A 121,896-nucleotide genomic window follows, 5' to 3' on the forward strand; every position below is an offset into this window, starting at 1 on the left:
TATATTAAGTGAAACAAGTCAGGCACAGAAAGAGAAATAACACATGTTCTCACTTATTGGAGGGAGCTAAAAATTAATATATAAATTCACACACACACATACACACACACACACAAACCGGGGGTGGGGGGGGAAGAAGATATAACAACCACAATTATTTGAAGTTGATACAACAAGCAAACAGAAAGGACATTGTCGGGGGGGGGGAGGGAGAAGGGAGGGAGGTTTTGGTGATGGGAAGCAATAATCAGCTACAATGTATATCGACAAAATAAACTTAAAAAAATAAATAAATAAATAAATAAATAAATAAATAAATAAAAAAAAGAAAGGACATTGTTGGGTAGAGGGGGGGAGGGAGAAGGGAGGGAGGTTTTGGTGATGGGGAGCAATAATCAGCCACAATGTATATCGACAAAATAAAATTTAAAAGAAAAAAAAAGAAAAAGAAAGCAAGGAACAAAACACACCTAAGACAACCAAATAACCAATAAAATGCTAGGAATAAATCAACACCTTTCAATAACAACTCTTAATGTAAAAGGCTTAAATTCCACAATCAAAAGACACAGACTCGGTGACTGGATCAAAAAGGAGGACCCAACTGTATGCTGCCTACAAGAGACCCACCTCGCCCATAAAGATTCACATAGACTAAGAGTGAAAGGATGGAAAAAGATTTACCGTGCAAACAGAAAATAGAAACGAGCTGGAGTAGCTATTCTTATATCTGACAAAATAGACTTTAAACTAAAAACCATAAAAAGAGACAATGAGGGACACTACTTAATGATAAAAGGACTGATCCATCAAGAAGACATAACAATCATAAATATGTACTCACCCAATGTTGGAGCAGCCAGATTTATAAAACAAACTCTATTAGACCTAAAGAAGGAAATAGACGCTAATACCATAATAGCAGGGGACCTGAACACCCCACTCTCAATATTAGACAGATCATCTAGGCAAAGAAACAGCAGAGAAACACAAGATCTAAACAAGACTCTAGACCAATTGGAATTGGCAGATATCTACAGAACATTCCATCCAACAACCTCAGAATATTCCTTCTTCTCATCAGCACATGGATCATTCTCCAGGATAGATCACATATTAGGTCACAAATCAAGTCTCAATAAATTCAAAAAAATTGGAATTATCCCATGTATCTTCTCAGACCACAATGGATTACAACTAGAAATTAATAACAAACGAAACTCTGGAAACTATACAGACACATGGAAGTTAAACAGCATTCTACTTAATGACATATGGGTCCAAGAAGAAATCAAGCAGGAAATCAAAAAATTTATTGAAACTAATGAAAACAATGATACATCATACCAAAACCTGTGGGATACTGCAAAAGCAGTATTAAGGGGGAAATTTATTGCATTAAATGCTCACCTCAGAAGAATAGAAAGATGGCAAGTGAACAACCTAAGACTTCACCTTAAAGAACTAGAAAAACAAGAACAATCCAAACCTAAAGTTAGCAGACGGAAAGAAATCATTAAGATCAGAGCAGAACGGAATGAAATTGAAAACCAAAAAACAATTCAAAAGATCAACGAAGCAAAACGTTGGTTTTTTGAAAAGATAAATAAAATTGACAAACCATTAGCATGGCTAACAAAAAAAAAAGAAGAGAGAAGACTCAAATAACAAAAATTAGAAATGAAAAAGGCGATATTACAACTGACTCATCTGAGATACAAGGAATCATTCGAGACTACTATAAACAACTATACGCCAACAAATTTGAAAATCTGGAGGAAATGGATAAATTTCTGGACACACACAAGCTCCCAAAACTGAACCATGAAGACGTAGAAAATTTGAACAGACCAATAACAATAAAGGAGATTGAAGCTGTTATCAGAAGGCTCCCAACAAAGAAAAGCCCAGGACCAGAAGGATTCACAGCAGAATTTTACCAAACATTCAAAGAGGAATTGACACCGATTCTTTACAAACTATTCCAAAAGATTGAAACAGATGCAAATCTCCCAAACTCATTCTATGAAGCAAACATCATCCTGACACCAAAACCAGGTAAAGATATAACCAAAAAAGAAAACTACAGGCTGATATCCTTGATGAGTATAGATGCAAAAATCCTCACTAAAATACTAGCAAACAGAATACAGCAACACATACGTAAAATTATTCACCACGATCAAGTGGGATTCATCCCAGGGAATGCAAGGTTGGTTCAACATACGCAAATCAATAAATGTGATACACCATATCAATAAACTCAAACACAAGGACCATATGATCATCTCTATAGATGCTGAAAAAGCATTTGATAAAGTTCAGCACTCATTCATGACAAAGACCCTCTATAAGTTAGGTATAGAGGGAAAGTATCTTAACATAATTAAAGCCATATATGCCAAACCCACTGCCAATATCATCCTGAATGGGGAAAAGCTGAAAGCTTTTCCTTTAAGAACAGGAACTAGACAAGGATGCCCACTCTCACCAATCCTATTCAACATAGTGTTGGAAGTACTAGCCAGAGCAATCAGAGAAGAGAAGGAAATAAAGGGCATCCAGATTGGAAAAGATGAAGTCAAACTGTCCCTGTTTGCAGATGACATGATCCTATATATCGAACAGCCTAAAACCTCTACAAAAAAACTGTTGGAATTGATAAATGATTTCAGCACAGTAGCAGGATACAAAATCAACACACAAAAATCAGTAGCATTTCTTTTCTCCAATAGTGAACATGCAGAAGGAGAAATCAAGAAAGCCTGCCCATTTACAATAGCCACCTAAAAAATAAAATACTTAGGAATTGAGTTAACCAAGGAGGTGAAAAATCTCTATAATGAGAACTACAAACCACTGCTGAGAGAAATTAGAGAGGATACAAGAAGATGGAAAGATATTCCATGCTCTTGGATTGGAAGAATCAACATAGTGAAAATGTCCATACTACCCAAAGTGATATACAAATTCAATGCAATCCCCATCAAAATTCCAAAGACATTTTTCTCAGAAATGGAAAAAACTATTCAGACATTTATATGGAACAATAAAAGACCACGCATAGCCAAAGCAATGCTCAGCAAAAAAAATAAAGCTGGAGGCATAACACTACCTGACTTTAAGCTATACTACAAAGCTATAATAACCAAAACAGTATGGTACTGGCATAAAAACAGACACACTGACCAATGGAATAGAATAGAGAATCCAGAAATCAACCCACACACTTACTGCCATCTGATCTTTGACAAAGGCACCAAGCCTATTCACTGGGGAAGGGACTGCCTCTTCAGCAAGTGGTGGTGGGATAACTGGATATCGATATGCAGGAGAATGAAACTAGATCCATACCTCTCACCGTATACTAAAATCAACTCAAAATGGATTAAGGATTTAAATATACACCCTGAGATAATAAAACTTCTTAAAGAAAACATAGGGGAAACACTTCAGGAAATAGGACTGGGCACAGACTTCATGAATACGACCCCAAAAGCACGGGCAACCAAAGGAAAAATAAACAAATGGGATTATATCAAACTAAAAAGCTTCTGCACAGCAAAAGAAACAATTAAAAGAGTTAAAAGACAACCAACAGAGTGGGAGAAAATATTTGCAAAATATACATCTGACAAAGGATTAATATCCAGAATATATAAGGAACTCAAACAACTTTACAAGAAGAAAACAAGCAACCCAATTAAAAAATGGGCAAAAGAGCTAAGTAGGCATTTCTCTAAGGAAGATATCCAAATGGCCAACAGACATATGAAAAAATGCTCAACATCACTCAGCATCCGGGAAATGCAAATCAAAACCACATTGAGATACCATCTAACCCCAGTTAGGATGGCTAAAATCCAAAAGACTATGAACGATAAATGCTGGCGAGGCTGCAGAGAAAAAGGAACTCTCATACATTGTTGGTGGGACTGCAAAATGGTGCAGCCTCTATGGAAAATGGTATGGAGGTTCCTTAAACAATTGCAAATAGATCTACCATACGACCCAGCCATCCCACTGTTGGGAATATACCCAGAGGAATGGAAATCATCAAGTCGAAGGTATACCTGTTCCCCAATGTTCATTGCAGCACTCTTTACAATAGCCAAGAGTTGGAACCAGTCCAAATGCCCATCATCAGATGAGTGGATACGGAAAATGTGGTACATCTACACAATGCAATACTACTCAGCTATAAAAACGAATGAAATACTGCCATTTGCAACAACATGGATGGACCTTGAGAGAATTATATTAAGTGAAACAAGTCAGGCACAGAAAGAGAAATACCACATGTTCTCACTTATTGGAGGGAGCTAAACATTAATATATAAATTCACACACACACATACACACACACACACACAAATCGGGGGGGGGAGGGAAGAAGATATAACAACCACAATTACTTGAAGTTGATACAACAAGCAAACAGAAAGGACATTGTTGGGGGGGAGGGGGGGGAGGGAGAAGGGAGGGAGGTTTTGGTGATGGGGAGCATTAATCAGCTACAATGTATATCGACAAAATAAAATTTAAAAAAAAAAAAAAAAAAAAAAAAAAGGAAAAGATGAAGTCAAACTGTCCCTGTTTGCAGATGACATGATCCTATATATCGAACAGCCTAAAACCTCTACAAAAAAACTGTTGGAATTGATAAATGATTTCAGCACAGTAGCAGGATACAAAATCAACACACAAAAATCAGTAGCATTTCTTTTCTCCAATAGTGAACATGCAGAAGGAGAAATCAAGAAAGCCTGCCCATTTACAATAGCCACCAAAAAAATAAAATACTTAGGAATTGAGTTAACCAAGGAGGTGAAAAATCTCTATAATGAGAACTACAAACCACTGCTGAGAGAAATTAGAGAGGATACAAGAAGATGGAAAGATATTCCATGCTCTTGGATTGGAAGAATCAACATAGTGAAAATGTCCATACTACCCAAAGTGATATACAAATTCAATGCAATCCCCATCAAAATTCCAAAGACATTTTTCTCAGAAATGGAAAAAACTATTCAGACATTTATATGGAACAATAAAAGACCACGAATAGCCAAAGCAATGCTCAGCAAAAAAAATAAAGCTGGAGGTATAACACTACCTGACTTTAAGCTATACTACAAAACTATAATAACCAAAACAGTATGGTACTGGCATAAAAACAGACACACTGACCAATGGAATAGAATAGAGAATCCAGAAATCAACCCACACACTTACTGCCATCTGATCTTTGACAAAGGCACCAAGCCTATTCACTGGGGAAGGGACTGCCTCTTCAGCAAGTGGTGGTGGGATAACTGGATATCGATATGCAGGAGAATGAAACTAGATCCATACCTCTCACCGTATACTAAAATCAACTCAAAATGGATTAAGGATTTAAATTTGCACCCTTAAACAATAAATCTTCTTAAAGAAAACATAGGAGAAACACTTCAGGAAATAGGACTGGGCACAGACTTCATGAATACGACCCCAAAAGCACGGGCAACCAAAGGAAAAATAAACAAATGGGATTATATCAAACTAAAAAGCTTCTGCACAGCAAAAGAAACAATTAAAAGAGTTAAAAGACAACCAACAGAGTGGGAGAAAATATTTGCAAAATATACATCTGACAAAGGATTAATATCCAGAATATATAAGGAACTCAAACAACTTTACAAGAAGAAAACAAGCAACCCAATTAAAAAATGGGAAAAGAGCTAAGTAGGCATTTCTCTAAGGAAGATATCCAAATGGCCAACAGACATATGAAAAAATGCTCAACATCACTCAGCATCCGGGAAATGCAAATCAAAACCACATTGAGATACCATCTCACCCCAGTTAGGATGGCTAAAATCCAAAAGACTCTGAACGATAAATGCTGGCGAGGCTGCAGAGAAAAAGGAACTCTCATACATTGTTGGTGGGACTGCAAAATGGTGCAGCCTCTATGGAAAATGGTATGGAGGTTCCTTAAACAATTGCAAATAGATCTACCATACGACCCAGCCATCCCACTGTTGGGAATATACCCAGAGGAATGGAAATCATCAAGTCGAAGGTATACCTGTTCCCCAATGTTCATCGCAGCACTCTTTACAATAGCCAAGAGTTGGAACCAGCCCAAATGCCCATCATCAGATGAGTGGATACGGAAAATGTGGTACATCTACACAATGGAATACTACTCAGCTATAAAAACGAATGAAATACTGCCATTTGCAACAACATGGATGGACCTTGAGAGAATTATATTAAGTGAAACAAGTCAGGCACAGAAAGAGAAATACCACATGTTCTCACTTATTGGAGGGAGCTAAAAATTAATATATAAATTCACACACACACATACACACACACACACACACAAACCGGGGGGGGGGAAGAAGATATAACAACCACAATTATTTGAAGTTGATACAACAAGCAAACAGAAAGGACATTGTTGGGGGGGGAGGGAGAAGGGAGGGAGGTTTTGGTGATGGGGAGCATTAATCAGCTACAATGTATATCGACAAAATAAAATTAAAAAAATAAAAATAAAAACGAATGAAATACTGCCATTTGCAACAATATGGATGGACCTTGAGAGAATTATATTAAGTGAAACAAGTCAGGACAGAAAGAGAAATACCACATGTTCTCATTTATTGGTGGGAGCTAAAAATTAATATATAATTCACACACACACACACACACACACAAAGAAAAAAAAAAAAAAAAACCGGCGGGGTGAAGAAGATATAACAACCACAATTACTTGAAGTTGATATGACAAGCAAACAGAAAGGACATTGTTGGGGGGTAGGGGGGGAGGAAGGAAGGAGGGAGGATTTGGTGATGGGCAACAATAATCAGCCACAATGTATATCGACATAATAAAATTTTTAAAAAAAAAATGCCCTGAAACTGTTTGAGAAGACAAATCAGAGAGGATCCCTGGAAAACACAATTTCTGAACTCCAAAAAGATGCCATGTTTGATCGGCGTGGGATTTGTTTATGTTCAAGAAAATCTTCATCTACATATATACCCACCTCCCTAGCTCCACATGGTTTCTGGGACCTGACCATAGAATATCTTAAAAAATCCAACCTGAAAGGAAACATGCTCACTGCTTTGTGTAGAAAGAGACAGAGCTCTGGGACTCCAGGGACAGGGGAACCCCCTAGAGAGTTCCTACCCCTCACTGTGTAGTGGACATGTGGAAAGCCACCTGTCCTTCAAAAACTCCTTCCTCTTCTCCCAACATAGGGGATGCAAGATAGGAATCTTGGAAGGAAGTTCCTGAAGCCCATCACAATCATAGTCAAGCAGGTCAGAGAATGAGGCAGGGACATGGACAAGGCCTGGGCCCTGCAGCAACCAGTGACCTACAAAGAATAGAACTTACCTTCTTGGGCAAAATCATAGCCCCCAGGTCTGGGAAGACAGTGGAACCATCAGCTTCTACATCACTCATCTGGGAGAACAAAGAACAGTGGTTGGACCTTCTCAGTGAAGCTCTCAGACTCTGCATTGTGCCTGATCCACGGAAGGGCTGTATTTTATGCACCATACTGTCTTTTTCCCACCACACATGGCCAGGCTTCAATGAAGATCAAGTTGGGCAAGATATTTCTAGTCATTGAGGGAAGTGATTCCTGGAAGAACAGGTTGGTTTCGGTCAATATTTCCCTGTGGGCCCTTTTTATCCCAGCCCTACCTCCTCTACCTCTTGAACTCCCTGCCTGGCAGAGGTGCTCATCCTTCACTCCATAAGGATTCATGGGGCATCTGTTATACAATAAAATAGTTCCCAACCCTAGGAACAAAGTGGCACATAAAACAGGCACATAACTTTCCTGCTTCATAGTTGGAGCTCTCAGGTGTGTACTGTGGTTCTCAACCTTGCTTCTGTCCTGAGACACCCCATAAAAGTCAGAAGAGCCAACTAGAGTAGCCGTACACAAAGAAGGGATCATGGGAACTACCATACTATTAAAATTAAGCTTAATGCAAACTAAATTATAAATTAAGATGTTAATTGTTGCTATGGGTCAAATGTGCCCCCCAGAAGTTCAAGTATTGGAAATTTAATCCTTACTGTAACAGTGTTAAGAAGGTGGGAAATCCTATTATGGTATTTGAAAGGTAGGGCTTTTAAGAGGTGATTAGATTGTGAGAACTACATCCTTGTGAATGGACTAATCCACTGGTGGTTTAATAGGCAGTTATGGGTGTGATTATGATGGATTTATAAGGAGAGCCAGTGAGCAGGTGAGTCTAACTTTTGCTCATCCTTCTTGCCATGTGATAACCTGCATTGCTGTGGAGAGTCACCACCAAGAAGAAGGCCCTCACCAGATATGTTCCCTGAACTTTGGACTTCATAGCCTCCAAAACTGCAAGAAATAAATTGTATTTATTTATAAATTACCTAGTTTCAGGTATCTGTAATAAGTAACAGAAATGGATTAATATAATTGCAATCCCTGTGTAAACACAAAGATAATAACTCAAAAATACATAGAAAAAAACAAGAAAATACAAAGATATTCAGTTAATGTAATAAAAGACAGTAATGGAAGAATAAAGGGGGGTAAAAAAGCATGAGACATATAGAAAAATAACAAAATGGTAAATCTAAATCCTACCTCTTCAGTAATTACCTTAAATGTAAATGGATTAAACTCTCCAATTAAAAGGCAGATATTGGCAGATGGACAAGATAAAATGATCCAACTTATATGCTATACAAAAGAGATAAAGTTTAGATTCAACGATACAAACAAGTTAAAGTAAATACACTGAAAAAGATATATCATGAAAACAGTACTCCAAAGAGAGCTGGAATGGCTATCTTGATATAAGACAAAATGGACTTTAAGACAAAAATTGTTACTAGAGACAAAAAAGAACATGCATAATGATAAAAGTGTCAATCTATCACAAAGATATAAGAATTATAATCATATATGCACCTAAACAGAGCCCAAATATACAAAGCAAAACTGACAACATTGAAGGAAAAATACAGAAAATTCAACAATAATAGATGGAGGTATCAATACCTCATATTCAATATTGGGTAAAAGATCAGTAATGAAATAGAAGACTCAAACAACGCTACGGACCAATTAGAGCTGACAGGCATCTATAGATCACTTCACTCAATAACAGCAGAATACATGTTCTCCTCAAGTGCTCATGGCATAGTCTCTAGGTTAGACCTTGTTAGGCTATTTTAAAAACTCAATAAATGTGAAAAGATTTAAGTCAAACAAAGATTGATATCATACGAAGTATATTCTACGACCAAAATGGAATAAAATTAGAAATCAATAACAGAAGAAAATTTGGGAGATTCACAAATATGTGGAAACTAAACAACACACTTCCAAATAACCAATGAGTCAAAGAAGAAACCAAAGGAGAAAAAACAAAATATTTCGAGGTGAACAAAAATGGAAACCCCACATACCAAATTTTATGGCATATAGCTAAAGCAGTGCTTGGAGGAGTTACCATATGATTCATTAATTCCACTCCTTGGTATATACCAAAAAAATTGAACACATTTATGTTCACACAAAAACTTGTACACAAATGTTCACAGCAGAACTATTCGCAATAGTCAAAAAGTGGAAACAACCCAAACGTTCATCAGTTAATGAATGAATAAACAAAATGTAACATACAATGAGATGGCATATTATTCAGCCATAAAAAGTAATGAAGTACTGATATGATACATGCTACAACATGAATGAACCTTGAAAACATATGTTAAGTGAAAGAAGCCAGACACAAAGGGCCGCATGTTGTATAATCCTATTTCTATTAAATGTCCAGAATAAGCAAATCCATAGAGGCAGAAAGCAGATTAGTGCTTTCCAGGGATTGGGACAAGGGAGAGGTGCGGGGTGGGGAGGTGGGTAAGGTTTGGTGACTGCTAATGGGTACAGGGTTTCCTTTTGGGATGATGAAAATATTCTGGAAGTAGACAGTAATGATGGTTGTACAACCTTGTGAATATACTAACAACAACTGAACTGTACATTTTAAAAGGGTGAATTTTATGTTATGTGAATTATATCTCAATAAAAAAATTAATTAAAAACACCCTCTCCCAGTATGGCTAATGCCCACCTCCTGGAAGACCACATATTGACCCACCATTGCTGGAGGGGGTCTCCAGTCATTTTCTGAACAGCATGAATTTCACTGGTTAATTGTTGTAAAGCCTGAGTAACATTATGTTGATAATCAGGGATGTACATACAACATTCTGTTCCAAGGGCACACACCCCTCCCTGGGAGGCTGTTAACATGTCTAGGGTCATTTGGTTTTGTAAAATCACCTTTCTAATTTGATATAGTTCTTGATTAAGAGAGTTAAGGCATGATGAGTTTGATTCAGGGCTCTGGCAATGTGATCAGCTAGTGCAGTTATTTGCCATCCAGACACTAGAGCAGCCCCTGTGGTGAAAACAAAGCCAATGGACAATACCACTAGGGGGTGTGTTTTATTTGGTATCTAGCCTTAACGGTGTCCCAGTTAGAGGGGGACACTATGTTATATACACTGAGGCTGACAGGTAAGACATATCCCAGGTGCACCTGCCTGTCCAGTTTCGTGGGAGATATGGCCATCCATAGCTTCCACATACCCATAATGTTCCCTGTGGTGCTGGTATTACTGCAATCTTTGATCTATTGCTAGTATCATGGATTAGCTCTTTACACTGGGGACTGGGGGTACAGCCCATAACCTCCATACCTGTGGTACGTTCAATGCATCTTACAGTTTGTCCCTGTAACTCCACTCTTTCAGCTACTAACCAGGAAAGCCCATCCCATACACTATATCCTTCCCAAGGCTTACTAGAATTTAAATGGGCTTTTACTTTTTTTTACAATATGTTGTTTAGTAACATTCCACGCAGAGTTGCGGGGAGAATCCTGTGTAAACCAAGTCCAGTTAGCAGCCATCATTAGGATGATTTTCTACCGGAATCCTGTAGCCACACTGGTGGGGAACTCAGTGCATATCCAGCAAGAAGACATATTGGCCACATGAGCATATGTATGTGACTATAAGCAAAAAGACAAAAGGGTTTTGGCACCAATAGAGAGAGTTCTTACCCCTCTGGTAGAATACATGCCAGTTTACCATCCTGAGAAAGAATGGTTGCAAGAATAGATGTCTTACCTGGTTTATGATACCATACATTATCAGCTAACACTGTTGGATCTGTAGGTTCAACATGTAACAATATAGGGGCACTCACGATTGGCCATAATGATAGTACAAAAGTACACTTTAGGATAAAGCATCTATATGTTCCAGGCCGTGTTTCCTTTACTCAGGGAGGCCAGGTACTCATCACCCAAGGTGAGACTTGCAAGTCGTCTTCTAGTCCTCTCTCCCAAGGTCCAATTAGGCCTACCCAGCATACGTGGGGGGCTTCTATTTTCCAAGGCCATTCCCATTGTACTGTCTGTCCCTGTTGTAAACAGGTTGGGGCTGGTAAGAAGATATTTCCATTCTTACTGTATCCTGGTTTCAGGAGATCATCCTTAGTAGTAACCTGTAATTGAGGAGGCCCTATGTAAAAGAGCCTCCACCAGAGAAGGCCCACTCTTGCGGAATCTCTTATTTAGGACCTGGACTGTCAGCCATAACCGCCATGTCCATCCCTTCAGGGATGGGGATCTGGTGGGTAGCCTTAATCCCTTTCTCAGTCAGCCCATTGACTGCTTTGCCCTGTGCCGTTTTCATACCATGTAGTATCTGTTAAGGGCTAGACAGCAACAGCTGTCCATGATCCTGAGTGTCCCACGCTAGAGCCATCTGTATACCAAGCTTGTTCTGTGACAGGTCCCTGTCCCTCATGGAAAGGAGTAGCCTCCACCTCCATGAGTAAGGGTTGTGCCAAAGTTTCCTCCACAGCCTCTACTGGGCCTAGCACTTTTGCAACTCTTTGGACAGAGGACTTATTGACATAGTGCTTCTTTGGTCTATATATGCTCCTCATTTAGACAGAGTGGGAATCTGAGCTATGCCTGTTTTAGGGTTGGTGGCCCACGTGCACAGCCAACTTAGTATGGAGTATGTCATCCTTACTAGGACTTTGGCAGTTCCTGTGATAGCTTCAGTGGCCATCGAGGCAGAATACACAGCCACCAACTGTTTTTCTATTAGAGAACTACACACTTCAGTGCCCTTCCAGAGCTGAGACCAGAATTCCATAGGTGTTCAGAATCAGACTTGTCTCTGCCATAAACCCCATCCTGACCCTTCTTGGGTTATGTGTACATCTAATTCAAAAGGCTTAGTGGGATCAGCCACTTGTAAGGCTTGCACTTGTTGTATTGCCCTCTTTGTAGCATGGTAAGCCCATTCTACCTCCTCAATCTAATACCAAGGGTCTCCTTTCTTTATTAATGCATACAATGAGTGGGCCATTTGGGCCATATGGGGTACAAAAGCTCTCTAATACCTCAAAAGTCCCAAATATGCCTGTAGCTGAGCTACTGTTGCTGGCAAAGGGTATGCCTGTATCTTGTCTATAATAGCTACTGGGATGACCTGTGTCTTACCTGACCAAACAACTCCCAAGAATTTGACAGACAGCCCAGGTCCTTGCACTTTGGTTGTATTCACAGCCCACCCACGTTGTTCCAAATGGCCTAACAGCATTGGGGCTGCCTGAGTTAAATCACAAGAGAATCAGAGGTTAGTAAGACATCATCTATATAATGAAACATTGTAACTGTGCTGGGTCTAGTCCACTTGGCCAGGTCCCCAGCCACCAAACCATGACAAATGGTTGGACTATGCAGGTATGCCTGGGGTAACACCTGAAATGTCCATTGTCTTCACTTCCAGGTGAAGGCAAATTGATCTTGGCTATCAGCCAAGATTGGGATAGAGAAGAAAGCATTTGCAAGGTCCAGTATATAATGTTAAGTTCCCAGTTGGGTTGTCAGCTGATCCATTAAATCGTGAACTGAAGGCACAGCCATGTGCAAAGGAGGCACTACTTTGTTCAGTTCTCCATAGTCCACAGTCATTCTCCAGGTACCATCAAGTTTTTTCACTGGCCATACCAGGGCATTAAATGGGTCATGTGTGGGATGAATGATGCCAACATTTTCTAACTCCAATATTGTGGCACCTCTCTCCGCTTGTCCTCCCAGCAGGCGATACTGTTTCACATTGACTACATGTCTTGGCTTGGGTAATACCGTGTTTAGCATGTCCCTGCCACACAGGCTTTACTGTCCATATCCACAGCTGGAATTCACCAACCGTTGTCTGCAGATATAACCCATAAAGTACATCTATACCCAAGATGTATTCAGCTACTGGGGATACATACACAGTATATACATGACGGGGCAATCATCCGATGCTCAGTGGCAAGATACAGCTTTGAATGTCCTCCAGGGCCATCAACATTCACTGTGGCCCCTGGAAACTTATCTGGGTCGCCATGTATCAGGTTACATTCTGTGCCAGTGTCCACCAATGCCAATACATGCTGCACATTTGTCTCTGACCAATGTATTGCCAGTTCAATATAAGGCCTACCGTCCTCATCTGGCCCCAAAAGGCAAGCACCTCAGCCTGCTCCCTGGCTAAAGAAAAGAGTCCATCTGCCTCTGTGGAAGTAGCCATGAAGTCTTTCAGATTCACTGGGCATACCTTGTCATTTGCCTCTTTTGGAAGTTTGGTACAATGCTGTTTGGGACACAATTGTTGCCACAAGGTGAACAGGACCACATTTGGTTGCCAGTCAATTTTTTCCCTATCAGCGCCTGCCATAAGCAAGTCAAACCACATCTGCATGTGGCCGGTCTTGCTTGGTCCCTTCAGGATAACATCTCAAGCATTTCTTGGGGACTTAGTCTTCACCACCTGTTGGACCCCCTTTGTTTGTATCCTCCCTTCCACTTTACCCAGACTGGCCATCATGGTCATTACTTCATGTATAGGACGACCAACATATGAGGCCAGGATGGCCATCGGTGACTCAAAGGATGTTGACAGAGCATTTTGCAGCACTACCTCCCTCATGCTGCCTCTAAAATGTTCATCATCCGGGCCATGGATGTTCATGTTAAACATGGACTGTCGCATCCCCAGCTCTCGAATTATTTGAACCAGCTCAGCATACATTTGTCATTTACTCATAGTTTTGGGCAGTTCTCCAGTGTTTGTCCACATGGTCCAGATGGCTGTATTCACCCATTTCATCAAAGAGTGGTTACCCTGCCCCTGTGCATATCTGCGGCTATTCTGTAACCACTGCCGCAGGGATGGGTGCATGGTGATAAAGGCTAACTTTTCCATCTCATCACCAGAGCACACACACCATCCACCCCTAGATCCCACAACCACAGGAGCCAAGCAGCTAGGGGTTCTTCCTGTATCTGCCAAAACTGTTTCCCAAAGTCAACCAAATCAGCTTGAGTATAGGGGACATAGGTAGTATATTGGGTCATTTGTGGGTTTCCTACCAAGTTGTCTGCCTGGTCCCATAGGCTGCTCATGCTTCAGTTTCTGATGAACAACAGGGCATGCCAGGAGACATACAGGTTCTCCCAACTCACCCTCAGGCTCATCACCATCTTCAGTTTCAGAAGCAGGGATGACCTGCTGCTGTACTTCAGCCTCCAGAGCATGTACCCATGTCTCCAGTATGTCTGCCTTTTGTCGTAGCTCTCAAAGCCATGCCAGGTCATGGAGTGTCTGGTCCACATTAGCTTGCGGTGCAGTGAGCAGCAGCCAGCCCATCCTGCCAGCTGCTCTCCAGGATTCATCCATCTTTCATGGTAGAGCCCAGTACCTGGAGAGCTTTCTCTATGCTCACCAGGGACCCATCCACTTGGTCCCATGTTTTTGGTGGAGCCCAAGTCCACAGGAATGCAGCCACTGGGTACCACAACCTCAAGGGTGGCCACATATCCTCCCCCTCCCAAGGGGCTTGTGGCTCCCGTACCTGCTCAAAATCCTGACGGCTATGCCAGTTTTCAGCTGGATCACAGACCCCTCTGCCTCATCTTGTGCAGTTCGTGAGCTAGATGGTTGGAAAAAGATTCTGGAGCCATAGGCAAAGTATACATGCTTTATTTGGATGCAAGCTCCTCTGGCCAGTGGATCAGAGCCATTGTGAAGTACACAATAGTGGCAACAAGCCAAGAAGTACAGGGGTGCACATGCGCAGTTATACTACAGTTACATAACATGTTTACGGCAGACATGCTGAGTCATGTCCAGCCAGATACGAGGTGAGGGAGCCTGACTACACTGTCTCTGTTTTCCTCACAATTCTGAACATAAATTTATTGGCTCACAGTCTGGAGACTGGGAAGTGAAAGATTGAGGGGGCTAGGGGCAAACCCACTCCCATGATAATGAATTCACTCCCGCAGTGATGGCATTAGTCCATACATGAGGATGGAGCCTCATGACCTAAACACCTCTTAAAGTCCCACCTATTTTTGGCTTGTATTTTTTTCTTTATTTTTATAGCAGCTTTAGTTTTAGAGAAAATAAGCCAAAAGAACAGATAGTTCCCATACCTTCCCACACATACAGTTTCTCCTATTATTGACCTGTTGTTTAGTTTGCTGGCTTGGCTTGTCCTTCCTAAAGCATAAAATGTCTATCTTCTCTCTCTGCTAAGCTCACCCTCTCCAGATGCTTGTGCTTAGGCTGAAGTATTGAAGCCCAGAGCAACAGAACAGAATCATGTGCCCTGCCTGTCAACAGAGGAGTGAGGTCTGTCTGAAGAGAAAGCGACAGGAACCTAGCACAATTGGGGCCACAGGTGGAAGCAAAGGACCTTGTGTGGTTCTCTCTCTATCACTTTTCATTCCAGGAACTATTCTCAATTCCAGGTGCCTGGTGGAGACAGCAGCACATTAGAAGAAGGAATAAAAACTGTTTTCTCTTCCGGGCCTGATTTTAAAACAGTTCCCAGAGATTTATCTTTGAGAATTTAGAGACCCCTGAGCTAGAAGCCAAATCTCCGACATAAGCACTGACCTTTTCCTGCCACTTGAAACACAGCCCAAATGAATAACATTTTGCCTTTACAAAAAAATAACCAAATAAAGTTCAAAAAATCCTCCAATACCATAATCAGAAAACTGGCAGTAAAAATACAGACAGGGATAGCTAGGTGGGCAGTCTCCAAGCCAGCACAGGAACTCTGCCTTCCCAGGCCTGCTCCTAAATGGAGACACAATGTGCAGCTTATCTAACAACTGCATCTGAATGAAGAAACTAAGCGTCAGAGAGGATATGGCATTTATCCAAGGCCACACAACTAGAAAGTGGCAGAGCTTGGATTAAACCCAGGCTGATTCCTGAACACATGCTCTTAAACCCTCAGTCATTTGTGGACCCAGATAAAGAAAGAAGAGGCAACAAACAATCAGACTGAGAAGGCTCCTGTGCAATGAGGCATAGAAGTGGAACTCATGATATTTCACAGCAGGTATCCCCAGGATGGAGAGTGGAAAGCTTCAGGGTAAGCAGATAGCTATGACTCAACTGCCAGATCAGAAAGGGTGAGAAGAGGAAAGGACAGAGATTCCTTACTCATGTGAGATAGATACCTCTCACCTGGAGAAGTTCTGCGGTTTCAACAAATAGCCCAGTGATAGGCTGAATTCTTTGATTCACTTGGCCAATCACAGGTTCTTCCTCTCCCATCAGAACAACACAGGTGGGGAAAATCAGGCAGGAGAGGAGGACATACAGAAGGGAGAAGAGGGACCAGTGTAAGGAGAAACAGATGAGGTAGAAAATGGGAGGGTTCGAGGGGCTCTGAGATCTTTCCTCTCATCTCTGGACACTGTGACTGTGTCCAACTGCCATTTCTGACTCACAAATACCACCTAAGGAGGTTCAGAATCCACACAACGTCAGCATTCACAGGCCCCTTAGAACTCATCTCTTCCAACCCTCTCATCTGATAATGACAACACTAAGACAATACCAAGGAAGTGAATCACCCAAGTTTATAAACCCAGTTAAGTGGCAGAGCTGGGACTCATATCTTCAAGATTCTAATCCTGTCCCTTTTTTAGTGATATTGTAAACAAACACATATTACACATAGAAGCCCACGCACACAATCACACATTGACCCACATGGACACACACACATAAAGACAGTGTGAGAGACAAATAGTAAACAATGGAGGGACACCGAGTTAACATCCGGGTCAGAACAATCTCATGGCTGCGAGAAGGGTGATTGGGAGAGATGCCAAGCCACCCCCTCCTCAGATTACCTTCGGCCGATCCTGACTCTGGATGGGTGGGTGGAAGCTGAAGTGATATTAGAGTGTCTGGATTGTGTCACCTGGGAAACAGAACCTGAGAATGAATACAGTCTCATTTCACCCCAATACATCTGCATGTGTCCAGAGGCCCTCGACATAGAAACATCATTAATTGACTCATTCATTTGTTCTTTTAAGAACTTTTTCTGAAATATTGCAAGCATATAGAGAAGTTTGGAGAATAATATGAGAAATTCATAGGTATCCATTGCACAGGATTGTCAAGTCTTAACTGTTGGCCATATGAGGTGGAGACTAGCTGGCTATATAATATTTTTTTTCACATGTAAGATAATCCTGGTTTTATTTAAGATACCAGTGTATCCAGAAAAAAAAAAAAAATTATACCTTCCCATCTCACTTGCATACTGCTGTGGCCCTATCTTCTACAAAATTATTTGTAAGCAATTGTTGTGGTGGAGGACTTCCAAGAAAGCTCATTAAAGGGGGACAACTAGTCGGAGCAGGCTCTTTTTCAGCCGCTCCCCCGTTCCATCTGGTTCTGGTCTCAAACCCAGGTGTAGCTCTAGCTGCCATCTTGTGACATTAGGATGAAAGCCATGCACTAAAAAAGGTGAAACAGAAAGGACCCAGGTCCCTGATTACATTGAATTAGAATTAAAAGAATTCACCATTTACATGCTGGTAATTAATTCTTCCTTGTTGCTTTCAGTTATTTTGAGAAAAATAGTATCTCTTCCTTTCCTTTCTTCAGGGTAAAATTCTTAAGAAGTCAATGTGCTGAGTTGCTTTATTTTTTATTTTAACTTTTCTTTGAAATGTTAAGATGTTACATGTCTTTTCTTCTTCTTTTTTAATTTTATTTTTATGAAATGTGTACATGCCTATATTTTAAATTCAAATAGTTCTTAAAAGCTTAAGAAAAATAGTAATCATGTTTCCACTCCTCCCTCTCCATTCCCTAATCTCCAAAACAGGCACTCTCTTCAGCTGTTTCCATTCAAATTTCACCTCTAAATACATGCATCAGAAAATTATCAAGTTATTATTAGACCTAAGTTTGTTTAGAGCCTTAAAAAAAAAAAACCGAGAGGGTACTACAGCAACCACGCCTTCAGAAGGACAATTCATTAACTGATTCTGACCATACAGAAGTTTTCACTGTACACATAGCTGTTTGGTGAATTTCCACTAGTGTGTAAAGCACTAGATAGCTGTCCACCAATCCTGTTTTATCTTTCTGGGAACAGAGAAACTATTTCCCAGCCTCTGTTGAAATTAGATTGGGGCCATGATAGTTCTGGGCAATAGAATGTGGACCGAAGTGATGAATGCCACTTATAGGCCTGGCCTCCAACATGTCTCATGAAATCCCCCATGTGGGTAGGATAAAAGGACTTCAAAACAGCAGAGTCATCCTGGAATGGAAGAAATCTAAACCCACGAGTCAGTGTCTGGAGGACAGCCACCCAACCTGCATAGGACTTTGCGTAAATAAAAACTGAAATTTTATCTCTTTGGTCATGAAGATTTTGGAGTTTATTTATTATCATACACATTCTGGCCTGCCCTAGTACAACTGAGTCACAAGAACTCTATGCCATATTCCATCCATAGCTGTGGAGAAGTCAGTTGGTAACTGGGGCAGTGAAGGGGCAGGCCAACGTAGAGCAAACCACTTGCTACACCTAGTTCACCTAGTTCTAGCTACAAGAGTTTTGTCAAGAGAAAGCAACTGATGAGTAAAGTCCACAGCCCTGTATAGGTCCCAAGATGAAAGCAAACATTACTGAGATAATCTAGGACGTGTGCTCCCCCAAATCCAGCTGCTTCAGAGCCTGCTGCATCCAAAGCACTGAGCCGTGAAAGTCGCTGATGCTGTGGGCTATCTGGCCCAATCTGAAGCAATCACCAACACTCAGGGTGGAGTAATACTTGGTCCCTAGGATCAGTAAGAACAATGATATTCCTAGGACAGAACATGAAAGGTTGTCTCTGGGGTCAGTAAAGAGGTCATTCATCCCCCTCCATTCCCGCTCCTCCAACATAGCGGTCTTTTTGATTGTTTCCTTTTATATTTTATTTCTAAGTACAAGCTTCGGAAAATGTTATCTTTAGAGCTATGCTGGTTAAGCTAAGGAGTTTTGCCCCAGAGAAGACACTGAAATGAGCTCCCATGGACTAGCTTATTATTAGGGTTGTAATTTGTTTAAAAGACTAGAGTGGAGTTGGGAGAATAAATGTGAATCATGAGATCTGGGCAGGTTCTGATCCAAGATAATACAAGAATGAGATACTAATAAAGACTATGTTTGATGAAGCAGAATACTGAAAATTATCTGCCTATTCTACCAAAGCCACGCAGGCATAACAGTTCAATTTCTTTCATTTCCTAAAATCAGATCTCAGCTTCCTGGAACACGAAGCCTTCCTGGTTTTGATCCCCAGATCCCTATGAAAGGCTCAGAGTTCCCAGAACACATCACAGCCATACACTGGTACTCTTAAAAAATCATACTAAGACATAAATAACTTATTTCTCAAGGCCTGTGGGATAAAATAGCAAGTTCTGAAGGCAAGAAGAGCAACTTCAAAGCAACTGTTCACAAAGGGAAACCAATGGATATTGCTCACCTGGCAGGGCTTCCTTGTTAAGAGCCTTCAGATCCTATTTGTATGTGCCCTGTAGAAGCAGCAGGGCCTTAGCAACCTCAGTCTCATCCTGCTCAGTGAAGTGAGCCTGTCAGTAAACTCCTCCACACACCAGAGGCAGAAAGCAAATAAGAGAGGGAAAAAAAGATTATATAAACTTAAAAGGAAACAAATCAGGTAAAGAACAAACTAGAGCATACTTGACCTCAGTGCAATCTACTTTACACAAAACTGAAGTCATCTGGAAATAGTGGGAATGGGAGTGCTGGGGCAATGACTCTCTAAAACTATGCTGTCCAAAACAGTAACTTCTGCACATTCAACTATCAAAATTTAAGTTAATTAAAATTAAATAAAATTAAAAATTCAGTACCTCAGCCATACTAATCACGTCTCAAATGCTCAATAGCCATAAGTGGCTAGTATCTACAATGTTGGATAGCACAGATATGGAATATTTCTATCATCACAGAAAAGTCTATTGTACAGTGCTTTGGGTAGTATGGTCATGTTGACAATAATAATTCTTTCAATTCATGAGCATGGGATATATTTCCATTTTTTTGTGTATCCTCTTTAATTTCTTTTCATCATTGTTTTGCAGTTTTCATTGTAGAGATCTTTCACCTCCTTGGTTAAATTTATTCCTAAGTATTTCTTTCTTTCTTTCTTTCTTTCTTTCTTTCTTTCTTTCTTTCTTTTTTTTTTTTTGTAGCTATTGTAAGTGTGATTGCTTTCTTGATTTCTTTTTCAGCTGGTTCACTGTTGGTATAGAGAAACACTACTGATTTCTGTATGTTGGTTGTGTATCCTGCAACTTTACAGAATTTGTTTAACAGTTCTAAGAGTTTTTTGGTAGAGTTGTTAGGTTTTTCTATATATAAGATCATGTCATATGCAAAGAGGGACAACTTAAGATTTTCCTTTCCAATTTGGATATCCTCTATTTCTTTCTCTTGCCTAATTGCTCTGGCTAAGCTTCCAGTACTATGATGAATAAGAGCAGTGAAAATAGGCATCTTTGTCTTGGTCCCATTGTTAGAGTAAAAGCTTTCAACTTTTCCCCATTCAGAATGATGTTCAAAGTGGGTTTGTCATATATGGCCTTTATTGTGCTTACGTGGGTTACTGTTATGCCCAATTTGTTGAAAGTTTTTATCATAAAGCGATGTCGAATTTTAGCAAATGCCTTTTCTGTATCTATTGAGATAATCATATGATATTTGTCCTTCATTCTGTTGATGCACAGCAAAGGAACCAATCAATAGAGTGAAGAGGCAATCTGCAGAATGGGAGAAAATATCTGCAAACTATGCATCCAACAAGGGATTAATATCAAGAATATACAAAGAACTCAAACAACTCAATAATAAAAAACAAAATAATCCAGTCAAAAAATGGGCAAATGACTTGAATAGATGTTTCTCAAAAGAAGACATACAAATGGCCAATAGGTATATGAAAAAATGCTCAACATCACTAATCATCAGAAAAATGCAAATCAAAACCACAATGAGATATTATCACACTCTATTTAGAATGGCTATTATCAAAAAGGCAAAAAAACAACAAATGCTGGTAAGGATGCAGAGAAAAGGGAACTCTTATGCAATGTTGGTGAGATTGTAAATTAATACAGCCATTATGGAAAACAGTATGGAAGTTCCTCAGAAAACTACAAATAGAACTACCATATGATCCAGCAATCCCACTACTGTGTATTTATCCAAAGGAAAGGAAATCAGTATACCAAATAGATACCTGCACACCTGTGTTTATTGCAGCACTATTTATAATAGCCAAGATATAGAATCAGCCTAAGTGTCCATTGACAGATGAATGGATAAAGAAAATGTGAGATATATATACAATGGAATACTACTCAACCATAAAAAAGAATAAAATCTTGTAACTTGTGGCAACATGGATGAACCTGCAAGACATTATGTTAAATGAAATAAGTCAAGCACAGAAAGATAAATACCAGATGTTTCACTCATATTTGGGAGCTAAAAAAAAGTGAGCTCATAGCAGTAGAGAGTAGAATTGTGGTTACTAGAGACTGGGAAAGGTAAGGTGGAGGGGAGATAAGGAGAGGTTAGTTAATGGACACAGAATTACAGCTAGATAGGAAGAATAAGTTTTAGTATTCTATAGTAGTGCTAGATCTCTATAATTAATAATAATTTGTGGTATATTTTCAAACGGCTAGAAGAGAGGAGTTCAAATGTTCTCTTCACAAAGAAATAATAAGTGTTTTTGGTGATGGATATGCTAATTCGACTGATTTGATCATCACACAGTGTATACACGTATTGAAATATTACTCTGTACTCCATAAATACATACAATTATTATGTGCCAATTTAAAAATAAAAAGCTTTTGCACAGCAAAAGAAACAATTAAGAGATTTAAAAGACAACCAACAGAGTGGGAGAAAATATTTGCAAAATATACATCTGACAACGGATTAATATTCAGAATATACAAGGAACTAAAACAACTTTACAGCAAAAAAACAAGTAACCAATTACATTTTCCTTATTCCATAAACTATTACTATCAGACAAAAGCATCTCTAATTTAAAATGTTTTTGTATATGCTGGATTTGTTTACAAGGTAAATGTATCACTTTTACAACTCTACTTAGAAGTCTATATAATTCATATTCGGCTGCTGAACTTTGCCCCCAAACATCCATCTAAGTTGACAGCAACTCAAGTCCATTCTTCCAACTTTATCTAAGGCTAAAACCGTCAGATTCATATTCATATTCTCTCTCAGTTGTGAAAAATTACACATAGGGTTTACCATCTTGACTATTTTTAAGTGTACAGTTTAGCAGTGCTACATATATTCACAGTGTTGTGCAACCAATCTCCAGAATTTTGTCGTGTTGAAAAACTGAACCCCTATACTCACTGATCAATAACTCCCCATGTATTCCTCCCCTCCAGCCCCTGGCAACCACCATTATACTTTTTCTTTCTATGAATGTGACAAAAAATTTTTTGTCTCAAAGACCTCAGCATGTGCAGCCCAGGAAACCAAACTAAGCTATCACCAGCACAGACATTTGGAGTTTCATTATTCCAGAAGTCAGCATCTGCAAGGCATTTAGTAACATTAATTAGACCACTAGAGTTTTATTTTAAGTGACTGATATGAAGAGAACAATACCTAAATGAATGCACATGTGCAAACATACAACATACATCAAAATAACTGACTTACACCATAAAAGCTTAAAGGAATCTATTTGAATATATGCTCCTCAGGAAACCAAACAGTAGAGGGAACAACCAGCTAGGAAGTCATCAGACATAGGGCAAGAAGTGTTTTAATGCCAGGATGACAAACGTGAGCTGGTTGATGTGAACCATAAGTTAAGCATGCTATGAATAGTTCAGTCTAACAATGAAGTGACCAAAGCTGAGCACACAGTTCATAACAAAGCCAAGTCTAATCAGTTAAGTGAAGCTTATGCTCATCAAAGTCTATAATTATCAAAAATGGCAGAGCTCAACAAGAAAAATAGGCTAGAGCAGAAAGGAATAAATCTAGACTTCACAGATTACTAGCTGTCTCTATCTAAATTTGGTCCCAGGGACAAGGGGACGGGGTATGTCCTGGAAAGTTTCAGATCCCATTGGTAGAGTAAGCAAAAACATAAGTGAGCACATAACAAAAAATCTGTACACTTAGACTCAGGAGACAGAGAACAGTCACTTACCTTTCAAAGGAAAAAATTCTTCATCAATAAAATGATATACTTGGATATCATGATCTTTAAGACCATCTCTAGTTCCAAACAGGTCCATAATATTTGTCAAAACCCTTCTCAAAAAAAAAATGTAATAAAGGTACATATTGAGGTAGCTCTAGAGTAAGACAGTTTTTCTACTTACTAGGTGTGATGTCTTGGACAAGTTAATGTCCCTTTCTAAGTTCTGTTTTTTACTTCATAGTGAGGATTAAATAATAGATATAATGTGACTGGCACATAGCCATCATTCCACTACAGATAACTGAAGCCATTATTGTTTCATGAATGCAGAAAGTATTTGCTTTTTCAAGTTCCTATGTTTCCCCCAATTCTGCCCTTGGTCTACTTCCTCCTCTCTGTGGGAGTGGCTAACATTCATTGAGTGGTAACCACATTACAGGCACTATTCTACATAACATACATGTATAAACTCATTTAATCCTCACTACAATTCTGTGAATGTAGGAACTCTTATTATTATCATTTAATAAATGCGGAAGCTGAGAACAGAGTTTAAATAACTTCTCCAAAGTCACCTAGTTAGTAAAGTATCAAAGCCAAACAATCTGGCTTTAAGGTTCATTCTCTTAACCACTATGCCTCAACTATGCCTAACCTAGCTACCTCAACTAGTACAACTAAGCAGGCAATTCCCAAATCTAGTATTCTAGTGCTTTGGACCAACATTTTAAAACAGGGCTGAAGCCAAGTCAATGAAATTTCTGTCCCTACAGGCTGGATCCCAATGATCAAAGTTGCAATGACAATTTAAAAAGTACTATATTTGTAAAACCAGTGATACAGCTTCTGCTAAACAGCACTCGAAGGAGAATCATACAATACATTAATTGCATAGGTTCAAACACCAATGACACACCTTTCCTATGAAAAAACACTTTTCTAAACCCTCTTAGCCTTATTCTCATCCTCTGAAGGGTAGCTTGCAGGTAGTGTTTGAAATTTACTTTGGGAAAAGATTACTTCACCATAGTAACATAGAGTAGAGTTGAGAATATAGGTCTTAGTTGAAATGCTTTTATTTTTATTTATTCTATTTATTTATTTTATTGGTTATGAATATTCATGAGATACAAAGCTGATTGTCACCATTCGTGCCCAAGATGTGATGGCCAGATCCACACTGGCAGCATGCCCATTACCACAAGTTGCTATTACACCTCGTGTCCCCCACCCAATTATTCCCAACTTCCTTCCCCTCCCCCTTTGCCCCACTCCACTTTATATCACTAGATATGCTCTCTCCCTCTGCAAGTCCAACACACCACTGTGGTCTTTCTTTCCTTCTTTCTCTCTTAGCTCCCACTTATGAGTGAGGACATGTGGTATTTATCCCTCTGTGCTTTGCTTATTTCACTCAACATAAGTTTCTCCAGGCTCACCCGTGTTGTTGCAATTAGGAGAATTCCATTCTTTTTTATGGCAGAGTAGTATTCTATGGGGTATATATACCACATTTTCCTTATCCAGTCATCCATCAGTGGACATTTAGGTTGGTTCCACATCTTTGTTATTGTAAACAGAGCTGCAATGAACATGGGAGTGCAGGTATCCCTTAGACATGATGATTTACATTCCTTTGGGTATATACCCAGAAGTGGGATTGCAGAATCATATGGAAGATCTATCTGTATTTATTTGAGAAACCTCCATACTGTTTTCCATAGTGGTTGTACTAATTTACAGTCCCACCAACAGTGTAGGAGTGTTCCCTTCTCTCCACACTCTTGCCAGCATTTGTTATTCTCTGTCTTTTTGATTATAGCCAGCCTGACTGGGGTGAGATGATATCTCAGTGTGGTTTTAATTTGCATTTCCCTGATGACTGGTGATGTTGAGCATTTTTTCATGTACTTGTTGGCCATTTGCGTGTCTTCCTTTGAAAAATGTCTATTCAGCTCCTTTGCCCATTTTTCAATTGGGTTATTTGGTTTTTTTACTGTGTAATTGCTTGAGTTCTTTGTATATTATGGGTATTAATCCCTTGTCGGAGGCATAGTTAGCAAAAATTTTCTCCCAGTCTTTAGGTTGTCATTTCACTCGGTTTCCTTTGCTGTGCAGAAGCTTTTTAGTTTGATGTAATCCCATTTGTTTATTTTTTCTTTTGTTGCCTGTGCTTTCAGGTTCATGTTCATAGTCTGTGCCCAGACCTAGTTCCTAAAGTGTTTCACCTATATTTTCCCTTCGTAATTTTACAGTTTCAGATCTTATACTTAAGTCTTTAATGGATTTTGAATTGATTTTAATATATGGTGAGAGATTCACATCTACTTTCATTCTTCAGCATATGGACATCCAATTTTTCCAGCACCATTTATTGAAGAGACAGTCTTTTCCCCAATGTAGGTTTTTGTTGCCTTTGTCAAATATCAAATGTCTGTAAGCCTGAAGGATGATTTCTGGGTTCTCTATTCTGCTCCACAGGTCCAAGAGTCTATTTTTATGCCAGTACCATGCTGTTTTGGTTGGTAGTGTTATGCCTCCGGCTTTCTTTTCTTTTCTTTCTTTCTTTTTTTTTCTTTGCTCAGGATTGCTTTGGCTATTCAGGGTCTTTTGTTGTTTCATATGAATGTTAAGATTGTGTTTTCCATTTCTGTGAAGAATGTCATTGGTATTTTGATGGGGATTGCATTGAATCTGTAGATCACTTTGGGTAGTATAGACATTTTCACAATGTTAATTCTTCCAATCCAAGAGCATAGAATGTCTTTCCATCTTTTTGTGTCTTCTTTAATTTCTTTCAGTAGTAGTTTGTAGTTCTCCTTGTAGAGATCTTTCATCTCTTTGGTTGAATTGATTCCTAGGTATGTTATTTTTTGTGTGACAGTTGTAAATAGGCTTACTTTCTTTCTATTATTGGTTATGAATATTCATGAGATATAGAGCTGATTGTCACTCCCCATGCCCAAGATGTGAAGGCCAGATTCATACTGGCAGCATGCTCATTACCACAAATAGCATTTGTACCCCATGTCCCCCACCCAATTAGCTCCAACCTCCCTCCCCGTTTCCCCCCCAACTCCACTTTGTATCCCAAGGTATCTTCTCTCCCTTTATAAGTCCAACACACCACTGTGGTCTTTCTTTCCTTCCTTCTTTCTCTCTTAGCTCCCACTTATGAGTGAGTACATGTGGTATTTATCCCTCTGTGCTTTGCTTATTTCACTCAAGTTTCTGCACCTCATCCATGTTGTTCAAATGTGAGAATTTCATTCTTTTTTATGGCAAAGCAGCATTCCATGGTGTATATATACCACATTTTCCTTATCCAGTCATCCATCAATGGACACTTAGGTTGGTTCCGTGTCTTGGCTATTGTAAAGAACAATAGGCAAGATGCAATGAACATGGGAGTGCAGGTATCCCTTTGACATGATGATTTCCATGGGCTTACTTTCTTGATTTCTCTTTCTCTTTGTTCATCATTGGAGAATATAAATGCAACCGATTTGGGGGCATTTATTTTATATCCTGCAATGTTACTGAAATTATTAACCAGTTCTAGGAGTTTTTTGATAGAGTCTTTAGGTTTCTCTCTATATAGTATCATGTCATCTGCAAAGAGGGACAGATTGACTTCATCTTTTCCAGTCTGGGTGCCCTTTATTTCTATCTCTTGCCTGATTGCTCTGGCTAGTACCTCCCATACTATGTTAAATGGAAGTGGTGAGAGTGAGCATCCTTGTCTTGTTCCTGTTCTTAATGGAAAAGCCTTCAGTTTTTCCCCATTCAGAATGATACTGGTGGTAGGCTTGTCATAGAAGGCTTTTATTGGGGTGAGATACTTTCCTTCTATACCTAATTTGTTGAGAGTCTTTATCATGAAGGGATGTTGAATTTTGTCAAATGCTTTTTCAGCGTCTATTGAGATAATCATACAGTTTTTGTCCTTAAGCTTGTTGTGATGTATCACATTTATTGATTTTTGTATGCTGAACCATCCTTGCATCCCTGGGATGAATCCCACTTGATCATGGTGTATAATTTTTTTAATGTGTTGCTGTACTCTAATTGCTAATATTTTGTTGAGGAATTTTGCATTTATGTTCATCAAGGATATTGGTCTGTAATTTTCTTCTTTTGTTGTGTCTTTATCTGGTTTTGGTATCAGAGTTATGTTGGCCTCATAGAATAAGTTTGGGAGGGTGGCTTCTGTTTCAAATTTTGGGAGTAGTTTGAGGAGAATTAGTATTAATTCCTCTTTAAAGGTTTGATACAATTCAGCTGTAAAGCCATCCGGGCCTGGGCTTTTCTTTGTTGGAAGATTGCTGATTGCAGCTTCAATCTCCTTGCTTGTTATCAGTCTGTTCATGTTTTCTCTCTCTTGGTTCAGTCTGGGTAGTTTGTATGCATCCAGAAACATCCATATCTCCCAGGTTTTCATATTTGTGGTCATACTGTTGTTTATAATAGTCTCTAATGATTCTTCATATGTCTGTGGTACTGGTTGTAATATTTCCCTTTTCATTTCTGATTTTTGTTATTTCGGTCTTCTCTCATCTTTTTTTTGTTAACCTAGCTAATGGTTTGTCTATTTTATTTATCTTCTCAAAAAACCAACTTTTTGTTTCGTTGATCTTTACTATTGTTTTTTGGGTCTCCATTTCATTTAGTTCTGCTCTGATCTTAATTATTTCTTTCCATCTACTACCATTAGTATTGAATTGTTATTGTTTTTCTAGTTTTTTTGAGGTGTAGTATTAGGTCATTTATTTGAAGTCTTTCCATTCTTTTGGTGTCAGCATTTTTTGCAATAAATTTCTTGATTAGTACTGCTTTTTCAGTATCCCACAGGTTTTGGTATGATGTGTCTTTATTTTCAATAGTTTCAAGAAATTTTTTGATTTCTTGTTTAATTTCTTCTTGGGCCCATAGGTCATTCAGGAGCATATTGTTCAGTTTCCGTGTACTTGTATAGTTCCCAGAGTTTTACTTGTTATTAATTTCCAGTTTCAGCCCATTGTGTTCTGAAAAGATACTTGTAATTATTTCAATTTTTAAAAATTTTCTGAGATTAGATTTGTGACCTAATATGTCATCTATCCTGGAGAATGTTCCATGTGCTGATGAGAAGAAAGTATAAGCTTTAGTTGTTTGGTGAAATGTTCTGTATATATCTGCCAGGTCCAGTTGGCCTAAGGTGTAGTTTAAATCCTTTGTTTAAGTCTCTTTGTTGACTTGTTGCCTGGAAGATCTGTCCCATACTGAGACGGGTGTTCAGATCACCCACTATTAATGTATTAGGTCCTATTTCTTTCTTTAGGTCTAAGAGTGTTTGCTTTATATATCTGGGTGCTCCAGTATTGGGTGCATACATGTTTATGATTTTTATGTCTTCTACCTGGATAGTTCCCCTTTTCATTATATAATGGCCTTCTTTGTCTCTTTTTATGTTTTTGGTTTAAAGTTTATTTTGTCTGATATAAGAATAGCTACTCCTGCTCATTTTTGGTTTCCATTTGCATGGTATATCATTTTCCATCCCTTCACTCTTAGTCTGTGTGTGTCTCTACAGGTGAGATGGGTCTCTTTAAGACAGCATATACTTGAGCTTAGCTTTTTAATCCAATCAGTCAGTCTGTGTCTTTTGAATGAAGAGTTTAGTCCATTCACATTTAGGGTAGTTATTGACAGGTATTGTTTAATTCCTGTCATTTAACTGCTTTTTGTTTAGATGATTTAAATATCTTTTGATCATTGCTTCCCCTTTTATGTCTCTTCTTCAATGTGATTGGGAATTTAAGGCAGAATGATTTATCTTCTTTCTCTTTCTTGCTGGCATTTTTGTTTTAATTGTGGGTTTTGCTCTTTCTTGTGTATTCGTGATGGTGCTCACCATTATTCAGATTCCAGATGAATGACTCCCTTGAGAGTTTCTTGCAGGACTGGTTGTGTGGTGGTGAACTCCCACAACTTTTGTTTGTCTAGGAAATAAACTATTTCTCCCTCATTTCTGAAGGAGAGCCTTGGGTAAAGAATTCTTGGCTGGCAATTTTTTTTCTTTTAGTATTTTGAATATATCATTCTACATTCTTCTGGCCTGTAGGGTTTCAGTGGAGAAGTCTGCTGTTAGTCTGATGGGTGTTCCCTTATAGGTGACTTGATGCTTTTCTCTTGCTGCTTTTAGAATTCTCTCTTTGTCTTTGAGCTTTGCAAATGTGACTATAGTGTGTCTTGGGAAGAATCTTTCTGGATTAAATCTGTATGGGGACCTTTGAGCTTCCTGGATCTGAAGGTCTGCATCTCTCCCTACACCAGGAAAGTTTTCTTTTTTTTTTTTTTTTTTTGGTATAAATATTTATTTATTTATTTTATTATTTTTTTTTTTTAAATTTTATTTTGTCGATATACATTGTAGCTGATTATTGCTCCCCATCACGAAAACCTCCCTCCCTTCTCCCTCCCCCCCTCCCCCCCAACAATATCCTTTCTGTTTGCTTGTTGTATCAACTTCAAATAATTGTGGTTGTTTTTTTTTTTTTTTTTTTTTAATTTAATTTAATTTTATTTTATTTATTTTTTTTTTTAAATCTTATTTTGTCGATATACATTGTAGCTGATTATTGCTTCCCATCACCAAAACCTCCCTCCCTTCTCCCTCCCCCCTCCCCCCGACAATGTCCTTTCTGTTTGCTTGTTGTATCAACTTCAAATAATTGTGGTTGTTATATCTTCTTCCCCCCCCCCCCCGGTTTGTGTGTGTGTGTGTATGTGTGTGTGTGAATTTATATATTAATTTTTAGCTCCCTCCAATAAGTGAGAACATGTGGTATTTCTCTTTCTGTGCCTGACTTGTTTCACTTAATATAATTCTCTCAAGTTCCATCCATGTTGTTGCAAATGGCAGTATTTCATTCGTTTTTATAGCTGAGTAGTATTCCATTGTGTAGATGTACCACATTTTCCGTATCCACTCATCTGATGATGGGCATTTGGGCTGGTTCCAACTCTTGGCTATTGTAAAGAGTGCTGCGATGAACATTGGGGAACAGGTATACCTTCGACTTGATGATTTCCATTCCTCTGGGTATATTCCCAACAGTGGGATGGCTGGGTCGTATGGTAGATCTATTTGCAATTGTTTAAGGAACCTCCATACCATTTTCCATAGAGGCTGCACCATTTTGCAGTCCCACCAACAATGTATGAGAGTTCCTTTTTCTCCGCAGCCTCGCCAGCATTTATCGTTCAGAGTCTTTTGGATTTTAGCCATCCTAACTGGGGTTAGATGGTATCTCAATGTGGTTTTGATTTGCATTTCCCGGATGCTGAGTGATGTTGAGCATTTTTTCATATGTCTGTTGGCCATTTGGATATCTTCCTTAGAGAAATGCCTACTTAGCTCTTTTGCCCATTTATTAATTGGGTTGCTTGTTTTCTTCTTGTAAAGTTGTTTGAGTTCCTTATATATTCTGGATATTAATCCTTTGTCAGATGTATATTTTGCAAATATTTTCTCCCACTCTGTTGGTTGTCTTTTAACTCTTTTAATTGTTTCTTTTGCTGTGCAGAAGCTTTTTAGTTTGATATAATCCCATTTGTTTATTTTTCCTTTGGTTGCCCGTGCTTTTGGGGTCGTATTCATGAAGTCTGTGCCCAGTCCTATTTCCTGAAGTGTTTCTCCTATGTTTTCTTTAAGAAGTTTTATTGTTTCAGGGTGTATATTTAAATCCTTAATCCATTTTGAGTTGATTTTAGTATACGGTGAGTGGTATGGATCTAGTTTCATTCTCCTGCATATGGATATCCAGTTATCCCAGCACCACTTGCTGAAGAGGCAGTCCCTTCGCCACTGAATAGGCTTGGTGCCTTTGTCAAAGATCAGATGGCAGTAAGTGTGTGGGTTGATTTCTGGATTCTCTATTCTATTCCATTGGTCAGTGTGTCTGTTTTTATGCCAGTACCATACTGTTTTGGTTATTATAGCTTTGTAGTATAGCTTAAAGTCAGGTAGTGTTATGCCTCCAGCTTTATTTTTTTTGCTGAGCATTGCTTTGGCTATTCGTGGTCTTTTATTGTTCCATATAAATGTCTGAATAGTTTTTTCCATTTCTGAGAAAAATGTCTTTGGAATTTTGATGGGGATTGCATTGAATTTGTATATCACTTTGGGTAGTATGGACATTTTCACTATGTTGATTCTTCCAATCCAAGAGCATGGAATATCTTTCCATCTTCTTGTATCCTCTCTAATTTCTCTCAGCAGTGGTTTGTAGTTCTCATTATAGAGATTTTTCACCTCCTTGGTTAACTCAATTCCTAAGTATTTTATTTTTTTGGTGGCTATTGTAAATGGGCAGGCTTTCTTGATTTCTCCTTCTGCATGTTCACTATTGGAGAAAAGAAATGCTACTGATTTTTGTGTGTTGATTTTGTATCCTGCTACTGTGCTGAAATCATTTATCAATTCCAACAGTTTTTTTGTAGAGGTTTTAGGCTGTCCGATATATAGGATCATGTCATCTGCAAACAGGGACAGTTTGACTTCATCTTTTCCAATCTGGATGCCCTTTATTTCCTTCTCTTCTCTGATTGCTCTGGCTAGTACTTCCAACACTATGTTGAATAGAAGTGGTGAGAGTGGGCATCCTTGTCTAGTGCCTGTTCTTAAAGGAAAAGCTTTCAGCTTTTCCCCATTCAGGATGATATTGGCAGTGGGTTTGTCATATATGGCTTTAATTATGTTGAGATACTTTCCCTCTATACCTAACTTATAGAGGGTCTTTGTCATGAATGAGTGCTGAACTTTATCAAATGCTTTTTCAGCATCTATAGAGATGATCATATGGTCCTTGTGTTTGAGTTTATTAATATGGTGTATCACATTTATTGATTTGCGTATGTTGAACCAACCTTGCATCCCTGGGATGAATCCCACTTGATCGTGATGAATAATTTTTCGTATGTGTTGCTGTATTCTGTTTGCTAGTATTTTAGTGAGGATTTTTGCATCTATATTCATCAAGGATATCGGCCTGTAGTTTTCTTTTTTGGTTATATCTTTACCTGGTTTTGGTATCAGGATGATGTTTGCTTCATAGAATGAGTTTGGGAGATTTGCGTCCGTTTCAATCTTTTGGAATAGTTTGTAAAGAATCGGTGTCAATTCCTTTTTGAATGTTTGGTAAAATTCTGCTGTGAATCCATCTGGTCCTGGGCTTTTCTTTGTTGGGAGCCTTCTGATAACAGCTTCAATCTCCTTTATTGTTATTGGTCTGTTCAAATTTTCTACGTCTTCACGGTTCAGTTTTGGGAGCTTGTGTGTGTCCAGAAATTTATCCATTTCCTCCAGATTTTCAAATTTGTTGGCGTATAGTTGTTTATAGTAGTCTCGAATGATTCCTTGTATTTCAGATGAATCAGTTGTAATATCGCCTTTTTCATTTCTAATTTTTGTTATTTGAGTCTTCTCTCTTCTTTTTTTTGTTAGCCATGCTAATGGTTTGTCAATTTTATTTATCTTTTCAAAAAACCAACTTTTTGATTCGTTGATCTTTTGAATTGTTTTTTGGTTTTCAATTTCATTCAGTTCTGCTCTGATCTTAATGATTTCTTTCCGTCTGCTAACTTTAGGATTGGATTGTTCTTGTTTTTCTAGTTCTTTAAGGTGAAGTGTTAGGTTGTTCACTTGCCATCTTTCCATTCTTCTGAAGTGAGCATTTAATGCAATAAATTTTCCCCTCAATACTGCTTTTGCAGTATCCCACAGGTTTTGGTATGATGTATCATTGTTTTCATTAGTTTCAATAAACTTTTTGATTTCCTGCTTGATTTCTTCTTGGACCCATATGTCATTAAGTAGAATGCTGTTTAATTTCCATGTGTTTGTATAGTTTCCAGAGTTTTGTTTGTTATTAATTTCTAGTTTTAATCCATTGTGGTCTGAGAAGATACATGGGATAATTCCAATTTTTTTGAATTTATTGAGACTTGATTTGTGACCTAATATGTGATCTATCCTGGAGAATGATCCATGTGCTGATGAGAAGAATGAATATTCTGAGGTTGTTGGGTGGAATGTTCTGTAGATATCTGCCAATTCCAATTGGTCTAGAGTCTTGTTTAGATCTTGTGTTTCTCTACTGATTCTTTGCCTAGATGATCTGTCTAATATTGACAGTGGAGTGTTCAGGTCCCCTGCTATTATGGTATTAGTGTCTATTTCCTTCTTTAGGTCTAATAGAGTTTGTTTTATAAATCTGGCTGCTCCAACATTGGGTGCGTACATATTTATAATTGTTATGTCTTCTTGATGCATCAGTCCTTTTATCATTAAGTAGTGTCCCTCATTGTCTCTTTTTATGGTTTTTAGTTTAAAGTCTATTTTGTCAGATATAAGAATAGCCACTCCAGCTCGTTTTTCTTTTCTGTTTGCATGGTAAATCTTTTTCCATCCTTTCACTCTTAGTCTGTGTGAATCTTTATGGGTGAGGTGGGTCTCTTGTAGGCAGCATATAGTTGGGTCCTGCTTTTTGATCCAGTCAGCCAGTCTGTGTCTTTTAATTGGGGAATTTAAGCCTTTAACATTAAGAGTTGTTATTGAAAGGTGTTGATTTATTCCTAGCATTTTATTGGTTGTTTGGTTGTCTTAGGTGTCTTTTGTTCCTTGCTTTCTGATTTACTGTTTGGTTTCTTTGTTTGTTGGTTCCTTAGGTTGTAGATAGTGTTTTTGTTAGCTTGTTTTCTCTTCATGAATGCCATTTTTATTGTACTAGCGGGTTTAGATTTTTCTTAGGTTTTTATGGCAGTGGTAGTTATTTTTCAGGAACCAAACCCAGTACTCCCTTGAGGATTTCTTGTAAGGGTGGTCTTGTGGTAGTGAACTCCCGCAGTTTTTGTTTGTCTGAGAAATATACTATTTGCCCCTCATTTCGGAAGGATAGCCTTGCAGGGTAGAGTATTCTTGGCTGGCAATCTTTGTCTTTTAGTATTTTGAAAATATCATCCCATTCCTTTCTAGCTTTTAGGGTTTGTGATGAAAAGTCTGATGTTAACCTGATTGGGGCTCCCTTATAGGTGATTTGACGCTTCTCTCTTGCAGCTTTTAAGATTCTCTCTTTGTCTCTGAGTTTTGCCAATTTGACTATGACATGTCTTGGAGAAGGCCTTTTTGGGTTGAATACGTTTGGAGATCGTTGAGCTTCCTGGATCTGAAGATCTGTGATTTTTCCTATACCTGGGAAGTTTTCTGCCACTATTTTGTTGAATATGTTTTCAATGGAATCTCCATTTTCCTCCCCTTCTGGAATACCCATGACTCGGATATTTGAGCGCTTGAGGTTGTCTGATATCTCTCTCAGATTTTCTTCCATGTCCTTGATTCTTTTTTCTTTCTTTTTGTCTGCTTGTGTTATTTCAAACAGCCCATCTTCAAGTTCAGAGGTTCTCTCTTCAACTTCGACAAGCCTGCTGGTTAAACTCTCCGTTGTGTTTTTTATTTCGCTGAATAACTTCTTCAGTTCAGCAAGTTCTGCTACATTTTTTTTCAGGACATTGATTTCCTTGTATATTTCCTCTTTCAGATCCTGTATACTTTTCCTCATTTCATCATGATGTCTAGCTGAGTTTTCTTGTATCTCATTCAGTTTCCTTAGAATTATCACTCGAAATTCCTTGTCAGTTATTTCAAGGGCTTCTTGTTCTATAGGATCTAGAGTATGAGATTTATTAACTTTTGGTGGTGTACTTTCTTGATTTTTTGTATTTCTGGTGTCTTTTTTTTGGTGTTTATTCATTGTGGCAGGGGGTTTCACAGTCCACCGGTTTGAGACTAATGACTAACTAGGATGTTGCTGTGGTTGCCAATTTGGTATGGCTCCCGCCGTGACTGCTCAGTTGGCCTCTAGTGTCTTGTGTGTGTGGTTGCCTCGGGTCTTGGGCTTCTCCGGGGATCCACCTTTCTGGTCAGCTTGTACTCTGCTGGGCTGGTGGATCACGTACCACAGGGTGTGTGATCTCTGTTGAGCTTTCACTTTCTGTACAGGACTTCTCCCCGTTCCGTGTGCTCTGGCCCAGGCTGTTAGATCGTGCAGTGGCGACCCCACCGGGTGTGTGGTTTCTGTCGAGTCTCCGCCTCCCTGGCCGCACGTCTCCCCCCTCTGTGCACACTGTGCTGGGCTGGGGCGTGTCTTCTGCACCCCTCGTCTATCAGCTGGGCCTTCAAGACCCTGCTCAGCACCGCCTCGCCCAGGAAGTCTACCAGGTTTCTGCTAGGCACAGACGACCGGTCTCTCTGGGTGCCTTTGTAGCACTGTGTAGATCTTTCTCGGGTCTTGTTCACCTTTGTATCCCCCCGGTATAAACTGAGTCTAGTGCCCGCCTGCAGCCTGCTCTCCGGCAGGTTCAAGCGGACCTGGGAACTCTCCTACCACACTATTCCCAACCAGAAATTCGTTAGGCTTTTTTCCAAACTGGTGGTCGCAGAGATGGTATCTGCCTCCCAGTAACAGGAAGTTTACCTGGGGCCGGAGTCCAGGGTGTGGTGGAGTGACAGTCGGCCCGCCCGTACTTCCTAGCCCTCCCAACACTGGTCGGGACGCCCCACACCCCCAGCCCCGCCAGAGAACCGCGGAGGGAGTGGGAGAGGAGGCCGGCCCACAGGGTCCGGAAAGCCCCGCGCCAGGCCAAGCAAATGGGCTCAGTGATGGCCGAGCAGGGCGCAGCTGCCCGCACCTGGGAAAATGGAGGCAGCACCGGGGCAGTGAGTGGCCTGGTGATGCAGGCGGGAGCCGCGTGGGCATCCACCCCCCGAACAGAGCTGTGCCAGGGATCACTCACAGTGCTGTGCCAGGTCGGGCGCTCGCTCTGTCTCTGGTTTGTTGCCTTCCGTGTTCTCGGCGCTGCCGCCTCGGGCTGTTCAGTCGCGGCGCCGCTCGGGCGCTCCCAGGAATCTTCTTTAATGCCGGCCTGAAACCTCGAATCCTGAATAGGGCAGCTGGCCGCCTTCAGTGCGGCCCCAGCCTCCGGGATCCTGGCTGCATCCACAGCAGCCCTGGCGCCATGTTCCCTGTTTCAAGACTCGCTTTTGCAGCTAAGAATCAGTTCTTTTCCTGCTCCACACTTCAAAGCTGTTGCCTGTAAATGAGGCAGCCTCTCCTGCTGGGGGCAAAGTGGCGTTGAGCCCCCACGACCGGCCAGCAGCAGCAGTCCTCCCTTAAGAGATGGCCAGAGGAAGGTCCACAAGTTTCCCGGCTGCCTGAGGCCCAGTGGCCACCTTTTCCACCTCAGCTACTCCGCGCCAGCCGCCGCAGCCGCCGCCATCTTGAAACTCCCCTCTTTTTTTCTTTTGTTGAGTTTGTGATCACTGTGTTTTGAAAATAGTACCGCAAGAGGGGAGACCACCACCTCTCCCACCAGGAAAGTTTTCTGTTATTATTTCCTTGAATAGGTTTTCAATACCTTTTCTTTTCTCCTCCCCTTCTGCAATACCCACAATTTGTATGTTAGAGCACTTGAGGTTATCTGCTATCTCTCTTAGACTTTCTTCGTTATTTTAAATTCTTTTTTCCTTTTTATTTATTTATTTATTTATTTATTTGTCTGCCTGGGTTAGTTCAAAAAGACCATCTTTGAGATCTGAAATTCTTTCTTCTGCTTGCTCTAGCCTGCTGCTCAAGCTCTCTGTTGTGTTTTTTATTTCACTGAGTGAATCTTTCATTTCTAAGAGTTTTGCTACACTCTCTTTTAAGTTATTAATCTTTTTGTAAATTTCCTCCTTCATAATCTGGATATTTTTTCTTGTTTCATTGTGTTCTCTAATTGAGTCTTCTTTTATCTCTTTGAGTTTTCTTAAGATCATTGCTCAGAATTCCTTTTCAGACATTTCAAGGACTCCCTGTTCTTTGGGGTCTGAAATTTGAGCATTACTGTATTCCTTCAGAAATGTCATATCTTCTTGTTTGTTTGTAGTTCTAGTATTTTTTCATTGATGTTTGGTCATCAGGTAGAGGACTCGCTTCTTCTATTTCTCTGGGATTGGCTATGAGGATAAAGATTTCTTCCTCTATTTGCAGGCTCTACTGGTGGCTCTTCTTATATCAATGTAGTTGAATGAGCAGCAGGTTGCTTGTAGAGTGGCCCTGACTGCTACTGTGGTGGTGAACTGTCCTTGCAATGACAGTAGGTGTAGCAGTGGCTATATTACACCACCTTGGCTTCTGTTCCAGAATCTGTGGCCATAGACTGAGTCCCTGGTGCCATAGGGATCTCAGCTCACTTTGGGGGCTGCTTCGGCTGTGGGTACTTCCCTCCACTCCAGGCCTTAGACTGAGCCCTGGTGCCACTCAGGTCTTGGCTCACCTTGGCAGCTGTTGTGGCCGTGGGTGCTTCCCTCTGGGCCTTAGACTGAGCCCCAGTGCCACACAGGTCTCGGCAAACCTCAGTGGCTGCTGCAACTCAAGTTGAAATGTTTTTAAAGTCTACTACTCACTACACAGTTTGTACCTGGCATCAGAATACATGCTTTATAAATTTTATTTTATTCAACCCCCATCTCAGTAATTGGCACACTATTCAACCTGTCAACCAAAAAGCCATGGAGTCATCTTTGACTTCTCTTTTCCTTTCATAACACACATGCAATTCATTACCATATCCTGTCATCTCTATCTTCAAAATGTATACCAAATCCAACCAATTCTCACTACTTCCACCACAACCACCCTAATCTCACTCCTGGATGAATGCAATAGTCCTTAACAGGGTTCCTTTCTTTTACCCTTTTCCTCTCTGTACTCTATTCTTCACAAAGCAACCAGGAGTGTGATCTTCTATGATCTTACAGTAAAACCCTGAAGTTGTTGCCCCAGCCTACAAGGCCTTACATGCTCTCACATCTGGCTATTTCATTTACTAAACCTCCATATTCTTGCTCGTCCACTGCAACCACACTGGCCTAACCTTTACTGTTGTTCAAAAACACCAAATAATTTGTATTTATTCTCCATCCCCAAATAATTTGTATTTATTATTCCCTCTGCCTGAAATGTTCTTTTCCTTTACTGCATTTAGGACTCTACTCAAAGACAGTATTAAGAAAGGCCTTCCCTGATCTCTCTATTTAAAACAGTAGACTCCATCATGCTCTGTCCCCTTAGGCTGCTTTATTTTTCTTCATAGCAGAAGTTAATCAGAAATAATTGCTCTTCCTATCTTTTGTAAAAATCTAAATAAGAGCATGCTAAGAGTTTTTAGTGAGAACAAGAGAAGAGCACTCATTCTAGTGTAATTTCTGAAAACAGAATAAAAGGCCAGAAGAAGAAAAAAGATGAAAGTAGAGTAAAGAGAAATGAGTACCACACTTTGTAGGCAGCATCCCTAAGAAACAACAAGAAGTGATGGTTCTATGGTACACCCAAAAGAATACCAGAACTTCTAGCCTCCTCGGATTCACAAACCCCAATGTGGCACAGAAGCAGAAAATTCCTTCCTTTAAGGAAACACTGTGGATATGGACAAATACCCATAAACTATCACCAATGACCATGACAAATTCAAAGATAGAAATCTTTCTTCTATTTTCTGGCAATCCCATTAGCTTCCTAGTTTGGTTGAAACTTTGGAGGGGACAGAGCCCCAGTAATAACTGACAGTAAATTTCTCATCAGCTTAGCAGGGAAAAGGCTATAAGTCAAACTTAATTTGATTTTTTTAAAAATTAAAATATGTTATTTCTTGCTTACCAGTGTTTATATTCAGATTTATTACACAGAAATTGGAACAAATTTCTTCTCTTCTTCAAATATTTCAATGATTTCACATCACAGTTTGAATAAAATACAAACTCCAGACCACAAACTTCAGATTCTTCATGGTCTCCTCAATTTTTAGCACCCTACTCTCACCTGCCCCCACATTCCCCTTGCAATGTACCAGCTTTCTCTTTCTGCTCTTAAAAAAAAAAATTTATGTGTGTGTGGCTGACCAGTTTGGGGAACGAAACCCTTCACCTTGGTGTTACAAGGCCACACTCTAACCAACTGAGCCAACCAGCCAGCTCTCTTTCAGTTCTTCAAAAATGTCAAGCTCTCTTGCAACTCAGGGTCTGTTCCCTTTACCTACAATGCTCTTTCCTCCCCGCTTTTCACACTCTGATTCCTTCTAATCTTTAGGTATCCATTTTATGTCACCTCCACAAAGAGGCCATCCCTGAACATCTATCTGAAATCCTTCTGACTCAAGATTCGCCATCACCAAAACAACTTGATTTCTCTTAGCAAAATGCAAAGCTTTTCAGATTGAATAAATAAAATGAGCCAAATACATACCATATACAAAGACATACTTCAGATTGAATTGACTCAAAAAGTTTTTAATAGTAAAAGGAAGATAAAAGATATACTATGCAAACAGCAGCCACAAGAGAACTAGAGTGGCTTTACTAACATCTGACAAAGTAAATTTTAAGACAAGACACAGTACTAGAGACAAAATGGGACATTTTATGATGTAAAAAGGGTCAATTTATCAGAAAGATATAACAATTGCAAATGCATGCTCAACGAGAGCCCCCAAATACACAGGGTCTTCTAAAAGTTCGTGGAAAATGTGTACTACAAAAAAACTATGCATGGTTTGTAATTTCCTTTGCACCAAAATAAACTCATAGTAACTTCTTATAACATGTCTGAATAGGAACTAGTTTGAAGCACTAAGAAGGATAAGACATCAGCTTGAAAAGAGCCCCTATCAAAGCAACATGAATTCTCCTAAAATTGAAGCAAGAACAAATATAAAATTTATGATGAAACTTGGGTACAATAATGGTGAAATAATTGATGCTTTATGAAAAGTTTATGGGGACAACACCCCAAAGAAATCAGAAGTTTACAAATAGATAACTTGTTTTAAGAAGGTATGAGATGATATTGAAGATGACAACCACAATGTCAGACCACCCACATCAATGTGTGAGGAAAAAATTAATCTTGTCCATGCCCTAATTGAAGAGGACTGACAATTAACAACAGAAACAATAGCCAACACCATAAATATCTCAACTGGTTTAGTTACACAATTCTGACAGAAAAATTACAGTTGAGCAAATTTCTCACTTGACAGGTGCCAAAACTGTTACACCCAGATCAGCTGCAGATAAGAGCACAGCTTTCAACAGAAATTTTAAACAAGTGGAATCAAGATCGTGTAGCATTTCTTCAAGGATGTGTAACAGGAGATGAAATATGGCTTTACCAGAACAATCCTGAAAACAAAGCACAATCAAAGCCATGGCTACTAAGAGATGGAAGTGAGTCAATCAAAGCAAAAGTGGACCAGTCAAGAGCAAAGATCATGGCAACAGTGTTTTGGAATGTTCAAGGTATTTTCTTGTTGACTTTCTGGAAGGCCAAAGAATGATAACATCTGCTTATAATGAAAGCATTTTGAGAAAGTTAGCCAAAACTTTAGCAGAAAAATGCCCAGGAAAGCTTCATCAGAGTTTTTCACCACAACAGTTCTCCTGCTCATTCTTCTCATCAAACAAGGGCAATTTTGCAAGAGTTTTGATGGGAAACCATTAGGCACCCACCTTAAAGTCCTGATTTGTCTCCTTCTGATGTCTTTTTGTTTCCTAATCTTAAAAAAAAATTTTTTTTAAGGGCACCTTTATTTTTCAGTAATAATGTAAAAAAAGTTTTGTTTTCCCAAGATAGCCAACTATAGAGGTCTGGTGCTAGACACCCCCACAAAAAGAAACCAAAACAACAGATAAACAAATATGTTTTGACCAGAACAACTGAAGAAATATGCTGCAGAGCACCAGGAGAGTGACGAGATCCTTGTAAAGCACAGAAGATGGGAACAGTACCATAGAGAGCAGAGCAAGGCATCTAGCCTCTGTCCTGCTCTGGAGACTGGCTTGGAATCATGCAGAGAGAAGGTAAGCTGGAAAAGGCCCCAGTGGTTTTCATTGCCACCACAAATGCCAGCAATCCCACCATAAGAGAGTCCCCCAGTCTTTTTGAGACCCAGGCCCAGTTGGAGAATAGCTGGGAGTTAGTGTAGCTGCACAGTCTCATAGTGGGAGCTCAGAGAGAGGAACTCCCCTCCTGCCCTGAGCAGCTGCAATACAGCTTGGAGTTGAACCCATGGCTGGAGTGTGCCCTGCCCTGGGCCAGATAAGACTGACTCCCTTTGTCTGGAGGCCCCACTTGCATTCTACTGCATTCACATGGGAGTCAGCAGGACCATGGTCCCAGCTGCCTGGAGCCTAGGAGAGAAAGAAAGACCAAGACCCCAGCATCTGAGCAAAAGCAGCACCCCTTGCCACCTAGGTGAGTAGGCAGACCAGCTGAGTGGAAAAGCTACCAAGGTGCAGCAGTTCCCCACATTCATGCATGCCCACCCTGCACAACCCACAGACACACTGAACCCACAGGTGCCCATGCCAGCCCACAGCCAGCCTGGCAGTAGCCCTGCCTCCCCTGCAACCTTCCACACATTCTCATGAGCACTAGCAGGACCGCAACCCCATCTGCCTGGATCCTAGACCAGACAGAGGGACTTAGACGCCAGTGTCTGAGCCCATGCAACATTCTCTCCCCTACCTTTTGTGGGGCAGGCAGACCAGCTGGGCAGGGAAGTGGCCAGTAAGCAGCTATTCCCCACATTCTCATGCACTCGCAATGCACAATCCATGAACCTGCTGAACCCATGGGTAGCCCGCTGGTGGCCCTACCTCCCCCACTACCCACTTCAGAGCCATTGGGACCTGCTACTTCCTTGCAGGTTTGCTACAGGCTCATCAGCTGATCTGGTGGCCCTCTACAGAGCTGTCAGGACCTGCTGCACCAGCGTTTACCTACTCCCAGACGAAGAGTGCACTGGGCAGGGGTTTGACTCTATAATGCAAAACTCTACAGAACTGCTGGGTTTGGCTGCACTCTTGCAGGCTTGTACCAGACTCAACAGCTGACCGGGCAGCCACCTGCAGAGCTTCCAGGACATGTGGCACCTGTGTACACCTACTCCTGGATCAACAGCTGATTGGGTAGCAGCTTTCTCTCACCCACAGCATGTCTCTACAGAGCCACTGGATCCTGTGGCATCCATGCAGGCTCAATCCAGCCTCAACAGCTGATCCAGCAGCCCCCTACAGAGCCACCAGGACCTGCTGCACCAGTGTACAACTGCTCATTGACCAACAATGGATTAAGCAAGGGCTTCTATCCTCCAAAGCAGGCCTCTACAGAATTGCTGGGCCCACAGCCACAACAACCCTCCCCAGGGACACTCACCCCAACAAGAAACTGCTGAGGACCCCACAGCCTAGGACACAGAGGCACACACAGACAACTCCAAGATTGAATATGGCTGACAAAGTCAAAAGAAGCCTACACTACCACATTCACCCAGATCTAAACTTAAAATGACCAACCTGACTGTCAGTATCGAACTTCTACAGGAAAGAATCTCTAACCTCAAAAACCACTGCTTAAATTAAAAGAAGCAACTACACTACCAGATACCCAGACATCAATGCAGAGATACAAACATGAAAAAAACAGAGAAACATGAATCCCCCCAAAGAAGACTACAGTTCTCCAATACCAACTCCAAACAACAGGAAACTGGAAAATCACCTGAAGAGTAATCACAAACGGAAATACTAAGGAAACTCAACATGATGGGTGAAAAAATAGATAGAAATAACAATGAAGTAAAAAAAAAAATCCAGGACATGTGTGAGAAATTCAACAAAGAGATAGAAACAATAAAAAAGAACCAAGCAGAAAGCCTGGAAGTGAAGAATTCATTCAATGAAATAAAAATACAACCACAAGACCATAAGCAGCAGGCTAGAACAAGTGGGAGAAAGAACTTCTGAACTAGAAAACAGGCTTTTTGAATTAGCACAGTTGGACTTAAAAAAAAAAAAAGAAAAAAGAATTTAAAAAATGAAAAAATTCTGTGAGACTTTTCTGATAACCTTAAGCATACAAACATCTGATTATGGGTATATCAGAAGAGGATGAGAAAGGAACAGGCATTGAAAGCCTGTCTAATGAAATAACACCCCAAAACTTCCCAAGTACTGGGAGAGTCTTATAGATCCAAGATAGGCAAAGATCTCCAAATAGATTCAACCCCTCAAGACACATTATAGTCAGTTTGTCAAAAATCAAAGACAAAGAAAGAATTCTAAAAACAGCAAGAGAAAAGTATCAAATCACCTATAAGGGAATCCCCATCAGGCTAACAGATTTCTCAACAGAAACCCTACAGGAAAGGAGAGAGTGGGATGACATATTCAAAGTGCTAAATGAAAAAACTGCCAACCAAGAATACTATATCAAGCAAAACTTTCCTTCAGAAATGAAGGAGAAATAGTATCTTTCCCAGATAAACAAAAAACTGTGGGAATTCACCACCACAAGATCAGCCCTTTAACAAATCCTCAAGGGAATCCTATATCTGGAATCAAAAGAGTGACATATATATCACTATAAACACATGAGAAGAATAAAAACTCAAGTAGAACAGACACACAATCAAGAAAGAGAAAAAAAATGCATCTCATCCTACGAAAAAACACTAAACAGCAAAGACAAACAATAAAAGGGAAAGACAGAAACAAAAGAAATAGAAAACAACCACAAAAAAATTAATAAAATGGCAGGTATAATGCAATACCTTTCAATAATAACCCTGAATGTAAATTGATAAAATTCTCCACTTAAAAGACACAGACTGCCTGGATTGATTAAAAAAGAGACCCAACTATATGCTGCCTGTGAGAAACTCACTTCACCAATAAAGAAACATGTAGACTAATAGTGAAGGGATGAAAGACATTCTATGCAAATGGAAACCAAAAAAGAGCAGGAGTTGCCATACTTATATCAGATAAAATAGACTTTAAGCCAAGAACTATAAAAAGAGACAAAGAAAAACAAATTATATAATGAGAAAAGGATCAATGCACCAAGAAGATATAACAACCATGAATATATATGCACCCAACATCAGAGCACACAGATATATAAAGCAACATTATTGGATCTAATGGGACAGACAGACCCAACACAATAGTAGCCGGGAACTTTAACATACCACTCTCAGCACTGGACAGACCATTTAGAAAAACAATATGTAGAGAAATATTACATGTCTGTAATATTTAAATGTCTGTAAATCAAATAGACTTGACAGACATATACAGAATATTTTATCCAACAACTACAGAATATACATTCTTCTCATCAGCACATGGACCATTCTCCAGGAGAGACCACATTTTAGGCCATAAATTAAGTCTCAACAAATTTAAGAACATTGAAATGGTATCAAGTATTTTTCCAGACCACAATGGAATAAAATTAAAAATTACCAACAAACAAAACATTGGGAACTATATAAATACATGGAAATTAAACAACATGCTCCTGAACAATCAATGGGTCAAAGAAGAAATAAAGCAGGAAATCAAAAAATTTATTGAAACTAATGAAAATAATGATAGATAATACCAAAACATGTGAGATGCTGCAAAAGCAATACTAAGAGGGGAGTTTACTGCAATAAATATTTACCTCAAAAGAATGGAATGATTGCAAATAAACAACCTAACGCTACACCTCAAACTAGAAAAACAAGAACAATCCAACCCAAAAGTTAGTAGATGGAAAGAAATAATTAAGATCACAGCAGAACTAAATGAAATAGAAATCCAAAAAAGCTTCACTATTTGATCTTTGGCAAAGCCAATACAAAAGATCAATGAAACAAAAAGTTGGTTTTTTGAGAAGATAAACAAAACAGACAAGCCATTAGCTAGGCTAGCTTTAAAAAAAGAAGAGAAAAGACACAAATAACAAAAATCAGAAATGAAAAAGGCAACATTACAATTGATACCACTGAAATACAAAGAATCATTAGGGACTATTATAAACACTATATGCCAAAAAATTTGAAAACCTGGAGGAAATTGGGAAATTTCTGGACACAAACAAACAATTAAGTCTGAACCAAGAAGACAGAGAAAACCTGAACAGACCAGTAACAATCAATGAGATTGAAGCTGTAATCATCAGTCTCCCAACAAAGAAGAGCCTGGGGCCAGATGGCTTCACTGCCAAATTCTACCAACCTTTAAAGAAGAATTAATAACAATTCTCTTCAAACTATCCAAAAAATTGAAACAGAGGCCATTCTCCCAAACTCATTCTATGATGCAAACATCACCCTGATTACAAAACCAGACAAAAATACAACAACAAAAAGAAAACTACAGGCCAATATCTTTGACAAATATAGACACAAACATCCTCTATAAAATATTAGCAAATATAATACAGCAACACATCCAAAAAATTTATACACCACAATTAAGTGGGATTCATCTCAGGGATGCAAGCGTGATTTAACATACACAAGTCAATAAATGTGATACACTACATCAACAAAATCAAAGACAAAAACCATGTGATTATCTCAACACATGCTGAAAAAGTATTTAACAAAATTCAACATCTCTTCATGATTAAAAACTCTCAACAAATTAGGTATAGAAGGAAAGTATCTCAACATAATTAAAGCCATATACAAAAACCCACTGCCAATATCATCTTGAATGGGGAAAAGTTGAAAGATTTTCCCTTGAGAATGGAAACAAAACAAGGATGCCCACTCTCGCCACCCCCATTTAACATAGTATTGGAAGTACTAGCCAGAGCAATCAGTAAAGAGAATGAAATAAAGGACATCCAAATTGGAAAAGACAAAGTCAAATTGTCCCTGTTTGCAGATGACATGATCCTATATAGGGAGAAGCCTAAAGACTCAACAAAAAAAAACCTCTTAGAGTTGATAAACAATTTCAGCAAGGTTGCAGCATACAAAATCAACATTCAAAAATAAGGAGCATCTTTATACTCCAACAAAGAATGAGCAGAAAAAGAAATCAAGAAAGCTAGCCCATTTACAATAGTCACTAAAAAAAATAAAATACCTAGGAATGAAGTTAACCAAGGATGTGAAAGAGCTCTACAATAAGAACTACAAATCACTATTGAAATAAATTAAAGAGGACACAAAAAGGTGGAAAGACATTCCGTGCTCTTGGATTGGAAGAATTAACATTGTGAAAACATCCATACTCTCCAAAGTGATACACAGATTCAATGCAATCTCCATCAAAATAACAATGACATTCTACACAGAAACAGAAAAAACAATCCTAACATTCAGATGGAACAACAAAACACCCCAAAAAGCCAAAGCAATCCTGAGCAAAAAAAATAAAGCCAAGGCATAACACTACCTGACTTCAAGTTATACTACAAAGCTGTAGTAATCAAAAGAGCATGGTACTGGCATAAAAGCAGACACACAGACCAATGGAACAGAATAGAGAACCCAGAAATCAACCTATATTCCTACAGCCATCTGATCTTTTGCAAAGGCACTAAGAATATACATTGGGAAAAAGATCGCCTCTTCAATGGTGCTGGGAAAATTGGACATCCATATGAAGAAGAATGAAACTAGAACCATACTTCTCGCCAAATACCCAAATTAACTCAAAATGGATTAAGGAATTAAATATACATCCTAAAACTATAAAACTCCTAAAAGAAAACATAGGGGAAACACATCAGGAAGTAGGACTGGTCATAGACTTTGTGAATAAGACCCCAAAAGCACATGCAACAAAAGAAAAAATAAACAAATGGGAATATATCAAACTAAAAAGCTTTTGCACAGCAAAAGAAACAATTAACAGCAAAAAGACATTATATAGAGTGGGAGAAAATATTTGCAAAATATGCATCTGACAAAGTATCAATACTCAGAATACACAAAGAACTCAAATAACTTAACAGTAAAAAAAGCAAGTAACCCAATCAAAAAAATGGGCAAAGGAGCTGAATAGTCATTTCTCAAAGGGAGATATAAGAATGGGCAACAGACACATGGAAAAATGCTCAACCTCACTCAACATCTGGGAAATGCAAATCAAAACCACATTGAGCTATCATCTCATTCCAGTTAGGCTGGCTATTATCAAAAAGACTGAGAATAACAAATGCTGGTGAAGATGCGGAGAAAAGGGTACCCTCCTATACTGTTGGTGGGTCTATAAAATGGTGCAGCCACTATGGAAAATGGTATGGAGTTCCTCAAGAAACTACAGATAGAACTGTCATATGACCCAGCTATCCAACTGTCCAACTGCTGGGTATATACCCAAAGGAATGGAAATCATCATGTCAAAGGGACACCTGTACTCCCATGTTCATTGCAGCTATATTTACAATAGCTAAGAGTTGGAATCAGACTAAATGCCCATCACCAGACAAGTGGATTAGGAAAATGCAGTATATTTACACAACCAAATACTATCCTGCTATAAAAAAGAATAAAATACTGCCATTCACAGCAACATGCATGAACTTAGAGAAAATTATGTTAAGTGAAATAAGCTAGGCACAGAAAGAGAAATACTGTATGTTCTCACTTACATGTGGGAGCTAATAAGCATTTTTTTTTTTAAAGAAAAAAAAAAGATACAACAATCACAATAATTCATTAAACTTTTTAAGAGGAGAGAACAGAACTGAGGTTGCCTGGGGTGGGAAAGGGAGGAATTGGTAAAGGGCCACAAAGATTGATTACATTGTATAATAACAAATAAAAAAATTAAAATTAAAAATGGGCAAAGGACAGGTGGTGTGACTGTAAATTAGTATGACCATTATGGAGAACAGTATGGAGGATCTTTAAACAACTACAGATGGAACTACCATACGATCCAGCAATCCCACTAGAAATTTCCAATACCCAAAGGAATGGAAATCATCATGTAGAAGGGATAGCTGAACTTTCATGTTTATCGCAGCTTTATTTACAATATCCAGGCTATGGAACCAACCTAAATGTTCATTGATGGATGACTGGATTTAAAAAATGTGGTATATATACACAGTGGAATTCTACTTAGCCATAAAAAAGAATGAAATTCTGCCATTTGCAGAAACATGGATGAGTTTGGAGAAAGCTATGTTAAGTCAAATAAGCCAAGCACAGAAAGAGAAATACCACATGTCCTCACTCATAAGTAGGACCTAAAACAAATAAATAAACAAACAAACAAACAATCACAATAATGTGTTGAACTTTGAGAAGGAGAGAATAGAACTGTGGTTTCTAGAGGTGGGAAAGTAGGAGGGGGAGAGGGATGAGCAAGAAATTTGTTAATGGACACAAGGAATGATTACATTTCATAATGATGAACATGCTAATTATTTTGGTTTGATCATCGCACATTGTACACAGGCATTGATATTCAACTCTACCCAACAAATATGTATAATCAATTATTTTTCAATAAAAAATGTAAAAAAAAAAAATGGATGATTACAGAAGCATGTGTCCAAGAAGGAAATAAAAAATGAAGTTGACAAAAATAAAAGTAAAATAAAAAGAATGAAGAAAAGAAGAAATTGACAACCGAAAAATAGAATAATGTAAAAAAGACTGCATTGACACAGTTAAATTCTCAGGACCTTCATTTCTTTAGGGATGGACTAAATGGCCGGTATCATTGCTTATAAAAGTGACTTGAACTTGATGGAGATTATGTTGAGAAATAAAGTTTACGTTTCAATTTTTTTATTTTTATTTATTTATTTATCACAAATATGCATGAGACACAAAGCTGATTGTCCCCCCTCCTGCCCATGATGTAGGGGCCAGATTCATATTGGGGACATACCCATTACCAGAAATTACTTTTGTACCCTTTGTCCCCTCCCAATTATCCCCCAACCTCCCTCCCCCTCCTCCTCTCCCCTCCACTCCAATTTGTAGCCCTAGGAATGTTCCCTCCCTCTGTTGGATCATGGCACCACTGTGGTCTTTCTTTCCTTCCTTCCTCTCTTAGCTCTTACATATGAGTGAGCACATGTGGTATTTATCCCTCTGTGCTTTGCTTGTTTCACTCAACATAAGTTTCTCTAGGTTCATCCATGTTGTTGCAAATGGGAGAATTTCATTCTTTTTTATGGCAGAGTAGTATTCCATAGTGTATATATACCACAGTTTCCTTATCCAATCATCCACTGATGGACATTTGGGTTGGTTCCATATCTTGACTATTGTAAACAGAGCTGCAATAAACATGGGAGTGCAGGTATCTCTTTGACATGACGATTTCCATTCCTCTATATATATACCCAGAAGAGGGATTGCTGGATCATATGGAAGATCTTTCTGTAGTTGTATGAGAAACTTCCAAATTGTTTTCCAAAGTGGTTGTACTAATTTACAGTCCCACCAACAGTGCAATAATGTTCTTTTCTCTCCACACCCTCACCAGCATTTTTTATTCACTGTCTTTTTGATTACAGCCCGTCTAACTGGGGTGAGGTGGTTTCTCAATGTGATTTTAATTTGCATTTCCCTGATGACTAGTCATGTTGAGCATTTTTTCATGTATCTGTTGGCCATTTGTATGTCTTCCTTTGAAAAATGTCTATTCAGCTCCTTTGCCCATTTTTTAATTGGGTCATTTATTTTTTTACTGTATAATTGCTTAAGTTCTATGTATATTCTGGATATTAGTCCTTTGTCAGATGCATAGTTAGCAAAATTTTTCTCCCACTCTGTAGGTTGTCTTTTCACTCTGTTGATTGGTTTTTTTGCTGCACAGAAAATTTTTAGTTTGATATAGTCCCATTTGTTTATTTTTTCTTTTCCTGCTTGTGCTTTCAGGCTCATGTTCATAAAGCCTGTGCCCTGACCTAACTGCTGAAGTGTTTCACCTATATTTTTCCATAGTAATTTTACAGTTTCAGGTATTATACCTAGGTCTTTAATCCATTTTGAGTTGATTTTAATGTATGGTGAGAGATGCATATCTAGTTTCATTCTTCTGCATATGGATATCCAGTTTTCCCAGCAACAGTTGTTGAAGAGGCAATCTTATCCACAATGTAGATTTTTGTTGCCTTTGTCTAATATCAGATGGTTGTAAGCCTGAGGGATGATTTCTGGGTTCTCTATTCTACTCCACCGGTATGAATGTCTATTTTCATACCAGTACCATGCTGTTTTGGTTACAACAGCTTTGTAGTATAATTTGAAGTCAGGCAGAGTTATGCCTCCAGCTTTTTTTTTTTTTTTTTGTTCAGGATTCTTTGGCTATTTGGGTCTTTTGTTTTTTCATTTGAAAGGCAAGAGTGTTTTTTCCATTTCTGTGAAGAATGTCATTGTTATTTTGATGGGGATTGCATTGAATCTGTAGATTGCTTTGGGTAGTATAGACATTTTCACAATGTTAATTCTTCCAATCCAAGACCATGGAATATCTTTCCATCTTTTTGTGTCTTCTTTAATTTCTTTCAGAAGAGGTTTGTAATTCTCATTGTAGAGGTTTTTCACGTCCTTGGTTAAATTGATCCCTAGGTATTGTATTTTTTTGTTGACAATTGTAAATGGGCTTACTTTATTTCTCTTTCTGTTAATTCACTATTTGAGTATATAAATGTTACTGGTTTGGGGGCACTTATTTTGTATCTTGCAACATTACTGAAGTTATTACTGAAGTTGATAGAGTCTTTAGGTTTTTCTGTATATAGTATCATGTCATCTGCAAATAGGGAAACTTTGACTTCATATTTGCCAATCTGGATTCCCTTTATTTCTTTCTCTTGCCTGATTTCTCTAGCTAGTCCCTCCAGTACTATGCTGAATAGAAGAAGTGAGAGTGGACATCCTTGTCTCATTCCTGTCCTTAAAGGAAAGGCCTTCAATTTTTCCCCATTCAGAATAATACTTGCAGTGGGCTTGTCATAAATGGCTTTTATTTTGTTGAGATATTTTCCTTCTTTACCTAATTTGTTGAGAGTCTATATCATGAAGGAATGTTGAATTTTGTCAAATGCTTTTTCAGCATCTATTGAGATAATCATATGGTCTTTGTCCTTGAGCTCATTGATGTGATGTATCACATTTATTGACTTTCATATGTTGAACCATCCTTGCATACCTGGGATGAATCCCACTTGATCATAGTGTATAATTTTTTAATATGTTGCTGTATTCTAATTGCTAACATTTTGTTGAGGATTTTAGCCTCTAGGTTCATCAAGGATATTAGCCTATAATTTTCTTTTTTTTTGTTGTGTCTTTATCTGGTTTTGGTATCAGAGTTATGTTGGCCTCGTAGAATGAGTTTGGGAGAGTAGTGTTTGTTTCAATTGTTTGTAATAGTTTCATGAGAATTGGTAATAACTCCTCTTTAAAAGTTTGATAGAATTCAGCTGTAAAGCCATCCAGACCCAGACTTTATCTTGTTGGAAGATTGCTAATTACTGCTTCAATCTCCTTGCTTGTTATTGGTCTGTTCAGGTTTTCTATCTCTTCTTAGTTCAGTCTTGGTAATTTATATGTGTCTAGAAACTTATCCATATCTTCCAGATTTTCAAATTTGTTGTCATTCAGTTATTTATAATAGTCTCTAATGATTCTTTGTGTTTCTGTGGTATCAGTTGTAATGTCTCCCTTTTCATTTCTCGTTTTTGTTATTTGGATCTTCTCTCTCCTTTTTTTTTTTTTTTTTTTTGTTAATCTAGCTAATTGTGTGTCTATTTTGTTTATCTTCTCAAAAAACCAACTTTTAGTTTTGTTGATCTTTTCTATTGTTTTGGGGGTCTCTATTTCTTTTAGTTCTGCTCTGATCTTAATTATTTCTTTCCATCTACTGCCTTTAGGTTTGGATTGTTGTTGTTTTTCAAGTTCTTTGAGGCATAGTGTTAGGTCTTTCCTTTTTTTTTTTTGATATAAGCATTTACTGCAATAAATTTGCCTCTAAGTACTGCTTTTGCAGTGTTCCACAAGTTTGGGTATGATGTATCTTTACTTTCATTAGTTTCTAGAAATTTTTTGATTTCTTGCTTAATTTCTTCTTGGACCCATAGGTCAACAGGAGCCTATTATTTATTTTCCATGTGTTTATATAGCTTCCAGTATTTTGCTTATTGTTTATCTCCAGTTTTGGCCCATTGTGGTCTGAAAAGATTGTTGGAATGATTTCAATTTTTTAAAATTTGCTGAGACTGGATTTGTGACCTAATATGTGGTCTATCCTGGAGAATGTACTGTGAGCTGATGAGAAGAAAGTGTATTCATTAGCTTTTGGGTGAAATGTTCTGTATATATCTGCCAAGTCCAGTTGGTCTAGGGTATAGATTAAATCCTGTGTCTCTTTGTTGACTTGTTGCCTGGAAGTCCTGTCCCATACTGAGAGAGGGGTGTTCAGATCACCCACTATTAATGTATTAGGTCCTATCTCATTCTTTTGATCTAAGAGTGTTTGCTTGATATATCTGGGTGCTCCGGTATTGGGTACATACATATTTATGATTGTTATGTCTTCTAGCTGGATAGTTCCCTTTTTCATTATATAGTGGCCTTCTTTGTCTTTTTAAATGTTTTTTGGTTTAAAGTCTATTTTGTCCGATATAAGAATAGCTACTCCTGCTCATTTTTGGTTTCCATTTGCATGATGTATCTTTTTCCATCCCTTCACTTTTAGTCTGTGAGTGTCTTTACAGGGAGATGGGTCTCTTGAAGACAGCATAGACTTGGGTCTAGCTTTTTAATCCAGCCACTTAGTCTGTGTCTTTTGAATGGGGGGTTTAGTCGATTCACAAATAGAGTAGTTATTGAGAAGTGTTGTTTAATTCTTGTCATTTAATTGCTATTTGTTTAGGTGGTTTATATATCCTTTGATCATTATTTCCCCTTTTATGTCTCTTCTTCAATGTGAGTTGGGAATTTAAGGCAGAATGATTTAGCTTCTTTCTCTTTCTTGCTGGCATTTTTGTTTTAACTGTGGGTTTTGCTCTTTCTTGTGTATTCGTGATGGTGCTCACCATTATTCAAATTCCAGATGAATGGCTCCCTTGAGAATTTCTTGCAGGGCTGGTCGTGTGGTGGTGAACTCCCACAACAAAAGTACACTATTTCTCCCTCATTTCTGAAGGAGAGCCTTGCTGGGTAAAGAATTCTTGGCCTGCAGTTTTTCTTCTAGTATTTTGAATATATCATTCCACTTTCTTCTAGCCTGTAGGGTTTCAGTGGAGAAGTCTGCTGTTAGTTTGATGGGGGTTCCCCTATAAGTGACCTGATGCTTTTCTCTTGCTGCTTGTAGAATTCTCTCTTTGTCTTTGAGCTTTGCAAGTTTAACTATAATATGTCTTGGGGAGGATCTTTTTGGGTTGAATCTGTTTGTGGACCTTTGAGCTTCCTGGATCTGAAGGTCTGTATCTCACCCTACACCCAGGAAATTTTCTGTTACTATTTCCTTGAGTAGGTTTTCAATACCTTTTCTTTTCTCCTGCCCTTCAGGAATACCCACAATTCAGGTGCTAGAGAGCCTGAGATTGTCTGCTATCTCTCTTAGGTTTTCCTCATTATTTTTAATTCTTTTTTCCTTTTTTTGTCTTCCTGGGTTATTTCAAAAAGACCATCTTCAAGCTCTGAAATTCTTTTTTCTGCTTGCTCTACCCTGCTGCTCAAGCTCTCAGTTGTTTTCTATTTTATTGAGTGAGTCTTTCATTTCTAGAAGTTCTCTTACACTCTTTTTTATGGCATTAATCTCTTTGTAGACTTCCTCCTTCATATTCTGGATGTTTTTTCTTGTTTCACTGCGTTCTCTATTTGAGTCTTCCTTTATTTCTTCAAGTTTTCTTAAGATCATTGCTCAAAATTCTTTTTCAGACATTTCAAGGATTCCCTGTTCCATGGAGTCTGACTTTGGGGCATTATTGTATCCTTTCAGTGGTGTCATTTCTTCTTGATTGTTTGTGCTTCTACTGTTTTTTTTTTTTTTTTTTTGCTGATGCTTGGTCATTTGGTAGGGGGTTTGCTTCTTCTTTTATATTTAGGTTGGCTGTGGAGTGGCCCCAGTTGCTACTGTGGGGGGTAAATTGTCTTTGCCTGACAGTAGGTGTGGTGGTGGTTATGTTAAACCACCTTGGTTCCCTTTCAAGACTCTGTGGTCATAGAATGAGCCCCAAGCACTGTGCAGTTCTGCTGGGCCAAACTCGGTGGGTCAGATCCATAGGCTGATGCTCCCCCCTGGGTCTGAGGCAGGGTGAGGGGCCACATCCAGCCCTGTAGTTCCGCTGGCTGGTGTTGCTGCCAGCCGCTGCCAGCAGACTTACCTGCATGGTGCCAGTTCACGGTGTGGGGGTGGGGCCCAGAGCTCCCCCATTGCCTGGGTCCGAGGCGGCAGGGTGAGGGGGCTGCGTGGCACCACGCGGTTCCGCTGGCTCGTGCTGCTGCCAGCTGCTTCTGGCAGGCTCCCCTCTAAAATTTATATTTTTAATTTTTATCTTTCAATTCCACTTTTCTACTAATTTTTGGAGTCCCCTCATACATGAAGCAACAACTGACAGCACTGAAAGAAGAAATAGATAATTCAGCAATCATAGCTAAATATTTAAATACCTCACTCTTAATAATTGATAAAACCACAAAGAAAATCAGCAGGGATATAGATGTGAACATTTCCAACCAACTTCACCTCACACCTATAGAATTATCCATCAAACAACTGCAGAATACAGATTCCTTTCAAGCACACACAGAGTATTCTCCAGGACAGACCATATGCTAGGTCATAAACCATGTCTCAATAAATTTTAAAAGATTTAATTCATACATAGTGTGCTCTCCAACCATGTGGAATTATTTTATTTATTTATTTATTACTGGTTATGAATATCCATGGGGTACAAAGCTGACTGTCACTACTTGTGCCCAAGATGTGATGGCCAGATCCATACTGGCAGCATGCCCATTACCACAAATTGCGATTATACCCCATGTCCCCCACCCAATTATCCCCAATCTCCTCCCCCATCCCTTTTTCCCTTACTCCACTTCGTATCCCTAGGTATGTTCTCTCCCTCTGCAAGTCCAATGCACCACTATAGTCTTTCTTTCCTTCCTTCCTTCTCTCTTAGTTTCTGCTTATGAGTGAGTACATTTGGTATTTTTCCTTCTGTGCTTTGCTTATTTCACTCAACATAAGTTTCTCCAAGCTTATCCATGTTGTTGCAAATGGAAGAATTTCATTCTTTTTTATAGCACATTAGTATTCCATGGTGTATATATACCACATTTTCCTTATCCAACCATCCATCGATGGATATTTAGCCAACCATATGGAATTAAATTAAAAATCAAAAACAGGACGAAATCTTGGACATCCTCAAATACTTGGAAATTGAGCAACATACTGCTAACTAACCCAGAGGTCAAAGAAGAATTCACAATGGAAACTAGAAAATATTTTGAACTAAATAAAAAGAAAACCATAATATATCAAAATTTATGGAATGCAGCTTAGAGCAGTACTTGGAAGGAAATATATAGCTTTAAGTCCCTGTATTAGAAAAGAAAGGTCTCAGATCAATAACCTAAGCTTCCACTTTAAGAAACTAGAAAAAGAAGGGCAAGTTAAAATAATTAAAGCCAGCAGAAGGAATGAAATAATAAAAATAAGATCAGAAATCAATAAAATAAAAAAACAGAAAAACAATAAAGAAAATCAAGAGAACCAAACACTGATTATTTGAAAAGATCCACAAAATTGACAAACCTTTAGTTAGACTGACCAAGAAAAAAATAGGGAAGATAAAACTTATCAAATAAAGGAATGAAAGAGAGAATGTACTGACCCTACAGAAATTTAAAGGATTATAAGGGAATGTTGAAATATCCTTATGGCAATAGAGTAGACAATTTAGATGAAATGGAAAAATTCCTAGAAAGGTACAAATTACCAAAACTAACTAAGAAAATCTAAACCAACATTTAAAAAGTAAAAAAAAAAAAAAAAAAAAAGAATTAGTAATTTAAAATCTTTCCACAAAGAAAATTCCAGGCCCAGATAGACTCATGGTGAATTCTATCAAATATTTAACTGAAAAATAATACCAATCCTTCATGAACTCTTTCAGAAAATAGAGAACACACATCCCAACTATATGTATAAGACCAGTATTACCCTGATACCAAAGCCAGACAAAGACATCATATGAAAAGAAAACTGCAGAACCCTCATGAACATAGTCATGAAAATCCTTAACTACTAGCAAAATAAATCTAGCAATATATAAAAAGTATTTATACACCATGACCAAGTGGAATTTATCCCAAGAATACAAGGTTGGTTTAACATTCAGTTAATCTAAGAAACTATATAGAACAAAGGACACACGATCATCTCAATAAATGCAGAAAAAGCATTTGACAAAATTCAACACCTATTCATGATTTAAAAAAAAAAAAAAAACTCTCAACACACTAGCAACAGAAGATAATTTCCCTAACCTGATAAAAGGCATATATGAAAATCCCACAGCTAACATCATATTTAATGGTGAAAGATGAACTGCTTTGCTCCTAAGATCATGAACAAGGTAAGGATGTTCACTCTTGCCACTACTGTTCAACACTGTACTGGAAGCTCCAGCCAGTACAATAAGGTACTGGCTTATTTTTCAAAATTAGAAAGGAACACACAAAACTGTCATTTGCAAACTACAGGCAGAAAATCCTATGGGATTGGTAAGACAAATACTAGAACTAATAAAAAAGTTTAGCAAGGTCACAAAATGTAAGATCAATTTACAAAAACTCAGTTTCATTTCTAAATACTAAAAATAAATATTCCAAAAATGAAACTAAGAAAACAATTCCATTGACAACAGCATCAAAAAGAACACAATACATAGAAACAAATTTAACAAAAATGCAAGACTTGTTCATTGGAAACAACAGAACACTGCTGAGAGAAAGTTCAGAAGATCTAAGTAAATGGAAGAACATCCCATGTTAATGGAGTGGAAAACTTAAGTTGCTAATACTATCCAAATTGATAATACAGATTCAATGCAATCCCTATCAAAATCTTAGCTAGGTTTTTTGCAGAAATTGACAAGCCAATCCTAAAATTCATATAAAAATGAAAGGGTCCCAGAATAGCCAAAACAATTTTGAAAAAGAATAAAGTTGAAGGAACTACATTACCTGAAGAACCAGGGAGGTCTTCCCTAGAGGTTATATATACTCATCCCACTAAAATAAATAGGCAGGCCACTGGTTTCCCTATTCGTAAATTGAGTCCAGGCAAAAAGACCCACCCCACCCCACTCCCAACCACTATCACGAAGAGATACTTCAGGAACATAGGCTTTCTCTTTGAGGAGATGCTATAATTTCATCCAGAACTCTATATCCCCAATAACTCTCTCCCTTGAGCTGACCAATTAGGGAAACGAAATCAATCTGCTTAGTCCTTTTGTTTACAAATTCTTTCAATTGTTCAGTCTGAGCAACAGGCTATCTGCTGTTACAACAAAATTATTGAATTGATATATTACTCCATTTATATAGCTAAGGAATTTTTTTATTTATCCAATAGTAATAATATTTATTCTTTAGGCAAAACTCAATTCAAATACATCATTAACTCATATACAATAAGATAGAACTATATATCTTTTTTTCATATTATCTTTTAATTCCATTTTCCTTTTTTTTAATTGAAATATATTGATTGTACATATTTATAGGATACAGAATTGTATTTCAATACATGTATACAATGTGTTATCAGCTCAGGGTAACTGGCATATTCATCTTTGCAAAAGTTAATCATTTATTTGTGATGTGAACATTTGATCTCTCTTCTAGCCATTTGATAGAATGCAGTAAATTATTGTTAATCATATATGTCTAGCTCAACTGTACACCAATAGAACTTATTTTTCCTATCTAACTGTAATTTTGTGTCCATTAATCAAACTCTCACTTCCCACCCTACCACTCCCCTTTCCTGCCTCTAGTAACCACAGTTCCACTCTCTCCTTCTAAAAGCTTAATCTATTATTATTTTTATCTTTTAGCTTCCACATATGAGTGAGAACATGCAGTATTTCTCTTTCTGTGCCCAGCTTAATTTGCTTAATTTTCTCCAAGCTCATCCATGCTGCTGTGAATGGCAGAATTTCATCCGTTTTTATGGCTGAGTAGTATTCCATTGTGTACATATACCACATTTTCTTTGCCCAATCATGCATTGATGGACATTTAGGTTAATTCCAAATGTTGTCCATTGTGAACAGAAGCTGCGATAAACACAGGAATGTAGGTGTCTCTTCAACATGATCTCCATTCCTTGGGTATATACCCAGTAATGAGATTGCTGGATCGTATTGTAGTTCTATCTGTAGCTGTTTAAGGAACCTCCATACTGTTTTCCATAACAGCTGTACTAATTTACAATCCTACTGACAATGTATAAAAGTTCTCCTTTCTCCGCATCCTCATCAACATGTTATTTTCTGTCTTTTTGATAACAGCCAGTCTAACTGGGGTAAAATGATATCAGTGCAGTTTTGATTTGCATTTCTCTAATGATTAGTGATGTTGAGCATTTTTTCATGTCTGTTGGCTATTATATCTCCCTTTGAGAAATGCTTATTCAGCTCCTTTGCCCTTTTTTTAATTGGGTTACTTGTTTTTTTACTGTTAAGTCGTTTGAGTTCCTTGTATATTCTGGATATTAATCCTTTGTTGCATGCATATTTTCTCCCACTCTGTTGGTTGTATTTTTGCTCTGTTGTTTCCTTTCCTGTGCAGAAGCTTTTTAGTTTGATATAACCCCATTTGTTTATTTTTTCTTTTGTTCCTGTGCTTTCGAGGTCTTAGTCATAAAATCTTTGCTCAGTTCTACATCCTGAAGCATTTTCCCTGTGTTTTCTTTTAGAAGTTTTATAGTTTTAGGTAAGGAAATTAATGCAGTGTCATTAAGTTAAATTACTCAGGTCACCCAGTATGCAGTGAAATCCGGTATCTTATTCTGTAACCAGGAAAGGAAGAGCTTTTAAAAAAGTATAATCATCTTCTAAGTTAGTATCTACTAGCACTGATAAAGCATTCAACGAACCCTATAAGGTAGGTAAGACAAGAATTTTCCTATTGTTTGGAAGAAATCAATGCTCTAAATATTTAAGCATGTGTCCAAATCTAGACATTTGTTGGTGATTTATTGTTCACTGCATCCAAAACTATAATACAACTGAGAGAACAGAGGTTTAATTCATTCTTACAAAGACCATGATTCAGAGAAATACTTTAGTTTTTTTTCAGATTATATTGGAATGATTATGAACCTTGGAACTGAGGAGCTACACCCACTTAAACTGACAGTAGCTTCTCAGTGTTGTTTTGCTGTTGTTGAATGATGTTAGGAGGAAGGATTGGTATTTCTCTAAAACAAACAAACAAAAAATCACCATTAAGAGAGGGAAAAGGCAAGCAGACACTAAAGCAGAAGAATATCTTTGCAACATATACAACCAATAAAAGGCTTGTATCCAGAATATATAAATATTCCTATATATGAATAAAAAAAAAAAGTCAGTAGAAAAATGGGCTAGAGTTCCAGACAGGTATGTGATTTTAAATTTTAAAAATTTTTAAAGAAAAAGAAAAATGGATAGTGACTCAAAAAAAATTCATGAAAAGAAGATATACAAAAGACAAATAAATATATGAAAGTGCTCAATATCATTCATAATCAGAGAAACACAAAATAAAAATACAAGATACAACTATGTCCCACCAGAAAGCCTAAAATTTAAGTCTGACGAATACAAAGATACTGCTAATGATGCAGTGCAATGGTAACTCCCACACACTGCTGGTAAGAGTAAAAATACAACTATTTTGAGAAACTGGCATAATCTAGTAAATTTCAATAGCTCAGTAATTCCATTCCTATGTATGAACTGCATAGAAGTATGTGTACAGGAAATAAGTACAGAATATTCATACCAGAATTCTTAATCATATCCACAAAGTGGAAAAACTAAAACACCCATCAACAGTAGAATGGATAAATAAACTAAGGTATAGACATCCAACAGAATACCAGAGAGCACTTAAAAGGAATGAACATAGATACACAAAAATAACATGGAAATATCTTTAAAATATAACATTGAGTGAAATAAACTAGATAAAAAAGAATATGTGAGTCCTTATTTTTTGGCACTGGCTAGTACAAGGACCTTGGTGTTATCAGCACCATGTTCTAACCAACTGAGCTAACTGGCCAGACCCATGTACATATAAAAAAGGCAAAATAAACTATATTGCTAAGTTATAAATTTAATAAAATGGAATTATATCACCAGGCCACTAAATTTAAATATTTAGTTATATGTATACTAAGATGGAAAAATCTTCAAAATATACTAACAAAAGTAAACAAAAATAGAACAATATGCATATGATTCTATTTATGTAAAATAGAAAATCTATTTGCATGACATATACTAAAGCACTGTCCAATAAAACTTATTGCAATGGAAATGTTCTATAATCTATGCTGTTTAATTCAGTAGCCACATGTGACTGTTGAATTCTTAAAATGCAGTTAATATGACTCAGCAATTAAATTTCTTATTTAATTTTAATTAATTTCTATTCAAATTGGTCTCACATGGCTAGTGGCTACAGAATTGGACAGTGCAGTTATGGACAATCATATATAGTGATTACCTCTCGAGCAGGGTTTCTCAATCTAGGCAGTACTGACATTTTGGACATGCTGGGGCTGTCCTGTGCGCTGTGGATGTTTAGCAGCACCTGTGACCTCTACCTTATAGATTCAGTAGTATCCCTCCAATCAATATAATCAAAATTGTTTCCAGACCTTGCCAAATGTGCCTAGGGAGCAAAATCAACCCGAGCTGAGAACTAATGCTCTAGAAGTAGGAGGGAAATGGGAGGGAGGGAACACTGCAAAATTTTGCTCTATTTTTTTTTTTCTTTTTTGCCTAAATTTGTGTAGAGGGAACATGCACATTCATGTTCCTTATGTAACTAATAATTTTAAAAGTAGGCCTGTTTTCTCATGGGTAAAATGGGAACTATATACCTAAACCCTAAGGTTGCTCTAATATTAAAAAGCAAAACAGAAACAAATCATCAATTTCCTGGTACAATGGGGGGGAAAATATAATAGTAAGAAAGTTTACAAGAATAGTTATCAAGAGCAGTAGAGAGAGAAGTGGGAATCTCCTCCTAGCCGAGTTTGTTACTAGGAGAAATGATCAGTTATTTTTGCCATTCACAAAAATAGGAAAAATAGAAATAGGAACCATTAAGGGAAGTATAATGAGCCTGGTTTGGGATATATTAAAATGGCAGAACTTGTGGGAAATCTAAGTAGAGCTGGAGCCACAAGGTGGAAAGTGATTAAAAACTAGAATTAAAGATTCAAGAGTTATCAACAGGTAGTATCTATTAGAAGTTGTGCGCCTTCAGAGAAAGCAAAGTGGCTACAAAGAAACTCTGAGACATAACTGAGGATTGAGAAAGAATGGCAAAAGAAGAATATTGAGAATTCGTAGTCAGAGAGGTAGGAAAAAACCCAGAAGACAGTTGGATCATGGAAGGCAAAGGAAGGATTTAAAGAAAGAGTAGCTAATGTCTCCTTGGACCTCAACTTTATAAAAAATAAATATTAACTAACATATTGGCAGAAGAACAAAAGATTAAATAGATTTAATTCAGGAAAGAATGGGGATCAATCTTGAAGCAGCACTCATTGACCAACAAGGAAATAACTGGAACTGGGAAGTCGGTGGCCCAACAAATCACCAAGGAAGAAAGGTTCTGCTAGGAAAAAAAAAAAAAAAAAAACCAAACCACCTGGGACTTCATACACTTCTATGATTCTGGCCTGCTCACTCAGGGCTCCTACAGGCATCAGTCCTCAAAATCTCAACTGTTTTCTGGTCCTCAGAAGGAAGGGAGCAGGTTACACTCTCACTACCAAGCACTTCTTGAAAGGTCTGGAGCAGCCCTTGGTCTCTGACCAGGCTAAAGCAGATCCCACTTGGATTGTGAAACATGCAACTCAGTCAATCAGAAGCTCTCCTTTTTAGGGCTCCAGACTTTTCATTACACAGTGCTACTTTTAAAGACAAAGTTTCCATAATCAGCCTGATGGATTAAGGCTAACATTCAGTGAAGGCTGGAATATAATGTATTCTCATTGCAAGGTTCTAAATCTGATGTGTATCTATGAAAACACACTATTACACTTTATCACTATCATTTCAGGAAGCTCTAATCCAAGACCTGAGTTCTTGAACTATAAAAGCTCTGAAACTATAGGCAAAAAGTAGTGTGCACTTTTTTTTAGAGAGAAAGTCCCCCAAATTTCATTAGACTCTCAAGTTCTGTCACCCCAAAAGGTTAACAGTCACTGTATTTTTTTCTACATCAGGTCCTATTTATGATCATTCATTGAACAATTTGTGAGACCCGTTCTAAATGTTGGTCCAGGTAGATGTGCACTAGCAAGCTGGATATAGGATCTAGAACAGAGTCCAGGAGAAAGATTTGAGTGGGAAAAGACCATTTAATAAATCAAGAGCATATAAATGGTTGTTAAAGCAGCGTGAGTAAAAATCCTTCTCCCTGCAGAAAACTATTGTGAAAAGGAAACAGGAACTAGACTAGATAGCATATATAGGAGAAGGGTAGCCAGCAGGGGAGGCTGCGAATAAAAGAACTGAGAATGGAGAAGCGCTTCAATGAAGAAAAAAACTACCAGAATTGTTTACTGGGTTTGGCCACTAGGAGGACCCAGAACACTTCACCAAACGATTTCAGGGAATTAGCTGGGTAAACTTGCTATGTCAAAAAATGAAGAATGGGAGGTAAGAGGACAGTAAATATAGCAGATGGTTTTAAGTAGCTTGCTTTAAGCTTCTTGAAATCCAGAAGGCAGACAAGATGACAGCTGTGAGCCCACAGAGAACAAGAGGGGTTTTCATTATTACTTTTGTGATTCTGTTGGTTGCAAATTCGTTAAGAGAAAAAGACTGACTTTTCAGAGGGTAAGATCAGGGAAAACAGACCTGGGGTTTGCTGATTCTCCACATTATAAACGCACTTTCAGAAAGACACTGAAAAGTGCCTTGAAAACATAAAACTTTAGAGCTTGCCAAAGACCCACGACCATTGCCTACCACTTACCTTCTCTTAACCCCAAATGCTTTACAAAAAAATTGTTTTCCTCAAGTTTAGAAGAATAAAGAATCTTCACGAAAGTTAAATAAGCCTCTTGAACGCAGCGTAGGCCTTGGACATGATGTCCAAGACATCACTGGACACCCCCAGGCCCCTCCCTCAGGCACATCCTCTACCCTACCTGCCTCTGACTCAGCCTTGGGGAGAGACTGGCCTCACAGGACAGAGCCCCATAAACCAGAGCAGCCAAAGCTGCAGCCTCAGTCGGTCACAGCCATCTGGTATCCGTGCGGTCCACTGTCCCAGCCATTCCCACCACCTCACCTCTGGGAACATATGCCACAGGTCAAAGGCCTTTCCACAAACCTCTGGCCACGCCTCTTGGGCCTCAAAGCTCCACCCTGTCCTGAGGCCTGCCACAGGTCCCCCATTGGGTACTGAGCTCCCTCTTGAATGCCAGCGTCAGTGACTATTGGGCAAGTGGCTGCATGGTGCTTGCCAAACATCTTTTAGGACACTAGAGATAGGTGAAAAAACAAAATTCCTTCACTCAAAGAGCTTCCATACCAGTTGGGGGCGAATGACCATAAACTAATATGCAAATAAAAATATTTCATGGGTGGTGATAAGTGCTATAAAAAAATTTTAAAAGCAGGGTAAGGAAGAAGGGAATGAGGGAGCAAATCCTTCACAGTAAATAGTCATTAAAGACCTCTCAGATAAGGTGATCTTTAATCAGTGTAGAAGGAAAGGAGGATGGAAACTCTGACTACCTGGGGGAAGAGCATTCCAGGCACAGGGACCAACAAGCACAAAGGTGCTGAGGAGGCCAGTGTGGCTGAAGCAGAGGCAGCTGGGGAGAGGGTGATGTGAGAGCGGAACATGCTCTCTCTTTTGCCCTCCCCTTCTTTCCCTCTGAGGTGGTGAGGCCGCCATGGTCTCCCAGATCTGGCATGGATTGGACACTATACCTACAGGATGGCCAGTGTAACACAGAGCCACGTAACTGCCTACATGTGAGCCCCAGACATCACTGCACAAGAAGCAGCCCAAGGGGCAAAGCGATGTGGGCGCAAGGGTAAAATTGCACCAAGAAACAGGCAGCTTTTTCAAACATGGAGGATAATTATGTTTAGGATTGCCATATAATATACAGGATGCCTAGTTAGATTTGAATTTTGGATAAACAACAAATAAGTTTTTGGTATGAATGTTATCTCATGCAAAACTTTTCATTGTTTATCTGAAATTAAAGTTTAACTGCGTGTCCTGTATTATCTTAAATCTGACAACCCTATTGTTGGAGTTCAGGTGCCAAGTCTGGAAACTTAAGACCAGCACTATGCCAAGCTATATCAGAGCCTGAGGCAAAAGGAAAACCATGTGTCCTTTATATACATGTTTTTGTGTATTTTTTAATGATTAGTTTTCCAAAAACATTAAATTAGTTGAAAATATTAAAAAATTGAAAGTTGGTATATTAAAATTCACAGTAAGTTTAAAATTTTTATTTATATCAATGGCTTTAACAGAAGCAAACTCATCAATAAATTTTCAGAATCTACTCTTGACAAAGTGAACATTTTAAATTTTAATTCACTTCAGTTAACTGAAACTTATTTAGGGTGCCATTGTGACTGGTATTGTTTAAAAACAATTCTCAAGACCAATTCCAAATTTGGATAAGACCACACTAAGAAAAATTCATGAATCAGTTTTAGATGATCCAAACATGATGTGGATTTTATATTACGAATTATTGACAGTGCATGCTACTTAACACTACTTCAGATAAAATTTCCGCAGGATTCAAACCACTGAACTATAAGAGGCAAGTCAGTGGTTGCTTTTTGTAACTTAGATGTATTCATAGAGCATTCATACATGCTCTCCAAGTAAAAATTCAAAATCTGAAAAAACTTCATTTGATTTTTCATATCTCCAAGACATTTTTTTTTGGCAGTTGGCCTGTATGGGATCTGAACCCTTGACCTTGCTGTTGCAACACTGCGCTCTACCCAGTTGAGCTAACCAGCCCGCCTTTTCTTTAAGTTCTATTTAATAAATACTTTTCTCACAATAATTGGTAATGCTCATCCAATGATTTGTACATTTCAATTTCTTTTCATAGTTCATATATTCATATCTCTTGCTAAAGTTTTACATTAATCAAACATACTTTAAGAGTTACTTTCTCTCATTTTTTATAAGCAAATAGGCTTTTTATTAAGCAAGCAGCTTTGCAGTTATGTTTTTTTCATTGTAAACCTTTAACCTTTTCTACTTAGTTCAAAATATCCCACACAAATAAGTTGCATAAAAATTTGGAACCTATTTGCACCAAGATGTTTACTACTTCAGGATATCATTTTGTCAGTTGATGTTATATCTTTTAATAGTTGACAAACATCTTTAATGTGTGTGAAGTGCCTTGATTGTACTTGATTTTCATGCCTCTCAGGATGTGTTTTTAATGTAGTTTTTAAACAAACATAATATTCTATCTGCTCACTGAATTCACAAAAAAATTATATATCCCTTATTCAATACTGAAAAGGTTGTATTTGAATTCATAGAAGCGACATTTTTGCACATTAAAAATCATGAATTTATTTGGCTTGATCATTTTAGGGGTAGAATAATGGCTATTACACCTTTATATACGCATCTGCTATATTTGTTCCATTATCATATCCATGGCCTCAAAGATATTTTGTGTCAATATCATCTTCTTCCAATTTATTAATTTCATAAGATAGACCATTTCCCTTTTTAAAATCTCATTTCAATTAAAAAAAATAAAACTTTCTTCTAGTATAATATTATTCTTATGCAAATACTTAATAATCTGATACATTTGTTCAAGATGGGCAATATCTGACATACAAAGAGTAAGGACAAGGATTTTGCTTCTTTTATTCTTCAGCTCTAATATGATTTCCCAGTAGCATTATGTGTTCCCCCAAAATTCACATGTTAAAGTCCTAACCCAATATGTGACTGTATTTGGAGATGGGGCTTAAAGATATAATTTAAGTAAAATGAGGTCATATGGGTGGGCCTTAATCCAATATGACTGCTGTCCTTATACTAGGTGATTAGGACACAGACAACACATAGACCAAAAGGTGACCATCTGCAGGCCAAGGAGAGAGGCCTCAGAAGAAACCCAACCTGCTAACACCTTGATCTTGGACTTTCAGCCTCCACAACTGTAAGAAAATTAATTTCTATTGTTTAACAGTCTGTGGTATTTTTTTTAATGGCAGTTGTAGCAAACTAGTACACAATATAATAAACTTGTTTCAAATTTTATTAGACAAATAAGACAAAGATTCCTTTTTTATGATCAGCTACATTGACATAATGACTATAAGTTCAACTAAATTAAGAAACATAGCACTGGGGTTTTCAACTTTTAGAAGCAATTTATCATGGATACTAAAACAATGTTCAATCAAGTTGGGAAAAGAAAGGGCATGTGACAGTTAATTTTGTGTATCAACTTGGCTAGACTATGATGATCCATTGTCTGGTCAAATGTTCTTTTCTCTAACCTGGGAGGTGGTAAAACAGGTGCTCCCGCTCACCTTCATATTCTTTAAAGTATACATCTATATATCATGAACCATTCTGTGTATCTCAAAATATTAAAATAAATTTCAAATTATAACAGCATCACAATCATCAACATTCACGCTCTCCATGTTCTCTGTGTTTACCCCACACATTCCAGAAAAGGACACCAAAGCTTGGAGAAGACCCAAGTGTTAAAACCAGGTCTGGAACCCAAGGCCAGGGTCTTGTCACTGAAACACTCACTACCTAGACTCTGCCTGCACAGAAGCGATGCCAAGGAAATGGCAAACTTGGTGAAAGCTCCCCGTTCTTAAAAAATACTCCAAATAAGTCTCCTTAAGGCTTCTGGCAGGGACATTTTATTTTTTGGTTAGAGCCACAATTCATAGAAATGCCATAAAACAAACATGTAAACAAGGCATCAAAACTTTGGTTCATTGAAATATTTCACACCTAAAACATCTGAGGTACAAAGGCATCTTGCTTCACGTCAGACAGCCTGACTGCTGCAGCCACTCTGATCCTACCCTTGGGGCCAGAGAGACTGGGACCCGGGTCACACAGGACCTGCCCCAGTACACTCTCCCTCCGCTCCACACATTCACTCCTCCAAAGACCTGATAGGAGCTGGAACATTCAAAGGAGTCTGTCACACTGAACTGGAAGGTGACACGGGCTGTGGGACCAGGAAGGGGAGGGGCAGAAAAGGACATCAGTCAACTTCCGTTGATCCACAAGGCCTCAAGAATTCCTGTCCTCGTTCATGGAACCACTTATTGGAGACTGTGAACAGAAAGCAGGTTATGTTACAATCATATTGGTCAGTTCAGCAGCCAAAATTAATAACTCCTTTATGATGACCTCTGTATGTGCCCTGGGAATCAGACACAAGTAAGACATGGTTTTAGGTCTCAATTTGATCATGAGCTGCTGAGGAAGACACATGCATAAACAGCTAAAAATTGTACAAAATTCTGCCAGTGTCACAAGATACATATCTGCATGTATATGGGAATGGAGCCAATGGGAATCTAACCACGTGAAGGAAGAGGAGACCCCAAAGACCGAGTATGAAACTGAATAGGAGTTGTACTGGGAAGAAGATGGACATACCAAAACGGTTCCCACACCAAGGGGGTCCCAGGCAGTGGGAAGAGGATAAGAAAGTCATCAAGGCAGAAACTGCCCTGGCGTGTATTAAGAACTTCAAGAAGCCTGACATCATGGGAGGTGGCAGGTGAGAACTGAGTGGTAGGGGATGAGCATGAGGAAGTCTATCAGCACTATGGAGAGCTTCGATGTCAAACTCATGTGCTGTGGGCCAGCAGATCCCATCTGTGTGCGTGGGCACCAGAGCAGCAAAGCATGTCACCTAAGGCCATGTCTCAAACACACAGGAACTGTGATTCTGTTCTCAAACACAGACTCTCTCATAATAAATAAAACATTTATTTTAATCCACTACTGAAGTCATAGAACTTTTCAAATATAATTTAACTTAAAGTAATACATGTAATTAAAATCAAATTGTCTACAAGGCTTATAATGATAAACAGCGATCTCCTAAACCACTCATTCCCAGCCCCAATCCCCACTCCCACAGGACATTCATCTCCTTTAGTTGTTTCTTCTGATATTTAACCTCATTCTTCTAAATAACATGCTTATAATGCTATTTCTTGACTTTCAATTTTGGAATTCTTTTATTCTAACTTTAAAACACATATTTATCCCCTCCTATCTTCCCAATATAGTTAAATTACAAGTTTAAATTAATATTCAGTGTTTACATTATTATATCACGTAAATGTTGCTCACACCTAAGCCACATAGATTATACTTACATTTCCTTTCTTGCACAACTTTTTTCCCTGAAGTCAGCAACTGCCTCATTTTCTTCTTCATTCGCTTAATTTTTTGTGAATTTATAACTATCCCTGAAACTCTCCATAAAAACAACAAACTCATCTCTTCGTGATCACTTCCTGTCACATTCTGGTTCAAGCCTCTCCACGGCTCATCACAACTGCTCCCACAATAAGGCTCATGCTTCAGCCTCTGGGGCTTGGTTCCAGCCTCCAGCCTCCCCTCTTGGCCCCGGTGCCACAGGCCTTCCCTTCTTCAAGTGACAAAGGCAGCCAGCCCTCACACCTATGCTGCTGGTTTTAGCCTGTGCCTTGTTCCATGTGGGGCTTGCTTGCCTAAGATGCCCTTTTCCCTCTCTGCTTCCAGTTCTCCCTTCTGCTCCCTCAGAACCCTTGCCTGAGCCCATCCTCTGGAGAGCCATCCTGAATTTATGGTACTTATGCAGCTGTTCTCCCTCAGCGAATCCTTAGCTCTCTGGGCATCTCTGAGTGTTCCCAATCAGCTGCCTTGGTACATATAACCAGCTGATTGAACAGCTACATGGCTGGATGGTACTACCAATTAGCAGGAAAAAAAATCTCAGAGGCAAGACAGTCTCGGCTTTTTGCAAATTATGACAGTGGCTGTCTCCCGGTCAGAGTCTAAGGCAGACCATCAAAGCCCAGGCTGAGGCCACCAAGGCCAACACCACTCCTTAAGCCACTCACCCCACTTGCAGCCCACAAGCACAGGACAGGCAGCATGTCTCGTCCGGTAGTCACCTTCCCCACTCCGTAGGAGGTTGTACCAGAATACAGCTGTGCCCTGGGAAAGAGATGGCCTGTCTGAACACATCCTTAGAAACTGGGCTCAGGGACCTGCGCAGAAGCACACTTTTATGTGTTTGGGGGAACAGGACTCTGGGATTCCAGTGATAAAGAGGTTTCCCAGAAAGCACCTACCCTTCATGATGTTGTGAAAGTTTGAAAGTTTGGAAACCCATTTGCCCCTGAAGGGACTTCCCTCCTATCCCTTCTCCCCAGGTAGAAGCTGGGGCCACAAAGTCAGAGTCCAGGTTGGAAAAGGCTAAGGCACATCACAGCGACAGTCAAGCAGGCCAGGGAACAAGACTGGGGAACATGGACAAGGTCTGAGCCCTGCTTCAACCTCTGACCCACAAGAATCAGAACTTACCTTCTTAGGCAAAATTGCAGCCCCCAGATCAGGGAAGACAGTGGCACCTCCAGCTTCTACATCGCTCATCTGGGAATATAAGGCATACAGTTGGCCCTTCTACCCAAGGCTCTAAGAGCAAGTAAGCCACAAAGGACACAAGAAGGTGTTTGGATTACCCTCCTCTGAGCATGAGTGGTACTGCTTGGAGGCCAGCCCTTCTGCCAAGACAGGCTCTTCCCATGCCCTGCTTAATATGTGTTATTCATCAGGACAGTGTCCCTGCCATGGGCTCTTCAAGAGCTAATGCCCCCAGAAGACCTGCATCTGGGCTGTCCTCAGATGGGAACAATCTGGGTCTGTACTCAGAATATGCCTGTCCCAATCCCCATCCAGCCTGGGCCTTGCCTAAGCCACTGTGCCCAGTGAGCTTCCCTGACCAGGAACTCCTTGCTGCTTCCAACATCACGTGTGCCCCTACTGTGGGCTGTTCTCTGGCTCTAGTAGCTTGCTCTAGTCAGACCCTCACCTTTTCACAAGAGCTGCCCTCCCTAGGGCCATCTGGGTGGGCAGGTGGGACACAATACCTCTATAGCCCTTGCTTTTTCCCATGGTGAGGCCTCAAAACTAGACTGAACACAAGTCACAGTGGCAAGACTGCACTCATGCCTGCAGAGCACAGCTTGACTCATGCCCAAAGCACTACTTCTTTCTCATCTAGCGCTCTTACTTCAAGTTTTTTGCCTATAATGTAATAAAAATTGGAGCTAAAAAGTATTTTCCACAGGACACATACCAGACTGACTGAAGGGCACTCAACAAACATATGGTAATTGAATATGAAGAAAACCCTGATGGCTTTCCACAGCACTGGGGATCAACTCAGACTCTTTTCTAGAACCCCAAAGTCCTGTCAGTCTCTCCTCCAGACACACCAGCCTTTTTCCATTTTTCCTACATCCCAAGCTCCTTTTCTCTTCCAGGCCTACTCACTTTCTCCTCTGCCAAAAACTATGTTCCACCAGCTAATTTCCATTCAACCTCCAAGTCTCAACTGACATGTTACTTCCCAAGGGAGGCCTTCTCTGAACCCCAAGCCTAGGCTATTTCTTCATAGCACTTGTCTGCACGGTAACTAAATACTGATCTCTCTTATGTTTAAAGTAAGTCTCCCATATCAGACCTCAAGGGCCACAAGAGAGATCACATATGCCCTGCTCACCAGCATGTCCATGGCATAGTCCCCAGCATGCAATAACCATACAATAAAAACTTAAAAGGAAAAAATGAACATGGGCTTCTGTCTCTAAGTTACCTGACAGCCTCTATGCCTCTTTGGAACTGGCTCTCTCAGCAGAGGGAAGAAGAAACTGTTCCTCGTGTGAAAGGTAAACCCAATGGCCTATGAATACAGTGGAGGCAGGAGGTGGAAAGCAGACCACCCAGCCTCTGGGGAAACAAAGGCAGCTTTCACCTATGAACACCTTATGGATACCTCCTTACTGTTTTACCAAGGAGGGAACCCTCCAAGGCACTCATCCCAGAAGTCCAGACTAGCACTGGGCCCATCAAAAAGGAGCCAGAATATGATACAATATGGTTGAACCCTTAGGACATCATACTAAGTGAAATAAGCCAGCCACAAAAAGACAAAAACTCTATAATTCCATTTATATGACACTACCTGAATAACCAAAAATCACAGAGACAGAAAGCAGAATGGTCGTTTCCAGGTTGGGGAGAAGGATAATGGGGAGTTACAGTTTAATGGGTTTAGAGTTTGTTTTATGAGATGAAACTTATGGAGATGGATGGTGATAATGGTTGCACATTATGAATGTACTAAATAAATACCACTGAACCGTACACTTAAAAATGGTTAAGATGGTAAATTTTTTATGTGTGTTTTACCACAATTTTTTTAAAAAAGCAGCTAGGGATGTGAAAGTCCTGGCAGGAGTTAGAGGGGGGGCCACAGGATGGGAACAAAGGTCAACTCTCTCTTCTCTAGCCAAGAAGGGTGCTGAGGGCTAGAAGAACCTAGCCATTAACCAACGGCTGGGTGGGTTATCAGCCCTGTTGGGGGTAGAATGTAAGACAGACCTTTGGACCCAGGGTCCCCTTAGGGGCCATAAGCTACACACATCATACTCACATAGTTTAAGAATGTGGCCACACGATTTCCAGTCCCTAAATGCTTGAAAACATCTCGCTCACCGTTCTATAAAATTAAGTGAGAATGAACAGGTATGCCTGCACCTGATACTTACGTAGTTAAGAAACGTCGCTAACCTATTCCCCTCTGTTTTGAGGCCGCTGTCAAAAGGTCGCTGCAACAAATAACAACTTTCACCCAAGTATGCAACTAAGTTCACCCACCACCCACAGGACTGGAGCCAAAAGGGTCAGGGGAAGCTAATAAGCATGTGTTCCACATATCAGCCTGGAACATGGGCCAAGGCTGCAAAGAAAACTATGGCCAGGACATGGAGGGTGAGGGGGGGCAGTGGGGGGAGAGTGGAAAAGGGACAAGAACAATTTTCACAAAGACCTATTGAGGTTCTTTGCTTTAGAATCTGGGCAGAATAATAGGGTTAGGGCAGGGGAAACACTCCCCACACTGTAGGGGAAACAGCCAGGTTCACTGGGCTCCACAGGCCCCATGGTTCCAGATTTGAGCTTAACCAATAACAAAGAGTTTATCCTGATGAGGCAGGATGAGGGCGGGCACTAGTGTGGAGGCTGAAGTGCTCCTGGAAACATCAGCCTTCTCAAACCAGCTGGAGCAGGGCCCTCTGAAAGCACCTGTGATCTGGGTCTTACCCTAGAGAAATCGAAGTGCGGCTCATACTGTCCTCCCATTCCATAATTAGCAACCTGGTGGGAAATAACAGCATAGGACCTTGTCAGCACCATGAATAGCACTGTAGCAGCCCATATCTCCAGGGATACCATCTGCCCAGGCCTGAAAATAACCAGAAACCCCAAGAGCAGCCTCTCTAAAGTGAAGGATAACCATGCCCTGCCAACACAAGCAGATAAAATATTGCACACATATCTCCAGCTGTGTCCAAGACTAAGGTTGTAGCACAAATGTGGTTTCCCAAACAAAACAAGATGGCAAACTGCAGATGGCTACTGTAGGGAACCTCCAGCCCTTCAGGGATACTGAAGAAGAGGGACCCTTCTTGAGGCAGGCCCTGGCCTGCGTCCTGTTTGTTTGGAAGGTAATGAGAAGGTAATCCAGAGGAAAGCCAACAACAAACCAAAGACTGGGATTTTTTTTTTTAACACTAGTGTTGGAGATACTCAGTGCCTGGCACTGCTCCTGCCACCGTGCTCCAGCAGCTGCCCCTGGACGGGCTGAGTGAGGCAAGCATATGCAGTGGTCCCCCTCCCGCAGTGGTCCACTTAATGGAGTACTTTGTATCCAAGTGAGGCAGCAGGACATGGGTAGCTGGCTCCTGGGTGCCAAGAATTGCTGTATAGTCTTAGCACTCCTGGTGTGAGCCTGGACCTGCACTAAAGAGCTGAGCCACTGCAGCATCAGCAACTACCAGGTGTCATTAATTGGATTAGAAATTGTAAATGCCTTTGTGAACAGTTTATCAGCACAATGTAAAGTAGTAAATCACAATGGTTATTTTAGTTTCAGTAGACAGAATGAGAAACAAAGTTCAAGATGAAGTGAAGAATGTGACGTGAAATCTAAGCGATCGCAGGTCATCACCAATGTCCATCTGGGAACAATGGCTACTGTGTCTTACTGAAACCCTAAAAACCTTTGGGGCTAAGACATTAGCTCTAAGAAAGTTGGTATTTTTTGTATATCCCTTTTGGCAATTCCAATAGTCAGGTGAGATATCCTGCAAAATTGGCAATAATGAAGACTTACAGACATGGGGGAAAGAAAAGAAGGGTGGACTTTACAAGAGAAGAAATTCTCTTGTTGGAATACCACACTTGCCAAATGCAAAATTTGGGCAGTATGATTTTCAATGTCTACAAAAATTAAAATTTGGATATGAATAATCAGTGCATAAAAATATGCTGTTATCTGCTACTTCAACTTTCAATATTCCTGGAAATCCTGAAAAATACCTGGAAATCCTGTCAACAGCACAAGGAGGCCTCATTCAGGCAGCCTGAAGGCTAGAGGCACACCTAAGGAGGGAAGTGCTAGAGCAGTTGACAAAGTGATATTACAAATGCTTTTACAAATATACCTTTTCTTTGGATCCATTCTAGTCAAGAACTTGAAGAAAATTTAAAACATGACTGTGACTAGTGTGTGTCAAGGCACTCACAAAAATTTGATCACTGCTTGTTGCTGCAACTACAGAGTTTGACTGCATTTTCCAACACTTCCACTTGCTGGATGGACTGCTTAAACTTTCAGATCTCAGGTAATAAAGAAGTTGCACTGTTATAGCTGGCTCATCTTTTAACTGTTTGGAGAATTATATTTGATCGTGGTACTGAAGCCATTGTACCTACACTCTTTAATATTGTCCCTGAATAAGTACAGAATTTATAGGAATTTCTGGATTTTCAGAAACCTGATTCACCATCCAGGCATACTCAAGTCCCCAGACTCACACCTTTAATAACAAGGAACTGTACATCAAAACTGATTCCTGTGAGGAGGTATTCATTTGAATCTTTAACTTGTTGCTACAAGAGTAGAATCAGTCATTTGAAAAACATGGGTATTTATGATACTGAGGTGAAGGCAAAAAAACTGGGGGGTGTAGTTAGAAATCACTTTTCTGGTGAGGCTGAGACAAAAGTCTTTAATCTTACAGAATCCTGGAGGTGTAGCATCTCTTCCTCTATCAGACAGGCAGGCCCTCATCCAATCCACCAGAAAGCCTCAATTGCCCTTTTTCTTCCAAATGCTCTATAGCAAACACATCAACTAAAGCTGACAGAGTGTCAACAGACAGCAGAAGAACCAGCTCCTTTCCAGAAGCCTGCAGCATTCCCAAAGGGACCATGGTGTGAGGGCTGTTACTGGCATCTGGGCATTTATCACACTGCAAGCAGTCCATGTTGAGTGAGCACTTAGGAACAGGTGCTGAAATCCAGGTTCCTATTCCCCAGATCACACAGGATCAAAGCTTTCAACACTGCCTTCTAGCAAAGGAAATGCCAAGACAGCTCCTAGACAAAGAATGCAAACAAAAATGGTGTCTCAGCCACTTGGCAGCTATGGCCTGGTTCTTCCAGAAGAGTCTTGATCATAAGAGCCCCTCCATGAGAGTTCTGGCATTCAAACCCTAGTCAAGTGAGCTACAACACAAGGAGAGCCCAGATAAGATGAAGCCAGGATTGTAGAAGAAAAGCCGGTCCATAGACAGAAGCTGCTGTCTTCCACGGTTGAGTATGAGACAGGAGTACAGAAAGTACAGCTGGGAAGCTAGCTATGAGAGCAACAAGGCATAGATCCTGTCTACTCAGCCCCTCAGTCCAGAATATGAAATAAGCCAATCAGGCAGACTGTTGTCCTTGATCAGAGCCATGAGTATACTGAACACCAGCTCTGACATGGAGGAAGCAGTGGCAGATATCTTAAAAAACAAAAAAAAAAAGAAAAGAAAAACCCTGTTTCAAGAAGAAGAATCAAGATAATGCCAACAGGAATGCATCTAGTGCACCAAGAGATCCTATCGCTCTTGAAATGGTGGTGCACTCATACAAATGAGATAAAAGAAAGATGTGGGGCCGGCCCTGCGGCTTACTCAGGAGAGTGTGGTGCTGATAGCACCGAGGCCACGGGTTCGGATCCTATATAGGGATGGCCGGTGCGCTCACTGACTGAGCGTGATGCAGACAACACCGTGCCAAGGGTTGCGATCCCCTTACCAGTCAAAAAAAAAAAAAAAGAGAGAGATGTGGCAGAAGTCCTCTACTGATGTACTTGTCTGCAGAACTTATTTAAAAATTAGAGAACACTGAGTTGGCTGAACTAAAGAAATCATATAAAATTTTCCCAAGATTGCAAGGTAATCAGCATGTTTCTGAAAACTCTGGTCGACTTCGTGCAAATCCAAAAAGATGACCTTCCAAATTGGTTTTCCAATTGCTGATACAGCTACAGAGGAGAAAAAAAGAATACTGATTTTCTTGGGTATGCCCAGGTAAAAGTTCAGAGAATATTTTCCAAATGATCTGTAGTCAATATTGTAATAAGATCTATTGTTGACCAGACCCAAATGCCAAGCCTAAATGTGAAGGTTGCTAATCTTTAAATATATAGAAATTCTACCCAAACAGAGAGATCCAGGGGACTCTGGAAAGATGCTAGTGAAATTTCACTGGCAGTGCCTCAGGTCATCAATTTTACAAAAGACCCCAAAGTTCCACTGTTCAGAGGGGAGCATAGCCATTGCTTATTTGAACTCAACACCCAAGAAAATACATTACTAAGAATCTTTACTCAAACTTTTCATCGTGGTGCTGCCATGTTTCTTCACAATCACCTTTGAATAAAGGCGGAAGCCAGGATCCCAACAGGAGTATTTCGATAAGAACACTCTACCTTCACCAGCTAACTGGGCCAGGCCCCTCACTTCTCCTACCATCATACCACAGAACACTTTATGTCCAAGTGCATTTGACTGTGACACAGAACCATAACCTCTGAAGATATTTTCATCTGTCTTAGAGGTGTCCCTGGAACAACTCAGGATCTGAACTTCTGTAGCAAGAAGACATGAATGAGCCTGCCATGCCCACCACTTATCCTTAGCTCCTAGCATGATACTTGGTAACACTGTAGATACTCAACTGATATTTGCTGAACACGTACTATTAAATGCCAGCAGGCATCATTAATTCTGGGTTCCCAACATGAGATCACTCCATATTCACAGCATTGTGCATTCATGTAGTTTATTAGGACCCTAGGCCTGGTCCTAGGCACCCTGGGAGACCATCTAGCCAGAAATACTCCCTTCCCAACTCCTACAATCCCAGAGACCAGGTGTACCTGCAATAATTCTGCAGTCTTTACTGTTAACCCTGTGATGTGCTGCATCCGACGATTTACTCGGGCCACAACAGGGTCATCATCCTCCTCCAACCAGGAGCTGGGTCAAAAGAAGAAGACAGAGAAAAGAAGATGGGGAAGGCAGGTTTAGATGAGGTTCTGTGCTATCTCCCCTGACTCAGGGCCAGCACTAACAAGCAGTGCAGGGTGAGTGTGGCAAGAGGGGGAGGAAGTACTAGCCGGCAGAACAAGCCAAGCCACTCTCCCTTAGGCAGGCACTGGGATGCCCTAGAGTTAGGGTTTGAGCAGCAGCAGCACCACCACCACCACCACCATCATCATCAGCATCAGCATCAGCACCACCACCACTTACCTTTTGGAAACCCTGTAGCTGGCAACAGTGAGGACGCCTGTCTTGGGATCACGAACAGTAGCTCGTGCAAGCTAGAAGGCAGGACGACAGGGCAGATTTATCCTTTTTTGCCTTGAGTGTTTTCCCAAGAGAGAACTAGGACCAGATCTGCCACGCACATTAGTGGAGGAAGAAGTTTTGCAGACAGTAGCTCTATTCAAGACCCCATGATCCTGCAGGCCAGGGCAGAAGTCTGAGGCCTCCACACTCTGCTATCAGACTCTAGCCACTGCCCTGGTTCGGTCACTTTCACCCCTCCTCCTACCCAGATTTATGCTGCCTGTGGAATTATGCCCATGAAGTTTGCTTTGTCTGTCTATGGATCTGCCTGGACAGCCTCCTCCCTCACCAAGCTCACACACCACCCCCACCTGAGCACAGCCTGAGCTTTGCTGCACCCAACACATTCAGACTGTGCCAAGATCCCTGAGCCTCAACCTTATGTGCATCTCTTGACTTGGTCAAGTTCCACAGTCCTTCTGGACTTCAGTGGCCTCTTCTGCCAAGAAACCTATCCAGAAACTCTCCTGCTGCACCACCTCACACTGGGCTTCCACTGCTGCAAAGAATAAAGACACAGTTTTCACTCCCTTGGGAACCTCACGAAATCAGATGATATAACCAGGAAGGGATTCTACAAGCTGAGATAAGTGAACTGCTGCCTGCAAACCACCCACCCCCACAAACACACTCATGCATACACACATACACACACACCCCTCATGTACTTCATCTCCCCCCAGTCTCCACAGACAGGCTTAGTGATACTCCCGAGAGACCTGCTGCCCAGAGCCAGCCTCCAGGGAAACGGTCCAAGTGCCTCAGCTATAGATATCTAATGATTTCACATGGGTGGAGCCACAGGCCGAGACAACCCCCACCCCAACAGCACTTCCCCCTAATTTCAATAAATTATTTGATAAGTGCCTTCTATGTGCCTGGCATTACGCTGGGTGACTGAGACATGCCCCCTGCTGTCATACAACTCAGTCAAGTGGGGAAGGCAGAAAATGAGCCAGGTAATTGCAGCACAGTATAAGTAAGCTTAATATCTTGTGTGAGCTCAGCCTATGGGATTGAGAGTGGCTTCCTAGAGGAGAGGACCACCTAGCTGAGACTTGAAGAGTAAACAGGAGTTAGGCGGGTAGAAGACCATTACAGGAACAGGGAAGGAGCAGCAATGCAGAGGCCCAGGGATGAAAATGGGTGTGGCACTGACTGAGGATTAGAGGTTATGAGAGGATAACCTAAGAGATGAAAACAGGCTGAAGAGGCAAGCAGGGTCTAGGGTGTAGATGCAACCTTATGGCCAACAAGACACACAGAAGGTTTTATGCAGGGGAGGCACACTTACAATCTGAATGTAAGAAGGATCACTGTGAATAGCTCATGGAGAGCTGACTAAGGAGGGGCCAGAGGAGAAACAAAGAGGACGGTGAGGAAGCCACAGCAGACATCAGGGCAAGAGGTGGCAGTGATCTGGGCCAGGACATGGCAGAAAGGATAGAGAAGAGTGGACAGACCAGAAAGTTGGTCAGGGTGTGAAATCCACCAACCTGGACACTATGCTGCTGGAATATGTTCTGGTAAAATGGCCGACGCACCCAGGACAGATGGCTTCTCTGAGCTCCTTCCTATCCATGGGCCCTCCCTTAGCTGTGGCTCATGCCAGTCCCTCCCTAATAACAACTGCAACCACGGCTAGACTCCATCCCAAAATCTGAGCCTCAGCTTTGGCCTGACACCCACAAAGAGGTTCTAGATAGCTGTGATCTGCCCCTGGAGACAGACAGGGCTATTCTGAAAGCACACCAGGGACTCACAGACAGCTGCCAGGCATTACCCACAGGTCAAGTTAAGCTCATTGGTCCTACTTCAAAGCCAGAATAGCATCCGTCCCTTACAGCCTCCAGAAAGGAGAGATCAGCTAATGATGGCCAATATGTTTGGCTCTTCACATGGCTTCTGTTCAAAGACAAGTTTTCCCAACACTCCCTCCCCCACCCATGCCATGCATGTACATGCACACACTCACATACATACGCACGCACACACACACACACACACAAATGTCCTCAGTGTCTGGGACTGAGGGACAGGTAAGGAATCTCTCAGGAGATTTTGGCATGACAGTGCCTCCCTCACTAGTACTTCCCTAGTTTTCTTCCCTGGAGGACTGTGGAGCTGACCCAGAGAATCAGGTCCCAATTCTCCACACACACTGGCTAGACCCTCCCTCAGCCACATCAATGATACCAACAACTGACTCTAAGTCCTAGATGTCCTTGTACCTCAAGCCAAGGCTGTTTCAAGATGAGGTCCAGGGGCCAGGATTGAAACCTATTTCAGGTCTCCCCATAAGCACACGGCCTCCTGGCCACCTTGGCCACTACAGTTCTTTTAGAAGCAGAGCTAAATCCTCCCTCCCAATCATCAGTGATGGAAGAAGGGTGAGATATGGCAGAAAGTAGATCTCTTTGAAACATATCAAATGGGAGAAAGTCTTTTATAGAAACAAAAATAATTTTATAACATGACATATATACAAAACCAATAGCCCATTGTATACTTAAGAGGAATTTCCAGGAAATTCAGGAACGAGTCAAGGATGCCTGTTTTAATAATGCTCTAGAAGTTCTGGGCAGTTCAATGATACAAGAAAAACAACGGAACTGTATTAAGTATCAGGAAGGAGAAAAAATTTTCTCTATTTGCAGGTAATAATACTACCCACACAACCCAAGAGAATCAGATAAAAACCAAAAAAGAAATAAGTAAATCCAGCCACAGGCTGGGATCTGCACAATTCTGTTTCCTCGCGGGTAAAATGAAGATAGTAACATAGTCTACTTAAGAGACGTAATAGTTAATAAAAGTTGAACACTTAAAAGGCATCTAGTCACACTTAAGAACTCAGTAAACATTAACTATTACTATGAAATGTATTTTTTTTAAATCAATATTTTAGCATATAATAGCAAACTAGTAATGTAACCAGTTAAAATATAATGATGAGGAAACAAAGTAGAGTTACAGTAATGAGAAACCTACCTAGGAATAAACCTAACAAGAAATGTGCAAGGCTTATATGAAGAAACATTTAAAAAATATGATCAAATGGATCCGGAGAAGACCAATATTGTAAAGATGTACATTCTCCTCCACGTCAATCACTTCATTTGCCTTCCAGCTCCACAGGACTCAGCTTTGCAGTACCCTATGGCATATTTCCTAAAAACTCACCCATATACCAGTCCCCACCCAGGTGAACTGACACTTCTCACTGTGGGCCTTCCCTACTCCCAGTGTGACCTGGCTGTCCACATCAGTTCCTTCATTTTTCTTCCCTACTGGACCATGAAACCACAAGGTCAGGCTGAGTCTGCAGCACCTTAGAAACCCCACAGTGGACTCCTGCTAGATATTGATAAAGACCATCTGTGTAAGCAAACAAACTGCCGTGTCGTGCCAGGGACAAGAGAGAGGACCTGCCCCTTCAGGGCCCAAGAAGAACAGAGACACCTACTTTGGGTTTTGCAATCTCCTTGATCCTCTCGATTTCCTCATCAGACATGACATCGTAGTACCTGACGATGTGAGGGCTGTCCCACTCGTCCTCCTCTTTGAAGGGAGCAATGAGCAGCTGTGGTGTCCTGTTGCCATGGTGGTACCTACAGAAAAGCCTCTTCTGCCTCTGGGGTGTCTGGGGAGCACAGAGAAACAGGCCCCAAGCTGAGTCCTAACCCTCAGTCCCAGTCTGGCTGACTGCACACACTGTTCTCACACCCCATGGCCAGCAGCTGCTCCCTCCCACCCTGCCACAGAAGAAAACAAAAGCCCATCAGCTGACTGGCATGAAATGACACCCCATAAATCACACAATTTTTCTTCTCTCCCAAAGTCACCTCACGTCCGCAAGTCCTGTGATAGAGGGTAATTCCTGACCCCTTTCACAGAGATTTGAGTAAGTTTGAAGGGGTGAGGCAGGGAAGCATTTCCAGGTGATGGAGCCAGTGGGAGCCAAGCAGACATGGGCATGAAAAATGCCAAGAGCCTGCCTCACACCTGAGCCTCCTTGAGGAAGCAGTGGGATTCCAGGGCTCTCAAAGGCCACTGATGGCCGAGACAAAGCTTTACCACTAGCACTTGCTATGTCTTTATCACAGAGACTTCTGCTCCACTTGTACCATTACTTTGCTTGGGGCCTGTACATCCACACCCATCTTTCCTTCACTACAGTGAGTCAAGCAAAAGCTGGGCATGTTGAGATGGGGAGGGGAGCTCAGTCATAACTTAAGAGGATCAAAACTCTACCTGGACATCAGAGAATACCTACACATCAGCCTCAGCAGATGCTACGACGAACTGGGGGAGAAGCTCAGAAAAGGACCTAATGACAGAGCAACATGCTCCCCAAATGTGCCTGCCCAGAGCCAGAGTCCAGGTCCACAGCCTGGGCGCCATGACCCCCCTCATGTGCCTCACCAGTTTGACACCCTCCCCACGACAGAGGCTCTCGTACACATCCCTCTCGGGCAGGTAGTCCACAGGCCGCTCGTAGACGCCTTCCTGGGATGCTAGTTCAGCTTCTGTCTGATTTGATAACATTTTTTCTCTTTCTTCTTCTAGCAACTGCTCAAAGTACCGCAGATTCCCTCCAGCTCGTTCATGGCTTGGGTCTACAAAAAGCAAAGAACAAGAAGGAAAAGGAAACCACAAACATCTGTTAAGTCATTTAGAGAAATTATTCTGTAAGTGGTTTCCCTCCCAGCATCTTGCTTCCATGCTGCATTCTGCCTTCCACACCACCCAACCAAGGTGCACTGATCGGAGCTGAAAAGCCAGAAGGGGATCTCCCACCTCGGTCAGAAATGAGAGAGAAGCATCATCAAAGAGGAGGACACTCAGCTAGCCACCAAGGAGGCTTCCTTCTCAGGCTTCCCTAGAGGTCCTAAGGTCCCAGGTCCAGAAAAACAGTCCAAAGTCCTGCCTCCTTCTCCCGACTTGTCTGTGTGCCTTTTACAACCATTCCCCAGACTACGTCCACTGCTGGTAACCACATCACATGCTAGCCACAGCTAGGACACAGGCTGAAATGCCAGCAAAAAGAACAGCCACAGCACTGTCTTGTGGACCTCACAACACCCAAAGCAGGAGAGTGGCAGGACTTCTATACCACTCCCCAGATAGGAAATTGAGGCCCAAAGATGTTAAGAGACTTATGTTGAGGTTATATAGAACAAGAATCCAAGTGTCTTGACTCCCTGTGCAAGGCTCTTACTAACTCACTTGACAAGATCCTCAAAGCGCTCTTCCTACATCAGTCTTGCAGGATTCTCATATTCTAGTTGACATCAGACTCAAGGCCACATGAAAAGCAACAGCATAAGAAAGTCTTTGCTAGTCTGTGAAATCCCAGATGACAACGTTCTTACATATCAGTAAAAGGTGGAACAGATGGGTTTTAAAGGCACAGTGTTCTTGGCCTCCTTCAGTCCAACATCATAAGGCACACAAAGCACCAATGCCATGGTGCGTCGTACTGTTAGACCTCAGGTCTCTAACTAATAGCTTGAGTCACTGTTTGTCACTGCAGCAACCCTGAAGTACAGCTTGCTCAACCTGCTCCTGATGCAATGAAGGCTCCACCCTGCACAGTGCTGGATGCACCACAGCAGTGGGTCCTAATCAAAAAAGGGAGCATGTATGTAGGTGCCACAGGGCTGAGTATTATCCATCAGCAACTGGGCAGGGGCAAAGGCCAGGACTGAGGTGGGTAAGCAGCTGCTTGGTAGCTGGGCTGGGCCTGAAATCAGTAAGGCATTAGTCACTGGCCAGGTGACAGGTCAAACTGGCTCAGTCCAAGGAGAGGGATCATGTAGAAGCCAGCAAAGTCCAGTTCTTCTGCCACCCCTGATCCCCACCTTACCTTCCCCTAGAATCTCCTTACCAAGGGAAAGCAGGCGGCGGGTGAGCTCCAGGGCACGGTGCAGGTCACCCAACTGGAAGACAGCATAGCTGAGGTAGTCCAGCACCTGGGACTTGGGTGTAGTAGCCTCCTCCCCAGCATCCAGCTGCTTTAGCACTTGCTCCATCCACAGCACCGTATGATAATAGTCCCCTTCATTATAGGCCGAGCGGCCCATTCCAAAGCAGTCATCCACACTCAGCATTGCCTGGTACTTGGTTCCTGCAGCAGGAGAAGCAAATAGCCAGGCTCCAAAGAATGTCTAGGTTAGGGAGGAAGATTCCCACTTCAATGAAAAGCCTGGGCCACTGAAAGGGGGCATTATCCAAGCAGAACCCTACCAGGGCTTGAGATAACACACACTAAAAGTCCATCGATACAGTGAGCACAGACAGGTTGGCCCGTCCCATTCTGAGGTTCACAGCCAACCTGCTAGCCTCAAACTCCCCTTCTCCCAAGTGGGAAGGTGCCTTGTCATGTGGAGCCCAGGAAGCCCACCAAGAAGTAGTGCTGAAGAGAGTATGAAGGTACTGTGGGCCAAACAGGAGAAGAAATCTGGTGGGCAGCTGGCCATTTAAGTCTGGAGGGTAGAAAAATTATCTGAATATAAAAAAAAAAAACAGAATTTAGACGGCAGCAAAAGCCATGGATAAGGATAATCGTTTGCAGGAAGGAAGAGTCTGAGGAAAGAGTGGAGAATGTGGAGTCCCAGGGACCAACTGTCCTGAGAGGACAGAGGGTGAATAACACTGAGAAAGAACTAAGAAGTACAGAAACGGAGTGTGTGGGAGCGGTGTGACAGAGGCCAAGGGAGGCCAAGAGCCAGGGCTGCAGTGCCAGCTCTGGCTGTCAGGTGGCAGGGACTTCAGTGAGCACTAGCTCAGCACGTCTTTGACCATGGGTCATCTTCCACAGGCTGACGACTGGAAAGTGATCGTGAAGATAGTTTCAAGCCAATGAGAAGGAGCAGCTATAGGAAGATGCAGGATTTAGGGGGGCCTCAAGATGGGAAGGACTGTGTGTGTGTTCCTCAGAGAATAATGAGAAAATAGATCTCATAAAGAGCAAGAAGGGACTTTCCTCCCTGGAAAGCAAGGAATTCTTCCCACTATCCCATTAACAGCAATCTGGATAAGGCTCACATGAAAGAACTGCCTCAGAGTGGGTTCTTTCTGCCTGATATCCAAGATGGGCCTCTGCCCAGAATGAAACCCCTACTGCAGTGGGTCGGCTGCTTCAGAGACCAGGGTCTGCTCCTCTGGTGGCTCTGGACCCAACAACATTCCTTTCTGGAATAGGAAGCTGGGGACAGTAAACAGAATCCCCCAGGGATTAGGGGGTTCCTGGGACCCTTTCCCCTCTCCTTGGGCCTCCACAGATCTTCTCTGGCTCTGTAGGCCCAGGAACCTGCACTGATGGAGGCAGTATAACACAGCTGAGTGAGCTGGATCTGCGTGAGCCTCGCTACGGCACCCACCAGCTGTGTGACTATGGACAAGCTACCTGGCCTAAGTGTCAATCCCCTTATCTCATCAATTTTAAAGGGCTTGTGACAAGAATTCAATGAGATGACATGTGAATATGTCTCCTATGATCTCTAGGATACCAACGACCAGTATCTCTTATCAACATGCCTCACAGTTGCCGAGAATATGAAGAACGGGGAGGCTCCCAGGCACTCAACATCTCCCGCAAAAGCCAGCTGGAATGTCTACTCGCTGGAGAGTACTCCCTGCAGAGTGACAGCTGAGCTGAGTGCGGAAGGGCAATCAGACAGCTGATGTGAATAAAGAAAGGGGAACGAACAAAGGATGTGAGCAATGGGGAAGCTGGATACAACGGGTGAGGAGGCCAGGGAGATGGGGTTATGCAGTACCTCAAAAACCACACACAAGAGGAGTTTGGATTTAGACCTGAAAATTAAGCATTGTGATCAGAAGTTCATGTGAACAGACTTGTGCTTAAGTCCACAAGGAAGATGGTCTTAAGGAGTGAACTGGAGGTATGAGACAAGTCAGAATGGTTATTCAATAATCCAATTGAGAAAGAAGTGGTCATGAGGCTGCAGTCAGGGAACAAGTACAGAAGACACTAGGGAGGTAAAATCCATAGGATTTAGCATTCTGACTTAGGCAGCCAGTGATGAAGGTGTTTTTGCCAAGATAAGGGGTGAGGGAGGAAGGTATACAATTCAAAAGGGGATAAGAATTTGAGTTTGGGACACATGACATTTGAGGAGTCCATGGCATATCCAAGCAGAGATGTCCCACAGGCATTCACCTACTCCAGTTGGAAGTTCAGGAGACAAGCCTAGGCAGGAAACACAGATCTGGATGTCATCCATGTACAGGCCACACCTCAAGTGATGGAAATAGCTGGGCTCACCTGCTGAAGGTGCTTAGGGAGAACATGAGGTAGTGGTGAGTCCTGGGGAGTAACTCCCTTCCGCCCCTCATCCCTAATTCAGGACACTAACGGGTCTGTTAAATAAGTCTGAAAGGTCAATGCCAGGATATGGCTCCCTCCTACCACCAACCAATTTCACAGCTACAGTGTGAACAGATCTTGCAAGTGCCCTGAGCTGCTTTCTCACTCTGGCCTCATGACCTGGAATGGTCCAAGACCTGACAAAGGCAAAAATAAGAAGTCCACACACCTTCCTGTTGGCTCATCAGACTCCTCAGTACCAAGGCTCCAGGCCTTGACCAGCCAATAATAGAGTCCCTCTGCTTTTGTCTGCTCTAGGGTCCCAGAGGTGAGGTGGCATCAAAGGTCTAATGGGGCCTAACTGAATCTCTGGATTTACTGGTCTGTAATAGCCCCCAAAACCCAACATATCTTCTTACAAACATTAGGGCAGTCAGTGGGAAAGGGACCAATTGAGAGAGAAAGAGAGAAAGAGAGAGAGAGAGAGAGAGAAAAGGGGTGGGAGGGAGGGAGAAAATGAACGATGAGAGGCCAAAAGAGAAGAAGCAGAGACTGGCATACCAGATTTCAAAGGAGGGGAGAATATCAGGAAGAAGGGGGCAAGAAACATATTCAGTGCTGCTGAAATGTTAAAGAACATTATGCCTGAAACACATCCACTAGCTTCACCAGCGAAGTGGCCACTGGTGATCTTGCAAGAGGAGGACCAGTGGAGACAGTAGGGAAAAGAGCCAGACATTGTGGGTTCAGGAGTACACTAGAACCAGAGACACTGAGAAAGTGCAGATCACTCTATCCAGCAGCCTAACTAAGAGGGGAGAAGAGAAGAATCAGCGGCAGAGACTCAAAAGAGCCTTGCATCCTAAAAGAGGCATCTGTAAGGTAAGCAAAAAACAGAACCTATGTGTGAGCTCAGGAGAAAGAGGTGGAGACAGAATGAACAGGAGCAGAGACTAACTGAGGGGATGCAGGACAGAGGGGCAGTGAGTCCAGAGATCAGCCTTGGCCAAAAAGATATAGGAGGGTGGGGGAAGGAAGAAGGTCTGGATGCAGATCTGTGTGGTACTCGGGGGGGCAGAGGCCAAGGATGTTCCTGAACAGCAGCCTCAGCTTTCTCTGAGACACAGGCAGACAGAGCCCCAGCTAATACAGGAGGGATGTGGCGGAGCAGCTGAGGGGAGGTGACTGTCATGGCCATTAGAGATTGGCACCAACCGGGGACACAAGAGAGGATCACCTCCAGGGGTGACAGTGCACCTAAGGGTAGAGACCACAAGTGCTGGTAGTTCTAACCTGTCCAGCCACCAAAGAGACACACATGAACAGGTAAAGCCTGGAATGGTGAGGTACCTGGAAGATCCCCTCTGGAAATTGTGTCTGGGTCCAGCTTGTATGTGTCCTGAAGTCTCATCAGGGCCTTAGCAGCTCCCATCTCATCTTCGTCAGTGGGGAAGAACTGCCGCTGCACTGAGAGGTTGGCAATAAAACCTTCCAATGAGAGTGAGAACAAGAGATTACCCTTCATCCAGGGGCAGATTCCACCTGGGACCAGAGAAACAGCCACAAGGGGGTATCTGCCTAGAGGAGTCTTCCTGCCCTTTCTCCCAAAGGCTGTTTCCCTTTCCACCAGGAAGTCGTCCCTAATGGCTCCAGTCCATAGGGACTTTTCCCTTCTTACTCCTCACACACCTACTGCCTGTGCTGCTCGTTTGGAACTGAACAGAAACAGCCCCCACACTGGTTAACATTTGGGAGTCTAGAAGTCTTGGTTCCAAAGCACTCAATCAGATCTGGTAGAAATAGAAAGAAGAGAGGACAGAGAGGGTAACTGAGAGGAGCACAGGAAAGGACTCAGGGAGGACTTGTCACCACCCAGTGGAAAATGAATCCCATGAAAAACCTTGATCCAGGATTATTGGGCTGGCCAGGCAAACACAGACTTCCAGCTCACACTTCAGGTTAGGAGTCCAAGGGACAAAAGTAGGCAATTCAGGGAGCCTAGCTGGGGCAACTCATTACTGATCACTGGCCCTTATCACCCATAAAGGTAATGATGACAGTCCTGAAGGCATTTGGTACTGCCCTTATCCCCCAAATTACCAGCTGAGAGATCATCTGGCCAGGCCAAGCACCAAGATGGGGCTGCACCAGCCCAGCGTGGTCCTGAAGACCACACTGGGCCTTGTTCTGCTTTGTAAGGTACTACTACCACTCAGACCTACAATGAGCTCAGAGCATGAACTCCCCAATTATGGTGCTCAGCATCACAGCCTGAAGCCTGAGAGAATCCCTAACCACAGTTCTGGGACTCTGAGCCCTAGCTATAAAGCAAGACATGTACCTCCTGCAATTCCAGGACTCCAGGTGGGAGCCAGACCCTCCCACGCTGATTTAGGACCTTTGATTCTGCCTGTGAGCTGGAACTCAGAGGGAAACTCCAAGGCCATTCCTTCCCTAGCTCTTCCCAAGAGCAAGAGCACCCACAGCCGCCTACTCTCACAATTTCAGGTTCAAACACCCACTTCTAGCCATGTCTGGGGACCCAGGAACCAAGAGGCTGCAGCCCTGTCTTCCCCACAGCTTCACAGTCAAGGACTCTAGAGTCTAGAATCTAGAAAAAATAAAACATGCCTCAAGAAAAAGCCAAACTGTCAATGTGCTCCCTAATTTCAGGGGCAGCAAGAACTCAGCCAGAGATGAAAACAATCTTTTGCTCTCTGGGCCTGTACTACCTCCTTCCAGGTAATTGAAAGGTTTTTCAAAGGAACCAGGTGTTGGTGGGGTGAGGAAGGGGAAGGCGGGTGGAGAACAAGATCAAAGAGTGGAGGTCCTCCAAGCAGGCTTAGTATGCTGCAGTGCAGGCAGAACAGCCTGTTCTGAGCTACAGTCCCAGGCTAGGAGGCGGGAGTCTGAGAAAGGCAGCCATGGTTTCTGGAGGCAGTGAGCTCACTGGGCACAGCTCCAGCCCAGCTGAGCTCACCAATCTCTCCCAGAGGCCACCCTGCCCCCAGCCAAGCCCAACCCAGTCTGGCCACATGGGCCGAAATGTCTCAGTCAGAGAGACAGCTAGTCTGAAGTTAATGAGTACTCCCAGCTCAGAGAAAAGAGACAGTAAATACGGGACTGGGAGTCAAGAGGGCCCACCTCCAGACCCACCCTGCCATCTCTTGTTGACAGGAAAGTGTTAGAGCATAGAAAGTACTACCACAGTAAAAGCACCAACCAAAGTTAAAGGCTTTTAAAAAGTTCATACTCTGACCTGTAAATACTACTTCTAGGAATTCACCCTAAAATAAAAATGAGAGGTAGGCACAAAGACATATCTAAAAATTTCCTGATAATTTGGAAACAATCCCAAGTCCACTGACTTGACCAGTTTTACAGTGTATCAGCGTGACTGATTACTGTCCAGCCACTAAAATCATGTTGCAGAAGAACATTTCATGGCAGATAGAGAAACTGGGAAATTCAGAAAAAGAATTTATGCTTATGTCAAAAATCTGCCAATAGACATGTTTTCTTTGTAAAAGGTATGAATAGGCCTATGCTCCCCAGCTTGCCCTGGTCCTATCACCCAGACCATTTGACTCATTTTTATTAATTCACTTGTCCCTCAAAGCAAATGCACCCTGATATATATATGCATGGTTCTATTTTTTAAAAATGTATATGCATGTATAGAAAGACTGCAATTTTAATAGTGCTTATCACTAGCCAATTAGATTAAGAACTGTAATTTTCTTATGTGATTGTTTTTCTTTCCAACTCTTCTATAAAAACACGTATTACTAAAGTATAATTTTTTATAAATGTCATTACCAAAAAAAAAAAAGAAATAAAGACACCATGAAAAGTCAAAAACTGATTATTACTACATGTTAGAAAACAAGGAGAGCCAATTGCTAGGTCCTCACAGAGAATAGAGAGAGCATGGACTGGCAGGGTCTGCATTCACACACCATATTTGCCCACCAACACCTAGACCCCAAACAGGCTCAGACCCAAGTGCCCAGGCATGAGCACACAAACATATGGGCTCACTGTCCCTCACCTGCAGCTGAGTCCTGCAGGACAAGGTCCTCTAGCGCAGGCCAGTCTGTGTTCAGCCGCTTCACCAGCTTGTAGGCATTCACAGGGTGGGCCAGGTAGCCCTCAGGATCAGCAGCCGACTTGCTAGTTAGGGCTTCCATTCTGTCAGCCCAGCTGTGGAACCAGAGGAAAAGGAAGAATAGCACACACACCATCATAGGTCTTCCCCTGTGGTAATTGCCCTAGTGAGATAGATCCTTTTCATCAAGAGGCAATACAAATATAGTAACTTTCCAGTTCTAGCCCCTTAAACCAGATAAGAGCTGAAACTCCAATGTAAGCAAAAGGTCTTAAATAGAAAGGAAAAAAAGGATGATTTTTTAGCCCATGTACTTAGCTACTCTAGAGGGCATGAACTAACCACCAGGCAAGCCCCATGCCACCATCTCAAGGGATTCCTCTTATAGGCAACCTGGATGGGTTCCTGGGGGCAGGGGGAAAAGAGGGCTGACTCAGCGTGGGTGCAGAGACTTAGGACACCTCTTAATCTTGAAGAGCTTGGCTTCCTCCATGAGGATATACTCCTTGAGAGACTGCACCAAGTCTTTCTCTGCATAAATCAGGTCAGTCATGTGCCCTGCAAGGGAGAGAGAAAAGGGCCAGTGAGAAAGAGATGGTCCATCCTCCTTTCTTGGGGCACAGAACATCAGCACAGAAGCAAGTTCTCTGGGCCAATGGCATGTCAACTCTCTGGGGATCATGGGGTCTTGGAGTTAAAGGGGACATAGGCACTCACATGGTCCTGGCCCCCAACTTCAAGAAGAGAGAAGCAGAGGTGCCAATGGGATGTTTGTGATAAGTGTATCTGGGGTTATCAAGGAAGAAGCCCCAAATCTCATTCTCCCACCGATACCCAGCTTGTCATGTCACTGGGCTCATCATATGAAACATCCTAGAGGCTCATCACATGAAAACAATCTCTGAAACTTCAGGTCAGAAGGAGAGGAGGAGCTGGACACAGAGTGTTCACTGCTGAGAACCATTCTTTGGTCCAGGGGTAAGGTGGTCAGAAAGACCAGAGTCCAAATGCAGCCTGCACACTTCCCAGAGAGGAGAGCCCACAGGGCTGTCACAGGGGCTGGCTCCCAGGACTTCCAGACCATCAGGATCTCGGAAGGGAAAACAGTAACTTTGCAAGCTCCACTCTCCCCAGAACTGGCCAAAACCAGTGGATGCAGCCATCCCATCCTGAATGTGAACAGGCCTCAGGAAGTGATAATCCCTAGCATTTGAGCCAAGGGTTGCTCAGGTAGATTATAGTTCTGTTGGCACATACCAATAGAGGTAAAGAATTCGGCCCGTATGCAGCTCAGGACACCAAACAAGACCATCAGCAATGTGGACGCCTGGAATTTCATGGTCACAGACGGAGGTGTCTGCAAGGCATTCAGTGGCATTCACTGGATCAACACAGTGAAAAAGAGCAACTTAGCTGTGGAGACGTATACACTTGTGTACACATACACACACAATTAAACATGCCAAAATCCTGGCCTACCATGGAGAAGCTAAAGGATATTCAGGATCTCTAGTGGAAAGAGCACAGGCTGTGGAACCAGTGGTATGTGCTCAATTCTGGTCTCAGCTCTGTGAAGCCACGTGCCCTGGAAAAAGGCCCCATCCTCTCAACTCCTGGCGACTACCTACAACATGAGAAGGCTGAAACACGGTGGGGTACAGTCACCTCTAGTGCTAATTATCTGTCAGTCCAAGATTCTGGCCAACCCCTCCTCATTTCAGAGACTACCTGTCTGTTTCTATCTTACATTCCAACACATGTGCCAGGATAGTACCAGGTGCTGGGGACCCAGCCCCTGCCCACAAGGAGGTGACAGTACAAGAGACAATGACAGAAAGAAAAGTTGGCGCAATACACTCCAGAGGACCCACTCCCAAAGGTGTACAGCAGATGGTCAGCCAGAAGAGGAATAAAACTGACCCCTGCCAGTCTGCACCTGCCACAGAGAGAAAAATCAGGGGAGCTGGACTCCTGAACAGACACTGTTCTTCCTGTGGTGAGACTCCTTGGCAGACACTGTCCTCACTGGCCAGTTACCATTCATTCACAAATATTTACTGAAGACTCACAAATGCCAGACACTGAGGGAGGCACTCAGAATACAAAAATGAATCAGCCACACAAGGCCAAAACCTCGGGCTGGCTGCTGGCATGGGGAAGAGGCCAGCTGCTGTCTCATCTGCCTAGAAATAGGCAGACCCAACTCTGAGGGCAGCAGGCACAATTTGGGTAAGCCCCACTGACAGTGGACCTAAGAACACATTGGAAGCCTCAGACACTGTCTCCCAGCTCAGCCACACAGCCCAGAGCATGCTGAAGGACCAGCACCCATCTGAGCCCCTGCTCTGCCAGACCTTCCTCTTCCTGCTCTACTTTAGCCAAATCATACCAATTGCTCAAATGGAAATTTACTAAGACAAAACAAGGAAAATAAAGGAAATATAAATGATTCCCCCAAAAACATAAGCATTATCTGACAGAATTCTAAGTCTGAGCTGACTAATGCCAGTCCATTAACTTTTTGCTTGCCATGGTTGATTAGAAACAGTCACACCCACTGCATTAGTCCACTTCTGTTGCTTATAACAAAATACCTGAAACTGGGTAATTTATAAAGAAACAATATTTACTGCTTACAGTTTTGGAGGCTTGGAAGCCCAAAGTCCAAGGAACACATCTGGTGAAGGCCTCATTGGCAGTGACAGTGATGCAGGGATCTCACATAACAGAAAGTGGAGTAGAGAAAGACTAACCTCCTCATTCACGCTCTTTTAAAAGCCACCAGAACCATTCCCATTTTCCAAGAATGGATCATTCATTCACGAGGGTACAGTCTTCACAATCCAATCAACCTCTCCAAGGCCCCACCTTTCAATTACCACGATGGGATTTCCTAGCCTCTTAACACTGTCACAGTGGGGGTTAAGCTTCTTATACATGAACTTTGGGGGACACAATTCAATCCACTGCACCCATTCCTCATCTCACCCTTTCAGAAGATACCCCAATCCATACGGTTCCAGGTTAGGCTCAGAAAAGGCCAACCACAATCTCCATCCCCAAATGGGTCCCTCTATCAGGAAGAAAAGAGAATAAATGAATGGCCCCATGTATTCATGCCCCTGCCAAATGTCTGCAGAGCCAAAAGCATGCCTGTCACAGACTAGGCATTGGGGACCCAGAGGCATACAGGACAATTATCTTTCAACCCAGAACCTGCTACAAGATAGGGAGTACTGGGCTATGCGGTCCATTATAGACTTAGGGCGGCAGAACAAAGCAAGTAACTGAAAGGTGGTGAGTAGGCCTGGGCTAGCCCTGAGGTGGAGCCCAGGACTTCCTGGTCCCAGCCACAGATCTGCTCCCAGTCTGCACCATACTGTCTTTTCCATCACAGGACTCCAGAAGGCCTCTTTTCTTACTTACACAAGCCCCTTTCACTTAAAGGAGTTGGTGTCTCTTGTACCTCAAGAGGCTTGACTACTTCAGGAAAGCACCTTCTGTGTGTAAAGAGGGGACCCAGAGCAGGCAGGATATATCTGTGGACAGTGAAGGACCAGCAGACTTCCCCTCAGAGCTGGGTGGTGGGAGAGCAGGGCCCAGGTAGGAGACCAGATTAGAGTTGGTTGGAAGTGGGAACCCCAGCACTTCTCCCCTGGTGTGTCACCAGGTACAGCTGCACACCTCTTCAGAGATCAGGTAACAGATTCTGGGGAGGGAGAAACCTCTCTATTCCTTTCACATCACCCTGCCATCTATAGCTTATACCTTATAACACTCATTTTTTCATTACATGAATACCAACTGTCATTTCTCTGGAATGTGTTGTCTGGCTTACTGAGCCCATCCACAAATCCCAGCCTGGAGGCAGAGCCTCAAAGAATCAAATGGGGTTTTGGGAAATAACTTACCAAGAGCCTGCAAAGTCCTGCTCCGGCAGGAAAGGAGGATGATGACTCTGCTGGCCCAGAGAGCTGGGCACCCCCAAACAGCTCCTAGATTACCACATCAACACCGCCATGCCAGACAGGGGTATCTTGGAGCCCTGTCCTGTCTCTCCTGATCCTGGGCCCCTGAACTCAAAGGCTTTATACAAAAGGTCATCTAATGAGGGTCAGATTGGGAAAAGGCAGCATTCAAGAGGGACTGTGCCCCACAATGAGGGAAAATCCAACCCCCACCCCATTTCATATCTACACCCAGAGCTTGCTTAGAACAGAGTAGGTCAGAGTATGTGTGCCTACCCAGTGCCCTCACAAAGTATCCAGTGCTGCCAAAAGCCCTCTCAGGAAATCCATGCAGAATGCTCTCAGAAATCCATGCAGAATAGGCCTGGAGATAGACAATGTCAAATCCCCTTTTATGAAAAACAAAGTGGCACCAAGCCTGAGCAGAATGACAATGTTAAGTTTTATGTGAGCTGCATCCCCAAAGTTTAAAACAATTTCTGTCCTGTATCAGGCACCCAAGAAATAATACTTCATCACAGACTTGTTCGAATTAGAAAACTACAGCAACAGAAGATTTTACATTTCTTCCATATAATGGATTGTCAGGAAGTATATAAGAATGAATGCTGTATGTATATCAACATGGAGATCAAAGCATACTCTTAAGTGAGAAAAGGAGACCCCAAACAATACATACTCTATGATCCCATTTTTGTAAGAAAAAATTCATATGTGTGTGTGTATGTAAGAAAAGAGTTATCTAGCTGTATCTCGGTAAAGTGATTTTATTTTTCTTCTTACGCTTATTTGTTTTCTTAATCTCTCTACAAGGGATTCTATAGGAATTTTTTTTAATTTTTAATTTTATTTTTTTCATTGTATGTGTTTATGGGGTACAGTTTGTTGTTTGAATATTAAAATATTTTATAATATACTTAAAATGTAAAAGAAACAAAATGGACCCTTCTCAAATAGACTCCAAAGGGGCCCTGGCAGCCCGAGTTTGAACCCCCACAGGGAGGTCCTGCAAAGCCTGCCAACACCCCAGCGACAGTGATTCACCCACCAGGCAACTGGCACTGTTTCTAAGCACAGGAAAATTCCAAAACATACAACCAGAGGCCCCATCAAGCCTGTTCTTTGGAACGCACATTAACAACCTGGCCAAATGGCCATGAAAAGATGTTTCCAGCTGCAAACCAGCAGCGTCCTTAACTTCTCCCCTTACCTCATCATGCAGGACCCTCTGCCAAGCTCCCAGCTGCAACTCAAATTCAGCAGCTTGAGTTTTAACAATGTATTTAACAGCCTAGAGACAGAACATGGGTTTGTTGGGAACAAACATGTCTTGGTTGGCACTGAACAAGAGGTGGCCTGCCTTCTGTGAAGTGGCAAAACCTGCCTGAACAGACAGAGATCCCCCTCCCCCATGGCCCTGCTGCCTCCCAGTGCTGTGGCCAACTCTGGAATGGCAGAATTGAGAGGACCTATATGCTCAACCTAGGAGGAGCTGTGCAGAGAGGCTCCAGGAGACCCTGCCACCAAAGCACATGGATGTCCATTCAGGCCCAAAGTTGCTATCACTGGCACCCCAGGGAAGGATGGGAGGCATCCTTCTCCCCTTACCTGATGCCATGCCTCAGCCATCATGCTGGTCTGAGCCACCCCTAACTCCCCCTACAGCCCTCCTGGTCCCCACCTGCACTGGCAACTCCACATCTCATCTGGACTCCCTCCCACCTCTGCTCTACAAAGTAGCCAGCACAGCTTACTGAAGCCCCTCCTTTAGCTATCTATTGCCATTAGGATAAAGCCCAAACTCCTTAACCCAAAGGGCCTTTCTGACTCTATATGACCTGGCCCTGCTGCCCTCTCCACCCTACCTCACCACTCCAGGTTTGATATCTTCAACAACTACATCATGTGAAAAATAGTCTCCTTCACCAAGAATCTAATGAAGCCTAGATGTTCATCTTCATCTATCCTTATACCTTCTCTATTCATACATGAACATGTTGATTTCTACTTCTCCACGTGGGTACCATCAAACCCACAGAGTCTCCTGCTTCAGTAACTTGACAATGAAGTAACAGAGAAGGCTGTTAAAATCAACATGCAAATGCCAACTTGGCTTTTCAGTCATAGTCTTGGCAAAGACTTGGCTGTCTGGGTGAGACTAACTCATAAGAAGGAACTACACATGAGGACAAAGTCCATACACCACTACACTGGATGCGACTTACGTACGGCCTCGTACTCTCTTGGTCTCACCCATCTCCTGGGCCTAGGGCCACTTGCTCTGCCTCACAACAGTGGAGGAGACGGTGCAGCCCATGCCAGAATCTCTGGCTCCTCCCACTAGTTCCAGACTCTGGTAAAGCACCACACTGGCCTCTCCAGTGGTTACCGAAGAGCCCTTGCTAGTGCAACCAAAGAGTGAGGGGAGGTTAACTCCTTATGAAGCAACTGACCAGTGAAGAACAGAAGACAAGAGGTCAACAAATAAATTCTCTCTCCAGGCTTCCCAGGCTAAAATTCTGAAGCATGGAGTTTCTACACAGCTTAAGCAGAGATGTCCCGAATGTCTGAACAACTAGACCTCTGTGCAGAGTGACCAGCTTGCTAAAGCACAATCTCGTATTTGCTTCCCATCCTTCTCTACCTCACTTTTCTTTTCCCTCACCCTGGCTGCCCTGCAATTACACCTTCCAGTAAAACATTAAGCTCTACCTCAGGCTCTGTTTTCTGGAAACCTAGTATAAGTTAATCACTATTTATGTTCCAAAAATCTTTCATTTCTACCATCTAATCCCCACTAAAACCCTGTAAGCTAGATAATATCTCCATTTCTAATTTAAGATAGATAACTGAGGCTGAGAGGTTTCCTACACACCTGATATCCGAGAACAAATCAATGGCAGAACTGAAACTCAAACCCAAAGCACACTTTCTGCTAGATACCGATGCCATCAAATCCTACTCAGTAATATCTGTTACCTTATAGCAAGGGGCCTCCCAAACAGTGGAGTCACACTTTGCTCTAGCAGAGCATGCCTGCCCACATTAAGGACTTTGTCATGGGTTACCCCAAAGGTTCACAAAGCAGGTTAGTGACATCCCTGGATGGATTCCACCAGAGGAAGCAGAGCAACAGGGACCCAAAAAAAACCACAACATAGTGCCCTGAGTTTAGGTGGGCAATCACTCCTACCCCAGACATCACAGGACTCACCAATAACCAACCATCCCAGCACAGGGCAAGACAGTATAGTCCAATGGGAAGGCATACCTGCCCCGAGGTCAGACAGACCCAGAGTTAAATCCTAGCTCCACCATCACCTTCCTGGCTTTGTGACCTTGGACAAGTTACAGGCTTCTCTGAGCCTCAGTTTCCCCATCTATATAAAGATGATAATACTAGTCTACCATCTCACAGGGCTATTGTGAGGATTGAACGAGATGACAGCTGTCAGTGGGTAGCCTAGCACTGGACACAATTTACACCACTCATTAGCACCAAGGGCACCAGAGGAACATGAGTGGACCTGAAGCGGCTAGCTGCCCAGCCCAAGTCATTTGATCCCTGGGTGAGGAAGAAGGTCCAGACTAGGGGACAGTAATATGCAAACAAGGCAAAATCCATGTCCCAGGAGTGCCAGAAGAAATGAAACATTTAACTCAGGAGAGACTAGAGTCAGGTGTAATGTATCACATTAACCATTGGGGCATACCTCCAGAACTGGTCAATCACTAGCTCTAAAACTCACCAAGGAAAGTTCTCTTGCAAAAGGCAAAGGACTGGACCAACACTCTTGGATCTCATGTACTTCTGTGCCTCTGACCTGCTCATTCCAGGTCCTATAGGTACCAGGCCTCAGGATCTCTGCCACACCCTGGCCCTTAGGGAATGCCAGGTACAGAGAAGGCTACACTGTAACAAGCACTTCTTGAAAGGTCTAGAGTAGATGCTGGCCTGTGACCAGCCTCAGACAGACCCCATCTGAGCTGGAGAACATATTACCCAAACACTTAATCCTCTGCCCTACAATGACACCAAACTGAACAAAAACTTTCTCCTATGGAGGGCTCCAAGAAGTCTAGTCCAGACTTTTCATTCCCCTGAGAATAAAAACCGTCTATTTATCCCTCATTCCATGTTCCCAGCAAAAAACCCACAGCCTGCAGGACCCACCAGCCCTCTTTGCTCTAGAGTAGGCTAACATCCCACCCTAGGGCACTTCAAAAGTCCAAATTGCTAGAGTTAAGCAACTTTTTCAAAGTTTATCTCTCACCCCAGGACATGGGCTGGGCTTGCACGTGCCTGTATCACAGCATTTCCTGCCAACCTCCATCTGCATAAAATTAAACTCTTGACAGATCCCAGGAGCCAGGGACACACCCACCAGCCTTCCACACACTATCGGCCAGCCAGCGTGGCCACAAATCGGCCAAGACTTTGCATCCAGCCTCAGACCCTCCCAAGGATGTGGGAGGGAAGAGTCAAAAGGGAGGTTTTTTCAGGAAATGAGAAGACCCTAGATTTCCTCAACCCTCTCATTCCTCAGAGCTGCACCCACACAGTCTCTTCCTTCAATGAGCACTCACACAGTGGGCTCCTCCCCTGGTGCATGGATAGCTGCCAGCATCAGGCAATAATCTCAGAGAGATTATGAGCTACCCATAGGCAAGAATAGTGCCTCAGTCACCTCCTTTTCCTCCTCCCTCATTCCAGCCCCAACACACTAGGCAGAAGTCAAAGCACATGGGTGGTACTCAAGGAATGACAGGATATCAGCTGTGGCCAGTCTAAACCACTGGCAAAGTAAGTACTCTCTTGGGCAACCCATTGCAGAGCTTACAGCAGGGTACAAGGGCCTATCACAAGCCACAAACAAAAATGCCTCAGCTTAGTTTTCACTATGTCTGCCTGCTGAGCTCTCAGAGAATTAGGGTGCTCCAGTAAGACAGCATCTTTAGGATGAGGCCCCCAGCCAACACACTCCATCCTTGCTACGTGGCTTCACAGGCAGGCTACACAGTAGAAACGCTTGGCCATGTGGGAACAAGAAGGCCCCAGAAGAAAAGAATTCAAAGCCCAAACATCCTATGAGTGGGGAGAAGTGAACAGAGGCTGGGCCCTGAGGCCCAGAACCACAGTGATGGATTGCACCTTGGACACTTCAGGCACAGTTTAAGCACAGCCATATGAAATCCTGGTTCATTTAACAGAGAACTAAATCATAGAACCTGCTGTCTCAGATGTGATACAAGCTAAGTAACAAGCAGCAGCCTGCGAAAACATCCTATAAATTCTTAGGTGTACAATGGACCTCTGCAAAGTGTGGGACATTTGAGACTGCCCTAAACTACAAAATGATATCCTCGACCTTTGCTCTTAGGGCTAGGATCTCCTGCAAAAGGGCTTGGGCTGTTGGGCCCCAGATGGTCTACATCAAGAAGCACAAGGTCAGGTGTCACTCTAAAGCAAAAGACAAGTCTCAGTCTTGGGAGGACCTCCAATGCTCGCTACACCATCTTAAAGAATTCAGATTAGGGGCTGGCCCGTGGCTCACTTGGGAGAGTGTGGTGCTGATAACACCAAGGCCACAGGTTCGGATCCCTACATAGGGCATGGCCGGTTAGCTTACTTCAGAGAGCGTGGTGCTGACAACACCAAGTCAAGGGTTAAGATCCCCTTACTGGTCACCTTTCTTAAAAAAAAAAAAAGAAAGAAAGAAAAAAGTCAGATTAGAACACAACGGCCAGGGGCCTACCTGCGCTGCCCAGCAACACTTGAGACAGGAAGTGACCTGATCCACACTCATGCTGCAACGGTTCACTGAGCACCTTTCTCATGCAGGGCACAATACCAGGCACTATCTTCTCACTCCAGGCTTTTGTGGATAGGATCCGTGGGCAGCTATCCCCTAAAGTGTCACTTCCTCATCACCTTGCGTCCACTAGAGTGCCAAAAGAATGAGGTTGGCTCAAGTCTGCTGCCACTCACACAGGCTATTCCTCTGTTCTGGTTACCCTTTTGCCAGCCTTCATCTGATCACTGCAGGTCATGGGTCACCTCCTCCAGGAAGCCCTCCGGCCTGAGGTATCTGTTCCTTACCAAATACCCACAGCCTGTGCTCCCTTGCAGCACAGCACTCACCACACTGCTCTGAGCCTGGACCTTCCCGGTCTTCCAGTCCGCCTGCCCCACTGGACTAGCAACTCCTTGCAGCTTCTGGCACACAGAAGAGTCCGTTTGTTGAATTAGTTTAATTACCACAGGTCTCTGCAGCTGCTGAGGGAAAACAACGCTAGTTCCACAGGGACGTCTCGATGGGAAAGACGACTTTCTGATACAACAGCCCACCTAACGGGCATCAAGCTGGATGGACCCTGCCCGGCCAAGACCACAGACTCCTAGCTCTTGGGAGGGAGGAGAATGGGCCTCACAAGCATTACGCGGCCCCTCAGAGCCAGGCCCGCACCCCCCGCCTTCAGCCGCCACCGGCAGCCCTCGGGGTCAGGCCGCCCCCTCCCCAGGGGCAGCGGGTTAGGGCGGCCAAGTGTCCGGTCCCAGTCGCCGAGGGGACCCGCGGGAAGGGCGCCGCTGATCTCACCACCCTGAGCTCAGGAAGGGATGCGGGCAGCGGGACAGAAACCCAGACGGGGACAGAAACAGGGCGGAGAGCGCGGGGCTGCGGCCCGGACTCCTCTGCGGACGACGCGACCCCCGGCTTCGGCCCCCAACTCCCGGCCCCGGGCGGGCAGAACGCACCGCCCGGCGACCCCTGCCCGCGCCCGAGCCCCGCGGCTGACCCGGAGGCCCAGCGAGCAGAGAGCCCACCTGGACACGCGCCGCTCCTGGCGTTTCCAGAACCTCCCGCGGCGCCGCCCGGCCCGCTCGGCGCCTCCTCCCTCGGCGGCTCCGCCTCCCGCCGCCGCCGGGCTCCACCCACTTGAGCCTCGGCCACGTCCCAAAGTCCCGCCCCCGGGCCGGCCGAGAGCTCCGCACCGGGAGGGCCCCGCACCCCGAGAGCTCGGCGAGGGCTCGGTGACCCTTGGGAAGGTCCAGGCCGCCCGACCGCGCGGGAGCCGGAGCGGGCCTCGGGCCAGGCTGGAGCCGGCCGCCCGCGCCCTTCATGCCGCCCGCCGCTCGGCGCACGTACGCCGCGTCTGCCTCCCTTCGGCGCGCTCCCACCTGTGGGACTGGGCCCGCGCTCCTCCCCAGCCTCTGGGCACCTAGAGAAGGAGCGAAGCCCTAACCCCCGCGACCGGGCCGACGGGGGTTGGGGGAGCCCCTGGATGCAGGCAGACCCCTCCGCCTCAGTTCAGGCCCATTTGCTCCACGGCCCTGCCAGATACACTGGCCCCTTCTGCCCCCCACTACCTCCACCACCGTCACCACCGCCAAGTTACAGAGGCTGAGGTCACCAGGGCGAGGAGCGGGTATCAGGTCGGGGGCAGACCAGTGGAAGACTAGGGACCTGGGGTCCACCCCCTGGAGACCAAGACTGGGAGGCCCACCGCCAAGGCCGGGCTCCCAGAAGGACTGACAGTCATGGTGATGTGTGTGGAGGTGGTGGGTTGATGAGAAGGGAGTCTATCAAGGACTGGGGATGGGGGGTTGCAGCAGCCTGCAGCACACCGGGGCCAGTCCTTGGTTTGCCCAAATCCGTCCTCATAAGACTGTTCAAAAAGAGTGGACACCATCTGTCGTGTCCAGTTTGGGAGAGAATGAAGGCAGGGATGCAGCAAACAGCCTGAACCGGAGGAGGCCCTGGCGGCCAAGCATGTTCCCACGCCTCCTCTGTGAACTTTCCTCATGAATGAGGGGAAATACGGTCTGAGAATCTCATCAGGGAGTGGAGCCCAGAGCTGGAGATGCCCAGCCTCCACCCAGGCCTGGAGTGGATATTCCCAATGGCACACTGGCCAGGCGGGCAGCCCAGACCTGGGAAAGGCATGAGAGTACACCCGGAAATACATGCAACAAACATCAAATACGACAAGCCACTGTTCTTGCCTTCCTCAGCCAGCAGCCGGAGCTCAGCTAGAACCAAACAGAAACCTTCCTGTATTTGCTACATCCTGTTTTGTCAGAGAAGCCTCCCTCTGTCTGCCCAGATCTTTCCACCCCTCCCGCTTCTCAGGAGCTCACCCTGTAGATCATTCCTTCTCTCTCCTGAATGTTCAACCTCTCCTTCTCAACTGGACCTTTTCCATTGGTCTGTAAATATGTTCAAGACTCTTTTATGAAACAAAACCCTCATTCGACCTCACCACCCCCCTGGGTGTTTCCTTCTCAACCACAGCAAAACTCCTTGAAAGAGCTGGATGTCTGTCTGCTTGTCCTCACCTCTCTTCCACTACTGACCCTGCAGTCAGTATTCTAGCCCACTAACAACCTCAAACTAGGTCTCAATAAACTCTCTATAACCTCCAAATCTCTAAATGTAACAACTGGTCTTCAGTCCTCATCTGCCAAGACCCCAACAACATTTGACCCCCTAGCAGTGATCACTGCCTCCTTGGAACACTCATTTTCCTTGGTTTCCCTATATCCTCTCTAGCCACCTCTGCCCTGGCTTCTTCTCTGGCATCCTCCTCATCCTCTCTCCCCATTAGTCAGTAAAGTTTGAGGGTTCCTCAAAGCTCAGATCTAGGCTCTCTACTTTCTTCTCCCTTTCTATAATTTTCATATATATGCAGATGACTTACGAAGTTCTCTCTTTACTCTGTGTTACTCCTGAGCTCCAGATTCATGACTGACTGCTGAGTCTCCATCTCCACACTTGAGTGTCCACAGGCACTTCAATGGCTACATGTCCAACACCAAGTTCTTGTTCTTCCCCCTTCCCCCAACTCCACACATCTCTTATTCCCTGCTGCGCTAGAGGAGAAACCTCCCACCAGTTACCGAACCAGAAGCCTGGGAGTCACACTTGTTACCTCCCTCTCCCTCACCCCCAGACCCTATCCATCCATATCCCAAGTCTGTTCAATTCTACCACCTAACGCTCTCTCTAACCCATCCATTTCTCTCCATCCTCTTTCATTTGAGTGATTGCAACACTTTCCTTGCTGGCTGCCCCTCCATTTTTGTTCCTTGCCATCTCTCTTCCACACTACAGCTACAGTGATCTCCTCGAAAAGCAGACCTGAGTCCATCACTTGCAGCTGAGGAAACTGCACTGCTCTTAGGAAAAATCCTAAAAGTGGTCTATAAGGCCCCACATGGTTTGACCCCTGCTCACTCCTCTAGCCACGCTGACTTTCCTCCAGTCCTTCAACTGGCCATGCCCCTTCCCCCCACCCCACCCAAGCCATTACACATGCTTTTCTTTCTGTCTAGAAAATGTCCCCCCTCCCCACTTAAGTCATTTGAAATTCTTCAGATTCCGTCAGAGGCAGAGGGATTTTCCTCACTTCTCTGACCAGGTCAAAACCTCCCATAACAGCCTCTCATGCCCCTTTGTGCTTTGTAACACTTGCCACAGCTGATAGTGTCGAATGATTGCTTGATTAATGTCTTCCCCCACTGACTTGTGAGCTCTAAGAGTATAAAAATTATGTGTGTCTTTGTCCATCACCATATTCTTAGCACCTACCACGGAAATAGACTCAATAAATATTTGCTGACTATATGAAGGGATGAATATCTTCTCAATACCTTGCTTCACACAGTAGGTTTTAGTAGCCAAAGGTGCAAGTAAGGCCTCCACAAGGTCTCAGAGTCCTGGAAGCTCAGGACCCCATCACTGGTCAGATATTCTCCTAGGAATCTCAGGTCCTGAGAGGGGGCAGGACTTGCTGAGGAGAATGTCACCTTGGTCTCTCTGCCTTGCAGGAGGTGGCTACTCGTTCATTCACGTATTCCTGTTCTTCTACTTGCCCCTACCCAGAAGATGCCATCTCTGACCTTGGCCTTTGTGGCCTCACTTCCTCCACCCAGCCCTCAGCATAAGGCCCTGGGACTCCATCCTGGGGCCCTGATGTATTTATTTCCTATGTCTGCCATAACAAATTACATAACAAATTACCACAAATTGAGCAGCTTGAAACAACCGAAGTTTATTCTCTCACAGTTCTAGAGGCGGGAAATGTGAAATCAAGATGTTGACAGGGCTGTGTTCCCTCTGAAGGCTCTAGAGGAGAATTCTTCCTTGCCTCTTCCAGCTTCTGGTGGCTTCAAGTATTCCATGGCTTGTGACTGCATAACACTAGTCTTTGCTCCATGTTCACATGGCCTTCTCAGTGTCTGTGGCTTCTCTTCTGTTGCTTATAAAGATACTTGTCATAGAATGTAGGATCTACATATGTAATCCAGATGATGTCACCTCATGATCTGTAACTTAATTATATCTGCAAAGTCTCTTTTTCCAAGCAAGGTCACGTTTGCAGGGTACAGGTATTAGGACATGGATGTATCTTTTTGGCAGGCCACCATTCCACCCACTACACTTGACATTCTCTCATGCCCTCAAGGGCTGCTGGGCCCATGTAAATCCATGATTTTCAGTTCTGAATCTCCAGCCCACTCCAGACCCACATAGTCATAGCCTTATCTTCGTGGTCACTTTGTGGCCACTTTGTGGAGATAAGTGAACCCATTATCTCCTCTAGGATCCTCCAGTTTCTTCCACTTTTTTCTCTGTCCTAAATGAGAAATACAAAGTGCCTTGACCACTCTGTGACTCAGCCAGCTGCATGTTTTTCCCTGCAGGTCTGAACCCAAACCAGAGCCTCAAACATTCCCAAGTACTGATAAAGGTGTTTCGGTTTTTTTCCCAAAACACTGGCCCAGAGCCAAATTCCTTAAACCCTCTGCTATGGTTTGAATATGTCTCCCAAAAACTTATGTGTTCAAGACTTAATTGCCGTTGTAACAGTGTTAAGAGCTGGGCCTTTAAGAGGTGATTAGATCATGAATAAATCAATGCCATTCATTTTATCAGGAAAATTTTATTTAGTGGGCCCCTGATAAAAGGATAAGTTCGGTCCCCATCAAGTCACTCTGTCTCACATGCTCACTGCTCTTCCAGCATGGGATGACCCGCGCCAAATGAGGGCATCATATTCTTGACTTCCAAGCCTCCAGAACCATGAAGCCAAATAAACTTCTATTCCTTATAAATTACCCAGCCTCTAGTATTTTGTTATAGCAACAGAAAACAAATGAAGACACCTTCATATAAACTCCATACCCCAACCTCCTCATGGTGGACACTGTCCACCATGAGGATGTACTGCAGCTACCTCTGTACATAAATTCCCCTAATAAATGCTTTGGACTGATCACTCTGGTGTTTAGTGCTTTTTTCTTTGGAATCCGTTTGGCCCCATCTCAGAACAGTTTGAGGCAGTTGCTTGTGGGAATTATACTGCTGCAACTTTAGTTTTGGGGCAACTCCAGCTGCAGATTTGGCCAGGACAAAACATCTCCCCATACCTCACCCCACACCACCTAAACTGCATCTCCTCCAGCATTTCCTATATCTCAGGAAATAAAATCGTTATCTCTTAGTCACTTCCCTTTTCCTCCCCACTGCATCACCCCACTGGAGATCTTACCTGGTGGATATCTCTCAATCTGCTTACTTCTCTCCATTCTTAGTGTCACAGCCCAAATTCAGAACACCACCCTCTCTCACCTGGACAATCCACCCTGGCCCACCACTTCCACTGTTGAGCTAGGGCTGGATCTAGAGCTCACAGACCCCTCAAGCCTGTTGTCCAAACTGGGTCACAAACCCTTCACATGCCAGGCTGGGTCACCAGACCCCTCACACTCAGGTCTATGAGCTAGGTAACCAGCAAAATGGTCTTTGGAGCCTTGGCTTTGAGAGCATGGCCACGTGGGACAGATGCCCGAGGCAGTAAAAGCCAGCCAAGAGGTGGCATGGCACATGCGCACTAACTCCATCCACACACAACTTGCTTACAAAGAATGTGCCATACCACCCCCAACCAGGCCTAAGACAAGGGGGCCTGATCAAACTATTCTATTTTCCCAACATCCACTCAATCCCCTCTATCCTTACTCCATTCTGCAGGCAGAGTTATATTTTAACAATGTGGCTCTGATCATATCATTTCCATACATGGAACCCCTGAAAGGTGTTCCACTGCCACAGGAATAGGCACAAATCTCACCAAGGCTACCAAACTTCTTTAACCAGCCCTGATGGCCTTTCTTATCATGTGCAGCCTCAAACCTGATGCTCCAGCCACTCTGGGCACTTTTCCATTCCCTGGCCTTTGAAGACGTCATTCCTCCTGCCTGGAACACTACCCTCCCAAAAGGTTGTTTCCTTCAAAAACTTTCTCTGGGCCCAGCTGGAGCCAAGTCCCTGCCATTGACCGCACAGATCCTCATGGGCAAATTTCTAGCTGAGATTATTCAATATCTACTTCCTTGACTGCTTTGCCTTCATGTGGATGGGAACTGCCTCTGCCTGTTCATCACTGTGTCTCCAGCTCTAGCACATGACCTGGCACCAGGGCCTGGACAGGAAGTGGGGAGCAAAATTACATGAGTGAATGAGTGGACAGCCCCCACTATCATGGCCTCCGGTAGACCTCACCGAGCACACCCAGTGTGTGTCACTTAATGAATCCACAACCGTCTTGAACAGCCACATGTCACAGTGTATTATAGAGATTCACATCCTTTTTCCCCAAATCCATGGTATGCACAAAGCCATACTTCCCTTCAAGTAACAGCTCTATATTGTTTATCCATGCGAACATTCACTCAACAAATATTTGCTGATCACCAATTGAGATCCAAGCTGGAGATTCAGGGATGATGAATGTCAAATAAGCTCTGTCTAGTGGGGAAAACCGGCAGGTGAATGGAGGCCCACACAGCAACCTTATCTAGGGAGGAAAAGGCCCAACCCTTTCCAGATGGTTAAGGCTTCATGTAGGAGGTACTGCCTGCCTAGACCCAGTCTTAGAGATCAAGACTCACAGGCTCAAGATCAGGCATGGCCTGTGAACTCTGACACCAGCATGGTCAGGGCATTGCCAAATGAGGTCCTACCCCATGCTATCCCTAAGCAACATCTTCAGCCAATGACTCCTCAAAGTAGACTGGACTTGTCTGCCTGCCACCCCCTACTCAAGGGAAGGACCTGGTGCTTCTCCAGAAGGGATGACAAAAACATACGTACTGGGTGGACAAGTAACTAGTTGAATGGGATGGAGGGTGTGGATCCCTTCCCTCTAAATAGGGACCTCCTCAGCCTGCCCTGCTCTGGCCTCCCCCCACTTGCCTATAATCCCTGCCCTGGGGAAGGCGAGGGTATAGGCTCCACTGCTTGGCACTGAGGACTCCCGACTGCTGATGATTCTTGCAGGTCCTGGCAACCACTGCAGCAGCTGGAGGCTGCTGCTGCTCAGGGTTTATGAGCACCTGGCCTTCCATGGAATTTCTCAGAGCAGGGCCCCTGGGATCAACCAATGCCACATAGAGGGTACTGTGTATGCTACACATCTGTACCCTTTGGCACATTCACTGGACCCTGGGACCGAGCCTTGAGCCATCCAAGGTTCCTCCCCTTAGGGACTGAGGAAAGAACAGGTGTGTCCCGATTGGACTGTGCTTTGACTCAAGGCCAGAGACACAGGACAAGAGGTACAGCTTGACTGGGGCCACCTAGTGGTAGCCCAGCTGCTTCAGAAATAGGGCCTGTCTGGTAGTCTGGTCTTAAGGCCTGGTGTGGGACCCTGAGTGGGGGAAAGAGAATCTCGTAGAATCCTCAAAAAGCCTGTGGGACCAGTCTTGGGCAGGGCCAAGTGGGTTGCTAGAGAATGCCCACCCCCCATCCCTGAGCCCATCTGATGGGTGCAAAAACCAAAGGAGGCCCCTAAAATGACTACAAGTCTCCTCCCAGCTGCCTCCTCGTGGACCACTGCAGCGCAAGACAGCAGAGCCAGCACAGGCTGAGCTTTCATTACAGGCACCCCAGGACTCTGGGCAGATGTAATTACCTAGCAGGTCCAGGCAGGGCCCCCATTTTACAGACAGTGTGTTTAAACCTCAGCTTCTCTCCTCACTACACCTACATCTTGGGCAAAAGGCTCTGGACTGGTGAAAATATCCAGAGGGCTAGGAGTTAGCTAAATACGGTGCTTACAAATCCTGATATTTTGATGCATATAATGTAAAGCACACTTTTAAAAATTATCATCATTATTAGTACAGCAGCCCTGAGCCCATATTAGGGCTAGGTGGGGATTAGAGATGGGTAAGGATAAGGTGAGAGTTGAGGATAGCTATTGGGCATCTGACTTAGCTACTATGTAAAAGGCTGAAAGTTCAGTGGTTTCAATATTTTTTTCAAGCCTTGTCAAAATGTCAGGAAGCCAGTAGAGCAAAAATTGGGTGAGTAAAGCTACAGAGGTCCCAGAGGCAGACCACCCAGGACCTCATGGGCCACTAAAAAGGGTTTGGATGTGATGCTGTGGGCAGGGAGCAGCCATCCCAGAATGAAGTCAATGGAGAGGCAGGATCAGACTTGGGATGTAGGAAGAGCACCCTGTTTCCTATGGGGAAGAAGGGGAGAAGGAGGAGCAGAGCTTGGAGGTGACAGGGGAGGGGCCTACTGCGGCCCAGGTGACAACTGATCGTGACCTGAACTAGGGAATGGCAATGCATACAGAGAAAAGTGGACCGATTTAAGAATTAATGAAAAGGTAAAATCAGAAGGGCTATGTTCTTTCACTTATTTATTTTCAACAAATATTTATTGAATGCTCTGCTGCTATTCTGAGCTCCCTTTTTGGGTTGAGGCCTACTTCTTATCCAGGCCTCCTCAGCCCTGTTGCCCTAGAACAGGATCTGCTAAAGGAAATTAGTGGCAGCCTCCAGACAGTAAAAGCATAGGGAATGAAAAGTTGGCAACTCCTAGAGAACACACTAGCACCCTTCTGAGTTTCAGGCTGAGACGGAATCTTAATCACAATGGCTGGTTTCCTCAATTGCAAGACTCCTTCCATTGTAAGGTAATCACCCATTTAAATGACAGTTTAATTGCCAACTCTCCTGGCGCCACCCTTCCTCTCTCTCCCTGTGCCTCATGTCCCCCTCCCATTTTTAAATGAATGCACTTCTTCTTGCTATAGTGACACGTTTGTAGGCACCTTATATCCTTTTTGGAGTGAGATTGTTGTCAGTGAATCCATCTGTGAGTGACCCTTGCCCAATCAAGTTGTGCATATGGTATGCTGCACAAGCCTGAGGCTCCATTCACATCACCAATATCACGGAGTTGCATATTTATTATAACAACTTTCCAATAGATGGAAATAAAGTGAACTGAAAAAGAGGTATCTTTTGCTAATTTGTATAAACTCACTACATGGGCTAGCACTGTCTAGCCTTAACCCTACCCTGCGGTCACATAATTACAGCAGCTTGAGACTCTGGTGTGGCTGAGACCTGTTCGCACCTGTCTCAAAGACCCCAACCCCTTGGCTGCCTCTCTCCTGCCCTTGAATGCCCTGCTGGCATCAGCTCTGGTTGCAACTCTGACTCTCCCCTCATCCTTCAGTAGACACCATCTTCTGAACTTGCTGGTCAGCCCTGCCCTCTGCCCATATGGGACACTGACCCACCACAAACAGGTCCAGGGCACTCATTCCTTTAGAGACCCTGACTATCTCATACCACATCAAACATTTTCCAATACACCTACATCCCACATAAACACATTTTATACTTAACCATGTAAGAACATGGCTGAGCTTCAGTTGATTAGTTTCCATGACATAACGTTATATTTGTTAGCATTTGGTATTTATATTTTTTTTGTAGTTTTCTACATTTTTTCATGTCTTAAACATTTGCATAAACCTCTGAGAAGCTTGATGATCTGTACCTCGGTAGTGGGGAACCCTGAGCATTTTCTGAATGTTAAACCTGACGCCTTCTGCTGGAGAAACTGTTTTAGAAATTTTATGCTTGGCTGTCTTATTTTATTTTATTTTGTCAATATACAATGTGGTTGATTATTGTGGCCCATTACCGAAGCCTCCCTCCCTCCTCTCTCTCCCCCCTCCCTCCCAACAACCTCATATCTGTTCGCTTGTCGTATCAACTTCAAGGAATTGTAATTGTTGTGTCTTCTTCCCTCCCCCCACCAAGTTTATTTGTGTATTTATTTATTTATTTTTAGCTCCCACAAATAAGTGAGAACATGTGAAATTTCTCTTTCTGTGCCTGACTCTTTTCACTTAATATAATTCTCTCTAGATCCATCCATGTTGTTGCAAATGGCAGTACTTCATTCTTTTTTATAGCAGAGTAGTATTCCATTGTGTAGATATACCACAGTTTCCATATCCACTCATCTGATGGTGGACATTTGGGCTGGTTCCAGCTCTTAGCTATTGTAAAGAGTGTTGCAATGAACATTGGAGAACAGGTATACCTTCGACTTGATTTCCATTCCTCTGGGTATATTCCCAGCAGTGGGATAGCTGGGTCATATGGTAGATCTATCTGCAATTGTTTGAGGAACCTCCATACCATTTTCCATAGAGGCTGTACCATTTTGCAATCCCACAACAATGTATGAGAGTTCCTTTTTCTCTGCAACCTCATCAGCATTTATCATTCACAGTCTTTTGGATATTAGCCATCCTACTGGGGTGAGATGGTATCTCAGTGTGGTTTTGATTTGCATTTCCCAAATGCTGAGTGATGTTGAGCATTTTTTCATGTGTCTGTTGGCCATTCATATATCTTCCCTTGAGAAATGCCTATTTAGCTCTTTTGCTCATTTTTTAATTGGGTTACTTGTTTTTTTGTTGTAAAGTTGTTTCAGTTCCTTGTATATTCTGAATATTAATCCTTTGTCAGATGTATATTTTGCAAATATTTTCTCCCACTCTGTTGGTAGTTTTTTTTTAACTCTGTTAATTGTTTCTTTTGCTGTGCAGAAGCTTTTTAGTTTGATATAATCCCATTTGTTTATTTTTCCTTTGGTTGCCCATGGTTTGGGGGTCATATTCATGAAGTCTGTGCACTGTCCTACTTCCTGAAGTGTTTCTCTTATGTTTTCTTTGAGAAGTTTAATTGTTTCAGGGTGTATATTTAATTCTTTAATCCATTTTGAGTTGATTTTAGTATATGGTGAGAGGTATGGGTCTAGTTTCATTCTCTTTCATGTGGATATCCAGTTATCCCAGCACCATTTACTGAAGAGACAGTCTCTTCCCCAGTGTAGGCTTGGTGCCTTTGTCAAAGATCAAATAGCTGTAGGTGTGTGTGTTGATTTCTGGATTCTCTATTCTATTCCATTGATCAATGTGTCTGTTTTTATGCCACTACCATGCTGTTTTGGTTATTATAGCTTTGTAGTATAGTTTAAAGTCAGGTAGTGTTATGCCTCCAGCTTTATTAAGAGAAGGAAATAAAGGGCATCCAGATTGGAAAAGATGAAGTCAAACTGTCCCTATTTGCAGATGACATGATCCTATATATCAAACAGCCTACAGCCTCTACAAAAAACTCTTGGAATTGATATATGATTTCAGCAAAGTTGCAGGATACAAAATCAACACACAAAAATCAGTAGCATTTCTATTCTCCAATAGTGAACATGCAGAAACAGAAATCAAGAAAGCTTGCCGATTTACAATAGCCACCAAAAAAATAAAATACTTAGGAATAGAGTTAACCAAGGATGTGAAAAATCTCTATAATGAGAACTACAAACCACTGAGAGAAATTAAAGAGGACACAAGAAGATGGAAAGATATCCCATGCTCTTGGATTGGAAGAATCAACATTGTGAAAAGGTCCATACTACCCAAAGTGGTATACAAGTTCAATGCAATCCCCATCAAATTTCCAGTGACATTTTTCTCAGAAATGGAAAAAACTATCCAGACATTTATATGGAATAACAAAAGGTCATGCATAGCCAAAGCAATTCTGAGTAAAAAAAAAAATATATATATATATATTTACATATATATATATATATATATATATATATATATATATATATGATTGGCTGTCTTAATTGCAAACTTTAGCTTCTATACCCTAGCTTGCTTCCTGCACCCATGCAAATTAGGCTCCAGAACTGACCAATGAACTTTGTCTCATAGCCAATCAATCTGGACTAACAGACTTGTATCCCTTATTTGCATAAGCCGACCTAAATGAGAACTTGGGCAGGAAGTTCTGGGCTATATAAGGCAGGCCTTTTCCCTCATTTGGGAGACACGAGCCTAATGCTCGTGCTCTCCTTGCTTGCAAGCAATGAAGTGCTGTAACACCAAAAAGAGTTGTCAAGTATTAAAAAAGCTATAAAACCAATGTTGGTCTTGGATTCCTCTGTGCGAGTGCCTTACAACACCTCCAGTGTCTGAAAGACAGAAGGACTTGGACACAACTACTGATGAGATGACCCTCACCCACCCGATACACACACACACACACACACACACACACACACACACACAGGAATTCACATGTATATACAAGCTTCTGAATTTGGCCTCTCAGATGATGAGGAAGGAAGCTATGTCCTCTGTCCTCTGGCTTGCCCCTTAACCTTGACTCTGACCCAGAACCCGTTGTTGACTTTGAACCAGAATATGACCTTATTTCTCACCCTGAAGCAGCCATTTAAGCGCTTGGACTCAGGAAAATGTCCACCTCAAACATCTGCAGGTATCAAAGTCCCAAGGGATTAGGAATGACTCGGACAGTATGTTTTCCTGGCTGAAGAGTGAATGATTCAGGGGCTAAAGGTGGGAAGATGGCTTTCTCAGACTGGCTGGTCCATCAGACACTATCATTGTTGGCAGCAGTCTTAAGGGTAGGCGGTGCTCTCTCACTCCAATAGTCACCCCACAGCTATAGGCCAGGCTGACTCCCTGCCCTCACAAGACCTGGGATATTCTCTGCACTCCCTCCTGGGGCACCAGCAGCTATTCGTGAACCAGGCATGTGAGGCCTTTGGAGAGAATCCTATGGGGAGCCTCTTCTGCTGCTCCCTTCTTGCTCAGAGAGCTATGTCTGCAAAAACGAGGATGGCCACCAGAGGGTGCATGGAGCCCACCAAGGGACACTCAAAGTAGCAGCTCCAGCCTTGCTCAAACAGCTCCTCAGGGCCTGATTGAGTGCACCACCCCTCCAACCTGCCAAAGTTTGGCGAGGATCCTTGCCTAGAGCTCCGTAAGCATGAGCAACTGGGCAGATAGAGATGTTTTCCAGGCCCTAGGGATTGACTCCAATGCTGGGACTTCTCGTGGTAGAGAAAGCAAGGATGATGTTGGGAAGGCCAGAAATCCTTTGCTCTGCCCAAGTTGATCAGTGCTCTTCATAGCCAGCTAAATTGACTTATAGTCTTCAGGAGAGCCTTAGGCCTTAGAAGCCAGTAGCCCTAAAGAAAAACTAAGGGCCAGTAGTGCAGTGACATTAGGAAAGGAGGTGGGGAGGCCATTGACAGGACTCTGGACATACCAGAATATCTTGTTGAGATTAGCCCATTGAGGAGAGGGGCTAGAGGAGCATGATGGGCAATCTTCATTTGGATTCCTGTGATGCTCTGGGCTGCTTCTGTGATTGAGCAACTGATTTATGGGGCAGTCTCCCTGTACCAAGCTTAACCTAACACTTGACAGACATCACCTATGTTGGACAGCTTCTGCTTGCTCCTCCAAATCTCTTAACCCTTCTCCCCTTCCCCTGCTCTGCGCCCTGGCTGCTGACCTGTATGCATGACATCAACAAGTTCTTCTGCCCTGTGACTTCTGCTTGGGTTCAACCAATAGGGAATAACAAGAAGAGACTGGCAGGAAGGAGGAGATGGACTTGGAGAAAGCTGCCTGCAGGCTATACTTGAAGGCCTGGATCAGTGACCTGTCAGATAGAAGCTCTGCTCTGCTTATGTTGTTTTTGTCTTTTGGGGGGAGAATCACAGAAGAGGAAATTGACAGCGAGTCACAGGGGTTGAGGGAGCCTACAGAAGGGGCACCTCCCTTGCTGAGTGGTCAGGTAGGGAGAGTGGGCATGGGTCTCCCTGAGTAGTCAGTCAGGGGAAGAGAGAATGGTGGCCTCCAGCAGAGGAGATAAAATGAGCAAAGCCTGGGCTGAGGGGATGGCTAATTCACATGGAGACCTGTGGTGGTCCAGCAGGGCCTCAGTACTTCTGGGTCTTGCTGTGTCTGGGAGGTATGGGAAGATATCCAGTGACAGAGTGTACCACCTCCTCACCATTGGGACTAGGCTGGTGGTATCAACAATAAACAGTAGCTCTCCCTAGGGGTGACCAGCACAGATGCCACATCCAGCAGAGCAGAGAACTCCAGAGCCATGGACAGCAGAAGTAGCAGTGGACAGCAGGACAGAGCAGTCAGATTGGTTCAAGGGGCAGGAGATTATTACAGAACACAGAATTGTTCCCCAGGAAATGCTCTGAGATGAGTGCAGGTGAAGTGGGCCATAATAATGTGGGTCTAAAAAGCAAATCACCTCCTGTTATGGACTTATTTGTGTCCCACAAAATTCATATATTAAAGCACTAACGTCCACTGTGATTGAATTTGAAGATAGGGACTAGAAGGAGGTTCATAAAGGTAATTAATGTTAACTGAGGTCATGAAGGTGGAGCCTTAATCCAATAGGACTGATGTCCTTTTAAGAAGAGGAAGAAACAAGAGAGAGCTCTCCCTTTCTCTCTCTGTCAACACTCATACAGAGAAGAGGTCATGTGAGGACATAGCAAGAAGGTGGCCATCTACAAATCAGGAAGAATGACCTCACCAGAAACTTGCCCTGACAGTACCTTGATCTTGGACTTCCAGCTGCCAGAACTACAAGAAAATTCATTTCTGTTGTTTAAGCCACTCAGTCTGTGTTTTTTTTTGTTGCAGCCTTAGCATACTAATATACCTCCTCAATTTATTGTTCCAAGCCTCAAAGGCCAAACACACAGGTCACTCCAGACCTTTGGCTCTGGGGACAAGTAGTGGTGTGCAGAGAAATCAAGAAAGTGCACATGAGTGAGTTCAGGGTGTGACCTGTAACTAGTGTGCCTCCTCCAAAAACTGGAGGTGTGAAGATGAGCCCACGTCCCACATACTGGAAAGCTAATATCTCCATCTTGAAGCTTTACAAACCCACACTAGCAGAGGTGGAGTGGCACGGACAGCCAGTGCACTTTTGTTTAAAAACTTACGTATAAAGATATAATTAACATACAGTAAACTACAGATATCTTAATATGCAGCTAGATATGTTTTGCTCACATACAGATTCATGTAACCACCTCCCAGATTGAGATATAAACTGTTTCCAGAATACTAAAAGGCTGTCATATGCCCCCTCAAAGTTGATAAACTCTCCCAATGTTAACCACTATTCTTTCTTCTTTCACTTTTAATTAGTTTTGTGAGATTTTTAGATTTATAAAAGAGAAATTATACAGTATATATTCTTTTGTGTCTCATTCATATATTCAACATTATGATTGTGATATCCTTCCATCTTGTTGTTTGTGATAAATAGTTCATCATTCTTTTTCATTGCTGTGTTGTATTCTATAGTTTGAATATACCACAATTTATCTACTTTGGTGCACATTTGGGTTGTTTCCAGTTTTGAGTTATTTTAAGTAAAACTGTTCTGTATATGTTTGCACATCTCTTTTGGTGGCCAGAAACACTCATTCATGTAAAATATAAACCCAGGAGTGGAATTGCTAGGAGATAGGACATTCATATATTTAGTTATAGTAAATACCACCATTTTTCTAGATGGTTGCAGAAAATTACTCCCAGCAGCAATAAATTAGAGTTCCAGTTGCTCCATATCTTTGCCAACATTTGCTATTGTTAGTCTTTCCAATTTCAGTCATTCTGATGGGTGAGTAGCAATATCTTAATGTAATTTAAAATAACATTTGCCTAGTAATTAATGATATGAGCACCTTTTCATGTATTTATTAGTTATTTCTTGTGACATATCTTTTCATGTCCATTTTTCTACTGGGTTTCCTGCATTTTTCTTGCTGTATTTTCTAGATATGAGTTCTTTGTTGAATACATGGATTGCAAATATTCCCTCTCAATCTGAGGTTTGACTTTTCATTCTCTCAATAGTATCTTTAGGAACAAAAATTCTTAATTTTTACAAATCCAATTTATTAGGGGTTTTTTTGTTGTTGGTTTTTATTTATTTATTTATTTATTTATTTATTTTTTGGTTAATGCTTTCTATGTCTTATGTCTCTTTTAAGAAATCTTTGCCTACCAAAGGTCATGAAAATATGCTTCCATGGTTTCTTTTAAAAGCTCATTTTAGCTTTCAAGCTTCCATAGTTAGGTATGATCCATCTTGAATTAATTTTGTGCATGGTGTACTGAGGAATCAAGGTTCAAATGGATATTCAATTGACCCAGAACTATATTGAAAAGATCATCCTTACCTCACTGAAATGTGGTAGTGTGTGTGTTGTAAGTCAGGGGACTGGATATACGTGAGATTGATCTATCATTTCACCTCTATTCATTTTTACTTGGGCATTCCTTTTTACTCTTTTTGCAGTTTCCCTAGAGATCTTAATAAATGAGCTTAATTTATCACATTCTGTGTTAAATTAGAACTTTCATAATTGCCTGAACAATGCAAAAAACTTACAAGTTTAATTCCATTTAACCCCCTTCCACCCTTTGTGCTATTGTCATCATATATTTTAATTCTATGTATGTTATAAACTCCACAATCTGTTATTGTGAAATAATACATTGTCACTTTAAACAGTTGATATTCATTTATTTTACCCACATATTCACCCTCTCTGATGTTATTCATTTTTCCCTGCAATTCAATGTTTCCTATGGGCTTATTTTCCTTTAACCTGACCAACTTCCTTTAGAATTTCTTATAGTGATGTTCTGCTGGTGACAAATTCAGCACTGGTTTGTCAGAAATGTCTTTATTTTGCCTTCATTTTGAAGGACACTTCAGGAAGTAAAGAATTGTATGTTGGCAGGTTTTTTCTTTCTATAATTTAAAGATGTTATTTCTCTGCCCACAAATTCCATCATTTCTGTTGAAAATAGAGTTGACAGTCTTATAATGGTTCCACTGAAAGTAATATGCTTATTTACCCCACTCTGACTACTTTTAAGATTTTTTCTTGTTTTTCAGCAGTTTGACTATAATGTACCAACATGTGGTTCTCTTTATATTTATCTACTTGGGATTTTTTTTTTCTTTTTCTTTTTAGCTTTTTGAATCTGTGAGTTTATGTCTTTAATTGGTTTTATGAAATTCTTTGGCATTATCTCTTCTAATATTGCTGCCATTCTTTGTCTTGTTTCCTTCTGGGATGCCAATACATTAGTCCGTGTGATAATGTCCCAAATATCTCTTATTCTCTCCTCCATTTTTTGTTTGTTTGTTTGTTTGTTTTCATCTGTGTGCTTCAGCGTGGATATTTTCTGGTTCACTTATACTATCTTCTGCTATGTCCAGTCTGTGGTTAAACCTATATGATGAGTTCTTAATTTCAGGTATTATATTTTTCAGTTCTATATGTCCATTTGATTCTTTTTTTATATATTACTATTCTATTTTTAAGTTCTTCAACTTTTTATCTATTTTTTCTTTTTCTTCTATTTTCTTGAACATTTTAATCATAATTATTTGAAGTCCCCATTTCTGAAACACCTGTGGGTCTATTTTCATTATCTGCCTTTTCTCTTGATTTTCAGTCATTTGGTCCTGTTTTTAGCATGTCTTATAATTTTCTACTGGATGACACACATCTAAAATGAAAAGCTTGAAAGGTTCTGGGTGATAATATCTTTGTCCAGGAAAAGAGAATTAAACTGTCTTATGGCAGGTAGAGTACTGATAAATCACCTACTCCCGTCAAAGCTTGGTTTTATGCTGTGTTTTCGCTGGTGTGGTTCACTTTTGTCCTAGGGCATGACTCTTATTCCTAGGATGTAGCCCTCTCTCCTAGGGTGTGACCCTTCTGAGGACTCGGCAGAAAACCTAGGTGTTTAACAAGTCCTCTCCACCTTGATAGAAATTGAATTCCAGTTTGTCTCCCAGCACTTTATGGCTACAAAAACCTGCTTAGTTCTTTAGTCTCCAAGCTGCTGTTTAAAAGTGTGCCAATAAATTCAGAGAAATTTGTATGGAATTGTTGGGTTCCTTCTCTGTTGTTTCTTCCTTCCTCAAATTTCCCCTCTTAAGTTCCAGCTTCTTTGGCATCCCTGAACTCCAACCTCTGCATCCTCAAGTCTGGTAGTACTGATGCTTTCTGCTTGGTCCTTATTCCCCCATGTAACAATGTGTGAAATGCCCCTAGGGAAAACGCTAGCGTAATTGTGGAATTCACTACACATTATTTCCTCTTCTCAAGGATCATAACCCCTCAGTTCTTATCTGTACTGATTGTTCTCCAATTCCTTCAAATAGTCTTTTTTTTAATTTTGTCCAACTTTTATAGTTGTTTTTGGCAGGAAGATTAGTCTGACATAATCCACCATAGTGACCAGAACTAAACATTTTATTAGTCCAATTCTGATACTAGGTTAAAAAGAACTGGAGAGGGGTAGGCCCAACGATCCAGCTGCTTTCAGCTGAAGCTCAGACTCTTAAACATTTGTGGCATCAGATTCATATCCTGAATTACAGCACCCTAATTTCCTGTCCTTTCATTTCTTCTTTTAATTTTTAAACTTTTTATTGGGTTCCAACCATGACTGAGCAATTGGTAATAAACTTATCTCCCCACTGTAAACAACTATAAAACTAGATAAAATATTGATAGCAACTGATTGCAAGCATTGGACATCAAACAGCCTCTGTCCTTGAGAGAAGGAGAACACGTGAGTTGAGTTCCACATGCACCAAAGTACTTTGCCTGGGATACTTTTCAAACTATGGCAGAGGAAAGTGGAACCCAAACAGAGAGCAATGGTCTCACTGAGGGAAGGACACAGAGATCATAGAGGACGCTAGGGTAGCTGAAATGTGTGGGACAGGGCATCAAAGAGGAGGGAGCTGCACAGAGAACGAGCCCTAGAAAGCTACAGAAGGGTCCTCTTTGTGGAGGATACTAACATTAATAAAGCACATGTATTTCACAGGGCCTTAACCTTTAACTTAGAAAGGCCACAGCCCTTAGTTTAGCAGGGCCAAAGCCCTGTAGTTTAAGGACTAGCCTAACTTTTTAGAATTACACATAGAAATGCTAAGTTTGGGAAAAACAGAAAACTTTCCTAGGACTAAAGTCTTTGTTGTAGATAAAAAAAAAAATTAACACAGCAAAAGTGATTGCTCTAAGGGCAGTTGTCCTTGGTGCAGCTAAACCTAATGATGGGAAAGTACGTGAGCTAAAAGCTTCAAGGTTATTGGTTGGGGGATGTTCCACATCTTGCCTTCAGTTGTTTAAGTTTCTTGGGGAACTGAGTGTTGCCATGATGATTATCTCATTGTTTCTTTTTGTATTTCACATAGCCTGGTTTTTTGACTCCTACTATGACTGATTAATCACCTGTGTTCTTTTCTGTACCTTTCTTGCCTAGACAATAAAAACAGAGAAAACCTGATTTGGGGTTACTCCTAGGAATCCTTCTCTATTGAAGGAATTGTTCCTGGGATTAACCCTTTCAGGGCTCTCACTGCTCTGGAGAAATGGGATTTGAGTAATCCTTTGTGTCTCCATCACCCTGGGAGAGGTGACACTCTTGAGGCTTTGTCTAAGCCTCGTGTGTGGGGTGAAATCACACAGTGCTTAGACCTGAGTGGAAAGACCTTGCCAAACATCCACAGCATTCAATTAAAATCTTAGAAAGTCCACACCTTAGAAATAAGGTTACTTTACCCCTACAGTATGCACCACTTTGTACCTTCCCTAATAAAACCTAAAACCAAGCCTCAATAGGATAAAACTGAACCTCCAGTAAATTTACTGCCTAACAAAACAAACTCATCACTATTTAAAGGAGACAACATAATCCAGATGCTAAACAATGAAGTATCCATAATTCCCAAGATATAGACAAATATTATCAGACATGTGAAGAAGCAGGAAAATATGATCCATAACCAGGAGAAAAATAATCACAGAAACAGATACATCTGGAATCTACCTGTGTGTGCAAGAAAGAAAGAAACAGATCCAGAAGTAACACAGATATTGGAATTACCAGACAAGGACTTTAAAACAACTGCTATAAATATGTTTAAGAATTTTAAATTATAAGGCAAACAGAATAAATGAACAGATGAGCCATCTCAGCAGAGAAATAAAAACTATGGAAAAGAACTATATGGAAATTTTGTAACTGGAAAATGCAATATACAAAATGAAAAATTTACTAGATTGACATATGGGCAGATTGGACACTGCGGATGAAAAGATCAGTGAATTTGAAGTCAAGTCAATGGAAACCATCTAAATAGAAACACAGAAAGAAAAAGGACTGAAAAAAATAAATTGAGTCTCAGTAAAATGACCTTGAAGCAATATCAAGCAATCTATACAAGAGTACTTCAAAAAGTTCATGGAAAAATCTGTATTATCTTTCAATTCTATTTTTCCACTAACTTTCTGAAGTACCCTCATATACATAAAATCAAAGTCCCAGAAGGAGAGGGAACGTAAAAATTGGGGCAAAAAGATGTTTCTTAAATTGTGACTGTATTAGTCCATTTCTGTTGCTTACAACAGAAATACCTGGATTTATAATAAAATTTATTGCTTACAGTTTTGGGGGCTGGGAAGTCCAAAGTCCAGGGAACACATCTAGTGAAGTCCTTGGTGGTGGTGACAGTGACCCAGAGGTCTCACGTGGCAGAAATCGTGGAGCAAAGAGAGAGAGAGACTCTCACATGCTCTCCTTTTAAAGCCCTCAGAACCACGCCTATGACCACCATTATTAATCCAGTCATTAGGTCATGGTTATCAGAATCTAATCACCACTTCAAGGCCCCACTTTCCAATCACCATAATAGGATTTCCCACCCTCAACAGTTGCAATGGGAATTAAGCTTTAATGACTTTAGGGGACAATTCAATCCACTGCAGTGACTGAAATTCTAAATTTGATTGAAAAAATTATTAACTCACCATCCCAAGAAGCTTGGGGTTATAAAACGCAAAGCAGGATAATTACAAAGGAAACCATATCTAAGGCACATCATAGTCAAATATCTTAAAACCAAAGAGAACATATTAAAAATAATGAAAGAACATAGAAACATTGCATAGGGGGAACAATGGTAAGAATTAGTATTTATGAGCCAGCCCCACCACTGATGGCACCAGTGCAACTGGCCACCTCGCTGGCACTAGCCCACCTTACCACTCCCACAGACACCAGTGCTGAATGAGTGGACCATGACAACCACCACCACAGCAACTGCTACCACAAGGGTGGCTCGTGCCACACCAGCAACCACCACTGCTTCCTAGGGGGCCCACTGACCACTCATCAACGTAGACAGAGGGAGAGTTACCAGTGGAGCCCAGGGGAAAAGGTGAGCAAGCACAGACCCACGATCCAGGGGCCCAACCCATAGGGAGAATTACACTGCCAGGCATGGTGGCACAACTGCAGGTCGGAGGTGCATGCACA

At 41.9% G+C, this 121,896-nt stretch overlaps 1 protein-coding gene across 10 annotated transcripts; it reads right to left on the bottom strand.

The window, feature by feature from the left end:
* Positions 1-67,734: 67,734 nt before the first annotated feature.
* P4HA2 (prolyl 4-hydroxylase subunit alpha 2) lies at positions 67,735-101,195 on the bottom strand. 10 transcript variants are annotated; one of them, XM_063085749.1, is made up of 16 exons: positions 101,117-101,187; positions 100,433-100,567; positions 91,580-91,703; positions 90,784-90,880; positions 90,266-90,417; positions 87,565-87,702; positions 83,770-84,009; positions 82,305-82,498; positions 81,346-81,522; positions 77,781-77,851; positions 77,408-77,507; positions 73,240-73,293; positions 72,572-72,637; positions 70,438-70,506; positions 69,972-70,068; positions 67,735-68,181 (listed from the first exon to the last, which is right to left on the bottom strand). In XM_063085749.1, exons 3-16 carry the CDS (start codon positions 91,698-91,700, stop codon positions 68,111-68,113), a joined length of 1,647 nt encoding a protein of 548 aa, XP_062941819.1. In that variant the 5' UTR covers positions 91,701-91,703; positions 100,433-100,567; positions 101,117-101,187; the 3' UTR covers positions 67,735-68,110. The 10 variants fall into 10 exon arrangements, with proteins under 10 accessions (XP_062941819.1, XP_062941818.1, XP_062941824.1 ...); XM_063085748.1 differs by having other exon boundaries at positions 100,433-100,564; positions 101,117-101,185; XM_063085754.1 differs by lacking the exon at positions 72,572-72,637 and adding an exon at positions 72,687-72,746 and having other exon boundaries at positions 100,433-100,564; positions 101,117-101,185.
* Positions 101,196-121,896: the final 20,701 nt, after the last annotated feature.

Source organism: Cynocephalus volans, chromosome 2, assembly GCF_027409185.1.
Source record: "Cynocephalus volans isolate mCynVol1 chromosome 2, mCynVol1.pri, whole genome shotgun sequence".
Classification (NCBI taxonomy): Eukaryota; Metazoa; Chordata; class Mammalia; order Dermoptera; family Cynocephalidae; genus Cynocephalus; species Cynocephalus volans.

Bases quoted from the DNA above. Each gene is read 5' to 3' on its own strand.
- P4HA2 (XM_063085757.1), bottom strand. From the start codon at position 91,661: ATGAAATTCCAGGCGTCCACATTGCTGATGGTCTTGTTTGGTGTCCTG. The intron at 82,499-83,769 runs GTAAGGAGATTC...TGCTTTTTGTAG, and splicing joins CCGCCGCCTGCTTTCCCTTG to ACCCAAGCCATGAACGAGCT. The intron at 68,182-69,971 runs GTGAGTGGCTTA...TTCTGTTCACAG, and splicing joins GCTTGTGGGCTGCAAGTGGG to TCTCCAATAAGTGGTTCCAT.